The sequence below is a fragment of the Hyperoodon ampullatus genome (assembly GCF_949752795.1).
Source record: "Hyperoodon ampullatus genome assembly, chromosome: 7".
Lineage (NCBI taxonomy): Eukaryota > Metazoa > Chordata > Mammalia > Artiodactyla > Ziphiidae > Hyperoodon > Hyperoodon ampullatus.
Genome location: NC_136920.1, coordinates 90,378,464 through 90,492,763, shown reverse-complemented (window position 1 = coordinate 90,492,763; position 114,300 = coordinate 90,378,464). Strand labels below are relative to the sequence as shown.

At 40.2% G+C, this 114,300-nt stretch overlaps 2 protein-coding genes across 4 annotated transcripts; one reads left to right on the top strand and one right to left on the bottom strand.

Annotated features, from left to right (window-relative positions):
* Positions 1-9,979: 9,979 nt before the first annotated feature.
* Positions 9,980-29,802, bottom strand: HEPACAM (hepatic and glial cell adhesion molecule; the record flags this gene model as incomplete). Of its 3 annotated transcripts, none has more annotated exons than XM_079708770.1 (7): positions 9,980-10,285; positions 10,848-10,918; positions 11,221-11,294; positions 11,834-11,933; positions 12,212-12,493; positions 13,166-13,507; positions 29,703-29,802. In XM_079708770.1, the coding sequence occupies 7 exons, from the start codon at positions 29,785-29,787 to the stop codon at positions 9,980-9,982; spliced, it is 1,260 nt and encodes a 419-aa protein (XP_079564896.1). The 3 variants fall into 3 exon arrangements, with proteins under 3 accessions (XP_079564896.1, XP_079564894.1, XP_079564895.1); XM_079708768.1 differs by having other exon boundaries at positions 11,065-11,294; positions 11,840-11,933; positions 29,703-29,787; XM_079708769.1 differs by having other exon boundaries at positions 11,840-11,933; positions 29,703-29,787.
* Positions 29,803-45,720: 15,918 nt separating this feature from the next.
* On the top strand, positions 45,721-108,645 carry CCDC15 (coiled-coil domain containing 15; the record flags this gene model as incomplete). The annotated part of the gene is made up of 17 exons (XM_079708008.1): positions 45,721-45,900; positions 51,092-51,241; positions 51,783-51,974; positions 56,251-56,364; positions 61,511-61,633; positions 61,891-62,394; positions 62,968-63,090; positions 63,326-63,448; positions 65,541-65,615; positions 65,924-66,046; positions 66,532-66,654; positions 72,840-72,932; positions 74,684-74,787; positions 104,617-104,790; positions 105,112-105,260; positions 106,472-106,612; positions 108,398-108,645. 16 exons carry the CDS (start codon positions 45,721-45,723, stop codon positions 106,591-106,593), a joined length of 2,472 nt encoding a protein of 823 aa, XP_079564134.1. The 3' UTR covers positions 106,594-106,612; positions 108,398-108,645.
* Between the last annotated feature and the right edge of the window lie 5,655 nt (positions 108,646-114,300).

The following is a 114,300-nucleotide window of genomic DNA, read 5'->3' as shown; positions in this document are numbered from 1 at the left end:
GGAGGTATTCACATGGACCCTGAAGTCAGCCAAGGATGAACAAGAAAGGGTGTGGTGGGACAGACGGATTTACTGCACATCTAGCCAATTTGGGATTTCCCGGGTCCAGAGCCCCCCAGGCCTGTCTGACCCAGTGACTGACTACCTGCTCCCAGGAATGTCGCTGTTAGCAGTCCTCTTTAGTCTCTTCTGCTTATACATTGGACTCGGGGAGACTAAACAAGTTCTCTGCTAATTATTTGATGGCAGCTTGATTTGACTCAAATCTCTGTAATCCAAAAAGATGGTATAAATTTCCTTTGCGGGATAAGAGGGCAAGTCTCAAAGGAATTCAGATTCATGACTAGCGCTGTCCTCAGATGAGTTGGAACGGGCAGGTGACTCAGCGAGGAGAGGCGCCAGTGCTGTACTGCAGGAATGGAGCCTGGAGGCTGCAGCAGCTGGGGCGGAGCCCTCGCCCCACAGTTACGTGACTCACCCCTGGACATGCCGTTGGCACAGCCTCTTTCCATTCCCAGACTCTGGACACCCAAGTTCTAAGAACTGATGGGGATTGGAAGGCCCCAGCATTCTGAGCTGTTCCTTAGGATAAGGCTCTTTCTCCTCACTCAGTCCAAGCATCCAGGGCACTCAGGGATCCGTGGAGTGATGGCCGAGGGGACTTCCCAACAGTGAGGTATGGCTGGATGGTTCTCAGAGACCACAGTGATCATTTCCAGCAACCTGTCCCATCAGCATCCTGACTGTCTCATTTCCACACACTAAGGAAGAGCTGACTGCGTGAGTCATGGGGATGACGTTAGTCAATGGGACACGCCTCCAACTATTTCAAGGAAGCTCTGCTCTGGGACCCTGGGGATGTGCCGGCCAGTGACCAGTTTAAATACTATCTTCCTTCACCCCCTAGTTTTAGAGTTTTGTGTTTTTGTGAGTAACTCTTTCATTGCTTGTAAGAGGGAAGAGAGAGGAGAGAGATTAGGTGCTCTTCAAGGGCCCTCCAGAGGACATTTTTTTCTCCTGGTTTCTCTGGAGTCTTATTCTGTGTTTTCTGAAAATGCAGCCCAGGGACTCCTGCTGGCCAAGCTGGTGGGGTAAACAGTACTAATTCAGGTGAGATTTGATGTCCGTTATGCTTAGGTTGCGATCCTAGCTCCACCTCTTACTGGCAGAGGGACCTCAAATGAGTCACATAACTTCTCCAAGCCCCACCTTCTTTATCTGTGAAGAGTCTGTATGAAGTTTGTTGATAGTGGATATGTAAGTGCTGTGAAAACACTAGGTATGTGTTAAGTAGCCCTTGAGTGTTCTGGAAGGGGAATAGACCCTCACTGACCAACAGAGTCACAGCTGGCCAGCCCTCACCACCCAGGGCACTCTCTTTGGCCTTGAGATCCTGCCCTTTCTGTCTTCTTGTTTTTATTTTGTTTTGCTTAATTTTGTTTCCCTCTTTGCTTGAGTCTGTTTGGTCCCATTTTCCAAACTCTCCTCTGTGTTCCACGATGCCAGTAGCTGGAGGGAAATTGAGACGAGAGAGGAGACAGGAATGATCTCCTCTTAGCCGAAGGGAAAGTTGCCCTGAGGCCACTTGACTGGCTCTGCTTCTGCTTCCTCCTTCCTGGTCCCATCAACATCACGGGCAATTTGAGGGTCCATGTGGAAATCACCTCTAACACTCTCAACACCACGGTTTCTTGGCTTCCTCAATACCAATGTCTATGGGTCACATCTAGACCAAACATTGGAAATTGGACCAAGTGGAGATTTTGAAAGCTGTTGGCATCTGTATTTAACTGTCTGCTCACATGTCCAAGAAGAAAAAGAGATCAGTTCCTGTCCTTTGTGTTCAGCTTGTCAATGCCCTGCAGGCAAAGAAAAGACCACCAGAACTTACCTGTTGTTAACATGTTGGGTTTATTACTCCTTGCAGCTAAGGGGAGTGCGCACCATGGGGTGCCTCAGTAAGGTGTTAGAACCTATTATAAGATTTGGACTTTGACTAGGTATTGAGGAGGGTCCTAGGAAGAAGAGTTGTGCTCTAAATTGGGTGCTGTCAGGAATCAGGTACAATTCTATGATTCTTTGCAGAAGAGTGTCTTTGATAATTTCCTTACTATGTAGTATATCAAGTGGTTCTTTTTCTTCTTCTATTATGAACCGTGCTGAACCTTTATTTTGTATATCTCCTAGTATAACTAAGATTTTCTTTAGGGAATAAAAAACCTAGTAGTAGAATTTCTGTGTCTTGGGACATACAAATATTCAACTTCAGATGCTAATGACAAATTGTTTTCCAGATCATTTGGTTGTCCCAATAACCTTAAACCACATCTTCAGAAGAGTTGATGGATTTCTTAATTTTTGACAATCTAGTATGCAAAATAATATATTATTATTGTCTTAATTTGCATTTGCCTGATTAAATAATGAAGCTGAGCATCTTTTCAAGTATTATTTGCCATTTCTGTTTTTTCTTCTGGGAAGTATTTGTTTCTATCTATAGCTCATTTTTCTATTGCTTATATGTCTTTTTCTCAATAACTCTCAGGAGTTTTATACATTCGGGAAAATACTTCTCTGTGAATTAGAGACATTGTGAGAAGAAGTTTGGCCTCATGTTTTCTCTTTCTTTATGATGTAATAGACTTCTTAATTTTGCCATAGATATGTTTATTAATATTTATATGTTTAGTGCATTTTTTCTATTTTTGAAGAAAATCTCCTCTAAAGTAAGAAAATATTCTCCCATATTTTCTTCTAAAAGTATACGAACTTCACATTTAAGTCTTTGATCACTAAATGATTGTTTTATATGGCTTGAGGTAGGGATACACTTTTTCTTCCAGATAGTAACCAGCTTTCCCAGCACTACTTATTGCTTGGTCCCAGTGACCTGCAATTATTCCTTGGTCACATATCAAATACCCATATATGTATAGCTTGCTTCACTGGCCTCTTTGTCTAATCCTGCATGAACACCAGACAATCTCAATTACTAGAGCTGTATAAAATAAAATTATTATTTTATTAATTATTCTACAATAATTTGTAGAATTTAATAATTAGTATTAATCACCAGACATGTGAGTGAGGCCATCTTAGGCGTCCAGCTGCAGTTCAAGATGCCAGATGATATAGGCACATAAATGATCTCATGCAGCACCAGAGAATGAATTGCCTAGCTGGGTCCAGCCCAACCCACTGACACAAAGAATTGTGATAGAATAAAATGGTTATTCTTTTAAGTCATTCAATTTTGGGGTGGCTTGCTACAGAGCAATAAAGAAATGAGACCTCGTGATATTATAATAGTTGTAGATTCCTTTGAATTTTCTATATAGAAAATTATATCATCTAAATATATATGAATTTTTGGTTTTTCAATTTCCCATCTTTATATGCTTCTGTTTCTTTTTCTTGCTTTACAAGTACAATGTTGAATACAAGGAGTGATTGTGGGTATCTTTGTTTCCCTCTTCATTTTAAAAGGAATACGTCTAGTGTTTCATGATTAAAAATGAGGTTTGCTGTTGGTCTTTGTAAACATTATTTATCATGTTTTTTTTTTTTTTTTTTTTTTTTTTTTTTTGCCATACTCGGGCCTCTCACTGTTGTGGCCTCTCCCTGTGTTGTGGAGCACAGGCTCAGCGGCCATGGCTCACGGGCCCAGCCGCTCCGCGGCATGTGGGATCTTCCCGGACCAGGACACGAACCCGCGTCCCCTGCATCGGCAGGCGGACTCTCAACCACTGTGCAACCAGGGAAGCTCTATTTATCATGTTTTAAAAGTTTTATTTTATAAAATTATTAAATTCTACAAATGTTTTTTGAGCTGATGTTTTCTTTGTAGGAGGATTTTAATTTCTTTTTCTGATTCAAATTCTTTAAAGGTTACAAAGTTATTCAGGCTTCCTAATTCTTTTTAAATAAGTTTTGGTAAGATAAACACTTCTAGGAATTTTTCCTAAGTTTTCAAATTAATTTTGTCCATATTGTCTTTTTATTATCTTTTCCATCTATACTGAATCAATAATTTTCTCTTTTTTTATTCATACATTTATATGTCTTTTCTTTTTCCTTGATCAGTCTCATTAGAGATTTAGTTTTAAAATAATCTTTTCAGAGAAATAACTTTTGGTTTAGTTGATCCTCTGTACTATATTTTTCTTTCTCTATTTCACTAATTTTTACTGGTCTTTCTATTATTTCATAATTTCTACTTTCTTTGGCTTTGTTTGGTTGTTCCTTTTCCAATGCTTTTATTTATTTCTTTTTTAATTAAAAAAAAAAATATATATATATATATATTTATTTGGCTGTGTCAGGTCCTAGCTGCAGCACGTGAGATCTTCACTGCCATTTTTATTGCTGCATGTGGGATCTTTAGTTGTGGCATGTGGGATCTTTAGCTGCGGCATGCATGTGGGATCCAGTTCCCTGACCAGGGATAGAACCCAGGCCCCCGGCATTGGAAGCGTGGAGTCTTAACCACTGGATCTCCAGGGAAGTCCTCCAATGCTTTTAGATGAATGCTTTCCTCTTTAATTTGCAGCCATTCTGCTTTTGTAACATAAGCATTTAAAGCGATAAACTGTCCCCTTAGTGACATTTTTGCTGCATTTTATGTTTTGATATATAGTATTTTATTATGGTTTACATTAAAAGAATTTTGAGAGCAGTTTTAGACTCACAGTAAAATTTAGAGGAAGGTACAGAGGTTTCCTGTATACCCCCTGTCCCCATACAGGCACAGCCTCCTCCATGATCAACATCCCATACCAGAGTGGTATTGATACATTTGTTACAATCGATGAATCTACACTGACACCTCATAATCACCCAACTTCATAGCTTACATTAGGGTTCACTTTTGGTCTTGTACATTCTATGAGTTTAGACAAACATATGATGACATGTATCCACTGTTATAGTGTCATACAGAGTATTTTCACTGCCCTAAAAATCCTCTGTGCTCTGCCTATTCATCTTTCCCCTCCCCCTATCCCCTGGCAACCATTGTTTTTTTAACAATCTCCACAGTTTTGCATTTTCCAGAATGTCAGATATTGGAATCACACAATACATAACCTTTTCAGATTTGTGTCTTTCACTTAGTAATATGCATTTAAGTTTCCTCCCTGTCTTTTCATGGCTTGGTAGCTCATTCCTTTTTAACACTGACTAATATTCCATTTTCTGGATCTACCACAGTTTAATTTTATTTTTTCCCCAGCTTTATTGAGATATAATTGACCTAGAACATTGTGTAAGTTAAGGTGTACAACGTGTTGACTTGATACTTTTATAAATTGCAAAATGATGACCACCATGGTATTAGTGTCCACCTCTATTTCTTTTTTGTGAAGAGGATATTTCAGATCTACTGTTTTGGCAACGTTCAAGTATATGATACAGTATTATTAGCTATAATCACCATGTTGTATATTAGATACCCAAACTCGTTGATTTTACAACTGGAAGTTTGTTCTCTTTGACCAATATCTCCTATTCCCCTACCCTTCAACCCCTGGTATGTACCATTCTACTCTCTGTTTCTCTGAGTTTGTCTTTTCAAAATTCCATACATAAGTAATATCATACAGTATTTGTCTTTTTATGTCTGATGTATTTCACTCAGCATAATGCCCTCGAAGTTGTTGCAAACAGCAGAATTTCCTTCTTTTTCATGGCTGGATAGTATTCCAATGTGTATGTGTATACCACATTTTCTTTATCCATTTATCCATTGATGAATAAATATGGAAACTTAGGTTGTTTCCATATCTTGGCTATTGTGAGTAATACTGCAATGAACATGGGAGTGCAGATATCTCTAGAGATCTAGATTTCAATGCCTTTGATTATATACCCAGAAGTGGGATTGCTAGGTCATATGATAGTTCTATTTTTAATTTTTTGAAGAACCTCCATACTTATTTTTATAGTGGCTGCACCAATTTACATTCCCATCAACAGTGCACTGGGGTTCCTTTTTCTCCACACCCTCATCAACACTTGTTATGTCTTCTTTTTTTGCTGATAGTCATTCTAATTGATGTGAGGTGATATCTCAACATGGTTTTGATTTGCATTTCCTGGATGATTAGTATCACAGTTTATCTAGTTACCTGCTGAAGGACATCTTGGTTGCTTACAAGTTTTAGCAACTATGGATAAAGCTGCTATAAACATCTGTGTGCAGGTTTTTGTGTGGACATAAGTTTTCAACTTGTTTGGGTAAATACCAAGGAGTGTGATTGCTGGATCATATGGTAAGAGTATATTTACTTTTGTTAGAAACTGCCATACTTTTTTTCAAAGTGGGTGTACCATTTTGTATTCCCACCTACAATAAATCAGAATTCTTGTTGCTCTACATCCTTATCAGTAGTTGGTGTTGTCAGTATTTTGGATTTTGGCCCTTCTAATAGGTGTGTAGTAGTATCTCATTGTTGTTTTAAATTGCATTTCCTTGATGACATATGATGTGGAGCGTCTTTTCATGTGCTTATTAGCTATCTGTATATCTTCTTTGGTGAGGTATCTGTTCATGTCTTTTGTCCATATTTTAATCAGGTTGTTTTCTTCTTGTTGAATTTTAAGAGTCCTTTGTATATTTTGGATATACAAGATCTTCCCTTTGTCTTTGGTATACTCTAGTTTTACTACATTTTATGTAGGTGTGGAAACCTTTTAAAATATCTTGTGTGTCAACCTTCTTGAATCTGTATATTTATGTTTGTCATGAGTTCTACAAAAACTTCAGTCATTACTCTTAAAATATTGTCTCTTCTCCATCTCTCTATTCTCCCCTTTGAGCTCTTGAGGAAATGTGTGTCAGACCTTTTCATGCTACATGCTGTATCCCTTAATCTCTTTTCTCATATATTTCATCTCCTTGTCTGTCTATGCCTAATTCTGAATAATTTCTTCAGGTACAACTTTCAGTTAACAAACTCTCTTCAGATGTTTTTAATGTGCTGTTAAACTCTTTCATTTACATTTTTATTTCAATAAATTATATTTTTATTTATGAGTTCTATTTGTTCCTTTTCAAATTTGATCACTTTTGATAGTCTCTTGTTGCTTGTTCATTTTTGTAATTTTGTCTTGTATTACTTCAAGCATTTCATAATTATTTTATGTTTTATATCTGAGCATTTCAGTATCTGAAGACCTTGGGGGTCTAAATCTATTGCTTCTTATATTTGCTGACTTTCATCCATGATGATTTTTCTCCTTCTGTGTTTAATGACCTTTCCTTGTGAGCTCGTCTTTGGTTGGTCTTAGTCTCTGAAAATTTAAGGAGATGTTTTTTTCCAGAGAGGATTTGTATTTTTTATTTTAGGAGCCTGGGATGCTACCAGCTGGGGCCCAATACCAATTTAATCCAGGAGTCTCAGGTTCAGCTCCCACACCTTGCCACTGGCACAAGTCTGGTCTTTCATCAGTGCTAATATAAACATTTGCCCTTGGGTAATCCACATTTTATGAGTGCTAAGAAGTCAGGACTCACCTTACACTTCTAAGCTTTTATATATGCTGCTCCTTCTGCCTGGAATATGTGTCCTTTTATCCTCCCCCCCACCACGCCCAATCTGATTAATCAGTCTTTCTAAGACTAAGTTCAGGCTTGCTCTCCTCCAAGATACCTTTGCTGACGATCCCTAGTCTGGGTTAGATGCTGCTCTTACATGCCTCTATGGCACCCTGTATCTACCTGTCGTTGCATTTTCCACACTGTATTGTAATAATCTGTTTACTTATCTGTCTTCCTCCACGAGACTCTCTTTGGTAGGGGTCATGGCATAGTTATGCTGTTTCCCCAGTGTCTGGCACAGGGCGGATCATGGTAGATTAATACATGTTTGTTGAATAAACGAAAGAACACCTGAATAAATGAATGAATGAATGAGTGAGTGATGATTTTGGAATGGACAATACGGGATTTCCAGAGAGGGTGAAGGATGATGGAGAGATGTGAGAAGAAAAGAGAAAAGGGAAATGACTGGTAGTTTTAGGCTGTTTGTTTGTTCTCCTTGATTAAGTGGAATAAAGTTGTCACTTCATTTCATCAAAAGTTTATTGAGCATCCAGTAAGTGCTAGGCACTCTGCTAGATGCCAGTAATACAAAGATGAAGATCAGAACGAAACAAAAACAAAACCACTCCCCCCCACCCCATTTAAGGCAGATTTGGCTTGAGCCTGGGAAGCCGGCCCCTCAGGGATGCAGAACCGGGGTTTGGAATACAACTTGCCGGCATCTCACCTTAATCTTCACCCTTGCCTCTCAAGGCTGACCAGCATGTACCCATCTTCAAGTCCTGCATCTTCCACCTGCCTGAGCAACTTTCCCCTGCATACATTATCTCCTTCTAGATGAGGCACCTGGGGAAGTGAGGGGAGCAGTTCTGGCTAAGGAAGGGGAGCTGCAAAGGCACACCTGCTCCGAGGAGCCTGGAGAAGTGCACAGGGGCAGGGAGCTGGGAGGGGCATGACGTCCAGGTAAGAGCAGAGAGGACCAACGAGAAATGTTGCTGCCCTTGGGGCTGGGACAAAACTGGCCCCAGTGTGGAGTGGTGGGGAACAGGGACCTTGAGAGTCGCTCTGTGGGATGGTGCAGAGTCAGAGCAGGGGCTTAGGAAGTTAAGGAGGGACCAGGGATGCACTAGAGGCATCAGGGGAGAGAGGTCAGAACACAGCGAGGGACTTCGTCTCTTTCAGCTTTTTAATTGCCCTCTCTCTTCACAGGGTAGATTACTGTTCCTACAAACTGTTCAAGAGGCGGCGGCATGGGCGTGGCCCGCCTACACAGTGGACCAGCCTCTCGGTATTCTGCTGTTTGTGTGACTGGGGAGTCTGCCCTTGTCCTGTCTCCTCGGACCTGAGCATCTGGGAGCGGGGCAGGTGAGAAGCCAGAGGCCAAGGTTCCATCATGTCTCCAAGACATGCTGGGGAGCAATAAGCCTCCTCCTCCCTCTACCATTTTTGGGGAGAGTCGAACTTCATCCTCTTACAGCTGGAGGAAGCCCAACAACTTTCGGGGGGATAATGATTGTTTGAAAGGCTTGTTTTGTACAAAGCCAGGGAGAAGCCACAGGTATGAGGGGTCAAAAGACAGAGCTTCACTTGATCTAGCCTTCTGGGCCTGAAGAATGCGTGAGAAGCCCCTTCTCTATGGAACAGAGACGGAAAAGACGGAAAGAATGCCGGGCACGCCACTGAGGGAGGCTTTGGGAGGAGGCCAAGCGTGGGAGGCTTGAATCCTTTGCTCTTGCTAGAACCCCGGTAGCTAGCGGGGCAACAGAATGTATTGTCCTTGAGCTCCTCCTTCACCAACTGGTAGGTACCGAGGTACCATATGCCTGAGAAGGGTGCTCCAAGGTACTGCCTTCACAATGATTCGGCGGATGCTCAGAACAGCGCTGTGTACACCCAGTAAAGGGCATCGGACTTCCCCTTAGTTTAGGACAGTTGTACGTTTGAGGCAAGTGGCCTCTCTGATCTGGGCTTGCCAAAAAAGTTCCCCAGGAACCAGGAGTTCGTTCGGAGGGAAGGGGAATGGGTGGGAAGCGTGAGTGCGCCCTAGGAAGGGCATAGGATAGTCAAGGGGGTTAGGTTACTGATGTTAGTTTCCATAAGCCCCTCCGGGGATTGGGCCGTAAATTTAATAATCTATATGGTCCTAAAAGGGCACAACCCATACCCACTGAGAACACAACCAAAGAGCCGGGAGCAAACGTAATCCGGTTTCACCATCTGATCCACCCTCCGCCTTCCCGCCGCGTGCCCCCATCTGCGCATGCTCACAATCGTCCACGCGCCGGAACCCTAGCGCCGGGTGAGGACCTCCATCTCCCCTCTGCCTTAGCCCCTCGCCCCTCGCCCCTCGCCCCTGGCGGGCTGCTGCCCAGATGCCCTGCCCTCCCCCGGGCCGCGGGCAGCAGTGCGCGGGCGCCTCCCGGGGGGTCCCGAGGAGGCTCAGGCGCTGATCTCCACCGCGCCGGCCTCGTCTTGCTCGCAGATCAGGTGCACGCCGCCCGCAGTCCGCAGTGTGCGCGAGGCGCTGCGCGAGCGCCCGGGCGAGCTCGGGGGCCGGGGCGGCGACGTGTGCGTCCGGCCCGTGGCGGGGGAGCGCGCTGGAGAGCGCGGGTAGCGGCGGGCAGAGCGGCTGGGCAGCCCCGGCGAGCGGCCCGGCACGGCCGGCGACACGGAGTAGCCGGGCGGACCGGGCTCCGTCGCGCTCCGAGGCTCTGGGGCGGGGTTCTCCTCGGGTTCCGGGGAGTCCTGCAAGGACACGTGCCGCGAGGGGTCAGCGGACAGCCGGCCAGGGCTGGGAGCGCGCCTGCTGTTCCAGGGCGCTGGGAATACCGAGGTGGAGGGGACATAGTTCCCTCCACACTCCGACTGCCTGGAGGGCTGCAGGCGTAGGTCTGTTTTTGCTTGCAACACAGGACACTTAGCGTGGTGCCTGGCACATAATAGGTGCTCATTAAATGTTGAAATGCATTAGTTTGAGTCCTTTGTCCACTTACTCTGCGCCTTCCACCTGCCTTGGACAGCGTGGGACAGAGTTGGTTACGGAATAGTAGGGAAATCACCGGAGACAGTGTCCAGAGACCTGGGTTTGAAGCCTAGATTTGCCACTGATTTACTTGTTTGATCCTGGGCAAGTCATTTCACCCTGTCAGCCTTATTTTTCTCATCGCTAAAGTGGGAATGACACAAATATTTCTCAGGGTTATTCTGAGTCCTAGAAAGGTATATCAATTTGGTATGGCTATGTAATACCAGAACATGGTAGGGGCTGTTGGAGCGTTTGTGGGGCACCCAGCCCGAAGCTGCTTACCTTGTCCTTCAGGATGTAGAGTGCCATGGGGTTCTTCCGCTCCTGCTCTCCACTTCGTGGGAGGGTGTCTGCTGCACGGAGCAAAGAATGGGGTGGCTGGCCGAGGTACGGAACCCTTTCCACCAGCCAGCACCTGCACTCTTTGCTTCCCGATGGCCAGTTAAGGCCATCGGGAAGCCAGCCTCCACCAAAGGGTCCGGAATACCTGAGATCCTACCTTGGCTGCTCCTCTCCCTGCTCTGCAGCCTTCGTGCAGTTGATGCAGGAAGGGTCCCTGCAGAGCTGGCTTCCTTGTCGCCCATTTCGGCCTTTTCCCAGCAGCTCACTGATCTGAGTGCGGATGGGACGGGTGAGTGTGTGGCTGGGAGCTCACCTTCTGCTTTCAGGCGGTCATCATTCTGATCCATATATTCCAGGGAGTTTTGCTTCTCCAGCTTCCTCTTCTTCCTGCAAATCAACCCAGCACCCTGTGGACAGAGCTGTCGAGTGTGAGCAGGAGAAGTTCTGGGGGTGAGGACACAGGGGGGATCTGCTGACCATAAACGAGGCCTTGTAACAGGAAGACGGGCTGAGTGCGGTGGGAGGGGGAGAAGTCCAGAGCTTTGGGATGCGTCCCATCTAGGTTTGCATCCTGAGTCTGTCCCTAGCATTGTGACTGTGGGCTAGTCATTTAACTAATCTGAGTCTCTGGGTCGTTGTCTGTAAACTGCAGATAATCACATTTAAAGGTAACACCCTAACCACAAACACAGTGCCTGGCTCACAAAAGGTGCCGTGCAAGTGAAACCAGTATTCATCGTGCTGGGGTTGTTAGGGTTGTGAGCACAGGATGTGGTTCCATATACAACACATGCAGTGGTAAGATGGATCTCCTGGGAAGAGGTGCGGGGCCCTGGGAGGAAAGGCGTTTAAAGGAAAGAACAGAGCTTGGGGCTGGAATGGGTTGAAGGATTCAGGTGCTCAGGGAGAGGAACTTGGAGAGTTACCCAGACTTTTTGGAGGGTTTCCAGCAGGCACAGACTGTCACCAAGGTCACAAGGAGGAAGATGCCTCCTGTGGACAAGATTATGTAGAGCGAGCTTCTTCCTAGGGAGAGAGAGGCAGAGAGGTGGGAGAGACTTCAGAAGGGGCACGGGGTGTGGTGAGGAGAGCTTCCTACGGCCGAAGAAATAGAAAAGGGACCCCAGGCAGCATGGCTGGCCAGTGGTGGACCTCGCCCAGAGCTCACTTCCTACCTGTGGCTGTCCTCCAGGGAAAGCTGGCCCACCTCTGCCTCTCTCACTCTGTCTGGGATGTCCTTAGCCTCTCATGGGCCCCTGCCTCTCAGGGCTTTGAGTCCCAAGGGAGGGCAGCAGGAGACTCACTGTACACAGTGATCTTGACGGGCAGGCTGCGGCCCTGGCTGATGGGGTTCTCCACCACACAGCTGTACAGGTCGTCGTCCTCCATGAGCACGCGGCTGATGGTGAGCACCTTTTGGTCGGGGGACAGGAGCATCCGCGAGTCGTTGAGGAGGGGCTTGCCGTCCTTCAGCCATGTGTAGCTGGGCTTGGTGCCATTCTCGTGCGAGCAGTTGAGGGTAAAGGCCTCGCTGAGCTCCAGCACCGTGGTCGAAGCCACTAACACCTGGGGCCTCGAAATGGGCACTGAGCCCGGGGGTGGGAGGAGCCTGTGAGCCACAGGCCAAAAAGCATCTCCCTTCCCCTTCTTAACTGCCTACCTTCCAACTCAGTCTGCGGTCTTCAGAGATCATCACTCCAGCTCTTTACCACCATCCATCCACCCATCCATCCATACATCCACTCATTTATTTACCCACTATTTATTGAGCACATACTGAGCACAGGGAGTACAATGCTGAACAAGACAGCTATGGTCCCTGCCCTCATGGACCTTCCCTTCCCTTCTTCCCAAATACCTTTCCAAGATGTCTTAAACTGACCCAGCCTGGAAGATATTTTAGTTGGGCTAAGCTTAGGTCAAAATAGGTTCAAATATTGGCTCTACCAGTTACTAGCTGCCTGAACTTATGCCCCAGTTTCCTCATCTGCAAAATGGGGTCCGTGATATTAACTATCCCTAGATTATTATGAGCATTACATGAGTCAATATACGCAAAGAACTTACAGTTGTTTCTGGCACGTAGTAAGCGCTGTATACGTGTTAGCTATGGCCTATCTGCCAACCTCTAACATTCCCGTTGGCTCACTCCCAAGCGGCTTTTGTGTGGGTTTTCTTGGGGTCTAGCTAATGTACTGGGTGGACATGGCCCCAGTCCCAGTTACCAGTCCTGCCTCCTTCCCTGCCAGAGACTTTACCGTCTACAGTGAGGTTGATGGTCTTCTCCCCAGTGAAGGTGTCATCGGTGATAGAGATCTCAACCTCATAGGTGCCCTCGTCGGCCAGCTGCAGGTCGCTGAGAAGCAGGGAGCCGTTTTCAAAGAGGCGGATGCGGTCTCGATAGTCGGGCCGCAGGGTACCAATGACCTCTGTGCCGATGGACTGAACCACGGTCACTGGCTTGTCCCGCTTCAGCTGCCACTTGACAACGGGTTTGTCACTGCTGGTGCTACTGTACTGCACAGAAAGCAGGGCCGCCTTCCCCACTGTGCCATGGATCAGGCGCACCGGGCTGGTGATGTTCACCCCCTCCAGGGGCTCTGTGAACAGAGACCCACGAGGTGAGGGCAGCGTCAGGCCCTGGCTCCTAACCTCAGTCCCATCTTCGAGTCCTCTGGTCTCTCCATGCCTCACCTTTCTGGACCCTTCACTCCCTGTCAGTCCTTCCTTCTTACCCTTCGACTGTAGCTCTGACCCCTCTGCTCCCCTGTCATCCCTCACACACATCCCTTTGCCCTCAATCCTTCTTCAATCTGGACCTCTGCCTCTGGCAGTTTTCCCTATTGCCTTCCTCTTGAGGAAGATTCCAGGTAACCCATACCTTATGTGGCCCATTTATGGAAATATGTATTGAGACTTCCCATGTACCAGACACTGTTCTATGTCCCCAGGATATATCAGTGAGCAAAACTGACAAACACCCCTACCCCCTGAAACTTATAGGTCATTAGACCTCAGAATGAATTTGTCAGATTTTCTCCTTAATTGGGCATTGGGAGAGTGGGGGATGGAGAAAGCATGGACATGTAGATTCCCAAAGAAAGGAAGGTGTCATGAGACAGTGCCAGTAAAGGGCAAGTTTAGGGGCCTGAGGACAACTGGACAACTCTCCGGTCATACCAAGAGCCTCCCCTATCCTTGCCCCAGCTGCACGTAGCATCATACTAGGCCTGGCCCAGGGCAGAACAGTCCTGGAAATTCACCCAACTCCAGCCCAATTTGCATCCCCTATGGAAGAGGGATTTGGGACAGGTCAAGCAAAGAGCTTGGAGTCAGAAGACCTTGTAAGATTGGGCTCCACTGCTTACTGGCTGTGAGAATTTGGGCAAGTCATCCTTCTAGGCCTCACTCTTCTCCTTTAGAAAATAAGAATGACAACGATAACAAGAGCAAGTGTCTTATCCAGTTCACAGTGCAAAAGCACGATACGTATGTCAGTGACTGTGGTGTGGGGGAGAGAACACAGGAGTGAGCATCAGAGGTCTGGGCCCTATTGTTGACTTAGGACCTGGGAGAAGTTGCTTATCTGTTCAGGGCTCAGATTTCCCACAGGCCAAATGAGTGGTAACGAGGTGGTCTTATGGTTTGTTCCAGTCCTGTAGTTAGTTCTGGGATTTTACCATCTTGTCCAATGGCAGCCCCATCCAGAGACACATCTCACATTTCAGAGATCTCTTAGGAACTTTGGGGCCTGAACAGATGCTGCTCGTTGGCCTTGCACCTGGCCTTGCAGAGCAATACAGCCACCTGAGGGAGGGGTCTTCTGGAGAGGATGTCAGCTAGGAACAGGGCTGAGTTTAGCTGAATAGACACATACATGTCAGGTTCTCTGTTCCTCTGCACCCCCAGCTTCTTCCTTTGACTGTCATTGCCTCTGAAGTTCCCTCCGTCTTTCTCACCCCTGTTTCCCACTCTGCTACTGCTGCAGTGTAGATTTGGGGAAGGTGAGCTGTACCTTTCCAGCCCCTATTCCTCTCCTTGTACCTCGAGGACCCAGACCAAACCAGGAGGCAATGGAACTAAAAGGCTAGTTGTGGAGATCGAAGCAAATTTAATTTGAAAACATATCCAGTCCATTTTGGGAGCAAATGCATTGTTAAGTAATGAGCTCATCATCTTTGGAAGTGGTCAAGGAAAGGCCAATTGACTGTTCTTTCACCTCTCTGTGCTTGCATTTCCTCCTCTGAATAGTGAGGTCGTGGGACCAGATGATCTCTAGGGGCCTTCTCCACCCTGGCATTCTATAATCCATCACCTGTCAAGGATGTTACAATCATAAAACGTTAAGCATGGAAGAGACTACTTGAATGATGAAAGCCACCATATGTATGAATATTACATACTTGTTACTAAGAGGAGTCTCAACTGGCAGGAGTTAGAATGGACAAAATCAACTATTTTCAATTTTTTTTAATTTAAGGTATTTTTGTTCCCGCAAAACCTTATAGAAATTGAAAAGAAATGAAATTTAGTTCTAGTTCACCTGATTTGGTCAAAGAGGTGGTTAGGACCAGAGCCCTGTCCTCCCCAATACCTTGGGATGCTGCTAGGAATCCTTATGGCTCTGTGTATCAGGCTGAAATCGTTTGGCTACATGATCCTTAAGATTTCTCCAGCTCTTAGTTTCTGTGATAATTTAGATGGGATTTCCTGCCTCGCATCTGCTAGGTCCCATGCTTGCTTTGATTAAGAAACACAAGCTTTCAAATTTCCCTGAATAGGCAAATAGGGTTTGGTGTGTGTGACTTGAGGTGACCCTGAAAAAAAATCACTGAGCTTCATTAAAGGCCAGGGTGGGCACATCTACCCCACTTCCTCAGGACCCAGTCTGAAGCAGTGGGGTTGGCACATGAGATTGATATAAGCAGAGCCATCCTGAGGTTTAGCAACCCCAAACACTGAGGTTCCCCTTTCCTCCCTCCTGGAGGCTGGACTGTGACAGTCCCGGCCCCAAGAAAAAGTGGAAGGGATTCTCCTCCCCACTTCTGTCTTCTCTGGCCCTCCCTGAGTTTCCCCAGCATCCACTGTCTTGCATCCCATACAAGGTCCTTCTAGTGCTTTTGTGATGTCTTTTCCCCTTCAAGTCAGCTCTTTCTACCAATTTTTATTTATTTAGACCACACCACGCAGCATGTGGGATCTTAGTTCCCCAACCAGGGGTCGAACCCGTGACCCCCTGCATTAGAAGTATGGAGTCCTAACCACAAGACCGCCAGAGAAGCCCCTCTTTCTACCAATTTAAACTTGATTCTTCTGGATAAAAACATTGGAGAAGCTACAGCATGTGGATTGCCCTGGGGCTCACCCTCTTCTAGGTGGATGCCTGTGAACAGGGCCTGCCCATGAGTCATAGGGATGTATGTAGGTATGTTCAGAGTGGAGGGAGCAGTCTTTTTCAGAAGCTGACAAAGAAAGCTTTTTCGCTGAGCAAACACTGGTTCCCAAAACTCGCGCCAAAATCGGAGTTGCTTTTAAGTTCAGGGTCCCACAACTTTCAAGGGACACAGAGAACTGGGACAGGTGCCAAAGCAGGACACAGAAGTGAGGAAATGGCTAACAGTGCAAATAAAAGGGACTGGGACTATTCAACCTTGAGAAACAATTAACTTAATCATTGTCCTCAAGTCTCTGACGCATCATTATGTAGAAAGTCTCTGTTCCCGCTGGAGGCTGAACAAAAGGAAATTGACCTCGCAGCAAGACGTCCCTATCAATTTAAACGGCCGTACCGGATCACGTAGGTGGCCCTCATCAAGTAGGATTTTGACCTGCGGTGATATCAAAGAATGTCAAGCTTTAAAATATAAGACTGTACCGAAGAGACACCAAGGTTGCACAGGTGCCAAGGGAACACCAAGTGAACACACAAAGAGAAGGTAGCCAAGAAGAAAGACTTCAGAAGAAAGTCTACTCTTTCTTCTGAAGAAACCAGCTCTACTAGCATCTTGATCTTGAACTTCAGCCTCCAGAACCGATTGGAACAAAGATGGTGGAGTAGAAGGATGTGCTCTCACTCCCTCTTGCAAGAACATCAGAATCACAACTAGCTGCTGGACAATCATTGACAGGAAGACACTGGAACTCACCAAAAAAAGACACCCCACATCCAAAGACAAAGGAGAAGCCACAGTGAGATGGTAGGAGGGGTGCAATCACAGTAAAATCAAATCCCATAACTGCTGGGTGGGTGACTCACAAACTGGAGAACACTTATACCACAGAAGTTCACCTACTGGAGTGAAGGTTCTGAGCCCCACGTCAGGCTTCCCAACCTGAGGGTCCGGCAATGGGAGGAGGAATTCCTAGAGGATCAGACTTTGAAGGCTAGTGGGATTTGATTGCAGGACTTCGATAGGACTGGGGGAAACAGAGACTCCACTCTTGGAGGGCACACACAGAGTAGTGTGCGCATCGGGACCCAGGAGAAGGAGCAGTGACCCTAGGGGAGACTGAACCAGACCTACCTGCTAGTGTTGGAGGGTCTCCTGCAGAGGTGGGGGTGGCTATGGCTCACCGTGGGGACAAGGACACTGGCAGCAGAAGTTCTGGGAAGTACTCCTTGGCATGAGCCCTCCCAGAGTCTGCCATTAGCCCCACCAAAGAGCCCAGGTAGGCTCGACTGTTGGGTTGCCTCAGGCCAAACAACCAACAGGGAGGGTACCCAGCCCCACCCATCAGCAGTCAAGTGGATTAAAGTTTTACTGAGCTCTACCCACCAGAGCAACAGTCAGCTCTACCCACCACCAGTCCCTCCCATCAGGAAATTTGCACAAGCCTCTTAGATAGGCTCATCCACCAGAGGGCAGACAGCAGAAGCAAGAAGAACTACAATCCTGCAGCCTGTGGTACAAAAACCACATTCACAGAAAGATAGACAAGATGAAAAGGCAGAGGGCTATGTACCAGATGGAGGAACAAGATAAAACCCCACTATAAAAACAACTAAATGATGTGGAGATAGGCAACCTTCCAGAAAAAGAATTCAGAATAATGACAGTGAAGATGATCCAGGACCTCGGAAAAAGAATAGAGGCAAAGGTCGAGAAGATGCAAGAAATGTTTAACAAAGACTTAGAAGAATTAAAGAACAAAGAAGCAGAGGTGAACAATACAATAACTGAAATGAAAACTACACTAGAAGGAATCAATAGCAGAATAACTGAGGCAGAAGAACGGATAAGTGACCTGGAAGACAGAATAGTGGAATTCATGGTTGGGAACAGAATAAAGAAAAAAGAATGAAAAGAAATGAAGACAGCCTAAGAGACCTCTGGGACAACATGAAACGCAACAACGTATGCATTATAGGGGTCCCAGAAGGAGAAGAGAGAGAGAAAGGACCCGAGAAAATATTTGAAGAGATTATAATTGAAAACTTCCCTAACATGGGAAAGGAAATAGCCACCCAAGTCCAGGAAGTGCAGAGAGTCCCATACAGGATAAACCCAAGGAGAAACATGCCGAGACACATAATAATCAAACTGGCAAAAATTAAAGGCAAAGAAAAATTATTGAAAGCAGCAAGGGAAAAATGACAAATAACCTACAAGGGAACTCCCATAAGGTTAACGGCTGATTTCTTGGCAGAAACTCTACAAGCCAGAAGGGAGTGGCATGATATACTTAAAGTGATGAAAGGGAAGAACCTACAACCAAGATTACTCTACCCAGCAAGGATCTCATTCAGATTCGATGGAGAAATCAAAAGCTTTACAGACAAGCAAAAGCTAAGAGAATTCAACACCACCAAACCAGCTCTACAACAAATGCCCAAGGAACTTCTCTAAGTGGGAAACACAAGAGAAGAAAAGGACCTACAAAAACAAACCCAAAACAATTAAGAAAATGGGAATACGAACATACATATCGATAATTACCTTAAACGTGAATGGATTAAATGCTCCAACCAAAAGACACAGGCTTGCTGAATGGATACATAAACAAGACCCATATATATGCTGTCTAAAAGAGACCCACTTCATACCTAGGGACACATACAGACTGAAAGTGAGGGAATGGAAAAAGATATTCCATGCAAGTGGAAATCAAAAGAAAGCTGGAGTAGCAATACTCATATCAGATAAAATAGACTTTAAAATGAAGAATGTTACAAGAGACAAGGAAGGACACTGCATAATGATCAAGGGATCAATCCAAGAAGAAGATATAACAATTATAGTCTTATATGCACCCAACATAGGAGCACCTCAATACATAAGGCAACTGCTAACAGCTACAAAAGAGGAAATCGACAGTAACACAATAGTAGTGGGGAACTTTAACACCTCATTTGCACCAATGGACAGATCATCCAAAATGAAAATAAAAAAGGAAACAGAAGCTTTAAATGACACAATGGACCAGATAGATTTAATTGATATTTATAGGACATTCCATCCAAAAACAGCAGATTACACTTTCTTCTCAAGTGCGCACGGAACATTCTCCAGGATAGATCACATCTTGGGTCACAAATCAAGCCTCAGTAAATTTAAGACAATTGAAATCATATCAAGCCTCTTTTCTGACCACAACACTATGAGATTAGAAATGAATTACAGGTAAAAAAACGTAAAAAACACAAACACATTGGAGGCTAAACAATACGTTACTAAATAACCAAGAGATCACTGAAAAAATCAAAGAGGAAATCAAAAAATACCTAGAGACAAATGACAATGAAAACATGACGATCGAAAACCTATGGGATGCAGCAAAAGCAGTTCTAAGAGGGAAGTTTATAGCTATACAAGCCTACCTCAAGAAACAAGAAAAATCTCAAATACACAATCTAACCTTACACCTAAAAGAAGTAGAGAAAGAAAAACAAACAAAACCCAAAGTTAGCAGAAGGAAAGAAATCATAAAGATCAGAGCAGAAATAAATGAAATAGAAAAAAAGAAAACAATAACAAAGATCAATAAAACTAAAAGCTGGTTCTTTGAGAACATAAACAAAATTGATAAACCATAAGCCAGACTCATCAAGAAAAAGAGGGAGAGGACTCAAATCAGTAAAATTAGAAATGAAAAAGGAGAAGTTACAACAGACACCACAGAAATACAAAGCACCCTAAGAGACTACTACAAGCAATTGTATGCCAATAAAATGGACAACCTGGAATAAATGGACAAATTCTCAGAAAGGTATAACCTTCCAAGACTGAACCAGGAAGAAATAGAAAATACGAACATACCAATCACAAGTAATGAAATGGAAACTGTGATTAAAAATCTTCCAACAAACAAAAGTCCAGGACCAGATGGCTTCACAGGTGAATTCTATCAAACATTTAGAGAAGAGCTAACATGCACCCTTTTCAAACCCTTCCAAAAAATTGCAGAGGAAGGAATACTCCCAAACTCATTCTATGAGGCCACCATCACTCTGATACCAAAACCAGACAAAGATACTACAAAAAAAAATTACAGACCAATATCACTGATGAATATAGATGCAAAAATCCTCAACCAAATACTAGCAAACAGAATCCAACAACACATTAAAAGGATCGTACACCATGATCAAGTGGGATTTATCCCAGGGATGCAAGAATTCTTCAATACATGCAAATCAATCAATGTGATACACCATATTAACAAATTGAAGAATAAAAACCATATGATCATCTCAATAGATGCAGAAAAAGCTTTTGACAAAATTCAACACCCATTTATGATAAAAACTCTCCAGGAAGTGGGCATAGAGGGAACCTACCTCAGCATAATAAAGGCCATATACAACAAACCCACAGCAAACATAATTCTCAATGGTGAAAATCTGAAAGCATTTCCTCTAAGATCAGGAACAAGGCAAGGATATCCACTCTCACCATTATAATTCAACATAGCTTTGGAAGTCCTAGCCATTGCAATCAGAGTAGAAAAAGTAATAAAAGGAATACAAATTGGAAAAGAAGAAGTAAAAGTGTCACTGTTTGCAGATGACATGATACTATACATAGAGAATCCTAAAGATGCCACCAGAAAACTACTAGAGCTAACCAATGAATTTGGTAAAGTTGCAGGATACAAATTAATGCACAGAAATCTCTTGCATTCCAATACACTAATGATGAAAAATCTGAAAGAGAAATTAAGGAAACACTCCCATTTACTATTGTAACAAAAAGAATAAAATACCTAGGAATAAACCTACCTAGGGAGACAAAAGACCTGTATGCAGAAAGCTATAAGACACTGATGAAAGAAATTCAAGATGATACCAACAGATGGAGAGATATACCATGTTCTTGGATTGGAAGAATCAATATTTTGAAAATGGCTATACTACCCAAAGCAATCTACAGATTCAATGCAATCCCTATCAAATTACCAATGGCATTTTTTACAGAACTAGAAGAAGAAAATCTTAAAATTTGTATGGAAAAACAAAAGACCCCGAATATCCAAAGTAGTCTTGAGGGGAAAAAATGGAGCTGGAGGAATCAGACTCTCTGACTTCAGACTATACTATAAACCTACAGTAATCAAGATAATATGGTACTGGAATAAAAACAGAAACATACATCAATGGAACAAGATAGAAAGCCCAGAGATAAACCCACACACCTATGGTCAACTAATCTATGACAAAGGAGGCAAGGATGTACAATGGAGATAAGACAGCCTCTTCAATACGTGGTGCTGGGAAAACTGGACAACTACACATAAAAGAATGAAATTAGAACACTCCCTACACCATACACAAAAATAAACTCAAAATGGATTAGAGACCTAAATGTAAGACTGGACACTATAAAACTCTTAGACAAAAACATAGGAAGAACACTCTTTGACATAAATCACAGCAAGATCTTTTTGGATCTACCTCCTAGGGTAATGGAAATAAAAACAAAAATAAGCAAATGGGACTTAATGAAACTTCAAAGCTTTTGCACAGAAAAGGAAACCATAAACAAGACAAAAAGACAACCCTCAGAATGGGAAAAAATATTTGCAAATGAATCAAAGGACAAAGGATTAATCTCCAAAATATATAAACAGTTCATGCAGTTCAATAGTAAAAAAACAAGCAACCCAATCCAAAAATGGGCAGAAGACCTAAATAGACATTTCTCCAAAGAAGACATGCAGATGGCCAAGAAGCACATGAAAAGCTGCTCAACATCACTAATTATTAGAGAAATGCAAGTCAAAACTACAGTGAGGTATCACCTCACACCAGGTAGAATGGGCATCATCAGAAAATCTACAAACAACAAATGCTGGAGAGGGTGTGGAGAAAAGGGAACCCTCTTGCACTGTTGGTGGGAATGTAAATTGATACAGCCACTATGGAGAACAGTATGGAGGTTCCTTAAAGAACTAAAAATAGAATTACCATATGACCCAGCAATCCCACTACTGGGCATATACCCAGACAAAACCATAATTCAAAAAGACACATGCACCCCATGTTTGTTGCAGCACTGTTTACAATAGCCAGGTCATGGAAGCAACCTAAATGCTCATTGACAGACGAATGGAGAAAGAAGACGTGGATTGATCTAGAGACTGTCATACAGAGTGAAGTAAGTCAGAAAGAGAAAAACAAATATCGTATATTAACGCATATATGTGGAACGTAGAAAAATAGTACAGATGAACCAGTTTGCAGGGCAGAAATAGAGACACAGATGTAGAGAACAAACGTATGGACACCAAGGGGGGAAAGCAGCGGGGCGGTGGGGGTGGTGGTGAGATGAATTGGGCGATTGGGATTGACATGTATACACTGATGTGTATTAAATTGATGACTAATAAGAATCTGCTGTATAAAAAAATAAATAAAATTAAATTAAAAAAAATAAAAATAAAGTGCTAAAATAAAAAAGAATGTACCTACCAGTAGCCTTGGGGTCCCTTAATAGCCTCTTCCTTTAAAGAAATCATCATCTACTCATTTTCATGTGATCCTTTTTGCTGGGCAAAGGTTTTCTTTTACCAGTATTTGCCTTCAATTTACCTTTTAAAAGTATCAATGAGGTAGTGCGAAACATGTTACACCTAATCTGTACACTCTGATAGCACGGACTGCAGTTAAGTCCCTTTTTATCTGAAGGGCTTTTTGTTTTGTTTGGATGTATCTCCACAGGGAAGTCCCTCTTTCCCTTTGGCTAGTATAGATACCCTTATTTGGGCTTTCTTCAGCTCTATTATTTCAGTTTTTGAGGTGTGGTAACCAGAACTGCATACAGTAACCCAAGGGCACACAGCGTGGTTTTTGAAGAGGGAAAAATATTGCTTTCCACTTTTCATTTTTAATGTTTTCTTAATGAATTAACAATAAAGGATATTAAATGCTCCGAGAAAACAACCCTCCTCCTCTGTCCCTACTGTATAGGGCCTTCACTGTTCGGGTTATTGTATTGTATTCTTATGTTGTTACCACATTGAGGCCTACAAAAGTGTGAAATCATTTTAAGTGTCAATCACTCAGGAATATAAGAGAAAACCAGGAAACGGAAATTGTGAAGAAGGCCCTTGGGATCCAGGAAGAGAAGGATAGCTTTTTTTCTACACTCTACAGAGTGTAGATGTTCAGTAATGTGTACCTAGCTAATAAGTGTTAAGCTGACACACAGAGATTTACCGTGTTTTGGATTGGAATAATCATTATTGTTAAGCTGTCATATCTCCCAAGCTGACTTATAAATTTAATACAATGCCCATCAAAATCCTAGGAGGTTTACTTTGTGATTTTGGCACGAGGATAGACAAATAGATCAATGGAACAGAATAGAGAGTCCAGAAACAGACTTAAACATGATAGCTTGACTTTTTTTTTTTTTTTTGGCTGCTAGGCTTGTGGGATATTAGTTCCTGACCAGGGATCGAACCCGTGCCCCCTGCAGTAGGGCATGGAGTCCTAACCACTGGACCGCCAGGGAACTCCCTGATTGCTTGACTTATGACACAGGTGACACTGCAGTGAAGTGGAGAAAGAATTTTTTTTTCTTTTTAATAAATAGTGCTGGGCCACATAGGAAAAAAAAAGAATATTGATCCTTTTCTCACATCTCACACAAATAGCAATTCTAGGTAGATTGTAGATCTAAGTGTGAAAGGAAAAATAATGTTTTAGAAAGAAAACATAGCATAATATCTCCATGACTTGAGGGCAGACACAGATTTTTTGACAGGACAGAAAAGTGGTACCCATAAAAGAAGAAAATGATACACTGGACACAATAATGTTAAGAGCTTCTGTTCATCAAAAGACACCATTAAGAGAGTGAAAAGGCAAGCTGTACAGTGAGAGATATTTGTAATACATATATCCTATAAACAACTCATATCCAACATATATATTTTAAACTCCTACAAATTACTACTTTAACAAAATCCAGGAAACAATAGAAAGTGGGCAAAAGACTTGGAACAGGTACCTCACATAAAAGGATTTCCAAATGGCTAATAAATATATGAAAAAGACACAACTTCATTAATCATCATAGAAATGCAATTTCCCTGGTGGTGCAGGGGTTAAGAATATGTCTGCCAATGCAAGGGACACAGGTTCCAGCCCTGGTTCAGGAAGATCCCACATACTGCGGAGCAACTAAGCCCGTGTGCCACAGCTACTGAGCCTGCACCCTAGAACCCGTCAACCACAACTACTGAAGCCCACGTGCCTAGAGCCCGAGCTCCACAACAAGAAAAGCCACCGCAATGAGAAGTCCGAGTACCACAACGAAGAGTAGCCCCCACTCACCGCAACTAGAGAAAGCCCGCACCGCAACAAAGACCCAACACAGCCAAAAAGAAATAAATTTAAAAAAAATTTTTTTAAAAGAAATGCAATTTTAAACCATAGTTTGATGCCACCTCATACTAGGATAGCTAAAATGAAAAAGAGAAGATTCAATTATTGGTGAATATATGGAACATCTGGAACTCTCAATCACTGCTGGTGGGAATGTAGATTGATACAACCATGTAGATTGATACAACCACTTTTGAAAACTCTGGCTATGTCTACTAAGTCTAACCACACACGTATCTCAGCAAATTCTACTCCTGGGTATATCTGTTCACCAAAAGACATCTACTAGAATGTTTTAACAACTCTATGCATAAAGGCCCAAACTGTAAACAACCAAAGTGTCTATCAAAGTTCAATAGATAAATTGTGGTAAATTCATACAATGGAATATTCTACAGCACTGAGACCAAACAAGTTATAATTTTAACAACAAAATGCACGAATCTTACAAATTTGGTGCTCATTGAAAGAAGCCAGGCATAAAAGAATGCATACATATAATTCCATTTTTATGAAGTTCAAAGACATGCAAAATTAATCCATATTAGAAGTTAGGACACCTCTGTGACCCTGGAGGGAAGGCAATAGTAACAGAAATAGAATGGGGGTGCTTCCGAGGTGCTGAAATGTTCTTTTTCTTGGTCTTGGGGGCTGATTAAATGGGTCTGTTCACTTCATAAAGGTTCATAAAACTGTATCCTTATGCAAAATGCATGTTCCTGTATGTAATTTTCAATTGCAATTAAAAAAAAAAAAAGACAGCACCTACGATGTGAAGGTGATCTTAGGACTAAAAGGGTGGAAACCAGGCAAGGGACTTCCTCCTATTGGGTCGGTAGAGGATGAGCTGACTCTAGGACCCCAGAGAGTAACATCTTGCAAATCAGATTATCTAGATTTAAGGCATGCTGTGTTTATGTCTGTAAATAGTATCCTAGCCTCTAGAAAAGCCCTGTTTGAATGTTCCAGGAACAGGGCTGTGATGAATTTAGGAAAGCCTCATTAGGCCATATTAGGTTCAGAGCACTAAGTGTTACTTGCCTGAGGCTAGTTTGGTGATTGCTGTCATAAGGGAAGGCAAGGGATTAAGGTAAATCTCTGGGAGCCAGGGCCACATGGTTCAGCCCCCCTTTTAGTGCCAATCTTAAAAATACATTTCCTAGTGGCGCAGTGGTTGAGAGTCCACCTGCCGATGCAGGGGACACGGGTTCACGCCCCGGTCTGGGAAGATCCCACATGCCGCGGAGTGGCTGGGCCCGTGAGCCATAGCCGCTGAGCCTGCGCGTCCGGAGCCTGTGCTCCGCAACGGGAGAGGCCACGGCAGTGAGAGGCCCCCGTACCGCAAAAAAAAAAAAAAAAAAAAAAAAAAACATTTCCCAGCCTCCCTTGCAATTAATTATGATACTACTGATTTCTAGCCAATAATACTAGTAAAAGTTGTAGACACCATTTATAGGCTGATTTAGAAAAACCTCTCTCCTTTTTTTTTTAATCCTCTACCTAAAAGAAATGAAGATAAATCTCAGACTGACCATTGGAAACACATGTCAAAGTTGATAGCGCTCCATCAGCTTGGTGCCTGAAAAACCTCATGGAACAGAGTCTTTCCTCATCCCAGGCCTAGCCTGAAATGGCACTGACTACTCCATGGTTAATGCCAGGACTTAAATTTTGGAATTTATTTGTCACAGAAGCTGACATTTTCCTCATAGATTGAGGATGGCAGAAATTCCTTATAGAATCTCAGCTCTTTATTGCTCTTGAGTCCACAGCAGTACAATGGTCTGACCCTGCACTTACCTCTTACCTGTCATAGATTGTAACTAATATCTTATTAGCATAGTTTATATTTAGAACTTTTTTGTTATACTTTTTTTGGTTTTTTGGCCGAGCCACGTGGCATGCCTGATCTTAGTTCCTTGACCAGTGGTCGAACTCATGCCCCCTGCAGTGGAAGCATGGAGTCTTAACCACTGGACCGCCAGGGAACTCCCTTGTTATATAATACATATTAACTTCCATTTTCCCTCACAGGAGATCCTTTGTCACCTTTTTTTTTTTTTTTGCCTAATCACACTGACTGACAAGATCTTTCTATATATTTTTTTCTTTACCATATGATGACCTGAAAGAGCTTAGGGACATCTCTGATTTGTATAATTCATTGCACATTTCCTATTCCCAATTCACTGCCTTCATACCCTCAGCTCTCGTTTCCTCAACTCATTGTAATTTCCACTGAGACCGCTGTCACCAAGGCTAATGGTAACCTCTTTTTTTGTTTGTTTGTTTGTTTGTTTTTTTGCCGTACGCGGGCCCCTCACTGCTGTGGTCTCTCCCGTTGCGGAGCACAGGCTCCGGACGCGCAGGCTCAGCGGCCATGGCTCACGGGGCCAGCCACTCCGCGGCATGTGGGATCTTCCCGGACCCGTGTCCCCTGCATCGGCAGGCGGACTTGCAACCACTATGCCACCAGGGAAGCCCGGTAACCTCTTTTTTTTAAAAAAAATAAATCTATTTATTTATTTATTGCTTCGTTGCTGCACGTGGGCTTTCTCTAGTTGCGGAGAGCGGGGGCTATTCTTCGTTGCGGTGTGCAGGCTTCTCATTGCAGTGGCTTCTCTTGTTGTGGAGCACTGGCTCTAGGCGCAAGGGCTTCAGTAGTTGTGGCACATGGGCTCAGTAGCTGTGGTGCATGGGCTTAGTTGCTCCGTGGCATTTGGGACCTTCCCGGACCAGGGCTCAAACCCGTGTACCCCTGCATTGGCAGATGGATTCTTAACCACTGTGCCACCAGGTAAGTCCCTAATGGTAAGCTTTAAATTGGCATATCTAATGGGCTCTTTCAGGTCCTTATTATACTGGGCTCCTTGATACGTTTGATGATGATTGTCTGGGAAACTCCCAACTCCCTTCACTTTCTGGATACCACAGTCTCCCAGGTCTCCCTCTGTGTCTCTGATTGTTCCTTCTGGGGCTCCTCAGTGGACTTTATTCTCTGCCTTCCTCTGCAAATCTTGGGGTTCCTCAATGTTCCATATTTAGCTCATTTTCTCCTCCAAGGTAATATTTATTCATTCTCCTTGTTTTAAATCTCACCTCTTGGCTGACAGTTTCCAAATACTTCTCTCCAACCCTCCAGCTTTAGGTTATTCAACATTTTCCCACAAATGTCTCACAGGCATTTCAACCTCAACATGAGCAACACTAGTTATCATATCTCCCAACCTTGCCCCATTTTTTAAATTTATGGTTTCACACAGAAACCCTGCCTCCTTCTCTAGATCGTTTCACTTCCTATAAATCACTAGGTCCTGACTTTCCCTCCAAAATATTATCTCAACATCCCTCACTCCCCCTCTCTTTATTCTAATTCCAGCCCAGGTCCTTTCTCTCCTGAACTATTGCAATAGCCTCGCTATGGTTTGACTTGTGTCCCCTAAAATTCATACCTTGAAGTCCTAACCCCAAGTATCTCAGAATGTGACCTTATTTTGCAGTGTGGTCATTGCCAAGGTAATAAGCTAAGATGAGGTCCTGCTGGAGTGGGGTGGGCCTCTAATCAAAGATGACTGGTGTCCTTTTAAAAAGGAGAAATTTGGATATACACACAAGCACAGGGAGAACGCCATGTGAAGATTAAAGTTAATCTGTCACAGCCAAGGAACTCCCAGAAGCCAGCAGAGAGCACTGGAACAGAACATTCCCTAGGGCCTTCAGAGGGAGCACAGCCTTGCCAGCACCTTGATCTTGAACTTTTAGCCTCCAGAACTGTGAGACAATACATTTCTGCTGTTGAAGCCACCCAGTCTGTGGTTCCAGCAAATGGATACAGGCTTCCTTTCCTATCTTGCTTGCCTACAGTTTCACCTCCAACACCTCACTGCAGAGTGAGGGATCTGAGCTATACTCTGGCCCTGCTTGTTCCCAGATTAAAAACCATTCAATGTCCTCCCCCGCTCCCATTGTTTGCAAATTATATTACAGTTTCCTTTGCAGAGTTTACCAGTCTCACCTAATTCCATCCACACTTTCTTCTCCAGCAGTGGTGACTGACTGGGCTGCTCCTAACATGTGATACCATTTCAAGCTGTTGACCTTGGCCCATTTTCCCAGCTATGATGCTCACTCCCACACCTATCTGTTTTTCTCATCTTTTAAAATTCAGTGCAGACATTCCCAGGAAACCTCCCCTGATATTCCCCCACTCCCATCCTGTACCACCAGCACCAGCTTCCTGATGGGGTAGGTGACCTCTCTCTGATTCTTGGAACCCTCTGCCTCTCTGACTCATAGTAGTTTCTGCATTTTATTAAAATGATCTCTGCATCTTATTTGCCCCACTAAATTGTGAATTCCTAGGCTCTCTGGAATAGTGTGTGTGTGCGTGCCTGCGTGTGCGCACATAAGCACATGTATTTCAAATAAGATCATTTCTCCAAGAAGTTGGTAGGGGGAGGTAGGTGTCTATGGCGTGTGTGTTATGCATAGATTGGTGTTACTCTCCCAAACCAGGAGGCTTATTATCTCCAAAGCTTCTTTCATCTCCCTTGTTATTTTATACTCAGAGAAGCCAGGGTGGCGGCTGGGGAGACACAAAACCAAGATTTCCCCACCCCTTCAAGGCCCACCATAGTCCCTTGGAAAGAATGCCGGACTGGCCCACGCCAACAAGACATCCCATCAGAAACGGCTCATTGCCCTCCATCTAATGTACGGAATGCCGTGGGAGCTGCAAAGTCATGCAGGCTTTGGGGGGTGGGGGGCAGGGGCCGGGCAGGAGGCATACAGAATGAAGAAATACATTCAACACGAATGCCTGAATTCACTGAGACGCTTCCCACGGTGGCTGAGCATTCTCCCCTCCTCCCGCCCCAAAGGCATTCTGGCCCTCAGCTCTCCCCTCCCTCTCCTTTGAAAGCCCCGGGTCCCTTCTCTAGACCCTGTCTTACCCTCTGGTCTCCTACCTGTCTGGATCAGAAGCAGGTAGAGAAAAGGAGTGAGGCGCAGGGCACTGAAGGCTCTGGACAGGGCTTCCCTTTCTCTCTTCATTTTGGGTGGCGTTCTCCAGCTCTGGTGCACACAATTAGCATGATTTCTCCACTCTGGGCACGTCCCTTTGTACCACTCGGAGTTTCTCTGCCCGAACACAACCCTGCCAAGTTCCCTCTGAATACACAGAGCTCTGTGTGTTGCTGGACTTGTTCTTTCCTCTCTTTCAGACCTGGCATTTTCTAGTTTCAAAGCCCTACATCCCGGGTTCGGAGGAGAGTATCTGCTTGGGAGATAATCTCCAGCACAGGGTTCAGTCTGATGGGTCCCAGCAGCCTAGCAGCTCTTTGTTCACCTGCGCTGAGCCCCACTGTCAGGGGGAGATGAGGATTTGGGCTCATTGAAGGGACTGGGCTGGGACACACTCTAAATTGGACCTTGTGTGTCCCAACCTGTCCTGTCTCCACCTCACGCTCCCTGTTCCTGCAAAGGAGGGTGTGCGCCAGGGACACACCTCCAATAAACTCTAAAAATGGAGGGAGAGGAGCTTTTCAAAAGCTGGGGAATGACAGATTCCAGAGACTGCTGAAGAAATGGAAAACTCCTGTTCCACCCCAAAGAAAGAAGATTGGAATATGGCTTAAATTCTATTATTTTCATACCTGTCCTGGTGCTGCTTGGGCTTCTCTCTCCTATCATAGAATCACATAGATGCTGGGAACCTTTCTCCAGAAGATACTCTGCTCATTCCCTAGCCTCCAGCCCATTTCCTAGAACATGTCAGAACAAAGATGAAGGTAATAGCCCAAGGGCCTGGGGTTCTGTCACCAGCTACAGCCCAGCCGTTTCCTCAAGTCTTGAGGCATGATGAAGAGAGACACCCCAGCTCTACCCTGACCCTTCATTACCACGTCCACATCCTCTCCTGAGGGGCATCAGTGGAATGTATGCTTGCTAACTGTGTGATCTGGGGATGGGTGTGCAACCTTGTTAATTCTCCAATTTCACATCTGTAAAAGGGGGGAAAACAGTAGCTTCCTTGTAGAAATTGTTGAGAGGACTGATGAAGATTTAGTACGGTAGAGTGCCTAGAAAATTCTTCGTTGGAGAGGTGATATTTTAAACTTTAAGAAAAAACTGCCTCTTCTTCTTTTCCATTCCTTTAGGGATCTTTATATCTTGGTGAGACCAAAGTTTACAACTTCCCCTCTTGACTGTCTCTAACGCTGACCTTAGTTTTGTAAATGCAGTAGCTATCTCTTAAAGTATTCTTTTTACATACTGGAGACAGCTTGTGTAAGCCAGGTTTCTAGAACTGAAGACTGAGTGCATGGTCCATCTGAGCCAAAGGATGGGGAGAAGAGGTGGGAAGCATTTCTTTTGAACTTCACAGAGGAACTCCAAAAAATATTCTGAAATACACAAGTCAGATTTTTTTCCTTTTGCATCTTTATGGTTGTGACTTTTTCCTACACAGCTCAAGGCGCTTGTCTGCCTCTGGTAGAGTTAATGGTGTTTCAGCATGAATACAATGAAAAAGAGAAAGGCAATATTCAGCTTCTGACATCGAAAGTAGTATTTTAGAGACAGTAGCAAGACGAAAGGCTTGAAAGCCAGTGTTTGTAAGGTACAGAAGGATATTTTAATTTCTTTTATCTGTTCCTTTGATGTATCACAGAGCAGGCTGTGGACCACATCATAGCGTTCTTCTATAGTTGTAGACAAATGGCCTCTTTTGCCTGTGATGGTTAGGTCCAGAGGCTTATTGTCTGAGGTAAAAGGATATGATGTTCAGGAAATAGAAAGCCTGAACTCTGCCTTTTTCATCCTGAAGGACTGTGGAAAGAGCACTGTGATAGAGGGAGACCTGGGCAGGATCTAAGTTCTCCACGTCCCCTCCAGGGATGAACCTTAGGCTCCTTACACCCACGCAGAATACGAAAGTGCCCCAAAGTGGCCACATGTTCCCTTGAGGGGACCCAGAGGTGCTGGAGGGCAAAGCACCAATAGAGGGCAGAACAGGGAGCAAAGAGGCCACACTGTGCAGGTGATAGCTGGGCCACCAACCGCCCCTCAGACCAGAGAGCAACCTAGACTCGTGCAGAGACCAGTGGGAGTCCTGAGAAGGCCACACAGGTCCCTGGACACCATCTCCCCCGTTGCCACAAGGACCCCTAAGCCACACCACCTATGCTCACCCTAACCCTTCTCAGAGAAGAGCTGGGTTTGGGGAAGAAACTGGAAAAACTGATCCAAGCAGAGACTGAGCTTCCTCAAGTGAACGTTCAGGTGGTTGGGTTAGACTGAGTTTACCAGGATAGACTGACTTTTGGTTTTCCTCTGCTGCCCTGGGTGGCGGGGGTGGGAGGCTCACATGGGAGACCCTGACAGCTGCAAAAGCACAAAGGCACCACGGTGCCTTTTCACATCTGAGTGTATGAGGAGCAATTCTGCAATCCTGCTTCAGGTGTTTTAAGATGAGTAGCCCTGCAGAGGCGTATATCATCTGCTTCTGTGCTTTTCTCATCTCAAGAACAGAGTTCTTTGATTGAAGGACTGTGTCTTATTGGCCTCTGTAGCCCTACTGTGTAACACAGGGCGGGGCACATAGTAGGTGCTCAGCAGACAGTCGCTGACTATTGAATGGGCGAGAACTTGTGGGGGGCAGGGGGACTTCTCTAGCAGCTGGTAGAGTGAAGGGTAACTGTGAGGGGAGCCGGGCCAGAGGAACGACAGCGGGGAGGGCACCAAACAGCAACTGCAGATGACAGAGCGATGTGTGAGCACACGTGTGGCACCCCTTTGGGAATTCCCAGAAGTAACTGGGATTCACTTTGAGGGGGGCCACTGATCCACTAGGCAATGGGTGACAGAAACATAAGGTAACAGCCCAGCCAACTTAGTCTCACACACAACACATACCGGTGATCTCACCTGTCTGAGCTGACCTTGTTTTATCCTTCCATGCATTCCCCGTGTGTTTCCCTGTGGGTGTGTCTGTTCCAGCTAATTGTTGATGATTCAGACTGGGGTTTTTGCTTTTTTGTCTTTCGTTTTTTTCTTTTGGTACGGATATCCTGATTATATATATTATGTTTTTCTTTAGCTTTGAAGAGGGTTGTCCCCCTTGGGATCAGAAAACATGGTTACTGTGGCTACCTCCTCATTAGCCTGGGAGGCTCTCCAGGGAAGGGGCTGTAATTCTTCATTCTTATGTGTCTCCTCCCAGGGAGGAGCTCTGAGCTCTGCATAACATGGCTATTAAGCAATGTGTAGACACACTGCTTGACTGACCGCATCCAAGGCCCGTGCCCTTTCCTCCACTGAGCACTTCAACAGATGCATTTCCGCGGGCATCATCCTCTCCTGAGCAGCTCGGCCCGGTCCTCTTGGCCCTCCGGCTGCACACAGGTGCTTCAGGCCACTCTCATTTGGCACCTGCTCTGGGGCTCTGGGATTCCCACCCTCCTCTCCCTCGCACCCATGGCAGCCCTGGCCTGCCATACTCAGGCCGCTATGCTGAGCACCCAGGCAGTGGCCCTGCAGCTCAGAATGGAAACCTCCCTCAACACACACACACACACACACACACGCGAATGATGTATAGATAAGTAGGCTTTAGTAACCCTACCATTAGATTTAAGAATGTCCCTGCCCACTTGGCCTCTTCTCTTGTCTCCAGGCTGCAGGAAGAATGCTCTGGCACGGATACTACTGGAGAGGTTTGGTCCTTGCTAATACCATAACATCAGTGGTGATTTTTATATTTAGCATCCTCCCCCTCCTTCCCTTCATTCACGTCCTGTTATTAATTGACTCAAATCTGTCTCCTCCACTAAACTGTAACTAATCTTTGGTAGCAGAATGAAAAATAATCTAACAAATGGCACCCAAATTCCTCTTATAGAGTAAATTGTCTTTAGCAAGAAAGATATCTAGATATGCCACATGCAGTGGAAGGTAAAGCTTGAAGCAAAAGGCGTCAAGACACAAAAAGATAAACCCCTGTGCAATAGAAATAAACAGGAATTGGGGATGGAGAAAGAGCAGAGAGGAGAGACGTGAGGGGTCAGGGTGAGGAAGCAACAAGGAGCAGGGAGCTGAAAACAATTGAAGAACAACTTGCATTGTTACACTATAAAACCCTTTCTCCTCTGTCTTCTTCAAAACTCTAAGAAAAGTTTACTGTACACAAATTGCAGTATGTGTGTGTGTGCTTCTAGCTGATAGAATATGGCAAAGGTGATAGGATAGCCACTCCCTTGGTTAGATTATGTTATACAAGACTTAGCAGACCAGAGAGAGATGGTCCTGCTGACTCTGAAGAAGTCAACTCCCCTGTTGTGAAACAGCCTTGTGGCAAGGAAATGCTGGTGGCTCTAGGAGCCGAGAGCTACCCTCAGCTAATAGCTGGCAAGAAAATAGGAACCTCAGTACTACAGGCACAAGGAACTGAATTCTTCCAATGACTACATGAGCTTGGAAGAGGACCTTGAGCTTCAGAAAGGACTGCAAACCAGCTGACACCTTAACTGAAGTCTGATGAAACCTTGAGCAGAAAATTCAGCTAAGCTGTACCTGACCCACAGAAACTGTAAAAAAAATAAATATATGTTGTTTTAAGCTGCTAAATTTGTGGCAATTAGTTATGCAGCATAGAAAACTAATACGTGTGTGTGTGTGTGTGTGTGTGTTTACACACTGAGACAAAGGACGGAGTTCCAGGTCTGGATCAACAAGGTGGGCAGGACAGCACATATAGAACAGTGAAATGATCTCTAAAGGGACTAATTCAGGTGAAGCAGGAGTTTGGAGTCAGAGATAGTGCTGAGAACTTAGGCCTTCAGAAACTTGGAGAAATATTGGTATCTTAGTCCGGGTTCCCCCAGAGGCAGACTCCAAGACAAGAAGCTAAATAGTTTATTTGAAAGGTGATCCCCACAAAACCAGGAAGGATATTGGGGGAATGAGACATGGAAGGGAAGGAAGCCAATGAAGGTTGCACATCAAGCAATTTACTACCGTGGACAGCTAGAGCTTAATCCTGTGGGAAATTGAAGAATAAGCCTCAGAATTATCCCACCCAAGGGGCAAGGGAGCTGGGATATGTATTCACAAACTGCTATCAGATATGCATTGAAGGCTGCTTCTCCGGGGTAAGGAGAAGTTAATTCCCCAGATTTCTGGGTGACCTTGCAGGAAGGTATCCCGTCCAAACCTTCTCCCCTTCTCTAACTGCTCTCAAAGTGTGTGTGTGTGTGTGTGTGTGTGTGTAAGCTACTCCTACTGTCAGGCACTTTGTATCTATTTGTTCAGTTAATTCTCCCAGTACCTCCTTTTCAGTAGATATTATCACCTCATTTTACAAAGAGAGACTAAAACTTCAAGAAGTTAGCAGTTTGCTGAGGTCATATAGTTACTGAGTGGCAGAACCTGGATTAGAAACCCAGGTTAGTTGCTATCAAAGCTGAGGCTCCCGACCACCTCTCTGGGTCATCAGTTGGAAGTTCAAATCCTGGTCTAACCCTTTACCCCCAGCACCCACCCTCTGACTAAGCCCCAGGATGTAAGGTGGACCTCTCTGCCCACTCCTGGTGCCCTCTCTTGTTGCTGAAGTTATTTTCAATTCTTTGTTCCATAAACCTATATGTGAACGGTGCCAGAGCTGTCCCTACCATCAGTTCAGTTTGCCAGAAAGGAGGGAGAGGGAGGACTTGGGAATTTGTGGCGCTGCAGCGCGTTGCCTGGGAACGAGGAATTTGTGTGAGGCTTTGAGTTGAGAGAAGGCAGGGTCCTGCTGCTCCGGCAACCAGCGAACCAGGGACAGATTAGCTAGCTCTCTTTGGAAAAAAACAAGCTTTCTGTGGGCCTGGAGAGTGAGGAATGGCCCTCCCCAAGGACATTTTTTCTTTCCTTTTTCTTTTTAAAGTTCCCCAGTTCTGGCTCGCTTCTGAGAAACATCAAATATGAACAGAGATGGGGGTCAAAAAGCTCCCCGGGGCCTTCATCCTGAACGTTGGTTTTGCTGCCTGTGAGTTCTGTGAATGTAAGGGAATGCCTGGAAGAAAAGCGTTCTACAGATAGGGTGTCTCAAAAAGGCGTGGGGTTTACTAGGAGAAACAATGTGATCCTGCAACGGCATGAGGTCCAGATTTCCATAAGCCAGGGAGGAGGTGCTCCCAGTTCCGAAGTGGAAAACTTGAAAACATCAAAGTGTTTTATGCTGAGAGTCAATATTTGATTTCTGAATAGAATTCCCACCCCCTCAGAAACTGAGAGGAACTCAGGCTTGTGTCCACGGTCGATGAACTGTGCCCTATTCAGCAACTCTCCAGAGGGACAAAGAGGAGACATGAATTGGTATTAAAGCGGGGAGAGATCCAGCTTTCCTTGACCTATTTGAGATGTGGCGAGGACATTCTAGAAAACATCTCTGGCTTTCTGTTCATGTAAAGCTTCAGTGCTCAAAGAAAAACAGGCTGAAAAACCATGGGGAAGCCACAAATTACCCCCAACTCACGAATGGCTTCATTTTTTCTTTTCTCCTAGATCCTCAGATGGTGTCCTCCCACCAACCTTGTCAGGAACGGGTTTGGTCCCATCCTCCCTCTCCTGCCCTCCTCCCAAAGAGGGAGGCACAGAAATGGAAATCAGCTGGCCAGCATCTAATAACTGCCTACTGTGTGAAGAGCACCCCGTGTTCCAGACTTTAGTAAGAGGAGTGGGATGTGGGGAAGGGTGTCGCATTCAAAAGTAACAGAAAACACAATCCTTGCCTAGGTGCTTAACTCTAGTTGGGAGAGCTGCATCTGTATCTATAATACTGTTGATAATATATTTGCATTGCCCCTTACAAATTGTCTTTTATTTATTTTTAATATTTTATTTATTTGGCTGTGCCGGGTCTTAGTTGTGGTGTGCAGGATCTAGTTCCCTGACGAGGGATTGAAGCCAGGCGCCCTGCATTGGGAGCACAGAATCTTAACCACTGGACCACCAGGGAAGTCCCCCAATAAAGGGATTTATTATCTTATATAACCAGAGTCCTAAATAAGGGCATCTCTGTAACTTGTAAAAGTAAGTGGTTCAGCAATGTTATCAAGGATCCAGGTCCTTTCTGTCTTGCTACCAGTCCCAGCTTCTTTTTTCATCGTACTTATCACCATTTGAGACAATATGACGTGGGGGTTAACACAGACTCTGAAGCCAAACTCCCTGAATTTGAAATCTGGCTACCACATTATTAGGTGTTGAGTTAAACTACTCAATCTCTGTTTCCATATCTGAAAAATGGGGATTATTATAGTATTACCTACCTCAGAGTGTTGACTTGAGGATTGAATAATGAGTTGCTGTGAGGATTAAATATGTAAAATGCTTAAGCAACCTAAATGCCCATCACCAGACAAATGGATAAAGAAGGTGTGGCACACACATACAATGGAACACCACTCAGCCACAAAAAGGAACAAAATTGGGCCACCTGTAGAGACCCAGATGGACCCAGAGACTGCCATAGAGTGAAGCAAGTCAGAAAAACAAACATTGTATGTCAACGCATATATGTGGAATCTAGAAAAATGGCACTGATGAAATAGAGGCTTGCAAGGCAGAAGTAGAGACACAGATGTAGAGAACAAACGCATGGACACCAAGGGGGGAAAGTGGCGGTGGGGGGCGTTGAATTGGGAGATTGGGACCAACACATACACACCAATATGCATAAAATAGACAAGTAACAAGAACCTGCTGTATAAAAAACAAACAAACAAAAAAACTATAGGTTTAGCAGGGCCTTCTAAAAATAAATAAATATGTAAAATGTTTGAAACAGCTACCCTAGCTCTAGTTCATTCCTCAGGCTCAGCTGTATCCTGGAGACATTCCTGTATCCTTTTAATAAATTCTTTCTCGTTTAAACCCCTCATTTCTGGGGTTCTCCATGGGGCTCCCTGCCATCAACAAATTGTCTTTTAGAATATGGTCTTATTTAATCTTCGAACAACTTTATGTGGTAAGAATTTTTTCCCAAGTAGGGACATGAAGCTCAGGGAGGTTAAGTAACCTGCTCAAAGTCACACAGTTTATAAGTCAGCATAGTGCAGATTCAGCTTGTGCTTCTTGGACTAGTGTTCACATACTACACTCCTGAAAGAGGTTGCCTTCACTCAGGCCCAGAAGCAAAAAGTGGGTGAAAAAAAGGAAGGCTCTGAGACAAGATATGAAACAAGGAAGGATAAAGGCGAGCAACAGGGACTTAAAAAAAAAAAATGAAAAACGTAGTCAACAAGAGAATGATTGGGTGCCCAGTGGTGAGTCTGGGGACACTAAGAAGATGAATTTATGATACATGAGATTCAACATAGGGAGAGACAAGGTTGTTTTTTTTTTTAATTTTATGTATTTTTTTGGCTGTGTTGGGTCTTCGTTGCTGCACTTGGGCTTTCTCTAGTTGTGGCGAGTGGGGGCTACTCTGTTTTGGTGTGGGGACTTCTCATTGCAGTGGCTTCTCTTGCTGCAGAGCACGGGCTCTAGGTGCACAGGCTTCAGTAGTTGTGGCACGTGGGCTCAGTAGTTGTGGTGCACGGGTTTAGCTGCTCCCCAGCATGTGGGATCTTCCTGGACCAGGGATCAAACCCGTGTCCCCTGCATTGGCAGGCAGATTCTTAACCACTGCACCACCAGGGAAGTCCTGAGACAAGGTTTCTTAAAAGAAGGCCCCAACTAAGTTAGTAGGAAGGTGGCCGTGAAGACAGGCCAAAATGTTCACCCCTTGTTGTAGTACTTTTAGGGTCCAGCTCTGTCTCGTTTACAGATCCTTACCAGAGTTAGCCCTTCAGGATTCTGCATCTGGTTTGCTGCCCGTCAAGCTGAAGAATGTGATTCATCAAGATTTTTTGGTTGTAAGTGACAGAAGTTCAACTTGAACTGTTTGAAGACCAAAAGGAGGAATTTCTTGCACCATGTAACAAAATTTCGGAGGGAACCAGAATAATTGGGAATGAGATACTTAAAAGCCATGGCAGTTGTCTCTCATCTCTCTTGCTTATGTCTTGGCGTGAACTTCATTCTCATAAACCTTCTTACGCTTTTTGAGGGGGGCCGTTGTTGCCAGTCAGTCTGAGGTATCAGTGCTGCCCAATATAACTTCTGCATCTGTGCTGGTAAGCACAGTAGCTGTTAGCCACATGTGGCTATTGAGAACTCCAAATGTGGCTAGTAGGACTGAGGAACTGAATTATAAATTTTATCTAATTTTAATTGATTTGAAATTAAATAGCTACATGTAGCTAGTGGTTAACACATTGGACTGTGCGGCTTGTTATCCACGGCGGAGGAGAATTTTGATGAAGCTGGTTAAAAAAAACTGGGTGGAGGACTGTGGCTGGTGCAGAATAGGTCACAGACGCAGCTCTGTATCAGTCACAATAGCCAGGAGGATAGAATACTATCCCAGGCTGGGCCATGTGCCCAACCATGTGCAGACAAATCAGTCTGCTAGGGGCGGAAGAGATGACTTCTATGTTGCTTCCTAAAAAAAAAAAAATTAGCAAGCATTTATTGAAAACCTATTATATATTACACATTTCACATATATTACCTTCATTTTCACAAAAGAGTCCTGAAAGGTCAATTGTTCCACCCATATTGTAGATGAAGAAACAAAGATGCAGATTATGTGACTTGACCATAAACAGTAAATTGCAGAGTCAGAATATAAATCCAGGTTTGTTTCCAAAGTCTCTGTTCTCTGCACTATAATACGCTGTCTCTAGAGATTTGGGATATAGAAAACGAGACTATTAATAGTGGATAATTATAACAATCATAGAAGAACACACAAAATGAATGACTTGGTTTTCTCCAAATAGTTATCTTGAGTGCCTGCTACTTATTCTATAAAACATTTTTGAAGTCTTCTTTTGAAATTGCTTTTAGATCCTGCAACATTTTTTTTTTTTTTTTTTTTTTGCGGTACACGGGCCTCTCCCTGCTGTGGCCTCTCTCGCTGCGGAGCACAGGCTCCGGACGCGCAGGCTCGGCGGCCATGGCTCACGGGCCCAGCCGCTCCACGGCATGTGGGATCCTCCCGGACTGGGGCACGAACCCGTGTCCCCTGCGTCGGCAGGCGGACTCTCAACCACTGCGCCACCAGGGAAGCCCCTGCAACATATTTTTTAAAGTACCTTTAATGATTGCAATTTTTATATTCTAGAAGTACATTTTCTAAAACAGTAAAAATATGGTGAATAATATTGGTAACAATTTATTGATAGATAAAATCATTTTGGTCCTAACTAACTTGTGTTAAGGCAAAGTCTCTTATCTTCGTGAAGCTTCTTTGGCTTCAAAGAACAGATACCCCAGGGAAGGTACCACCAGAGGAGGGGGACATCACAAGGATCTCGAATTGGAGAGCTCAAATGCTGAAGCAGCTCCTGGAACCAGTTTTTGTAGGTAGCTCGGAATCTTCTGCTTTTCTGCTTCATCCTCCTACATTTACCAATTGCCTCCCTCTACTTTGCTCATCTCAGGGCTCTCTATGTTACAAACAATATACAACCGAATGCAAATTGGCATTCATGATAAACAACTTTCTTGGCTCACATAGTTTGAAAGTCTAGAGGTGGGGTAACCTTCAGACTTAGCTTAATCCAGAGGCTCAAAAGTGTCAACAGGGAATAGGAAGGACTTTAAACTGTGGTTTGATGGAAAAGAATAATAAGGGTTATCTATGTATTTTTACATTGGAAATCATGTGGCCTCAGAGCTGTTAGTGCCTTGGTCCCTGAAGCCTAACAACACTCAGAGGGGGTTGTAGGTGGGTTCTCCAGGAAGCAGACTCTAAGACTCAAGCTCAGGATGTTTATCAGGGAGTGCGCTGGAGATTGGCACCTGTGGAAGGGAGGAGGAGGAAGCAGGAAGAGGCACAGGAAGAGGTTGAGCTGTGATGCAGGTTGGACAACCTCAGCCAAGCCCAAGGGGAGCTCTGAAGCTGAAATGATGGCTCATTGGAGTTGTTCAAAGTTAGGCAGAAACCGCCAGGCCTTTACATCCCCAGACCCACCGGTCTCAGGATGCGGCTGCTCCTCAGAGGGTGAGGCTGCTCTCTGAAGCTGAGGCTGTCCCTGAAGGAGCCGACAGCTCAAGGGACTACAGCATTCTCAGAAGCTGGGCCAACAAGTCATTCCTTGAAGGGAGATCTGGGAAGCGCATCTCTGTGTCCATCCAAGATGAGTATTTGGTAATGAGGGGGACAATGAAATTCTTGTTAATTTTTTTTTATCACCCACCAGCAGAAAGGGGAAAGACTTCTGCATCCATGACAAATTAGAGAATTGTTTGCAAAGATCAGTACAGCAGGTGCTATTGAGACAACCGGAACAATCTTCTATCAGTGCCACATACAATGAAATGCTGCTGCAGAAACTTATTTTGCACAGGCAAGCAGAAGAACCCTCATCAATTATTCCAGTTAGAAGGGTTATTTTGTGAGGTGGGTAAGGAGGAGGAGGAACAAAGAACTTTCAGGAAATATCCCAGAACATTGGTTGTTGGCCCTGGGGAATCCTGCTTACATTTGGGAAAGAGAGTGGAAGAGGGTACGACCCAGCTGCCTGAGGATCCCGATATCCAGATCCCATGAGTGGGAATAGGCAGCCTTCCCACTTCCAGAGAGGTTCTCCTTAGGATGGGCTCTTAGGACCAACAGGTGACCAAGTTCTCTAATTTGTTACAGGTAGGGGGTGTCAGTCGGCCACAAATAGGACAGTGACGACCAGGCAGCACATTTCTGAGTTCTGTGTGGGGTGGATCATTGCCAGAGACCCAGTGACTCAGGGCTTTGTGCAGAGATGGCCAGGGATCCCCCAGCCACACACATCAGAGATTATCAGCCCGACGAGGAGTGCTCTGGAGTGGGGCCGCAAGACTGCTGTCAGCAATACCCATTCGAGTTTCTGAAGAAGTTAGACATTTCTAAGCAAACAGTTCCCTTGCTGAGAAACAAACTCTGGCCATACAGAAGATAAGCCTTGAGAAAACGTCAGAAAATGGTTGCAGGGCCCAAGATGTGATCTCTCTAGACATACGAGAGTATAGAGTCATATGAAGCCACTGGCACAGCAGCTAGTGGGAAGCACAGACCTGAGGTAGAGGGTTAGAGACAGCAAGGAGCTACCCAGTAACACTTCTTCTGAGTGTGTGTGTGTGTGTGTGTGTGTGTGTATGGAGGTGTACAAATCAATCTCCCTCTGGCCCTCTCCAGTGGTATGTTCTTTTCCTCACCCTTCTGGGTGGATGTGGGATGGGTTTCCTTCTTGTTAACTTGATTACTCAGTGCTATTTACAAACCATTTATTTTTTTATAAAAAGAGAGCTCCTTTTTTTTTCTCAGCTTCACCTCTTGCTTTGAATCTGATGTTAGACTATGTCACTGGCTACTTACCAGGCTACACTCATCTACCAGCCTCCAGGTCTCTTCCTGAAATTCCTTGAAGATTGTTGCTCCTGGCTCTCGCCAACACTCTTCTGGTCATGTATCTTGGTGATTTCAACAAACTCAGGCATAATCCATCCAGTGCTGTTGCCCTCATTTCTATGACCTCTTCTTCTCCAGTAATCTTGTTCTCCTACTCCCTCCCTTGGTCATACCATAAACTTTGACAGTACCAGTATCTGCAGTTTCAAGCATCCCACTCTTGGATCACCACCTCTTATTTTTTCAGTGCATTCCTTCTAGTATCCTGCTCTAACAAACCTTAGATCCCCAACTGGAGCCTACAATCTCTTGATCCTACAAACTTTACAAGGTCCCTTACCTACTTGTCATCCTTTCCCAGATTACCTATCTTAAATTCCATGGTCAGTCATTTAATCACTCCCTTGCACTCAACTTTAACTCTCTTGCCCCTTTCTTGTTTGAGAGTAATAGTTTGGTAAAACCGCAACCCTGGTTAAAAGTAAAATTTCTACCTATGGCTATGCCTGTAACCATGCAACTGAAGGAAAACACTCAACCATGCTGACTAGTCTCACTCTAAATTCATAATCATGAACCTCACATGGGTCCTTAAGGCTGTCTGGCAATTGTACACGTTTCTAGTTCATACTTCTACTCTTCTGGACAACTATTTTATACCTTCTTCAAACCTCCAACGTCTCTTCCTCTATTTTATTAATTGATGAACTTGCTTTCTATTTGTGTTAGTTATGTCTCTCTGTGTAACAAATTACCTCAGAATCTAGCATCTGAAAACAACAAATATTATCTCATACAGTTTCTGGCTGGGTCGTCTGTCTCAGGGTCTCTTATGAGATTGCAGTCAAGTTGTTGGCCAAGACTATATAGTCTCTGGAGACCTGACTGGGGCTGGAGGATCCACTTCCAAGATCATTCACCTGGCTGTTAGCAGGAGCCTTGAGTTCTTTGCCATGTGGGCCTTTTTATGTGACTTCCCATGACATAAATGGCTTCCCCCAGAGGAAGTGATCTGAGTGAGAGTGAGAATGAGAGTGCACGCCAGAGACAGAGAGAGAGAGAGAGAGAGATAGAGAGAGAGGACACAGTATCTTTTATAACCTCATCTCTGAAGTGACATACCATCCCTTCTGCCATATTCTATCTGTCACACAGACCAACTCTGGTACAGTGTGAAAGGGGACTACACAGGGTGTGAATACCAGGAGGTGGGGATCATCAGAGGCCATCTGGCTACAATTCTGTTTTACAGAGAAAACAGAGGAATCAGAAAAGAACTTCCCACTGCCATATTACCCAATTACCAGTATATATTCTATTTTCACTGCTAGTGTTATAATGAACTCTCTCTCTCCTGCTATCTAAGGCCAATCTTTCCAATTGTTCACTAGATCCTGTTCCTTCTTGCCCACTTAAGGACACAGATACAAAAATTCTCCTCTCTCTCTCCTGCATTGTCAGTTTTCTTTTGTTTACTGGATAATTCCCATCAACAAAACATATGTGCTGCGATATTAAAGAATCCTCCTATGATCCTATCTCTCCTTTCAGCTATGCATTTCTCTGTGTCCCTTTACAATAAAACTCATTGAAAGAATTGTCTAAAATGACTGTCTCCGATTCTTCCTCCCCCTCTCTTTTAAGTCTACCCCATCATGCTTTTGCTCTCAAACTACTCTAAAAATACCGCTCTTATAAAAGTCGTGTATGACCTCCATATTGTTAAATCCAATGGTAAATTCTCAGTCCTCATCCTATTTGACCTAACAGCAGAGTTTAACATAGGTGGTTGGTTCTCTTAAACAAAACACTTTCTTCACTTGGCTTTCAAGGTATCACACCCTCCTGGGTTTCTTCCTTAGCTTACTGGCTGATCCTTCCCAATCTCTTTGCATTTCCTTTTTCTTTCCAGCCTCTTTAATGTTGGAAAACCCCAGGGTCAGTTTCTCAGCCAGGCAGGCACCCACCCTGGAGTGATTGTACTTGCTGTTCCTTTTGTCTGGAACACTCTTTTGGAAAACTCTCCGGTGAAAATTAAAGTAGCTTGTTCCATTACCTCATGGAATTTTGCATTGGAGTCTTTGCTCAAAAGTACCTCAGTAAAGTGTTCTCTGGTCATCCTATCTAAAATTGCATCTCCTCTACCCCCCAACACACTTTTAATCCTCTTCCTCAGCTTTTACTCTACAATGCTCATCAGCACCAGACACATTTGTTAACTTATTCATTAGTCTATTTGGTTACTTCTCATTGTCAATTCCATGAACAAGGGATATATGTCTATTTTGTTCACTGCTATATATTTCCAGTGCCTAGAACAGTGGTGGTATATAAAAAATCTCTCAATTATATATTACACGAACGAACGAATGGGTGATAATAGCGAAGTGTCCCAGGATTATAGCAAAGCTTGGAAGCAGACAGGAAGACCACTCACGAGGCTGCGATGTAAATAATAAGAACAGGTATGAAAGAGCTCCGTTAACGTAGCGAGGTGTACAAATATCAGTATGATTTACTGTTGGCTTAGTTCGTTCCTCAATAAAGCCCTGCCAGGCCCGCCTTCTCCCATCCTTTTCCCGTGCTTCCCTCAAGTGGTCCCCTGCCCTGCCCAATCAGCTCTTCAGCCCAACATACTTCTTTTCCTGAAGGATGTGGGATGGTCCCAGCGCCGGGACACTGGGGGCACGGCCAGTGGGCGACACTTCCGCCCGCCTGTTACCCAGCAGCCACGCGGCCTCACCCGTTCCCCACCACCTCCACGCGCGTTTTAAAGTCCCGCCCACACAGCGAGACAAAGCGGAAGTGACGAACCTCTGGAGCGCGAAACCCCGCTCCTCACGCCTTTTCAGTCTCCGGGAGGTGACACAAGCCCGGAAGAGGCAGACGCAAGGCCGCTGAGGGGCGGGGCGGGGCGGGGTAGCCCTCTCCAAAGCGGCGGTTTACCGGAGGCGGTTCCCTTAGCGTCAGTGGTAGCTTGAATCCGTGGCGAACCGCAATCGATACTAGGCCGGTGTAGTCTCAGCAGGAGTGGGACCCTGAGGCTTGAGAAACAGGCTTTTCTTTGGTCCGGGACTCCCCGGCGTTCAGCGCTTCCCCCCATAACCGGACACCGATTTTTCGGACTCTTTGCCTCAGACCCAGGTTCCCACCCCGCACCCTCCCAACCCCCTTGCCCTCCGGCTGCTAAGCTCTTTCCTCCCTTTCCTGCATCGCTTTGCCGCCACTGGCACAGTCTTCGTTCTCTCATTCAGATTCTTGTTTCTCCCCCTTCTCGTCCCGGTTCCTTTCCGAGAGCGATCTTTAAACCTTTCCTTCCTTTATTTCTTACCCCTTCTTTCCCCTTTTTTCCCTTTTCCTTCCTTCTTCTCCAGTATCCTTGTCAGGCTACTGCCTCCTCCAAGGCTTCTCTCCTTTTCAGGAGCCTGTGGCATACGTGTGAGGGGGTTGAGCTTTTAAGGCGGTCGTTTGAAGATTTTAAGCTTTTCCTCTCTCCTAACCAGGAGTCATAGATGCCAGGAAGTATGGCCCCCCTGAAGAAGCTTCGAAATACCACAAAGTTGCCCCTGGCTTTAAACCCCCTGAAGAGCAAGGACGTGTTGGCAGTGCTGGCTGAGAGGAACCAGGCTATAGTACCCGTTGGGGCATGGGTGGAGCCTGCCCCGCCAGATAGTTCAGCAGTCCCGGCATCTGTGAGTGTCAGTTTGATGCAAGTATGTTGGGGTTCTTCCTCCATCTTTCTTTTTATTAGCCTTCTCAAATCCCTGGTGCTCAGAGAAGATGAGCAGTCTGGGCATGCCTTTTCTATTCTGTCATAAATAGATATGTTCTTGCATTAGGATTATAGAACAAATACGTATCTACCGAAACTTGCTGCAGCTTTAGTCGGCATAATCAAATATTTATTACCTATATATATTTCAGTTTGCTTTGCAAACCCTTGATTGCTTTCTATGCACAAGACATAGGCACTGTCTTCCAGACACTCTACAATGTAGTAGGGATGACGACCACAGTTAATGTAACATTGATTGCTTAAAGTTTATGGTAAGTTTTGTAATGGAGATTCAGTAAGGTTCAGATGCAGTGGGAGAATAAAGGAGAAAGAGATGAATTCTGATTGGGATTCCGAGAAAGTTTAACCGTAAATTCCATGAGGACAGGGATCTTGATGTTTTGTTCATTCCTGTACTGGCATGTGGCAAGTCTTCAGGATATAGTTGTTGAATGAGTGAATGAGGTAATATAGTTTGTGTTAGTCCTTAAAGAATGGAAGTGCTGTAAGTACAGATGAAAGGGAAGAGCATTTCAGATGAAGGGAAACTTTTGCAAATTCACATGTGTGCCTGTCAGACAACTCTCTTACATAGCTATTAACACAGGAGAACAATTTTGTAAGATTTTTTTTTCCTTTTTGGTAGAAGATTTTTGATTGTCTTTCACCAAACTGTGCTCCTTAGCTATTTGTTCATATATTATTGTGGTTCATTTATTATTATAAATACCACATTATATTTATAGTAAGTTGTTTACATATCTACTTTTCCTGATGGAGCATGTAGATATTTATGGAATGCACAAAATGTTTGAAGATCTTCAGAATGTATAGACAAGGTGCTGAACATGAGTTGAAAAGTATGAGGTAGGTTCTCTTAGTGGTCCTTCATCTCAGAGAAGAAATGAGACGTGTTTCAAGTAAATGTTAAATAGTAGTGCAATGGCATGTATTCATTCATTTTATTTATGTCTGTAAGGGTGTATATACATATGCATTCATTTATTGCTATGCTATTTCCAGAAAGGATTTTGAGTCTGAGTAGTATATGATTAAGTGCTAAGACTATTATAGCACTTAACGAAGGAAGATATGGTTTTGAATTGATGTGACCCAGGAAAGTTTAATGAAGAATTTGGATAATCAAAAAGAAAGAGGATGATTCTCCAATTAAGGAGAATGGAGAGAGTAGGAAGTAAGCAAGGTATATTTAGGATTTAAGGGTAGGTTAGATTGATTGCAGTGGAAGGCCTAGTAGGGGCATGGTGGTTGATAGGATTGTGGAAAATAGGAGTGGTAGGGAACCACAGGAAATTTTGGAGACAGGATTGACTTCATTCATTGTTTAATATTTACAGATTAATTTCATGATCAAATAGTGTTTTGATTATATTAATTGCTTTAACATTTTTTTTAAGTTCTATTTTTTAAAACTATTTATTTATCTATTTTACTTATTATTTTTGGCTGCGTTGGGTCTTCATTGCTGCGTGTGGCTTTCTCTAATTGCAGCGAGCAGGCTTCTCATTGCAGTGGCTTTTCTTGTTGTGGAGCACAGGCTCTAGGCACGCGGGCTTCAGTAGTTGTGGCTTGCGGGCTCTAGAGTGCAGGCTCAGTAGTTGTAGCGCACGGGCTTAATTGCCCCGTGGCATGTGGGATCTTCCCCGACCAGGGCTTGAGCCCGTGTCCCCTGCATTTGCAGGCAGGTTCTTAAGCACTGAGCAACCAGGGAAGTCCTGCTTTAACATTTTTAAAGGTGAAGGAGCGATTGGCTCCTGAGGGACAAATTAGGATGTAATGGTAACAATTTAAGCATGAAGTATAGCACCAAGATTTTAGTGGTAAGTAATGTAGAGGGAAAGCCTTGAAAAAGGGATTGAAATGGAAATGAAAAGGGATAAATGTAAGAAACATCCCAGAAGAATCAGTAAGATTTGGTACAAAGGTATTTTGGTATTTAAATTATTGACACCTGTTTTTAATTGCCCATATTATGATATCTTTATAATATCAATAGCATAAAAATGTCTAAAAACGACCAAGATTTTCTGTGTTAAAAAGAATCATCAGATGTTCCCACATATCAACTCAAAATATTAAAGTCTTGGAGCATGTGTAAACATCTCTCCTTTCCCTCATTTAAAAAATTCTGATCATTACCAGTCAAAGGCAATTTGATCAAGCATCTAATAGAACTCGTTATCACTTTAGCATATACAGCCTGGGGAATTCACTCTTATTAACAGACGTAGGTCTTGTCAGCTCAGAGCTTCTAAAGCTTGGTTACCCTAAGATCATGTCTATGCTAAAGGGAAATGCCTAATCATTTTTGTCCTTACGTTTCAATGAGCCATCAGAATTCGTAAAAATGCCATAGTTTGAGACTGCCCCTTAATTAAATTATCATTCAAGGATACTGCTTTCCTATCAGCATATATAGCTATTGCATTGTTTTATAATTTATCTGATTATCTACTGTTGCATAAGAAACCACTCTAAAACTTAATGGCATAAAGCAAACAATATTGTGCGTCAGGAATTTGAGCAGGACACAGTGGGGATGGCTTGTCTGCTCCACAGTGTCTGAGCCCTCTGTTGGGGTGACCCCAATAGCTGATGATGTCTGGGACAACTTGACTGGATTCTGGCTGGTGGCTGGATTTCTTGGTTCTTTATCTGGCATCTGCTGGGCTGTAATGTCCTACATGGCTTTCTTACTCATATATCTGGCACTTGGGCTAGAATGACTAGAATGGCTGAGGACTGGCTGGACATCTTCCTCTTTCCACGTGGTCTCTCTGCTTGGCTAGTATGGGCTTCCCTAGGTTAGAGGTTGCTTTATGACCTTGCCTGGGAAGTCATGGAGCCAACACTTGTGCCTCAGTCTATTGAGTATACAGTCAGACTACATTCAGTATGGGAGATGACTACACGAGAGCATATATACTGGGAGGCTTGATTCATTGGGGGCAGAAGGGGAGATCATCTTTGGAGACTAAGGACTATGTAATATAACTATTAGTTCCACCATATATAAATTATCCGAATGTATCCTTTGACTGTCCTGAGGAACACTTCATTCTATATTGCCCCTTGGGTAGTCTATAGGGTGCAAAAAGGCTATGAAGAATTGGTTGTACAATTGAAACAGTACAGTTGTCCCTCAGTATCTGGAGGGGATTGGTTCCAGGACCCCCCTCTTCCCCCACCTCCCCCACCTGCAGATACCAAAATTCACAGATGCTCAAGCAGTTGTATAAAATAGCATAGTATTTGCATATAACCTATGTACATCCTCCTGTATATTTTAAATCACGTCTAGATTACATATAATACCTAATACAATGTAGATGCTATGTAAATAGTTGCCTGTGCTTGGCATATTTAAGTTTTGCTTTTTTGGAACTTTCTGGAAATTTTTCTTTTCATCCATGGTTGGTTGAATCTGAGGATGAGGAACCTGTGGATACAGAGGGCCAACTATTTATTTTTGTTTAACCCAGTATTTCTCAAGTTTATATGATTCTGGGAACCTCTTAATGTCCCATGGAATAAGTGTTTTCAGCTTCTGGTTGTCTTACACGATAGTGTTGCTAAGAAAAATATGTTTCTAAAATATGTTTCTATGGTACAATCTTATCTTTGGTTTACTCTTGAGATCCACAATTTGGAACCAGTCATGCACTTCAATAAGACGTTTGATAATCTCAAGGTATGAGTAAAAGAGGGCAGACAGAGACAATGGGAGTAAAAGAAAGGCTTAAATTTGTCTGGGTCTTGACTTAACTTGAGTCACTTGTTCAGGCTTTACTACATATATATCTACTTTGGAATTATTTTACTTAATTATTCATTGATATCTGTCTGTACATTCTACTCCTATGGTACATACTCTTGTAGAATAGTTTATGGGATAGATTTCTTGGAAATTTTAATTTTAATTGGAACTTAAATTCATTTGATTTTGAGAATTTAATGACTGTCTGTGAAATAATTTGGGGCACCCCTCAGAATTAGAATTTGGAATCACTGCATTAGAAGAAGGGATAGATAGGAGGTATGATGATTTTATTTAATATGAAGATTCCTTATGGAAGAGAGACATAGTCAAGAGAAAAGCAGTACAGTACAGGGCATAAGTGTTGGAGTCAGAGAAACTTCTAGCTCTGCTACTTGCCAGCTATAGGATCTTGGGCTACTACTAAAGATTAATCCTTCTGAGCCCCATTTCCTCATTTTTAACATAAGAGGTAAGAATACCTAGTATTGAAGGTAGTTTTGAGGATTCATTGACACAAGGTAGTTAAAGTGTTTATCTCATAATAGATCTTTAATAATGGTAACTGCTGTTATTATATTGACTTTGTTATTCAAAGCACTTAGAGGAGGCGAACAATGATCAAGGACTCAAATGTGATAAAATGTTCCAGATTGTTTAGAATGTTTTGGAATTAAGCATTATATAAATATTGAGTACCTTTGTATTCAAGGCTCTGTGTTGTATACCATAGGGGAAACAAAGGAGAATTAAATACATTTCCTGCCCTCAAAGAATTCATAATCTAACGGGGGAGTTAAGAAGTACTCAACGTTAATAAGAGTGAGAGGTACCAGATGGGTATTGGATGGTCTTGACTGAGTAGGCCTTTTCCAGATGGAGGTGGCAAGCAGGCCATGCTAGGTTAAAAATTAGGCCTAATTCTCATTTTATAATAGGACATAGTGGGTGAGTGGTGAGCAGTCTGGTGTATCTGGACTATTTTACTCATTTTAGAATATGTAACATAATATAGGTTTGAATTGGTTCATTAAGAATTAATGAAGATACTTTTAGTTCTCAGTACAATGAAAAATTAAGATTTGATTTGAGTGCTCACAGATTCCAATTCGTAGTTTGTGATTTGGCTTAAGTTCTTGGTACTCACTAGCTACGTCTAGATTATCAGCTCTGAACTCCTGTGATTTCTTTACTGTACGGGGAATTTTGGGTTGTAGAACTGAATTATATTTTCAGGGCTGTATTCTGACTGCTTTGTATTTACAACAGAGTCCTAATGGGCAAAACGAATGGGACATGTAAGTTTATTTTCTATCTTTCATCTTTAAAGACTTCAGCATATATGATTGAAGAAGAGCTAAGGGAACAGCTAAGAAAGAAACAAGAAGCTCTGAAGCGTTTTCAGAGACAAGTCAAACGCCGAGTAAATCAGCAAATTAGGCTGAGAAAAAAGCAACAACTTCAGAGATCTTATGAAGCCGTAAGTTCAAAAGTGAGCCTGAGTAAAGATTGAATGGGAAGTGTGTTTGTTATGAGAAATGCTATTAGGCAATGACAGAATCACTTTCTTTTGATTCCAGGCTTCGCATAATCTGATTTACTAGTGAGGGCAGTAGATTGTATATAGAGAAACTGTTGTTTCTGTTTGCTGTGTTGTTCTGACTCCCTCTTTTTCTTTCACCAAATAGTTATAAACAATGTCAGAGTTTGGGGTTGGGGTTTGAATTCTGGCTTTGCTGCCTACTAGCTTTGTGACCTTGGGCTAATTACTTAAATTCTCTCGACTGTAGTTTCTTTATATGTGAAATGGGGATATGATACTTGTTTCCCAGTGTTGTTTTGAGAATTAGATAACGTAAAATATTAGCACATAGTAGGCGCCTGGTAAATGTTAGTTTCTTTGCCAGCTGAAGTTTTCCCCTCCTTCCCCCCAACCCCGGTTTTAAAGCTTTTGGGCTGCTGGTAGACATTATTTGATTGCACTTGACTGGGGGAAGCTCACTCTTTCTTCCTTTGTGTAGGCAGAAAAAGAAGGCTCTATAGCCATGCACTCTTTGGATCCGGCATACTTAACTCTTAAAAGAACGAGTGTTTTTCCAAACCATTTGAATGCTGCTATTGGAAGTGCTAGGTTACCTCCTTCCCAGAAGCTTGAGGATGGAATAGAAGATAGAGAGAATCAAAATGAACTATTCCAACAACAAGCCCAGGCTGTAAGTACATATTCATTTTATTTTATGTCTCTGGTTTTTTTTTAGGCTATGATGTAGAGATTAGGAAGTGTCACATTCAACTTCGCTTTTTATCACCTCCTCTTTTTTTTACCTTTGTAAAGTGGGGAATAGTGGGTGATGTTTATTTTTATATATATTTTAAATTTATATTTATTGGCCAGACACTTAAGAATAATCTAAAGAAAGGTGCCAAAGTGTTAGAGTTCAAAACTTATTAGAAAGAGCTTTAGGTCAAAGAATGTAGATTTTTCAATTATACTGAAATTGTGTTATGGATAAGTTACTCTCAGTTTGTGGCATATGGACAAAAGATTATTTTTGTTTCTTTTTTCTGTCCCTCAATCTGATTATCACAATAAATTGATCTATAAGTCAAGTAATACCATAGTAAACTCTAAATTAACATATTCAGAATTTTTTAATGTAACTTTTTAGTGACTCACTTTATATAACGAATATTTAAAAATTAACCACCATGAGTAGATTTATCCACTCAAATCACTTGATGCCATCTAATCAGTAGCCCCCTCCACCCTGCATAATGTACCCAGGCTTTTGTCCAGTTGATCATATTCTTCAACTCTTCTGTGGGTATAATCCTTCATCGTATCATTTTAAAATGTAATCCTAGGGTTAGTGAGAGGAGAACAAAAATGTGGAAAATTATGATTATGTGAAAATAAAAGTTGTGTGATTGCTGACATACTTCGTGATAAGTATGAAGCAAATCTGATTATGCTGTTAGTATAAATAGGGAAAGCTTTATAATCACATGTTATGTTGAAATACTTATTAAAAAGATTTTTCTCTCTACCCAAACTATGACTTTTTCTTGTCATTATTTGGTTTGTAGTGATCATTTTTATAATCATTTTTGTTTTTAAGTTTATGAACAGTTTACTGAGCAAATATTTATTGAGCCAGGCACTGCAGAAATTGCAAAGGATAGAACATTGACTGAGACAGAATAACAGTCCTTGCTTTCTTGCTACTGGTAGCTATAAATTCCATTGTAGTGAGGATTTTACTTCATTTGTATGATACATGAATAGGACACATCAGTCCACAGATATGTGAATATACTGTGTTTGTTAAACATTGTAGGGATACTAATATGTGAAATAGGACCTTTCATGGGTTTATATTTCCAAGTAGAGATACAAAGCTGGTAGACCCCCAATCTATTAGATAATAATATGGAGATATTTGCTGCATTGTTGATAAATTTGTGCAGTGGAAATTCAAAAACTTTTTAATTCCGAGGAAATAGTTTGGGAAGAATTCCTGGAAGAGGTGGAATTGAGCTGTGTATTCTGAATTGATAAACTGAATTTAATTGGTAAATTCAAAAGAATTTTGAGATGGGAGGAATAGTAAAAAGTCTAGAATATGTAATGAGCTTAGTATTGGGTTGGCCAGAAAGTTCGTTCAGGTTTTTCTGTAACAGCTTACAAAAACCTGAACAAACTTTCTGGCCAACCCAATATATTTGCTAATAAGTGATGGAACCTTTCTAATTGATAGTGTACAGGGTAAAGCAACAGAAAATGAGGTTAGATGGGTAGGAAAAAATCAGGTTATGAAAAGCCTTAAATGTTCCCCAAATCTAAAAAGTTTTTATATCATTTTTTTCTTTTCTTTTTTTTTTTTTTGGGCTGTGCCTTGTGGCATGTGGGATCTTAGTTTCCCCAACCAGGGATCGAACCCGTGCCCCAGCCGTACAAGTGCAGAGTACTAACCACTGGACCGCCAGGGAATTCCCAACGCAGTTTTCTTCTTAAAAGAAGATGCACTACTGAGGAATGTTCAGTGACTTAAACTACTTTAAGCCTGTAAACTTTTGCCCATACAACACCATGACAATAGATGGTCAATTTTTTTTAATCTTACTGTTTTTGTTGCAGTTTCTATCCACTAGATGTCGCTAAGAACTAGACAATGAGGCAGAGCTCAAGCACTAACTCCTTTGGGACAGTTTCAGGCAAACGGAGAGTTGGTCATACTGTCTCTACATGTGTTCTCTCTTCTTTACTTATTTTTCTACTACTGACTGGTATTTTCATCATCACAGCTCCAAAACTTTGGCATACCTGAGGCTCCTTTAGCCTCTTCTCTCCAGCTTAGGATCTTTTAGGTCCAGCTCCTGTCTCTGACTTTTTCTCTGAACACTTCCTTGTTCATTATGTAAGGTAAGGAATCTTTATTGGCCTATCTGCCTTTTTGCATTAGGTCTAGGTTACTGGCCAGCCTCTAGCTTGGTATGCCTACTTAAAGGTAAATTGATGCACTACATTGGGGTTCATAGGCTATGCTAAGGGCCTCATGTGAGTTTTTAGGTGTATGGTATTTTTGTGGCTGTAGAAAAGTCTAACACACTGAAAAATCAGTATGTTATCTTTTGCAAATAAACTATATTGTACTTGGATAGAATTCAACTTTGGGTAGATTTTTATGGCATTAACATACATTTAAATACATTGGTATTAGGCCTCCATGGCAGTACAATAGGTGAAATTCTATAAATGTTAGATCTCATCTACAGTCTTTTCCCATGACCTACATGTTATTACCACATTGTTTCATTTATATAGTTCCATATAAATTCTTAATTGAATAAATTAAAAAGAACTGAAGAAAATATAAACAATGAGTGGGGAACAGTGTCACAGTAGATATCTATATTTGTCAAATTTCATCCTACATATTTGTTTGAAGTTTTACATTTTAATGTATGGTCAGTGTTTGCTTTAGATTTTAAGATTTAAGTCTCAAAATTTGTTTATTTAAATCTCAAAATTTGTTTATATAGTACATTTTAATTTTATTGGTCAGGACTACCTTTGCTTATTGATAGCTGGGTTTTCTATGTAATTCTATAATAATTTATTTCCATCAGGGAATTTTTAAGTCTTGGTTAGCGATTCAGTGCCAGTCTTTGTTGATAACAACAGCTACAAAGGAATGAAAATTGTGTCTAAGCTTCTAGTACAGAAAAGACTTTTGGGGGAGTTCCCTGGCAGTCCAGTGGTTAGGACTTGGTGACGTGGCCCTGGGTTCAATCCCTGGTCGGGGAACTATCCCGCAAGCCACGTGGCGCGGCCCCCCAAAAAGAAAAAGAAAAGACAAGACTTCTGGTCAAATTTTATGTTTTGAGTAGTTACAAATACAACATATATATGTGTTTAAACTTACATATGTAAATATGTATGTATATATGTACACATACAAATGCATATATATCTTTGTATTAGTTTCCTGTGGCTGCTGTAACGAATTACCCCAAACTTAGTGGCTTAAAATGACAGAAACTTATTCTCTCACAGTTGTGGAGGCCAGAAGTCCAAAATCAGTTCCACTGAGTCAAAATCCAGGTGTCTGCAGATTCTAGAGAGAATTTGTTCCTTGACTCTTGAAGCTTTTGGTGTCTGCTGGCATTCCTTTGCTTGTGACCACATCAGACCCATCTCTGCCTCCATCTTCACATCACTTCTTCCATATGTTTGATCTTCCTCTACCTCTCTTATAAAAACACTTGTGATGGCATTTAGTGCCCGTCTGGATAATCCAGGATTATCTCCTCATCTCAAGATCCTTAACTTAATCATACGTGCAAAGGCCCTTTCTCCTTATAAAGTAACATTTCAGGGATTAAGACCTGATATCTTCGGGTGGCCATTATTCAGCCTACTACAGTCCTCATGGCAGGTCATTGAAAGGATCTTTGGGTTGATTTGATGAAAGGTTGGGCTTCCCTGGTGGCGCAGTGGTTGAGAGTCTGCCTGCTGATGCAGGGGACACAGGTTCGTGCCCCGGTCCGGGAAGATCCCACATGCCGCGGAGCAGCTGGGCCGCTGAGCCTGCACATCCGGAGCCTGTGCTCCGCAATGGGAGAGGCCACAACAGTGAGAGGCCCGCATACTGCAAAATAATAATAATAATAATAATTTCCAAATTCAGCCTTTTAGGTTCTAATATTTTTGTGTACGTACTTAATATAAAGCATACATTATTAAAAAACGATTTGAGTAACAGCACTTAAATCAAGTTATGAAATACAGTCTCTTAAGATAATGAAAATAATGTTGTAAATACACTTATCAGCAGATCAGAAAATCTCCTTTCCAAGTAATCCTCTTGTCTTAGGTCTGGCATTTTTTTAATAATAGGGGCCTGTTTTCCTGTTGGAACACTTAGTGAATTTGGTATTAAGACTTTAGCCTGTTTTTGTTTTCTTTTTTTCCCCTTTCTTTGGCAGCTTAGTCAAACCATGAAAGAAGCACGTCACCGGCTGGCATCATTTAAAACTGTGAATAAAAAAAATGCATCGGTGTTTCCAGATGATCGAAAGAAAAACTTGCCCACCCAAGAGGTAAATTAAATTCTAATGAGCTGTTTCTAAAAATACAGATAAAAAATAGGATAAAGATTAATTTACATCTCTACATTATTTAGACCTGAAAAATAATTGGAAATAACCTTAATTATCCAATAGTAGGGAGCGGTATAAAAGTTATGATAGGGCTTCCCTGGTGGCGCAGCGGTTGGGAATCTGCCTGCCAATGCACGGGACTCAGGTTCGAGCCCTGGTCTGGGAGGATCCCACATGCCGCGGAGCGGCTGGGCCTGTGAGCCACAACCACTGAGCTTGCGTGTCTGGAGCCTGTGCTCCGCAACGGGAGAGGCCGCGACAGTGAGAGGCCCGCGCACCGCGATGAAGAGTGGCCCCCGCTCCCCGCAACTGGAGAAAGCCCTCGCACAGAAACGAAGACCCAACACAGCCAAAAAATAAATTAATAAATTAAAAATAAAAGAGTATTAAAAAAAAAAGTTATGATATATTCATTTATAGCTATTATCAAAAATATCATGCTTTCAAAGGTTATCTGAAGACTAGGGAAAGTGTCTGTGATATAAAGTTAAGTGGAAAAAGTAAGATATAAAATTAGATACAATATAAGCTCAATTTAAAAAATTCATTCCATAAATATTTATGGAATGTCTACTATTGCCAGGCATTGTTCTAGAAGCAGGACTTAACAGTGGTGAAAAGGTAGACAAGGAGCTCCTGTGTTAGTAGGGAAGCATATAATAAATAAGCAAATAAATACAAAATATAATTTCAAATGATAAGTGGTATGAAAAAAATAAAGCAAAATATCGAGATGGGGAGAGAATGCTATGAGCACAGACAAAGGCCTGGAAAGAAATGGACCAAGAGGTTAATACTGATTATTTCTGGATAGTGTTATTACAGGTGACTTTTATTTTTTTCTCTTGGTTTTCTTTACTGTAGAAATTTTCCATAATGTATATATTTTATTTTTTAATCAGGAAGAAGTCGATACCATTATTTTTTTAAAAGAAAGAAATTCTTTTGATTCAAAATATAGAATAACTTTAGAGTGAATAATTGGAACCTAAATATGGAGTTAGACTTAAAAGAATATTTAAAGCTATGCTTGTAAAATTACATTGTTTTGGTGCCTCCTTATTTCCATGTTCACAAATTTGGATGTTAAACCCATGTATTTTCCTGTGTTTACTTAATTTTAGCATTAATTTCAAGTTTTGATAGGCAGCATCAGTAAAATGGATCATTAATTAGTCTTTTTTTACTCTTTTTTTTTTTTTTGGTACCATTAAGAACTCTGTCTCTTGCTTAGTTCTTTCTCAGTTTTGCTTCCTAATTGGTATTTTTTTACATTTTCCTAGATTACATATATGTTTATATTTTATTTTTGTATTTTTTCCTTAAGTATCTCTGTACCAGCATCAAAGACATTTGTCTCTTATATGTTTGCAGTTGGTAGAATACTAAGCTATAATACCTTTCTCTTCAGTGATAATTAAGAAATTTATAGTTAAATATAAAAAACAAGTGGGCATGGGTGTGCCTACATATGGCATTCCATCTTAGATGCATTAAGTATGGTTACCTTTTTCTAGGATTGCCTTGTTGTGACTTAAGACTCTTTTGAAACTAAATTCTTGACTTAGTTTCTTGACAATTTTCATACCTCTACCACAGATTTGGCAGTACTATAGTTTGGTCCATAAGACTGACTTCCCGGTACTGCTCAAAGGAGATGATTGGACACATTTTATTTAAACCAGAAAAAAAAAAAAGGGTTATCAGAGCCTAGAGACTGATACTTCACATTGTGTGGAGCATGTTCAAATCTTTCAACTGATGTTTTTCCCAGAAAGAGTACTGTTCCTAGCCCTGACTGAAATAATTCTCCAGTAGAAGGGAGGAGGATTAAGTCTGAGATAACATCGTTGTGTAAACCAGTTTGATACGTCAAAGGTGCCATTTAAGTGTAATTCATTATGATGTTGATGGTGAATTCAGGCTAGCTGCTTGCTTCCAAAGAATGCATGTGTGTGTTTTTTTTTTTTTTTTAAAGATGATGTTTGGGGTAGGAGTTTATTAGTTTATTTATTTTTGCTGTGTTGGGTCTTCGTTTCTGTGCGAGGGCTTACTCTAGTTGTGGCAAGCGGGGGCCACTCTTCATCGTGGTGCGCGGGCCTCTCACTATCGCGGCCTCTCTTTTTGCGGAGCACAGGCTCCAGACGCGCAGGCTCAGTAGTTGTGGCTCACGGGCCTAGTTGCTCCGCGGCATGTGGGATCCTCCCAGACCAGGGCTCGAACCCGTGTCCCCTGCATTAGCAGGCAGATTCTCAACCACTGCGCCACCAGGGAAGCCCCTGCATGTGTGTTTTTCAGGTAAAACATCACAAACAAATCTACTCCATATAATTGAGAATGATCTAAGAAATTCGTGAAATTTTTCTTATCAAGTACATAGTCTTTCCCTCAAATCTGAACAGTTCTCTATCCATTCAGTTGTGTGAAGGAGGAAACTGTTGTGTGAAGGAGGAAGCTGTCAGTCAGAAAGGAGAACAATCTATAACCCAGTTGAACTCTGGTTTCATTTTCTTGTTAGACTTATTTTGACTGACATCTGGTTGTTCCAGATTTAAAGATAAACGTAGAAGAGATATATTTGCCTTGCCCACTGTTAGATCACCAAGAGAAAATTATAAGCCTTCTGAAATTGTTACTGGCTAGGATAAGGGCAAATTATCATTTATAAAGTTAAAATATTCTCCTACCAGGATCAACTCTGTGCTTTGTGACCACCTAGAGGGGTGGGATAGGGAGGCCGGGAGGGAAACGCAAGAGGGAGTGGATACGGGGATATATGTATATGTATAGCTGATTCACTTTGTTATATAGCAGAAACTAACACAACAATGTAAAGCAATTATACTCCAATAAAGATGTTAAAAAAAAAATTCTCCTACCAGGAATTTCACTTCCATGTGTTTGATATGTAAGTGACTTGTTTGTATACTTGAAATAGAACTCACTATTCTGTATTAGACTACCATAATCTGCTAGGATTGCTCCAGATCTTTCACAAAAACTCAGCTTAGTGTCATGAGCATATTGCTTTCTCTAGACCATTTATATTTGTATTAATTTTTCTTTTTTTTCAGAAAGCACTTTGTAGGAAACCATCATTCACCAGCATAAATATAGGGATAAGAGGAGAAATGCCCTTTGAGGTCCATCAAGGTCTTTTTTTTTTTTTTTTTTTTTTTTTTGCGGTACGCGGGCCTCTCACTGTTGTGGCCTCTCCTGCTGCGGAGCACAGGCTCCGGACGCGCAGGCTCAGCGGCCATAGCTCACGGGCCCAGCCACTCCACGGCATGCAGGGTCTTCCCGGACCAGGGCACGAACCCGCGTCCCCTGCATCGGCAGGTGGACTCTCAACCACTGCACCACCAGGGGAGCCCTAGGTGTTTTAACTCTTGTAGATTACCAGAAACTTATGGAAGATCAGGTAGAGAAATGTAAAGAGTAGAGGAAAAAAGATGCCTTGTTAGAACTATGCACAGCTAATTAAGGATGGGTTTAACTATTAAGATTATAATGCCCAATAGTTGTTTTTTTCTAACAGTTTTATTAAGCTATAATTCACATACCACACAATTCACCCACTTAAAGTGTACAGTTCAGAGGTTTTTGATATATTCACAGGGTTGTGCAACTGTCACCACAATCCAATTTAGAAGATTTTCTTCACCCCTGAAAGAAACCCTGTACCTGTTAACTGTCACTCCCCAGTCCCTCCCTGTCCCTACCCCCAGTACTAAGCAACCATTAAACTACTTTCTGTCTCTGTAGATTTGCTTATTCTGGGCATTTCATATAAATGGAATAATATAATATGGGGTCTTTTGTGACTGGCTTCTTTCACTTTGCATAATGTATTCAAAGTTCATCCACATTGTAGCATGTATCAGTACATCAGTATGTCACACTTAGTATATCTGTTCATCAGTTGATAGACATTTGTGTTGTTTCCATTTCTTAGCTTTTATGAATAATTGTGCTATAAGCAGTTTTTACATGTTTTTGTATGGACATTCATTTCTCTGGTTGTGGAATTTCTGGGTCATGTATCTCTATGTTTAATATTTTGAGGAACTGCCAAGGTGTTTTTTTTTTAATTAAAAAATTAATTAATTTTAAAATTTATTTTTGGCTGTGTTGGATCTTCATCACTGTGCGTGGGCTTTTCTCTAGTTGCGGTGAGCGGGGGCTACTCTTTGTTGCGGTGTGCAGGCTTCTCATTGCGATGGCTTCTCTTTTGTGGAGCACAGACTCTAGGCACGCGGGCTTCAGTAGTTGTGGCTCGCGGGCTCTAGAGCACAGGCTCAATAGTTGTGGTGCACGGGCTTAGTTGTTCCACGGCATGTGGGATCTTCCCAGATCAGGGATCGAACCTCTGTCCCCTGCATTGCCAGGCAGATTCTTATCCACTGTGCCACCAGGGAAGCCCCTGCCAAGGTGTTTTCCATCAACAATGTATGAGGGTTCCAATTTCTCCACATGGTCTTCAAAACTAGTTATTGCCCGTCTTTTTTATAGCCACCTTAGTGGGTGTGAAGTGGGATCTCTCCATACTTTTGATTTGTATTTTCCTGATGAATAATCATCTTGAATATCTTTTCATGTGCGTATTGCCCATTTATATATCTCTCGTGGAGAAAATCTGTATTCAAATGTAGTGCCATTTTTAAATTGAGTTGTCTTTTTATTATCAAGTTATAAGAATCCTTTATATATTCTGAATACAAGTCCCTTATCAGATACTTGATTGCAGGTATTTTCTCCCATTCTCTGGGTTGTCTTTTCACTTTCTTAATGCTATCATTTGCAGCACAAAATTTTTAGTTTTGGTATAGTCTAATTTATCTATTTTTCTTTCGCTGCTGTGCTTTTGGTGCAGTATCTATTAAGCCATTGCTTAATCCTATGTCTTCTAAGAATTTTATAATTTTATCTCTCATATTTAGGTCTATAATCCATTTTGAGTTAATTTTTATATATGGTGTGAGGAAGAGTTCTAACTTAATTCTTTTGCATGCATTCTTGTTTCTACCTGTAACAGATACATTTGGTTGGTTTTTTTTTTTTCCATTTTTGTTTGTGTGTTCTTTAGGAACCTGACACTGAGGAATCTTCATCTATTATGATAGATAAGAAAGGCAAGAAGAATTTGTCTTGGGGGGACCAGCAGGATCTCCTTTTTGAAGACAAGGATATACCTTTCAGCACAGTTCAGGTAAAGCAGAGTGAAAGGAGATAGTATAATAGAAATTAAAGTAATTATGATTTGGACTAGAGATGCCAGTATTCTTGTACTAGTTTGGGACTGTAGATTTAGGTTCTACTGAGTTGAGCAAAGACCATAATTTTGCATTTTATTTTAGTAATTTGTTTGACTACCGTATCCTTTTAAGATTATTTTAGGAATCTCGCAGAAAACCCAGTGTTGCTGCTGCTTGGCATTCTATATTTGATGTTTATGTTCACCTTTAGAAAGTACAATTCAAAAATCCATTATTTGCTGTGATGGAAGAGGAAGAGGTAAAGCAGTTACATCAGGATGTTCTGCCAGAAGCCCAGGATTATCTTCCAGAAGCCCAAGGTGACCTGCTGCAAACCCAGGGTGATTTGACAGGAGTCTGCAGTGTTGAGCTGGAAGCCCAGAGTGTTGAGCTGAGGCTCAGTACCCAGGATACCAAGCTGGAAGGCCAAGCTGTTGAGCCCAAAGCCCAGGCTGTTAAGACCAGAACTCAGAGTGTTATGCTGAAGGATCAGAGTGTTGAACTAGAAGATGGGAATATTGTTTTGGACGTCCAAGATTTTCTACTCCAAAACCAGGCTTTTCTACCCACAGACCAGCATATTCTTCCCAAAAACCAGAATGTTCTACCCAAATGCCAGGACCAGGATTTTCTACCCACAGACCAGCATGTTCTTCTCAAAGACCACAGTGTTCAACCCAAATGCCAGGACCAGGATTTTCTACCCAGAGATCAGGTAAAATAGAGTGGAAAGGAGATATAACAAAAAGAAATAAGCTCTTTAAGGCTTGTAGTGGGATTTGCAAGGACTATATTGCAGCTGATTTGGAGAGCTATAGTTGGAACAAAATAGTTTACTGAATGATTTATCAAATAAATGTCCAGGGTTCTTATTAAGTGTTAAAATATTAGCAGCAGCAGATTACCCCTGTCTGGACAATTTGCTTTTTAAAAAATTTTCTTCATTAGGGAAAGTATTTTTTGCAGCCATCATCTGTTTTGAGAGCTGAAAGATGGGAAAAAAGAGTGGCCCACAAGTGTCCAACAGTATTTTTTACCCAGGTTCCAAGGTCAGCCCTCCACCAGAGATCAGGTAGACCAAGAGGAAGAAGAAAGGGATCAACAGGAAGTAAATTACTTAGGGTTGTGGCTGGGTTTATGGGGAATAGAGTACAGTGTGTTAATTTATTCTATAAGATGTTCAATTAAACTCTGTTAACTCCTGAATTCTCAGTGCAACCTAAAGTATTATTGATTAACCTGTCTTTCTTAACTGAACAATTGCTATTTTATATTTGTTCTTTTTTAGAAAGCAAATTTGAAGCCGCCAGCATCAATTATGATAGGTAGGAGTGGGGGAGAGGTGTTTCCTCTGGATGTCCATCAGGATCTTCTACACAGGCATCAAGATCAGGCCTTCATCAACAGCAAGGTAGAGAAGAAAAAGGAGACCATCAGGAACTGCATTGTTTGGATTTAGTTTGGAACTTTCCAAGATTGTTCTTAGCTAGATTTCAAAAAGTATGGTTGTCTGTTTTATTCCATAATGTTTCACATTATCTGGAATTGAAAAAATTACTGTAAGGCTCCCAATAAAGCCTAGAATATTATTGCTATCATGTTACTCCCACTGAACAATTTACACTTTATGTTTTTTTCTCTTTTAGAAGGTATGCTTCAAGGAGTCATATTGTGATACGACAAATGAGAAAGGGAGAGAAGACTTTTCTCTGGCAGGTTATCAGTATCTGCCTCCTAAACTTCAGGACCACGCCTTCATCAGAGATCAGGTAGAGCACAATCAGAAAGAGATAGATAGGAAATAAAGTAACTGGATTTTATACATTTTCAACAACTGGTAATGTGAAATATAGAATCAGATCCTTGTTCAGTGAACTGTATCAGTCAAATCAGTTCTGTCATTCAGAAGGATGATAAATCACATTCATATTCTTATTGTGGAATCAGACTATTTTAATTTACTAAGATTATGCTATAACTTTTGCTGAAGCCCACATTATTACCACAAGCATACTGCCCTTACGTGAGTATTATAGGAAGAATTAGCAGATCCTAAATTACTTAAAATTTGGGGGGGGGTTTGTCAGACTATTCTGTACATGTTTGGGGATTAAAAATTAAGATCTATAGAGTTGGGGTAAAAGTATAACATCCTCGTTCAAACCAAAGTGTATCAGAATATCCTCATCTGGTACCATTTCCCTGGAGTTCTCACTGAAGCCTAGAGTATTAAGATTAGCATGTTGCCCTGGTTAGACGACTTGTTTTCTGTTTTTGTTGTTTCTTTTGAACATGTTTCTGAAGCAACTGTCATCTTTTATGAGAGAAGAGGGAGTGAGAGATGAATTGACTCTGGGTGTCATCAGTATGTTAAACCTAAAATGCAAGACCAAGCCTCCCCTAGAGAGCAGGTAGAGCAGAATACAGTGAGAGCGCTGTCTACTTTCTAAAAGAGTAACAGATGAAATTTCTTAAGATTTGGGCTGGAGCTTGCCAAGCTAGCTAGTATGTAGACTACATAGAATTAAAGCTTCTAGAGTTAGGCTAAGAGTATGATGTCTTCATTTATTTCAGAATGTGCCAGATCTAAAGAGCCCAGGTGAGAAAGCATACCTCTGTCATTTGGGTTAAATAAGAGATAGGTTTTATATAACGTTGATTGGATATCCGTAAATTGTTCTTCTTAAACTCAAGTCCTTCAGCAAATTTGGCTTTTGACATTTAGTCTTATACATACTGAAGGAATTCTACTCTTGGCCATCTGAAGCAGTACACCAAAGCCAGACATCAAATTTGCAAACCAATTATGATGAAGGAAAAAACAAGCTGTTTGCCACTCAAAACTTCCTAGACTTCACCACTTCTAGTGTTTCTGCATGGAGTTATTGGGGACATCGAGTAGGAGTACTTTGGGAAAGGACACAAGCTTTTTTCCTGGCTTTACCTGAGAAAATGCTGCAACATGATAAAAAGATTGCCTTGTTGCCTTATCTTCTTCCAAATGTGTTGTTGAATAAAGAGTTGCCCCGTGCAAAAAATGAAAAAGAAAAAAAGTGCCAGAATAATCTGGGATTTGCTTTAAAATACTCCAGGAGGGGCTTCCCTGGTGGCACAGTGGTTGAGAGTCTGCCTGCCGATGCAGGGGACACAGGTTTGTGCCCCGGTCTGGGAAGATCCCACATTCCGCAGAGCGGCTGGTCCCGTGAGCCATGGCCGCTGAGCCTGCGCGTCTGGAGCCTGTGCTCCACAACGGGAGAGGCCACAACAGTGAGAAGCCTGCGTACCGCAAAAAAAAAAAGAAAAAAAAAGTTAAAATATTCCAGGAAAGAAAGTGGGAGAAGAGATGGATGAAAAAACATGATGTTGCTGGGAGGGACAAATTGGGAGATTGGGATTGACATATACACACGACTGTATATAAAATAGATAACTAATAAGGACCTACTGTATAGCACAGGGAACTCTATTCAATATTCTGTAATGGTCTATATGGGAAAATAGTCTAAAAAGAGTGGATATATGTATAACTGACTCACTTTTCTGTGCACCTAAAACTAATACAACCTTGTAAAATCAACCATACTCCAATAAAAATTAAAAGAAAAAACAAAAACAAAAAACATGATGTTGCTAATTGTTGGTGCTGGGTGATAGGTATCTTGAGATTTATTATACTAATTTTTTTCCCACTTTTATGTATGTTTGGAAATTTTATATTAAGCACACACATGCACACCTCTAATTGTTATATTACCCTCCCCTAGTATCATTATTTCGGGGTTGTCACTGAAGTGTACAGTATTGTCACTAATCTATAATTTTTGCTTAGACAATTAGTTTTGTGTTTTGTTATTCCTTTAGAACAAGTGTATCAGGCAGCCCTCATCTTTTGAGAAATGGGAGACTGAAAGACGAGTTGCTTCTGGAGTGCCATCGGTATGTTTCACCTGGTATTCAAGACCTAGCCTCTCCCAGAGAGTAAGTAAAGCAGAATATAGTGAGAAGTAAGTAACAGAGAGTAAATTCCTTAGGTTTTGGTTCAAGATTGACAGGACAAAGTAGTAACTGTTTCAGGGGTTTAGTGTTAAGGTCCATAACAGTGGGCAAAGATATAATGTCCTCCTGTTCTGTGACCATTCTGCCCTGTTAAAACTACTTCTGGCCTCTTCACTGAAGCTTTTACTATTGCCCTGGCATGATGCTACCGCTTGGACAATTGATGTTCAGTGTTTGTTTTCTCTTAGCACAGGAACTATGGGCAGGCCTCACATAATATGACAGATGAGAGATGGAGAAAGGAGTTACTTCTGGAGCACCATGAATATGTTTTACATGAAATTCAGGATCCAGGCTCCACCAGAGAGCAGGTAGAGCAGAGAGAGTATAGTAAAGTGTAAGCAGCAGAAAGTCAGTTAGTTAGAGTTTGGTATAGACTTGCCAGAGCTATGCTACCAACAACAACGATGATGATGATAGTGTTATCTCTTATTAATATTATCAAAATGTTATTAATATTATTAAGACTAACAGCTTAAATTCATTAAGCATTTACCATAGCCAGAATGGTTCTAAAACTTTGTATCCATTGTCTCATTTAACTCTCACAATTACCCTGGGAGATGGATACTATTATTATCCTTGTTTTATGGATAGAGAAACTTAGGATTGCTTCGCAGATACAGTTAAGATCCATCGTAGTGGCAAGAAGTGTAATGTCTACTTTTATGCCGTAATATATTAGACTATTCTGACCTATTTAGATTACATCAGGGGTATCGCTGCAGCCTAAAGTATTTTTACTACCATTACGTCACTGCTCACGCAATTTGGTGAATGCATTTGTATCTTTCAGAGCTTAAGCTCCATACGGCAACCATCTGCTGGAACAGCTGAAAGATGGCAAGCAGGTTTGCTTCCGGCCAGCCATCAGCATCTTCCACCCAAGCGCCAGAGAGAGGCTCCCAGCAGCAGACAGGTAAAGCAGATTGTAGAGTATGAGCCCTGGAGTTAGGGTTGTGGGTCCTACTGAGCTGGGAGCAGTAAGGCTGAGCAAAAAGCAGATTATGGGTTTATTTCATAGTGTGTTAAACCTAAGATTACTCACCGAAGCCTAGGGTATTGTCAGGAGCGCTTGTTGCCTATTGGAAAAATTGTATTTTTTACATGTATCTTCTTTTATTAAAGGTGTATTTCTGGTGGCCCTTGTCTTCTATGGTGTGAGAGGGAAAGAAATAAGTGGTTTCTGGGGGGAGGGATCAGGAGGATCTTTCACCAACAGCCAGGACTAGATCTCCATCAGTAACCTGGTAGAGCATAAGGTAGGATCACCAAGAAAGAAACTATTTAGAATTTGGGCTGGAGCTTGTTAGGGTTATATTGCCTAAGTTTTGGTGTATTGATTTAAGATCTGTAGTTTTTCAAGAAAATGTCACAGTACGCTGGCCTACTAAGATTTTTCTATGACTTAACTGAAGTCTAGTTTATTCCCACTAGAATTTTAACCATTGTCTGGATAATTTCTGACTTGTGGTTTCACGTTATTTTAAAGACAGAGCCTTCAGGCAACCAGTGTTGTTAGAATATATGAAAGAGATAAAGAGAAATTTCCTCTTGGCTGTTTTAAGAGAGCAGAAAGAAAAGGAGGCATAAAGGCAGAATTACGGATTTGGGCTGAGGTTTTTAGGACTAAACTGCAGCTCCTCTGTTATTTTTGGTTTGGGTCTCTTAAGATTGGTCTAAGGGAAGGCTGTCATGTTTTCTTCTGCATCGCCGTTTATATATCCTGAACTATGCCAGGCCATTTTCTACTTCAGCTCTTCCGCTTTTTTTCCCCCTCTGCTTGGAGAGTCTTCTCTTTTTTTCTTCACGAAGCTGGTCCCTTCTCATCCTTCACGTTTCAGCTTAAATGTCACCTTTTTAGAAAAGGCTGCTCTGACCACCTGATCAAGATTAGGCCTCCCCTCCTCTGTTTTTCCTCTGTCCCTGCATTCTGTTTGTTTCCTTCTCCGTAAACAAGACAGTTTGTAATTATTTACTTATTTACATGGCTTCCACTAGTCTATAAGCTTTATAAGGAGAGGCACCACACTTGTTTTGTTTACTGGAGTGTGGACAGCCTTTAACATGGTGCCTGGTACCTGCTAGTTTCTTGCTAAATTTGTTTAGAAAGAATTAGTCAATCAAACACTTATTGAGCACCTGTCTGACGTTAGCCATTGTTTAGGTTCTAAATATCAAAGATATAACTGTGAACAAGACATAGCACTCAAATTTCAGACAGTCTAAAGAAGAGAGACTGACAAATAAGTGATAATTTTGAAGCAACGTAATTAGTGGTAGAGGATGCATAGGGCATTAGCTGAGCACAGAAGAGGGGTGCCTAATCCTGACTGTTTAATTGAGGGTGCAGCTTTGGTAGTCAGAACCTCTTCTTCTTGTCCTTCTGCCATACCAGCCCTGAAAATCCTCAACCCTGGATCCGTCCTTTCACCTTTTAGGCTCCCAAATAATCCAGCCTTATTGGAAAAAAGCTCTTTACTAGTGTAGATTTATACACATTCATCCTTACGGTTTATAGTCACAGCTGGGTCCCCAGTGCTGCCTAGCTTTTTCCTTACTTGCCACCTATGGCCCACACTGATAATTCTAACCCTTAAATACTCCTTAAAGTTCCTGCTGCACCCCCATACTCTCAGACTTTCGATAAAAAAAAAAAAAGAAGCCATCATGCAATAACTCCCTTGACCATTTACTTTTTTGCCATTCTTACCTGTTCCTACTAATCTCAGAGGAAGAGATGTCTTTCTTTGGATCCATATTCTGGATTCTCTTGCCATCTTTTCTTCTGGGTCCAATTTTGAATATTATATTGTGAGACAGGTTTCTATTAAAATCCTCTGAATAATGTTGCATATTTTTGTTTGTTTGTTTTGGCAAGCAGTCAACCTGGTTAAATTCAGATTATACGTTCTTTCTCATCTTCTGTGAACAGTGGCTCCAATGTTAGTTCAGTTCTCAAAAAGCCTTCATTATACTTCTTTAAGTCCATCCCATGCATGCACAGCTCAGGGGTGATTCTGGGATGTGTGCCAGTTCATACACAGAATTAAGGAATCCACTTTTCTAACTCATGCATCTTTTTTTTTTTTGCGGTACGCGGGCCTCACTGCTGTGGCCTCTCCCGTTGCGGAGCACAGGCTCTGGACGCGCAGGCTCAGCGGCCATGGCTCACGGGCCTAGCCGCTCCGCGGCATGTGGGATCCTCCCAGACCGGGGCACGAACCTGTGTCCCCTGCATCGGCAGGCGGACTCTCAACCACTGCGCCACCAGGGAAGCCCCATGCATCTTTTTTTAAAATTAATTTTTATTGGAGTATAGTTGATTTATAATGTTGTATTAGTTTCTGCTGTACAGCAAAGTGAATCAGTTATACGTATACACATATCCACTCTTTTTTTAGATTCTGTTCCCATATAGGTCATTACAGAGTATTGAGTAGAGTTCTGAACTCACTCCTCTTGAGGATACCCACCCCCTATACTCTCCAGATACCAGGGGCCACATTTCCTGGAATTTTTAGTTACAGTCAGTGAGAGAGAGAGGCTCAGAGTGGGCTTACTCCTTGGCCAGTGCTGGAAGTCCAGTTTTTCTTACTTTTTTGAAAGCAGAAAGTTTCATTTTTATTATAGCAAAAGTAAATACAAATAAACAAAAAGAAAACCCCCCCAAAATTCCAGAGATAACCACCATTAGCCTTTTGCTATGTATTGTTTTCAGATTTTCTCTATAACAAATAAATAACTTTAAAAATAACAGCATTATTGAAATATACAATCAATTCTCTTTATTCATAGTAGTTATGTTCTATAAAGTTGCCATAAACACTGAATTTTAGTGAATACTGAACCATTCATTGCTCAACTGTTTTGTGTGAATTTCTGTTTAAAGACACCTTATTTAATGTGTGTTGTTGATTCATTAGCATTGTAGTCAGGGCCAGTGTCACTATAGCTCGTGCCTGAACGAAGCTTATCAAATATATGTAAATATTTTCTCCATAAGGCACATCACAGCCTTCTTATGCTTAATAACACTAGGTAGTGCTTCAGCACTGTGCTTGAGGGATGTTTTAAATAGCAAAATCAACAAAAAAAGCACAAAAATGCAAAAACCTTTGCACCAAATGTACCTTGAAAGGGATACTTGTTTACAGTATGAAGGCCCAAACAAAGGCAGAGCATCACCGTGTTCGACCTCAGCTGGCAATGTGTACAACTGATGATTCAGATTTTTCACAGCTCTGTGCATGTCTCCAAGTGACCACAAAAGCACTGTAAGTATTCATTTTGTGATAACAAATACATTTTAGCGAATAGGCAAATTCACAAATACTATAGCAGTATTCAAATAATGAGGATTGACTACTTTATATTACCATACAAGTAACCCATTTAAAGTGTACAATTCAGTGTTTTTACTATATTCAAAGGGTTGTGCAAACTTTGCCACAATTGGTTTTAGAATATTTTCATCACTCCCCAAAAGTCATACACCCATTAGCAGCCACTCGCTCCCTTTTTCCCTTCACCCTGATCCCCAGCCCTAGGCAACCACTAATCTACTTTCTGTCTCTATAGATTTGCCTGTTCTGGATATTTTGTATAAATGGGATTGTGGAATGGCCTTTTGTTACTGACTTCTTTCACTTAGCTTAATGTTTTCAAAGTTCATTGACCTTGTAGCATGTAGTAGTACTTCATTCACCTTGTAGCATGTAGTAGTACTTCATTCTTATTCTTATTGGATCATATTCCATTATATTCATATAGCACGTTTTATTTACCCATGCATCAGCTGATAATAATGCTGCTATGAACATTTGTTTATAAGTTTTTCTGCGATATGTGTTTCCATTTCCCTTGGGTATATACCTAGGAGGGGAATTGCTGAGACTTACAGTAATCATATGCTTAACCTTTGAGGAACTGCCAAACTGGTTTCCAAAGTGGCTGCGCTATTTTTCATTCTCACTGGCAGTATTATGAGGGTTCCAGCTTCTCTGCATCCTCACCAACACTTGTCATTGTCTGCCTTTTTAATTACAGTTCTCTTAATGGGTGTGAAGTCATATCTCATTGTGGTTTGGTTTACATTTACTTGATGATTAATGATGAGCATCTCTTCACATGCTTATTGGCCATATGTATATCTTCTTTGGAAAATTATTAAATCCTCTGTGCAACTTGTAATTGGATTATTTATCTTCTAATTATTGAGTTATGTGAGTTCTTAACATATTGTACATACAGGACCCTTATTTGTTTTGTGATTTGCAGATGTTTTCTCCTATCCTGTGGGTTGTCTTTTCACTTTCTTGGTGGTTTCCTTTCCTTTGCAGCACAGAAATTTTTAATTTTGAAGAAGTCCAGGTTACTTTTTTTTTCGTGGCTTGTGCTTTTGGTGTCATATCTAAGAAACCATTGCCTGATCCAAGGTCATGATGATTTACTCCTGTGTGTTCCTCTAAGAATTTTATATCTCTTGCATTCTGCAAGGTCTTCAATCCACTTTGCATTAATTTTCTTATATGGTGTTCAGTAGAGGTCCAACTTCACACACTTGGATATCCAGTTGACCCAACATAATTTGTTAAAAAGACTCTTTTTACCCATTGAATTCACTCGTCACTCTTGTCAAAAATTAGCTGATTGTAAATTTAAGAGTTTATTTCTGAACTATCAGTTCTATTCCATTGATCTATAAGTCTATCCTTATGTTAGTACCACACTGTGTTGATCAGTGTAGCTTTGCAGTAAGTTTTGAAATTGGGGAGAGTGAGTTCTCCAACTTTGTTCTTCTGTTTCAAGGTCATCTCAGCTATTCCAGGTCCCTTGCATTTTCGTATGAATTTAAGGATAATCTTGTCAACTTCTACAAAGAAGTCAGCTGAAATTTTGATGTAGATTGCATTAAATCTGTTGATCAATTTGCCATCTTAACAATATTAAGTCTTCTGATTCATTTAGATCTTCTATTTCTTTCAACGTTTTGTAGGTTTCAATGTATACAATTTACACTTCCTTTATTAAATTTATTCCTAAGTATTTTTGATGGTATTTTATATGGATTTTCCCCTTAATTTCATTTTCAGATTGTTCATTGCAAGTACATAAAAATACAATAGATTTTTGCATACTGATCTTATATCTTGCAACTTTGCTGAAAGATAACTTTTAAGCTAAAAAGATAAAAGTAATTATAATTTATTTCTAAAAGTTAGAGATCATAATTTGAGCCATATAATGTCCAAGTAAGTGTACTAAGTTATGTCAACAGGCTTTTCTAATAATTAGGGGGGAAATAAGCCCTAGTTTCTTCCCTGCCATGTCAGTTGATGGCTATAATATTTTCAAGCTTTTATTCTCTAAATTCACACCTTTCAAGAATATGTATAAATTGAAAATGATTATAGATTTGAGATGTTAAGGGATCTATATCCTGGATTCAGTCACAAGCACACACTCATGATAGAGTGATTTCAGGTGATCAATTTAGAAGGACTTTCATTCTGAACATTTTGATCTGTCATTAGTTCATTCTCTTTTTTTTTGGCTGCATTGGGTCTTCGTTGCTGTGTGCTGGCTTTCACTAGTTGCGGCGAGCGGGAGCTACTCTTCATTGCAGTGTGCAGGCTTCTCATTGAGGAAGCTTCTCTTGTTGCGGAGCATGGGCTCTAGGCACGGCCTTCAGTAGTTGTGGTGTGTGGGCTCAGTAATTGTGGCTGCGGGCTCTAGAGCACAGGCTCAGTAGTTGTGGCACATGGGCTTAGTTGCTCCATGGCATGTGAGATCTTCCCGGACCAGGTCTCAAACCCATGTCCCCTGCATTGGCAGGCGGATTCTTAACCACTGCACCACCAGGGAAGTCCCCATCCATGTTTTTGACCTGGATATTTTCTTTTCTTTATTGTTTTTGTTTGATTAATTTCTTTCTTTTATTCTTTCTTAAAGCTTTATTCTTTTATATTTGTTTAAAAAATTTTTTTTATCCAGTTGAGCTCAAGATTGCAGGAGAAAGGAATCAATAGATGAAATTATCAAAAGCATACATAGGGCTAACTTTTGGCAATTTTGTCTTTGTGTGACTGGACTTTCTAACAGGTTGGTGGTGAATATCAATCAGGATTGAACACTGAATTCCAAACTCCACTGGCACTTCAGTCAGGAGTAAGTCAAGAGGAAAACAAGAAAGAGGTATGTAGTAATAATGGCTTTTGGACATCAGTGTTTCTACTATAATAGTATATGTGAGATTGGAAACAATTTGTTGTGTCCTAACACATTAAGAGCTAGTACTACAAATTCCATAGATAAAGGCACAAAAGTTGCTTGACTCATTTTAATATGTTGAACTTCTCTTCTAAGCTTCTAGGATTTAGGGTACCTTGATGTGAAATCGGAGAGGTGATCCTAGTGAGTTTCTTCTGTTAGTGTATATTTGCCATAATAGCTACTTTAAGGATGAGTTTTAATTTGTGACTTCCTTTTTTTCCTTTTCAATCTAAAGTTAGTTTAAATGAACAGTTTTTAACACTGGCCATGCACCAGAATCAGACATGGAGCTTTTTTCCAAATACAAATGCCTGGACCCAAAGCAGATGTACTGAATCAGTATCTTAGGTAGTTTTGGGGCATCTGTGTTTTAAAAAAACACCACAGATGATTGTGATGTATCCTCAATATTGAGAACTGTTATTATAGTTTTAATAATTTTTACCAAAAAGACACGAGCTACTCTAAGGACAAAAACATGTCTGTGTGTATACTAGTGCTCTTTGAGTAGCTTGTGCCCTTAAAAAGAGAATATATAAATTTGGAAGTATGAACAGATCACATACAGGGTAGTAGCATTTGCCTTTTTTTTTTTTTAATTATTTATTTATTTATGTTTGGCTTCGTTGGGTCTTTGTTGCATGCGGGCTTTCTCTAGCTGTGGCGAGCAGGGGCTGCTCTTCCTTGCAGTGCACAGGTTTCTCATTGTGGTGGCTTCTCTTGTTGTGGAGCATGGGCTCTAGGCACGTGCACTTCAGTAGTTGTGGCACGTGGGCTCAGTAGTTGTGGCTCACGGGCTCTAGAGTGCAGGCTCAGTATTTGTGGTGCACAGGCTTAGTTGCTCTGCGGCATGTGGGATCTTCCCGGACCAGGGCTCGAACCCATGTACCCTGCATTGGCAGGCAGATTCTTTTTATTTATTTATTTATTTATTTATTATTTTTTATTTTTTTTTATTAGTTTCTGCTTTATAACAAAGTGAATCAGTCATACATATACATCTGTTCCCACATCCCTTCCCTCATGCATCTCCCTCCCTCCAACCCTCCCCATCCCACCCCTCCAGGCGGTCACAAAGCACCGAGCTGGGCAGGCAGATTCTTAACCACTGTGCCACCAGGGAAGCCCCAGCATTTGCTTTTATTATACTTGTTCCCTTTAAAAGTATGATGCTCAGATATTCCTCAATCTTCCCTCCCTCCTCCCCACCATATTAGGCTATGCTTAGAGTGTGGTTTTGTAGTGTGGTTTTAATTTTAAAAAGTTAAAGTGACGTTGTTCTGTTATAAAATACCTCTTACATTCTTTCTTTGGCTCTGCTTCTGTAGTACTTAATACTTGGGAACACAGAGTAAACATAGTATGCATCTTATCATATTAAATATAATCATTTCCTCAAGGGCAATTGACAACTGACCATGCTAAGTGCAAACTAAATTAGTACTTCTTTCTCTGATTTGTCTGTTACATCTAATAGTTATGTGCTTGAAAATATAAATCTCTTGCTATATGTGATACTATCCTGAGTCACCATAAATAGAAGGAAATTAAGGACTTAAGTCCCTGTGACTTTTGTGTCATATAGTTTTCTTGTTTATGGCACAAGGATATTTTCCTTTCTTGGAAAGTCCTCTGAGAGCGGAATCTTAACAATTCTAACTTCTTTTCTTTAGCGTCAAAAGCAGTACCTGAGATATAGACGACTTTTCATGGATATTGAAAGAGAACAAGTGAAAGAACAACAAAGGCAAAAAGAACAAAGGAAGAAAATTGAAAAGTAAGTTCTTTGATCCTCATTGTGAGCCTTAAATTACCAGTTAAGATGATTTTGGAAGCTAGGTTTTAGAAATAACCAAGCAGTGGTTTTACCTTCTTATCCGTAGTGGAAACAACTATTTTTGATCTGGGTCGTAGTATTGAAAGATGGTTACGAGCTATGTTGTTGTTTTTTTTTTTTTGCGGTACGTGGGCCTCTCACTGTTGTGGCCTCTCCCGTTGCGGAACGCAGGCTCCAGACACGCAGGCTCAGCGGCCATGGCTCACGGGCCCAGCCGCTCCGCGGCATGTGGGATCTTCCCAGACTGGGGCACGAACCCATGTCCCCTGCATCGGCAGGCGGACTCTCAACCACTGCGCCACCAGGGAAGCCCTATGTTTTTTTAATAGACTTTTTTTGGGGAATAGTTTTAGGTTCATAGCAAAATTAAGCAGAAAGTACAGAAAGTTCCCATTTACTCCCTGCCTCTACACATGGACTGCTTCCTCCACTGTCAATATCCTGTACCACAGTGATACATTTGTTACAACTCATAAACCTACATTGACATATCATAATCTATATTTTACATTAGGCTTCACTCTCAGTGTAGTACATTATTATAGGTTTTGACAAATGTATAATGACATGTATCTACAAATGTAGTATCACACAGAATAGTTCTATTGCCCTAAAAATGTTCTGTGCTCTGTATATTCATCTCTCCCTTCCCCCAGCCTATGGCAACCATGGATCTTGTTACTGGCTCTATTGTTTTGCTATTGGGTTGGCCAAAAGGTTCGTTTGGTTTTTCTGTAAGATGGCTCTAGTAGCACTTAGTTGTCTTTAACTTCATTCAAAATAAGTATGTTAGATTGTACGTGACAGCTGTCATATCAGCGTGCATTTAAAAAAAGACTTATCAAAATTGGTGAATTTTTGTGTAGCCATTTTAATATTGAAGATGAAAGAAAAAAAACATTTTTGTCATATTATGCTTTATTATTTCAAGAAAGGTAAATACACAACCAAAATGCAAAGAAAGATTTGTGCAGTATATAGAGAAGGTGCTGTGACTGATCGAACATGTCAAAAGTGGTCTGCAAAGTTTTGTGCTGGAGATTTCTTGCTGGATGATGCTCCACGGTCAGATAGACCAGTTGAAGTTGATAGCGATCAAGTCGAGACATTAATTGAGAATAATTAACATTATACCACACAGGAGATAGCCGACATACTCAAAATATCCAAATCAAGTGCTGAAAATCATTTGCACCAGCTTGGTTATGTTAATCGCTTTGATGTTTGGGTTCCACATAAGTTAAGCAAAGAAAACCTTCTTGACCATATTTCTGCATGCGATTCTCTACTTAAACGTAATGAAAACGTTCCGTTTTGAAAACAAATTGTGAGGGGTGATGAAAAGTGGATACTGTACACTAGTGTGGAATGGAAGAGATCGTGGGGCAAGAGAAATGAACCACCAACAACCACACCAAAAGCCAGTCTTCATCCAAAGAAGGTGATGTTGTATATGTGGTGGGATCGGAAAGGAGTCCTCTATTATGATCTCCTTCTGGAAAACCAAACGATTAATTCCAACAAGTACTGCTCCCAGTTAGACCAACTGAAAGCAGCACTCGATGAAAAGAATCCAGAATTAGTCAACAGAAAACGCATAATCTTCCATCAGGATAATGCAAGACCTCATGTTTCTTTGATGACCAGGCAAAAACTATTACAGCTTGGCTGGGAACTTCTGATTCACCCGCCACATTCACCAGACACTGCACCTTCGGATTTCCATTTATTTTGGTCTTTATAAAATTCTCTTAAAGGAAAAATTTTCAATTCCCTGGAAGCTGTAAAAGGCACCTGGAACAGTTCTTTGCTCAAAAAGGTAAAAAGTTTTGGGAAGATGGAATTATGAAGTTGCCTGAAAAATGGCAGAAGGTAGTGGAACAAAAGGGTGAATACATTATTCAATAAACTTCTTGGTGAAAATGAAAAAAATGTGTCTTTTATTTTTACTTAAAAACCGAAGGCACTTTTTGGCCAACCCAGTGTTTTCAGAATATCATGTAGCTGGAATCATATGGTATGTAGCCTGTTCAGATTGACTCTTTCTCCTTAGTATTATGCATTTAAGATTGCTCAAATTCCTTTTCATGGCTTGATAATTCATTTCTTTTTAGTGCTGAATAATATTCTAAAATCTGGATGTACTACAGTTTATTTATCCATGCACCTACTGAAGGATATCTTGGTTTCTTCCAAGATTTGGCAGTTACAAATAAAGCTACTATAAGCATCCATGTGCAGGTTTTGTGTGGGCATAAATTTTCAACTCCTTTGGGTAAATATTGAGGAGTACATTTGCTGGATTGTATGGTAAGAGGATGTTCACTTTTCTAAGAAACTATCAAACTTTCTTCCAAAATGACTGTACCACTTTGCAACCCATCAGCAATGAATGAGAGTTCCTGTTGCTCCACATCCTTGTCAGCATTTGATGCTGTCGGCATTTTGGATTTTGGCCATTGTAATAGGAGTGTGTGTTATCTCGTTGTTTTAAATTGCATTTCCCTGATGACATATGATGAGGAGCATCTTTTCGTATGCTTACTAGCCATCTGTATATCATCTTTGGTGAAGTGTCTGTTCAGGTCTTTGGCCCATTTTTAAATTGGGCTATTTGTTTTCTTATTCTTAAGTTTTAAGGGTTCTTTGTATATTTTGGATAATAGTATTTTATCAGATGTGTCTTTTGCAAATAATTCCTCCTAGTCTGTGGCTTGAATTCTCATTCTCATGACACTGTCTTTTGGAGAGGAGATGTTTTTAATTTTAATGAAATCCAGCTTATAATTATTTTTTTCATAGATCATGCCTTTGATATTATATCTAAAAAGTCATTGCCGTACCCAAAGTCACCTATATTTTCTTTTGTGTTATCTTCTAGGAATTTTGTAGTTTTGTGTTTTACATTTAGCTTTATGATACATTTTGAGTTAACTTTTGTAAGGGGTATAAGGTCTGTGTCTGTATTCCTTTTTATTTTCACACAGATATTCAGTTGTTCCTATACCATTTGTTGAAAAGGCTATCTTTGTCTCATTATATTGCCTTTGCTTCTTTGTCAAAGAACAGTTAAAGTGTATTTGTGAGGGTCTATTTCTGGACTCTCTGTTCTGTGCCATTTACCTATTTGTCTATTCTTTTGCCAATACCACACTGTCTTAAAAGGGAAATGATGCCTGTAAGAGACTCACTTTAACTTTAAGGACATACATAGGCTGGAAGTCGAGGGATGGAAAAAGATATTCCATGCAAATGCTCACAAAAAGAGAGCAGGGATACCTATTCTTGTATCAGAAAAAATAAACTAAGTTTAAAAAGAAGGGTCACAATAGACAAAGAAGTCACTATATATGATAAAAGGATCAATTCATGAAGATGACATAACGATTGTAAATATCCAACATCGGAGCATCTAAATATAAAGCAGATATTAATAGAACTGAAGGGAGAAATAAACAATACAGTAAAAGTAGGAGACTTTAATACCCCCCTCTCAACAATGGATAGATCATACAGAAAGAAAATCAATAAGGAAACAGCACTTTTGAGTAACACTATAGACCAAATGGATCTATACACACATATACAAAACATTTTAACCAACATCAGCAGAAAACACATTCTCTTCAAGAACAAACAGAACATTCTCCAGGATAGATCATATGTTAGGCTACAAAACAAATCTTAACAAATCAAGAAGATTGAAATTATATCAAGCATCTTTTCCAAACACAATAGTGTGAAACTAGAAATCAATAACAGGAGGAAAATTGGAAAATTCACAAATACATGGAATCTAAACAACACACTCCTGAACAACCAGTGGACCAAAGAAGAAATCAAAAGGGAAATAAAAAAAATCTTGTGATATTATGGGATATGGCAAAAGCATTTCTAAGAGGAAAGTTTATAGCTATAAAGAGAAAAGATCTCAAATAAACAACCGAACCTTCCACCTGAAGGAACTGGAAAAAGAAGAGCAAACTAAGCTCAAAATTAATAGAAGGAAGGAAATAACGATCAGAGCAGAAATAAAGAATAGGGAAAAGATAGAAATGATCAACAAAACTAAGAATTGCTTTTTGAAAAGATAAGACAAAATTGAAAATCCTTCGCTAGATTAACCAAGAAAAAAAGAACTCAAATAAATAATATTATAAATGAAAAAGGACTCATTACAACTGACACCACAGAAACACAAAGGTTTATAAGAGACTACCATTTACAATTATATGCCAACAAATTGGACAACCTAAGAAAAATGGATAAAGTTCTAGAAACATACAACCTATCAAGACTGGATTATGGAGAAATAGAAAATCTAAACAGACCAACTGCAAGTAGGGAGATTGAATTAGTAATCGAAAACCTCCCAACAACAGTGGAGGAGCAGACAGCTTCACAGGGAATTCTCCCAAACGTTTAAAGAGGAATTAACACTGATCCTTCTCAAACTTCCAAAAAATAGAAGAGGAGGGAACACTTCCAAACTTATTATGAGGCCAGCATTATCCTGATATCAAAACCAGACAAGGACACTACAAGAAAAGAAAATTACAGGCTACTATCCTTGATGAATGTAGATGCAGAAAGTTTCAACAAAGTATTAGCAAATTGAATCCAACAATACATTAAAAGGACCACACACCAGGATCAAGTGGAATTTATTCTAGGGATGCAAGGATGGTTCAAATCCACAAATCAATCAGTGTGATACACCATATTAACATAATGAAAGATAAAAATCATGTGATTGTCTCAGTAGATGCAGAAAAAGCACTTGACAAAATTCAACATCCATTCATGATAAAAACTCTCAACAAAGTTGATATAGAAGGAACGTACCTTGACATAATAAAGACCATATATGACAAGTCCATAGCTAACATCATACTCCATGGTGAAAAGCTGAAAGCTTTTCCTTTAGGATCAGGAACAAGACAAAAATGACTATTCTTGCCACTTTTATTCAACATAGTACAGGAAGTCCTAGCCTGAGCAGTTAGTCAAGAAAAATAAATAAAAACATTAAATTGGAAGGGAAGAATTAAAAGTGTGACTATTTACAGATGACATGATATTATATACAGAAAACCCTTAGACTCCACCAAAAATCTGTTAGAACTAAATGAATTCAGTAAAGTTGCAGGATACAAAATCAATTTATAAAAATCAGTTGTATTTCCATATATTAACAATGAACTATTGAAAACAGAAATTGAGAAAACAATCCTATTTACCATAACATCAAAAAGAATAAAATGCTTAGGAGTAAATTTAACCAAGGAGGTGAAAGATCTGTACCCTGAAAACTATAAGACATTGTTGAAAGAAATTGAAGAAGACACAATTAAATGGAAAGATATTTCATGCCCATGGATTGGAAGAATTAGTATTGTTAAAAATATCTGTACTACCCAAAGCAATCCACAGATATAATGCAGTCCCTATCAAAATTCCAATGACAGAAATAGACAAACAATCCTAAAATCCAAATAAAACCACAAAAGACCCTGAATAGCCAAAGCAATGTTGAGAAAGGAGCACAAAGCTGGAGACATCACACGTCCTGATTTTAGACTATATTAAAAAGCTATAGTAATCAAAACAGTGTGGTATTGACATAAAAACAGATACATATATCACGGGACAGAATAAAGAGTCCAGAAATAAATCAATTAATTTGTGATGAGAGAGACAAGAATATGCAATGGAGAAAGGATAGTCTTGTCAATAAATGGTGTTGGGAAAACTGGACAGCAGCATGCAGAAGAATTAAACTGGACCCCTATCTTACACTATCAAAAATCAACTCAGAATGGATTAAAAACTTGAACTTAAGACCTGAAACTGTAAAACTCCTAGAAGAAAGCACAGAGGTAACCTCCTTGACATTAGTCTTAATAATGATTTTTTGAATATGATACAATAAGCACAAGCAACAAAAGCAAAAAGATTCTAGTGAGACTACATCAGACTAAAAAGCTTCTGCACAACAAAGTGAAAGGGCATTGTATGAAATGAGAGAAAATATTTGCAAACCGTGTAACCGATAAGTGTTCATACCAACATATATAATGAACTCACTCAACCCAATAGAAAAAAAAATTTAAAAATGCGCAAAGGACCTGAATAGATATTTTTTCCAAGAAAACAGAAAAATGGCCAACAGGTACGTGAAAAAGTGCTCAACATTACTAATCATCATGGAAATGCAAATCAAAGCCATAATGAGGTACCACACCTATTTGAATGGCTTTTATCAAAAAGACAAGAGATAAGGGCTGGCAAGGATGTGGAGAAAAGGGAACACTTGTGCATGCTTGGTAGGAATATAAATTGGTATAGACATTATGGAAGACAGTATAGAGGTTCCTCAAAAAATTAAAAGTAGAACTACCATATGATCCAGCAATTCTACTTTTGGGTATATATCCAAAGGAAATTAAATCACTATCTCAAATAAATATGTGCACTCCTATGTTCATTGCAGTATTATTCACAATAGCCAAGACATGGAAGCTGCCTAAGTGTCCATTAACAAGTGAATGGATAAAAATAATGTGGTGCAAATATAACAGAATATTATTCAACCATGGAAAAGAAGGAAATCCTGCCATTTGTGACAGCATGAATGAAACTTGAGGGCATTATACTAAGTGAAATAAGTCAGATAAAGAAAGACAACTACTTTATGACCTCACATGTTAAATCTTAAAAAATTGAACTTATAGAAACAGAGAATAGATTGGTGGTTGCCAGGACTTGGTGGGTTGGGGGAAATGAGATGTTGGTCAAAAGGTACAAACTTTCAGTTATAAGATTAATACGTCCTGGGATCTAATAATGTACAGCATGGTAACTATAGTTAACAATACTGTATTATATACTTGACATTTTCTAAGAGACTAGATCTTGTATGTTCTCATCTATCTTTCTGTCTGTCTATCTAGCTATCTAAAATTATTGGTATACATTGTATACCTTAAAGTTACACAGTGTTTTTTGTCAATTATATCTCAATAAAGCTGGGGGAAAAATATGAGTTCCAAGGCAAGGACCTACCCTCTTATCTGGGTCTGAGAGTGATTCTGCATTTACTCAGCAGATATGAATTTGGCATCTTTCATATCCTGACACTGTCCTAGGCACAAGCAATACAAAGATAAATAAAATGTGGTTTCTTTTCTTGAAAAATTCGTAATCTAGGGTGGATGGGGGAAGAATTGTATGCAAATGGGTTATATAATTATTATAACAGAAGTAAGTACAGAGTCCCTGAGAGCACAGAAGAAGAAGGATTACTGATTTCATATGGAGAGTTAAAGAAATTATTACATTTCACTTGGGCCTAGATGGATAAATGTGTGTTTACTGGGGAAGTGGATAAGGATAGTGAAGTAGAAAAATCAACAAAAACTGAGTCAGGGTGGAAGGAAATAATAGTATTCATGCAGAGTTTTATAATTTACAAGGGCTTTCATATATTATCTTGTTCATATATTATCTTGTTTTATTGTTTTAACAATAAAACAAATGTTTGTTGAATGTTAAAGCCTACCACTTGGCAGGCACTGTACTGAATGCTGAGGATATGCAATTGGCATATGTGGCAGGATAGTGGTTCATAGCACAAGTTTAGAATCAAATAGTCTTAGGTTTGAATTTGCTACCTATTGGCTGTGTAACCTTCAGCACAGTTCTTCATGTGGATGAACTTCTTCATGTGGATAAACATCTTTTTTTTTTTTTGAAATTTTTTGGAATTTTTGAACTTTATTTTTTTATACAGCGGGTTCTTATTAGTTATCTATTTTATACACATCAGAGTATACATGTCAATCCCAATCTCCCAGTTCATCCCCCCACTCCCCACTTTCCCCCCCAGTGTCCATACGTTTGTTCTCTATGTCTGTGTCTCTGTTTCTGCTTTGCAAACTGGTTCATCTGTACCATTTTTCTAGATTCGACATATATGCGTTAATATACGATATTTGTTTTTCTCTTTCTGACTTACTTCACTCTGTATGACAGTCTCTAGGTCCATCCACGTCTCTACAAATGACCCAATTTTGTTCCTTTTTATGGCTGAGTAATATTCCATTGTATATATGTACCACATCTTCTTTATCCATTCATTTGTCGATGGGCATTTAGGTTGCTTCCATGACCTGGCTATTGTAAATAGCGCTGCAATGAACATGGAGTGCATGTGTCTTTTTGAATTATGGTTTTCTCTGGGTATAAGCCCAGTAGTGGGATTCCTGGGTCATATGGTAATTCTATTTTTAGTTTTTTAAGGACCCTCCATACTGTTATTCATAGTGGCTGTATCAATTTACATTCCCACCAACAGTGCAAGAGGGTTCCCTTTTCTCCATACCCTCTCCAGCATTTGTTGTTTGTAGATTTTCTGATGATGTCCATTCTGTCTGGTGTGAGGTGATACCTCACTGTAGTTTTGATTTGCATTTCTCTAATAATTAGTGATGTTGAGCAGCTTTTCATGTGCCTGTTGGCCATCTGTATGTCTTCTTTGGAGAAATGTCTATTTAGGTCTTCTGCCCATTTTTTGATTAGGTTGTTTGTTTTTTTAATATTGAGCTGCATGAGCTGTTTATATATTTTGGAGATTAATCCTTTGTCTGATTTGGTTGTAAATATTTTCTCCCATTCTGAGGGTTGTCTTTTTGTCTTGTTTATGGTTTCCTTTGCTGTGCAAAAGCTTTTAAGTTTCATTAGGTCCCATTTGTTTATTTTTGTTGTTTTTCCATTACTCTAGGAGGTGGGTTTAAAAAGATCTTGCTGTGATTTATGTCAGAGAGTGATCTTCCTATGTTTTCCTCTAAGAGTTTTATAGTGTCCAGTCTTACATTTAGGTCTTTAATCCATTTTGAGTTTATTTTTGTGTATGGTGTTAGAGAGTGTTCTAATTTCATTCTTTTGCATGTAGCTCTCCAGTTTTCCCAGCACCACTTATTGAAGAGACTGTCTTTTCTCCATTGTGTATCCTTGCCTCCTTTATCATATATTAGTTGACCATAGGTGCGTGGGTTTACCTCTGGACATTCTATCCTGTTCCATTGATCTATATTTCTGTTTTTGTGCCAGTACCATATTGTCTTGATTACTGTAGCTTTGTAGTATAGTCTGAAGTCAGGGAGTCTGATTCCTCCAGCTCCATTTTTTCCCCTCAAGATTGCTTTGGCTATTTGGGGTCTTTTGTGTCTCCATACAAATTTTAAGATTTTTTTGTTCTAGTTCTGTAAAAACTGCCATTGGTAATTTGATAGGGATTGCATAGAATCTGTAGATTGCTTTGGGTAGTATGGTCATTTCCACAATGTTGATTCTTCCAATCCAAGAACATGGTATATCACTCCATCTGTGTCATCTTTGATTTCTTTCGTCAGTGTCTTATAGTTTTCTGAGTGCAGGTCTTTTACCTCCTTAGGTAGGTTTATTCCAAGGTATTTTATTCTTTTTTCGCAATGGTGAATGGGATTGTTTCCTTAATTTCTCTTTCTGATCTTTCATTGTTAGTGTATAGGAATGCATGAGATTTCTGTGCATTAATTTTGTATCATGCAACTTTACCAAATTCATTGATTAGCCCTGGTAGTTTTCTGGTGGCATTTTTAGGATTATCTATGTATAGTGTCATGTCATCTGCAAACAATGACAGTTTTACTTCTTCTTTTCCAATTTGTATTCCTTTTATTTCCTTTTCTTCTCTGATTGCAGTGGCTAGTACTTCCAAAACTATGTTGAATAAGAGTGGCGAGAGTGGACATTCTTGTCTTGTTCCTGATCTTAGAGAAAATACTTTCAGTTTTTCACCATTGAGAATGATGTTTGCTGTGAGTTTGTCATATATGGCCTTTATTATGTTGAGGTAGTTTCCCTCTATGCCCACTTTCTGGAGAGTTTTTATCATGAATGGGTGTTGAATTTTGTCAAGAGCTTTTTCTGCATCTATTGAGATGATCATATGGTTTTTATTATTCAATTTGTTAGTATGGTGTATCACATTCATTGATTTGCATATATTGAAGAATCCTTGCATCCCTGGGATAAATCCCACTTGATCATGGTGTATGATCCTTGTAATGTGTTGTTGGATTCTGTTTGCTAGTATTTTGTTGAGGACTTTTACATCTATATTCATCAGTGATATTGGTTTGTAATTTTCTTTTTTTGTGATATCTTTGTCTGGTTTTGGTATCAGGGTGATGGTGGCCTCATAGAATGAGTTTGGGAGTGTTCCTTCCTCTGCAATTTTTTGGAAGAGTTTGAGAAGGGTGGATGTTAGCTCTTCTCTAAATGTTTGATAGAATTCACCTGTGAAGCCATCTGGTCCTGGACTTTTGTTTGTTGGAAGATTTTTAATCACAGTTTCCATTTCATTACTTGTGATTGGTCTGTTCATATTTTCTGTTTCTTCCTGGTTCAGTCTTGGAAATTTATACCTTTCTAAGAATTTGTCCATTTCTTCCAGGTTGTCCATTTTATTGACATAGAGTTGCTTGTAGTAGTCTCTTAGGATGCTTTGTATTTCTGCAGTGTCCATTGTAACTTCTTCTTTTTCATGTGTAATTTTGATTTGAGTCCTTTCCCTCTTTTTTTGAGGAGTCTGGCTAAAGGTTTATCAATTTTGTTTATCTTCTCAAAGAACCAGCTTTTAGTTTTATTGATCTTTGCTATTGTTTTCTTTGTTTCTATTTCATTTATTTCTGCTCTGATCTTGATGATTTCTTTCCTTCTACTAACTTTGGGTTTTGTTTGCTCTTCTTTCTCTAGTTCCTTTAGGTGTAAGGTTAGATTGTTTATTTGAGATTGTTTGTTGAGGTAGGATTGTATTGCTATAAACGTCCCTTTTAGAACTGCTTTTGCTGCATCCCATAAGTTTTGGATCATCATGTTTTCATTGTCATTTGTCTCTAGGTTTTTTTTTATTTCCTCTTTGATTTCTTCAGTGATCTCTTGGTTATTTAGTAATGTGTTGTTTATCCTCCATGTGTTTGTGTTTTTTACATTTTTTTCCCTGTAATTGATTTCTAATCTCATAGCTTCATGGTTCAGAAAAGATGCTTGATATAATTTCAGTTTTCTTAAATTTACTGAGGCTTGATTTGTGACCCAAGATGTGGTCTATCCTGGAGAATGTTCTGTGTGCACTTTAATTCTTCTAGGTGTTTGTTCTTTAATTCTTCTAGGTCTTTGTTAAACATTTCTTGCATCTTCTCGATCTTTGTTTGCCTCCATTCTTTTTCCGAGGTCCTGGATCATCTTCACTATCATTATTCTGAGTTCTTTTTCTGGAAGGTTGCCTATCTCCACTTCATTTAATTGTTTTTCTGGGGTTTTATCTTGTTCCTTCATCTGTTACATAGCCCTCTGCCTTTTCATTTTGTCTGTCTTTCTGTGAATGTGGTTTTTGTTCCACAGGCTGCAGGACTGTAGTTCTTGCTTCTGCTTAAGTGTTTTGATTGGATAAAAATGATGAACGCTGCACTCTCTGCCTAGCAGAGAAAAGGGTAAACTCTTTCTGGTCATAGATAACATAATTTGGAGCCTGTAAAAAATTTTAAAACAATATTATTCAGTCAAAATTTTCTAGGCATGTCAAGAGATAGGACCAGATAACCAAAAGCCAACAGAAGCAGGCTCACAGATGCCACAGATACTGGTGTTACCATACAAGGACTTTAAAACACTTGATTAATATCTTTAAGTAAATGGAGGAAAAGATGGAGAAAATAGATGAAAATGTGGAGAATTTCACCAGAGAACTGAAATCTTTAAAATAGAAAAAAATAGAAAGTCTTAAATTGAAAAAATATGATCTTAAAATATGCAGTCCAGGCCTTCCCTGGTGGCACAGTGGTTGAGAATCTGCCTGCTAATGCAGGGGACACGGGTTCGAGCCCTGGTCTAGGAAGATCCCACATGCCACGGAGCAACTAGGCCCGTGAGCCACAACTACTGAGCCTGTGTGTCTGGAGCCTGTGCCCCACAACAAGAGAGGCCGCGACAGTGAAAGACCCAGGCACCGCGCTGAATAGTGGCCCCTGCTTGCCGCAACTAGAGAAAGCCCTCACACAGAAACGAAGACCCAACACTGCCATAAATAAATAAATAAATAAATAAATAAATGAATGAATAAATGCACTCCATGCACAATGAGATACCACTTCATACTCACTACAATAGCTTAAACAAACAAACAAACAAGACCCAACTTAACAGTACCAAATAGTGGCAAGGGTGTAGATTAACTGTAACTCATGTATTTAAAGTGAAAGAGGAGAAGAGCACAGCTACTTTAAAAAACTGTTTAGTATTTTTATATAGTTAAACATACACCTACGCTATGACCCAGCCACTTCACTGCTAGATATTTCCTTAAGAAAAATGAAAACATTCATAAAAACACCAAACAGAGACAATATATTTTCAAGTGTCCATGCCATTTACCAAAATTGATCACATCCTGGGTTATCTTCTAGAGTATGTTCTCTATAGCAATATTAGGCTATAAATTAGTAAGAAGTACATTTTCAAAGATAAAATTGTAGTGGAAATTGGGAAGTACTTTGAAGGGAATAAGAATGAAAATAAAACATATCAAAACTGCTCAGATGCAGCTAAAGCAGTGCTTAGAGGATACATTGCAGCCTCAACTGCAATTATCAGAAAAAGTGAAAAGGATGAAAAATAAACATTATAGTTTACTCTCCTAAGAAGCTAGGAAAAAATAGCAAATCAAACCGGAAGAAAGAAGTCAGAAAGAATAGAAATCAATGAAATAGAAAACAAATGTACAATGGAGAAAATGAGCAAAGCCAAAAATTGGTTCTTTGAAAATTTAGTTTTGCTGGGGACATACCTCTTTTACTAATCAGTGAAACGAAATGAGAGAAGACATCATTTACCAGTATTAGGAATGAAAACGGAGCCATTACTACAGAGCGTAGAAACATTAAATGTTAATAAGAGGACATTATGAACAACTTTACACTTAAAAATTTGATCACTTTGATGAAATAGACAAACTCCTGTAAAAATAAAAAACTGAAAATGGATGCAAGAAGGAATAGAAATATGAGTAAACCCATATCACGTAAAGGAATTAAATCACTTACTGAAAAAAAAATCTTACCTAAAAGAAAAATTCAAGTTCAGGTCCAGGCTCAGTTGTCTTCATTAGGGGATCCCAAATATTTAAGGGAAAAAAATAACACCAGGTTTTACATAAACTATTCTAGAGAATGGAAAACAGAGAATACCTCCCAAATAATTGTAGAGGCCAGCGTAATCTTAGTACCAGCCTGACAAGGACGTTACAAGAAATCAACACTTACAGACTAATTTCTCCCATGAACATAAATGTAAAAATTCCAAGTAAAATAAGAAGACCCAGTGGCCTATGAGGGGCACTGCTGCAGGCCTCTGTCCTTGGGGCTTCTGCCTGAACCTGTGTCTCCTTCCCCAGGGCAGCTTCTTAACCACCCCTGAACTGCTCCCAGGCCATGGACTTAATGGAAACAAAGCTTTTTGCAAAAACAATGATGATGAACAAAATGACTAAAGTAAACAATCCAGGATGTTTAAGAATTGTCTTTTGGGGGCTTCCCTGGTGGCGCAGTGGTTGAGAGTCTGCCTGCCGATGCAGGGGACATGGGTTCATGCCCCGGTCCAGGAAGATCCCACATGCTGCGGAGCGGCTGGGCCCGTGAGCCATGGCCGCTGAGCCTGCGCATCTGGAGCCTGTGCTCTGCAACAGGAGAGGCCACAACAGTGAGAGGCCCACGTACCGCAAAAAAAAAAAAAAAAAAAAAAAAAAAAGAATTGTCTTTTGGGCTTCCCTGGTGGTGCAGTGGTTGAGAATCCACCTGCCAATGCAGGGGACATGGGTCCAAGCCCTGGTCCAGGAAGATCCCACATGCCATGGAGCAACTAAGCCCGTGCGCCACAACTACTAAGCCTGTGCTCTAGAGCCCGCAAGCCACAACTACTGAGCCCGTGTCCCATGACTACTGAAGCCCATGCACCTAGAGCCCGAGCTCCGCAACAAGAGAAGCCACCGCAATGAGAAGCCCGTGCACCACAACAAAGAGTAGCCCCCACTCGCCACAACTAGGGAAAAGCCTGCACGCAGCAATGAGGACCCAACACAGCCAAAAATAAATACATAAATTAAAAAAAAAGAATTGTCTTTCACTGATGGAAGTAAATAATTTTTTTCTATTCTTTCTACATTTCAATTTTTTATCATTAGCATATTTGATTTAGGGAGCCTAAGCAATACCTATATTGTAAGGGACCCCTTGCTGAATATCTTGTTTATTTTGCTATAGAGAATACAAAGACTTCTGAAATTTTTATGTGGCAGTCCACTGGTGAGGATAGTTTTCCTGTGAGGTGTTTAATAGTTCCTTTGGTATGTTTTTATTCTCACATTTTTTCCCCTTTGAGATATGTTATAATACTCTTGTCCTAAAAGCAACTTGACAAAAACTGCTGCAGTAAAAAAGTGTGTGTGTATGTGTATTTTGGATTGGGGTTAGAAGAGAGAGGCTTGGAAGAATCCTCATGAGGTTGTCTAGGGTATCCTTTAGGCAGAATTCCATTTAAGTATTTCAAGGATCTTTTCTATTCTTAATATTCTTTAGGATTGTAGTTATATTGATATAATCTCCCAAATAACAATTTCAGAACATAAAGTCATTGGCTCTCAGACGTTCATTCTTATATCTAGGCCAGATTTGTCTTACTATAACCTAGTTATTTTGCCATAATTATGATCTGATCTACATCAAAAAGAATCTCAGTTCTGTGGTGCCCATATATAAGCATTTTTACAGACTCATCAGGCAAAAGACAGAATGGAAATTTCAGTTCATTTAACTGAAGCCAAGACATCCCTGCTGTGGGTATTTTATGTCTAACTTAAATCGTCTTATGACATCCCTACCACATGGCATAGTCGGTGGGGAATTCTTCTTTAGCTACACTGCTGACCTTCTTTGAAAGCTTTTCTGCTTAAGGCTTTTGTTTTATTGCCATTTTCTCACCAGATAATCTTTTTCTTGTTGGATTTATACTCTTGACCCCAGAAAAAATATGAAGGTCTCTGTCTTACAGATGGTATCAGAACATTAAATCTGTTTTCATTGACAGTTTGCAAGTAATTAAAATTTATTTTTTGCTTTTTCCTTGTTGAAGAAACTAAATCATGTATGCCTTCTTTGCAGGGGGGTTATATGTTTTAACTTAAAGACAAAAGCCATTTTAGCAACATTCTAAAGTAAACATAAACTTGCTTTCTGAACTGGGATTGATAATAACCACTTTACCTCACCCAGTTGTTATAAGAATCAAATGATATGTTTTCATTCATTCACTTAGCAGCTACTTATTGAGCATCTATTAATTGGTAGGCATGACGCTAGATTTAAGAGGTGCAAAAAATGGAAGACATGATCCCACCCTTCAAGGATCTTACTGGATAGATTTCACTGACTAATGGGGAGGCAGATAAATGAATAGGTAATCATAATACCATATATTAAGTATTACAAGACAGTATAGCAAGTGATTAAGAACATGGGGATACATGTGTTGAAGTCCCAGTTCTGCTGCCTACCAGCTCTGTGACTTTGGGAAAGTTACCTTCTATAAGCCCCAGTTTCTTCTCTATAAAACAGGGATAATAATGATATATACCTTAGAAAGTTGCTATGAGGATTAAATGAGGTAACATAGTAAATGAGCTTAGTATAGAATCTGGCATGTAGTATATGCTCAATAAATGTTAGTTGCCAAATATTTAAGGGAAAAAATAATACCAAGTTTTATATAAAATATTCCAGAGAATGGAAAACAGGGAATACTTCCCAGATAATTATAGAAGACAGTATAACCTTAATACCAACCTGTCATGGGTATTACAAGAAAGCAATGTTACAGACTAATTTCTTTCATCACCATAAATGTAAAAAATCAAGTAAAATATCAGTAAAATAAAATCGTTCTTCTTATGTCATTAGAAGGAAAAAATTACAAGAATGTCTGAGAGCACGGAGACTGTGTTTCGAAATCAAGTGTGAAAAAGGCCCCACGTGGGGCAGAGCTGTTCAATCACACGAAAAAGAGAGAAGTCAGTCCCCCAGGAAGCCTGGCTGGGATACAAATTGCCCAGGGCCAGGACATGCGCCAAGGCTGCTGCTGCTGGTGCTCGGTCCATTTTCTCCAGGACAGGGAAGGCTTCCTGGGCTGAATTGTGAAGGGTTAGAAGAAGTAGTATGAGACAAAATTGGAATTGGATTGGGGAAAAGAGTAGATGGGAATTCTAGGCAAAAAGAATAGCATTGTAAAAGCAGTAACTCATGAAAGAATAGGACACTTCTGAGTTGGATGTGATTGGAGCTAAAGGAATGGCAAGAAGTAAACCTTCAAAATGAGGAAAGATCATAAAGAACTTCGTATGTCATGAGAAGGGATTTGGATTTTATCCTGAAAACAGGAGCCATTTAGAGGCATTGTGAGGAATAGATAAAATGGCTAAGACTAGATGTTAGGATATTATTGAAGTAATATACTTATAGAGAAGATGAGAAGTGAAAGTAATTTTTAAAGGTTATTAAATATTAAGCCCTTACTGCATGTTAAATGCTTTACATAGATTATTGTATCATTTAATTGATGTACAGTCCTGCAGGGTAGTGGTGGCCACCATTCATTGAGTGTTTACAATATGCCAGACATACTGTTGGATGTTTTAGAGGCATTAGCTCATTTGCCTACTTCAATAACCGTATGAGGTAAATTTTATTATTCTTTTTATTTTACAGATGAGAAAATGGGCCCCAGAGAGGTTAAGTAATTTGCCTAAGATTAAATCACACTTAGCAATGGCAGAACTGGGATTCAGTCCCAGATTTATTTGACTCCATCACCTAAGCACTTTGAAGGCTGTAACTTCAATAAGTTATAAGCCAGGGCCAGGAAGACAGCGAGGAGGAGGCAGTTTTAAGAGCGAAAGAGATAGAATTAATAAAATATTGTCAGAGGAGAATTCAAGGATAAGTCCCAGGTTTATGGCTTAGGCCACCAGGTAAATGGGGTACTGTGAAACATTTTCCGGGAAGGAGGTGGAGGTGGAGAGGATAAGTTTAGTTTGGGGCATATTGGATTTGAAGTTCTTAAAGGAAATCCAAGTAGAGTGTCCAGTAGGAAATATTATTTTTAGTAATGATTTCAGAAATCACTAAGGAAGAATACTATCAGAATCAAGAAACAGAGACAGAGAAAAAAAGTTGAACAGAAAAACAGGATCAGCAGGCAAAGATTTAGACTGTGCTAGATTAGACCTTAATCATGTTGTACCAAAGAGGAAGCTTTCTTTCATCTCCTTGAGAAGTTATTTTTCTAACAGAGCACCTCTTTTTTTTTGAATATTATTTTATTGTATTTTTTTATACAGCAGGTTCTTACTAGTTATCTATTTTATACTTATTAGTGTATATATGTCAATCCCAATCTCCCAATTCATCCCATCACCACCACCTAACAGAGCACCTCTTCTAACTCCTGAAATAAATCTATTTCTTATTCTTGGATGCAGAATTCCTTTTATTTGATAGTGTTAGTGTTGGCAAATTTCTGTGATTGCTCAAGAAGTATGAACCCATAGAGCCAAAAAGATAGCCCTCGATTTTAGTTCCAGGTCTCTATCTTGGTTTAACTTTGTAAAGGATTAGTGGTGTGGCTTTATATGGAAGATAGCTAACAAGAGTTTTTGAGTCGTTGTAATTATAAGAATATATTTTTAATGCAGTTTGCCTGTGATAATCACTTTCTTTTCAGGATTCTCTTCGAAATGTAAATATTGACATCTACTTGTTGCTTAGTTTGGCATACACCCAGTGTAGCAAGTTTACAAATCAATTTGCAGTGTTTTGTATTCTTACTCTCTTTTACTGAAAGTCTGCCACTGGTTTTAGAATACCTTTTAGCATAACCAGAGAAGCAGTATAATTGTATTCACGTCAGTGCCCTGGGAAAAACCGATATGTTGACATGTTGATTTCCAACCTAGTTTAGTTTCTATTGTGTGCCAGCTAAAAGGTATATTTATGCAAGAAGCTTTAAAGACATCCGAGAAGAATAAACTTGTTTATAGAATAATTGTTTATATCAACTTTTTTAGTTGGTTTTTGCCATTTTTTATTTTTATGATCCTTTCTGAAACTACTGTATGGCAGTAGTTCTTAACCTGAGAATCTGACCAAAGCTGCGGATTCTTTTCCCAGATAAATACCTTTGAGACACTCAAGTGGAATGTCAAACTGGCAGGTAGTTAAGTAGGTTTGAATCTCAGAAGAATGGTCTATGCTGGAACTGTAGCTTAATGAGTTACAGGTGGTAGTAGGTGGTAACTGAAGCAGATGGTATGCGTAAAGTCACCTGGGAAGAAGGCATAGTGTAAGATATGGAGAATGCCTAGATGTAGTGTATTTCTGCTTATGTACTATGACTTTTTGGAGAGCCCCAAACTATTTTAATATCTAAGATATTTTGCTCCCTTGAATCAATTTTTGCTGCCTTGGGTACAATGTTGCCCCTGTTGAGCATGTAAATGCTAGATGGAGTAACCTATAGGCCACCACTGACCTTAGAGAGACTTGTTTCGGTGGAGTGATTGATGGGTCTTAATAAGCCATAATGGAGTGGGAGAGGAGATCAGGAAGTAGAAAGAGAAAGCTAGACAACTCTTAAGATGTTTGACTGTGGGGAGAGGAGTAGCTATGGGGGAGAAGGGGGAAAGGGCTGATTCCATCATTTCTAGTAATTGTCCTGTTACCAACATTTGAGAAACAATGCTGATGTGTTCCTTAGCTCTTAGTTTACCGGTATAGAGAATAAATGGTATAGAGAATTATACCAGTAACTAAGCTGTTCTGTTGTCATTCACTTGGCTCCATTTGTTTCACTATTGAAAACCTCACTTTAATTTCTTATCTACAGAAAAATCTTTTCACATTCGCCTTTTTCACAAGCTGAAGAGTTATTGAACTAATCAAATATGAATGTCCTAAAAACATTTACTTTTTTTACTGGCTCTCTTTGGAATAAGATCTTTATATAAGAAGATCTTTAGCCAAGGGCACCTATGATCTTAGGCTTATCTTTAAACTTTTGTACTCTTTTAATCTCTTCCTTTTATTCTCTTATTTCATGCATTATATATATATATTTTTTTACATCTTTATTGGAGTATAATTGCTTTACAATGGTGTGTTAGTTTCTGCTTTATAACGAAGTGAATCAGTTATACATATACATATGTCCCCATATCTCTTCCCTCTTGCGTCTCCCTCCCTCCCACCCTCCCTATCCCACCCCTCTAGGTGGAGAGCACAGCGACATGTATTTTAAAATCAATTTTGGGGAATTCCTTGGTGGTCCAGTGGTTAGGACTCCAGGCTTCCACTGCAGGGGGCATGGGTTCGATCCCTGTTCGGGGAACTAAGATCTCTCATACTTTGTGGCACAGCCAAAAAAAAAAAAAAAAAAGTCAGTTGGGAAGAGGTATGTGTCTTGTGGCTCTTCTCCACATAACCTTTCTCACATTCCTAGTACACAACCTTATATGCCTTTAAATCTTGATCCTTGCTAGTTATAAAAACATTATCTCTCTGCCCAAGTGGCAATAGTGAGATTTCTTACCTCTACCCTATTACAACTTTATATTGCATTTGAGTTTGAATCATACCATAAAAGCTATATTTATGTTCTATATATACTCTTTGAGGAATACTCAACTTAGACTTACAGTTGTAGCTCAAGAAAGAACAGCAAGTGTGGCAGATGAGTTATAAGAAAATCCTTGTTCAAAGTGGCCTTGTCACTCTGCTAGAGGTGGCCAGAGATTAGCTGTCATAATCTGGATGGACTTAGTTGCACATACAATACAAGTTTCTTGTGCTTTTCCAGTGCCTGATCTTTCAGCCTTTATAGGACAGCTTCCTGGGTTTTAGTATATATACCTGTGTTAATCTAAGTAAAAGGAAGCCCATAATTCCCCTGGAGCAAATAGCCTGCTACAAATGGATAGAAGCCCAGAATTTTCAGCAGTTCATGCTTTATTGAAGAGGTGTGAGTATGAATTGACCTCACACTACTGTTCAGAAAACAATAGCTCATTTGTTTCAAAGTAATTTTTAGCAACTGACATTATCAGAATATATTTATAAGTTCTAGTCTTGAATTAATTATATTTCTTAACAAAAGCTCTTAAATTAGGTTTTCTGACAATTTTCTCACTGAGCAACTCATTTCCTCTCTGCAAGTAGGTGTTTTTTTTTAAATAAACATAATTGATATTCAATAAACTACACATATTAAAGTGTAAACTTTGATGTTTTCTCTCTCACACACACACACACACACACAACGACTATCATAGTCAAGATAGTGAACATATCTATCATCCTCAAAAGTTTCCTCATGCCTTAGGTAGCACCTCTTTCCTGCCCTCCACCCCCCTTTTTCCCCAGGCAACCACTGGTTTGCTTTGTGTCACTATAGATTAGTTTGCATTTTCTGGAGTCATACAACATGTACTCTTGGGCCCAGCTCCTTTTATTCAGAGTAATTATTTTGTCCTTGTTGTTATGATACCAAGAGTTTATTCCTTTTTGTTACTGGATAGTATTCCATTGTATGGATATACCGCAATTTGTTTATCCATTCATAGTTTGATGGACATTTGAGTTGTTTCCAGTTTTTGGCTATTACAAATAAAGCTGCAGTGAACATTCGTGTGCAAGTCTTTAGAAATATGTTACCTTTTCTCTTGGGTGAATACCTGAGAGTAGACTGGATCATCATGGTAGGTATATATTTCATTTTTTAAAGAAACTGTCAAAGGCTTTCCAAAGTAGTTGTACCACTTTATATTACCACCAGCAAGAGTAATATAACTTGTAAGAGTTCAAGTTCCCTTACATCATCACCAACACTTGGTATGGTCAATCTTTTTCATTTTAGCCATTTGAATAGGTATGTAGTGGCATCTCATTGTGGTTTTAGTTTACATTTCCTGAATGACTAAATATGTTGTACTTTTGGCATCATATTTAAGATATCATTGCCTAACCCAAGGTCACAAAAGTTTTCTTTTTTGTTTTCTTCTAGAAAGATTATCATTGTAGATTTTACATTTAGGTCTGCAATCCAGTTTGAGTTAATTTTCACATATAGTTTGAAGTTTATTTTTTTGTATGTGGATATCCATTTGCTGAAAAGTTATTCTTTCTCCACTGCATTGCTTTTGTGCATTTGTCAAAAATTAGTTGTCCAGAAAACAATAAAAGAGAAGATTGATGTTGGACTTCATCAAAATTAAAAACCGTCAAGAAAGTGAAAAAACAACTACAGAATGGGAGAAATTATTTGCAAATTATATATCTGATGAGAGACTTGTAGTCAGAATATATAAAAGAACTCTTACAACTCAATAATAAAAAGATAACCCAATTAAAAGGTAGACAAAAGATTTAACTAGACATTTCTCCTAGGAAAATATATAAATGGCTAATAAGCACTTGAAAAGATATGCAACATCATTAGTTATTGGGAAGTGCAAATCAAAACCACAATGAGATACCACTTCACACACATAAGAATTGCTCCAATAAAAAAGACAAATTATAACAAGTGCTGATGAGGATGTCTAAAAATTAGAAGTCCCATACACTGTTGGTGGGGAATGTAAAATGGTACAATCACTTTGGAAAACAGTTTAGCAATTTCTCAAAAAGTTAAACATAGAGTTACCATATGACTCAGCAATTCCATTCTTGGGTGTATACCCAAGAGAACTAAAAATGTACGTCCACACACAAACTTACACAAATGTTCATAGCAGCATTATTCAAAATAGCCAGGAAGTGGAAGCATCCCGAATGTCCATAAACTGATGAATACATAAATAAAATATATAGATATAGATAATATCTATACAGTAGAATATCAGCAACAAAAAGGAATGAAGTACCAGTACATGCTACAACATGGACTTATGCCAAGTGAAAGAAGCCAGTCATGAAAGGCTGCATATTGTATGATCCCATTTATATGAAATGTCAAGAACAGGCAAATCTATAGAGACAGAAAAATTAGTGTTTGCCTAGGGCTATGTGGGAGTGGGTGGAAGGTGACTGTTAATGAGTACAAGGTTTCTTTTGGGGATGATGAAAATGTTCTCAAATTACATTATGGTCATGTGAACCTTATGGTATGCAAATAATATCTCAGTAAAGATGTTTTTAAAAATGAGCTATCCTTATATGTGTGGGTTTATTTCTGGACTTTCTCTTCTGTTTTACTGATCTATTTGTCTATCTTTATGCTAATACCATGCTGTTCTGATTGGTATAGTTTTATAATAATGCTTGAAATCAGGCAGTGTTAGCCCTCCAGTTTATTTGTCCCCAGAGTCGCCATGGCTATTTTAGGCCATTTGCATTTCCATATGAATTTAAAAATGTTTGTCAATTTCTACCAAAGAACCTTCTTGGATTTTGAGTGGGATTGTGTTGAATCTATAGATAATTTGGGGAGAATTGACATCTTAATGATATTGAGTCTTCCAACCCAGGAACATGTATTTAGCTCTCCTTTAATTTTTCTCAGTTATAGTTTTCAGTGTATAGGTCTTTCACATTTTTTGTCAGGTCTATCCTGAAGTATTTCATATTTTTGCAGCTATTGTAAATGGTATTTTAAAGAATTTTCAATTGCTGATTTTGTTGTTGTCATTGCTAGTATATGGAAATATACAGTTGATTTTTGGATATGGATCTTTGTACTCACTTATTAATTCACTGGATTTTTTTACATGGCAATCATGTCATCTTTAAACAAAAACGGTTTTGCTTCTTCCTTTAAATCTGGATGTCTTTTATTTCTCTGTCTTGCCCAATTTCACTGGCTAGAACCTCCAGAATGTTGAATAGAAGTGATGAGAGTGGACAATCCTGATTTTAGAGAGAAAGCATTTAGTCTTTCACCATCAAGTATGATGTTAGCTATAGTTTTTTCTTAGGTTCCCTTCTCTTCCTAGTTGGTTGAGAATCTTTATCTGGAATGAACGTTGGATTTTGTCAATTTTTTTTTCCTCTCTAGCGATATGATCATAGGTTTTCTTTTCTAGTTTGCTAATATGGTGAATAACATTGTTTGATTTTCAAATGTTAAATCAGTCCTGCATTCCTGGGGTTACACCCCACTTGGTAATAATGTATTATCCTTTTAATGTATTGTTTGAGGGACTTCCCTGATGGTGCAGTGGTTAAGAATCCGCCTGCCAAGGCAGGGGACATGGGTTCCATCCCTGGTCTGGGAAGATCCCACATGCCGCGGAACAACTAAGCCCGTGCGCCACAACTACTGAGCCTGTGCTCTAGAGCCCACAAACCACAACTACTGAGCCCACGCACCACAACTACTGAAGCCCGCCTAGAGCCTGTGCTCCTAGATCCCTTGTTGCTTCGCAACAAGTGAAGCCACCACAATGAGAAGCCCGAGCACCACAACGAAGAGTAGCCTCCGCTTGTGGCGACTAGAGAAAGCCCGCGCACAGCAACAAAGACCCAATGCAGCCAAAAATAAATAAATAAATAAATAAATTTATAATGTATTGTTTGGTAAGACTTGCTAAACATTTTGTTTAGAATTTACATCTATGTTCTAGGAGATATTGGCTTTTACTTTTCTTGTAATATCTTTGACAGGTTTTGTTTTCAGGGAAATGCTAGCCTCATAGAATGAGCTGGGAAGTATTTGGGAGGAAAAGTTTATATAGAATTGGCATTATTTCTTCCCTGTTTGGTAGAATTTGCCAGTGACTCTCCCTGTTTCTGGACTTTTCACTGTGGAAATGTTCTTAACAACAGTTCCAACATTGATAGTAGAAATAGGGCTATTCAGGTTATTTATTTTTTTCTTGATGAGGCTTTAGTAGTTTGTCTGTTTCAACAAATTTGTCATTTCATCTAGGTTGTCTAATTTATTGGCATAAAATTATTCTTAGTATTCTATTATCCTTTTAATATCTGTAGAATCTGTAGTAGTTTCATTTCTCTTATTTTTTATCTTAAAAATTGTATCTTCTCTCTCTTTTTTTCATGATTAGATAAGCTCAAGATTTATCAGTTTTATTGATCTTCTCAAAGTCCTAGTGTTTGGTTTCATTAATTTTTTATTCTGTTTTCTAATTCATTGATTTCTGCTTCAATGTTTATTATTTTTTTTCTGCTTACTTTAGGTTTAATTTCCTCCTCTTTTTTAAGTTTCTTAAGGTAGAAGATTAGGACATTTACTTGATACCTTCCTTCTTTTCTCATATAGGCATTTAGTGCTATAAATATCATACTAAATACTCTTTAGCCGCATTCAATAAATTCATTTTCATTTGGTTCAAAATACCTTCTAATTTCCCCTTTTTTCTTCTTTGGTCATAGGTTATTTAGCAGTGTGTTATTTAATTTCCAAGTATTTGGAGATCTTTCAAGGATCTTTCTGTTATTGATTTCTAATTTAATTCTATTGTACTATGTATGTCTTGAAATCTTTTGAATTTACTGACACTTGTTTTATGGCCCAGAATATGATTTATCTTTGTAAATGTTCTAAGTTCAATAACCTTATAATAGAAGAATGTGTATTCTCTTGTTCTATAAATGTGTATTCTGCTATTCTATAAATGTTGTGGAGTGTTCTATAAATGTCCATTAGGTCAAGTTGGTTGATGATGTTGATCAAGTCCATATCTTTTCCATTTTTATGCCTAGTTATTCTATCAGTAATTGAGAGAGGGTATTAAAAATCTCTGCCTGTAACTATGGATTTATTGTATCTCCTTGAAGTTCCATCAGTCTTTGTTTCATGCATTTTGAAGTTCTTTTATTAGATACATAACTGTTTGGGATTGTTATGTCTTCTCAATTAATTGACTCCATAATTATGAAGTGATCTTTATCTCTGATATTTTGTTTTCTCTGAAATCTACATTGTCTGATACTACCTACTCCAACTTTCTTTTAATTAGTGCTAGCATATCTTTTGTATTTCTTGTATTTTTAATCTATTTGTTTCTTTATATTTAAAGTGCGTTTCTTGTCAGCAGCATGTAGTTGGGTTGTGACTTTTTGTCAAATCTGACAATCTCTTCCATTTAATCAGGGTATTTAGATCATGTACTTTTAATGTGATTTTTGGTAGGGTTTGATATAAGTATATTATCTTGCTATTTGTCCCATCTGTTCTTTGTCCTCTTTTTCTCTTTTTATGCCTTCTTTTGAATTACTTTTATATTTTTATATCTACTACATCTCCTTTGATGGCATGTTAGCATGACATTTTTGTTATTTTATTGGTTGTTCTAGGATTTATATCATACATCTCTAACTTTTCACAGTCTACCTTCAAATGATACTATACTACTTCACATATAGTATAAAAATCTTAATATAAGAATCTTAAAGTAATATTCTTCCATTTCTCTCATCCCAACCTTTATGCTATTGTCATACATTTTACTTTTATATATAAAATACATTGTTATTTTTGTTAAAGCAGTCTATTATTATTTAAAGAGATTTAACTAATAAGAAAAATCTTACATATATTACCTAAAGTATCACTTTGCTCAGGTCTGAAAGACAACCTTTAACATTTCTTTTAGTTGTGGATACACAGGCATACCTCATTTTATTGCACTATGTTTTATTGCACTTTGCAGATATTGCATTTTTTACAAATTGAAGGTATGTGGCAACCCTGTGTTGAGCAGGTCTACTGGTGCCACTTTTCCAATAACATTTGGGTTTTTTTTGCGGTACGCGGGCCTCTCACTGTTGTGGCCTCTCCTGTTGCGGAGCACAGGCTCCGGACGCGCAGGCTCAGCGGCCATGGCTCACGGGCCCAGCCACTCCGCGGCATGCGGGATCCTCCCGGACCGGGGCACGAACCCGTGTCCCCTGCATCAGCAGGCGGACTCTCAACCACTGCGCCACCAGGGAAGCCCAACATTTGTTTTTAATTAAGGCATGTACATTGTGTTATTGCACACTTAAAAGACTACAGTGTAGTGTAAACAGAACTTTTATATGCACTGGGAAACCAAAAAATTCATGTGACTTGCTTTATTGCAATATTCCGTTTATTACAGTGGTCTGGAACCAAACCTGCAGTATCTTTGGGTTATGCCTGTACTAGGGATGAATTCTTTCAGTTTTTGTATGTCTAAAAACAACTTTGTTTCATTTTTCCCCCTCCATTTGTTCATTTATATATTTATGTGACATGCCTTTTTTTTTGGTGGTATAAAACACATAATGTAAAATTTAGCATTGTAACCATTTTCAAGTGTACAGTTCAGTAGTGTTAATAAATAAACATATGCACATTGCTGTGAATGTGGTATGAGGTGATACCTCATTGAGATTTTGGTTTGTATTTTCCTAAAGATTAGTGATATTGAGCATCTTTTCAGGTTTGTTGGTCATTTATAGATCATCTTTGGAGAAATGTCTGTTCAAGTCCTTTACCCATTTTTAATTGGATTAACTGCTTTTTTGTGTTCCTTTTAATTTTTTGGATTTTTCCCCTGTGGTTTTATTTTGGATAATTTCTATCATTGTGCTTTCAGATTTCGTTCTGCAGCATTTAATCTCCTGGTAATCCCATCCAGTGTATTTTTTTAATAAAGAATTTATTTTTATAGAGCAGTTTAGATTCACAGCAAATTTGAGAGGAAGGTAGAGCAATTTCCCACATGTACTCCCTGTCCCCTGACATTCAGAGCCTCCCCCATTATCAACATCCCCCCCTCCCCTGGTGTGGTACTTTTGTTAACAAGTGATAAGCCTACATTGACCCGTCATTATCACCCAAAGTTTATAGTTTACATTAAGGATCACTCTTGGTGCTGTACATTTATGGGTTTGGGCAAATGTGTAATGACATGTATCCATCATTATAGTATCACACAGAATAGTTTTACTACTCTAAAACTCCTTTATGCTCTGCCTTTTCACCCTTCTTTCCTTCCCTCCAACCCCAGCTTCTGGCAACCACTCATCTTTCACTTTCTCCATTATTTTACTACTTCCAGAATGTCATATGGTTGGAATCATACAGTATGTAGCTTTTTGAGATTGGCTTCTTTCACTTAGTAATATGCATTTATGTGCAATGTCTCTTCATGGCTTGATAGCTCATTTCTTTTTAGTACTGAATAATATTTCATTATCTGGATGTACAACAGTTTATATATCCGTTCACTTACTGAAGGACATCTTGGTTTCTTCCAAGATTTGGCAATTATAAGTAAAGCTACTTTAGGGCTTCCCTGGTGGCGCAGTGGTTGAGAGTCTGCCTGCTGATGCAGGGGGACACGGGTTCGTGCCCCGGTCCAGGAAGATCCCACATGCCGCGGAGCGGCTGGGCCCATGAGCCATGGCCGCTGAGCCTGCGCGTCCAGAGCCTGTGCTCCGCAATGGGAGAGGCCACAACAGTGAGAGGCCCGCGTACCACACACACGCACAAAAAAAGACCCAACACAGCCATAAATAAATAAATAAATAGATAGATAGATAAATAAATAAATAAATAAATATATATATATATATATATATATATATATATATATATATATATCCATGTGCAGGTTTTGTGTGGGTATAAATTTTCAACTCCTTTGAGTAAATACCAGGGAGTATGATTGCTGGATTATATGGTATTGGATTTTGTCAAATGCTTTCTCTGTATCTATTTATAGGATCTTGTGATTTTTCTTATTTAGCTTATTGATGTGATCTATTACATTAATTGATTTTTTTCATGTTGAACCAGGCTTGCTTTCTTGGCATAACTTCCACTTGGTTGTGGAATGTAATATATGTACATCATTGGATTTGACTTGCTAATATTTTTGAGGATTTCTGCCTCTTGTTCATGAGAGATATTAGTTGTAGTTTTCATGTAATATCTTTGTCAGGTTTTGGTATTAGAATAATGCTGACCTCATAGAATGAGTTAAGAAATATTTTTTCTGTTTCTGCCCACTGAAAGAGATTGAAGAGATTTGGTATAATTTCTTCCTTAATTGTTTGGTGAACCCATCTGGGCCTAGTGCTTTCTGTTTTGGAAGGTTACCTATTATTAATTCCATTTCTTTAATATATAAGCTTATTCTCCAATGTATTTTTCATCTCAGAAATTGTAGTTTTCATCTCAAGAAGTTGATTTCAGCCTTTTTTACGTCTAAACTTTTTGAACATATAGGATATAGTTGTACTATCTGTTTTAATGTCCTTCTGTGCTAATTCTAATAACTGTCCATTCTAGGTTGATTTTGATTGATTGATTATTCTCTTCATTATGAGTTGTATTTTCCTGCCTCTTTGCATCTTATCTTTTTTTTTTTTTTTTTTTGTGGTACGCGGGCCTCTCACTGTTGTGGCCTCTCCCGTTGCGGAGCACAGGCTCCAGATGCGCAGGCTCAGCGGCCATGGCTCACGGGCCTAGCCACTCCACGGCATGTGGGATCTTCCCGGACCGGGGCACGAACCTATGTCCCCTGCATCGGCAGGCGGATTCTCAACCACTGCGCCACCAGGGAAGCCCTGCATCTTATCTTTGATTAGATGTCCAACATTGTGAATTTACCTTGTTGGTTACTGGATATCTTTGTATTCTTATAAATTTTCCTGAGCTTTGTTTTGGGATGCAGTTAAGTTACTTTGGGGCTTTGCTTTTACAATGTTGGGTGTGTCTGGAGCAGTGCTCAGTCTAGGACTAATCATTATTTTCCACTACTGAGGTAAAATCTTTCTGAAAACTTTACCCAATGTCCTGTGCATTATGAGTTTTTCAAGTCTTGACTGGTGGGAACAGGCTCTATTCTGTGCTCTGTGTGAGCACAGGACACTGTTCCCTGTTATTCTTTCAGATGGTTCTGTCCCTGGCCCCAAATCATTTCCTCACATACATGCAAAATGCTCTGCTGTGTATTAGAAGGAGACCCTCTGCAGATCTCTAGGGTTCTCTCTCTGAGCAGCTCTTTCTCCCTGGTTTTCTGTCTTAGGAACTCTAGTTGCTTTTGTGTCCCTGGACTTTGAGCTTCATGTCCTCAACTCAGGGAGTCTACCAGGCTCCACCTCAACTCCCTGTCCTGCTGCCTCGAAACTTTCAAGGCAGTAAGCTTGGGCACTTGTAGGGCTCACTTCATTTGTTTTCCATCTGTCAAGGATCACTGTCTTTTGTTGCCTAATATCTAGTGTCTTGAAAACCATTGTTTTTTTTGTATTTGGTCTGGTTGATTTCTGGGTTGATTTGTTTATTTATCTATTTGGTTGTTTAAGGTGGGAGGGCAAGCCCAGTCCCTGTTACTCCATTTTAGCCAAAAGCAGAAGTCCTGTCTACTTGTAGTTTTAACCTGAGAAAGTTCTTGTATTAGAACTCTTAAAGGAAAACTCTTTTAGTAGTAACCATTGGTCATTTCCATTCAGGAGGCTATGTGTATACATGAACTACAGGGTAAACTCAAATCAACCAGCAGGAGTTTTTGAGGCTTTTCTAGGGGTGTTAAACTGATTTCCTGACTCCCCTGTTTCTTGAGTTATTTGGATCTAGAAGCTAATTCTAAATAATGATTTTATGAAATTCCTAACCACGTCATGATTTTATTCTCAGAATTAAGAAAAAGAAAGAGCAGCAACGTTATGCTGAAGAGCAGAGGATATTAAGAACGAACTTTCATGAAGAGCCATATTCAGGGGAGAAGATGAGTGAGATACTAGCCCAGCTACAACTTGAGGAAGTAAAAGGAGCCAGAGAAGAACAACAGAAAGAAAAGGAATACCAAAGGTACTTTGAAAAGTTCTGTGTGAAATTTTGGCTCTAGAGGAAACTTGTTAGGAAGTCAGTGTTCTCATTTTCCTTAAAAAAGAGTTGACTGTGTCTTCTCATACTTTTGGGAGTACAGAACTTCATCACATTTCTTCGTTGCCTAATACCTCTCTGGAATAGCACTACATTTTTCCTAGTGCTGCTTCCCAGGACAAAGAGGAAGAGTTGAGGCACAGAGATATGAAATAGTTTAACAGTTAAAGCTGGTAGTAAAATAAGGACTCATACTCATTCTCTTCCTAGTAGTTCACTTTGCCTGGTCATACTGTATTTTTATAGATATGTAGAAGCTTTAAGAGCCCAGATCCAGGAGAAAATGCAGCTGTATAATATTACTTTACCTCCACTATGCTGCTGTGGTCCTGATTTTTGGGATGCTCATCCTGATACCTGTGCCAACAATTGTATTTTCTATAAAAACCACAAAGGTAAGTCTCTTAAAGGAATGGTTGGGGCCTGTAAAAAAACAACAACAGTAAAAGTAGTGATTGTAGTAATTTAGCATTTATTGACTAAGGGCTTACTATATATCAGAGACTATTCTACACCCTGTACAAAACAACTCTGAGGCAATAAAAATAATTATAGTGAGTTATATTTCTCTTTGAGATCTGTTATCTTCTTGTCTCCATTTATGCTGGGGAAATATTTCTAGCTCACTCCACAGTAGTGAGACTAGGGTTTCAGGTCCTCCTGTAAATGAAGAATATTAGAGCTTGCCTCTTACGGCCATCTAAGTTAGGCCTTATCTAACATAAACTTATTATTTATATTCACATATATATATTATTTATAATGTATAGATATCCACATTAGACTTTCAGTTCTGCTAAGGGTCACTGAGGGAAAGGAGGACCAATATAAACTCTACCTTTATCAGGGATCCCAGCTAGAGAAGATGAGTCATTCCTGCTGTGACTAGTATTTCTGTTTCCTGTTCATTCTTAAATATATTGATTTACATACTGTAGAGATTATATAGGCTTTACACACACACTGAAAGTACTGCAAGTATTTGTATTCCTGTTGCCCTGTGATATGAGTTTCTTATCAGTCCTGTGAGTTATATTTTAAAACCACAAATCTGATCATGCCATTCCCCTATCATCAAACCTGTAGGACTTACCATTACAGTACAAAATACATGTCATATTTGGCATATTTTCTCTCTGGCTCCAGGCAACACTCCAGCCTTATCGAACTTGCTACTGCCAGGACATGCCACATTTTTTTATACCTTTGCACCCCACACACTCATTTCTTTGCCTAGAATGCCTTCTTTCCTTTACTTTTATTAATCCTTCAAGACCATCTTAAATGTTACCACTTCTGGAAATCTTTTCCATCCTCTCCTAGTTTTTCTTTCATTCCAGACTTCATTCTGTGATGACATTTTGTATATGCCTCTGGTCTGGAAATATTACACTGCAATTTAATTTTTGTGTCCATCCTCTCCCTTATCTTTTCTGTAATCACAGAGTACTTGGCATGTGGTAAGTACTCAAGAAATATTTATTCAGTGAATGGGTTAAAGTTAATTCCTATGAGACTGGGCAGAGAAACAGTACTAATAGAAAAAGGTTGGGAGAATTGTTTAGAATCTGACTTCATTCACCACTGTTCAAATCTTTATTTGCAGCATATACCCGGGCACTACATTCAGTCATCAATTCCTGTGATATCCCTGAAGGGAACTCAGCTCTTCGAGTCGCCATTCATAATTTTGCTTCTGCACACAGACGGACTTTGAAAAATCTGTAATAAGAATCTGAAATAAACTGTTAGTATTTCAACCTTCACTTAAAGTCAACCCTGAGAGATTATTTACGAAAAGCTGTTAAAGTTTATAAGATGTGTAATCTGAAAAGAAAGACTGTCCCACATAATAACAGCTATCACTATAATTAGATTGTGACCATTGTTTCACTCTGTGCTTGGCACCAAGATTGAAAGTTGGCTTCCAAACTTGTCTCTTTGCTGTAAACCACATGGAGCATGTTGCTTTAAAAATGATCAGTCAGACTGGTAAGGTTTCTCTCACTTTGCTCTGCTCTGATCAGAAGAGATTATTAGAAATCTTTGCGATTATCTCATTTATTGTCTTTCTATGTCTGTACTTTGAGTCCTGACAAAATTGAAAATGTCTGGATGAAGCAGAAGAGAAGATGATGAAATGAGTTTCTGAGCCTCAGTGGCCATCTGTTTTGCTGTTAACTTTTCTAGTTGTGTATAACAATTAGAGATGAGAACAATCTGAATTTGATGTATGTTTTCTTTTCTCAAAGATTTTTCTCTCCTGTTTTTTAATTTATTCCCTCTTTCCCCATTCAGTGACAATGGACATAAGACTTCTTAATTTTATAATTTTTATTGCAAAAAAGAGAAAGACAAATAAACTCTCTGTCTTTTGGGCATCTTTTATGTGAAATAATTGTGAGTGACATTTCAAAAAGTGAATCTGAAGTCAAAGTGAATAAAGTTCTACCTTATTTCCCTATCTTTAAAAAAATCTGGTGAATGCCATACCTACAGAGCAGATGAAATAAAAATTGCTATAGTTAGTATGAATTTGTTATTTCTTCACAGTGTTTCGTGACACAAAATATGAAAAGGTTTAATATTGTGAATTAAAGATAGGTACTGACATTTTCTTTTTCCTATGTCTTCTAATGGTCAGTGTTAAAAAAGCACTTAGGTTATGTCTCAAAAAACACCTAAATATCTAGCCAAGTCATTGCAAATAAGAGTCAGAATTACCCATGTGACAAGATTGACTGGTTATTTAACCAGATTAATTATTCAGTTCAGTCAAAATCCTTATGTAACTATATCCTTGATTTAGCCTTTCTGAGTTGTATTTTTTAACAGCTTCATTGAGATATAATTCACATACCATTTGACTCACCCACTTGAAATGTACAATTCAGTGGTTTTTAGTATATTCTAGGGTTGTACAACCGTCACCACTAACAAATTTTAGAACACTTTTGTCACTCTAAAGAGATGCCCCTGTGATCCAGCAATCCAAAATAATTGAAAGCAGGATCTTCAGCAGATATCTGCACACCCATGTTCATAATGGCATTATTCACAATAGCCAAGAGGTGGAAGCAACCTAAGTTTCCAACCGTAGATGAATGAATAAACAAAATGTGGTATATACGTACAGTGGAATACTATTCAGCCCTAAAAAGGAAAGAAATCCTGTCGCGTACTATAGCATGGATTAGCCTTAAGGACATGATGGTAAGCGAAGTAAGCCAGAAACAAAAAGACAAATACTGTGTGATTCCACTCATATGAGGAACCTAGAGTAGTCAAATTCATGGAGACAGAAAGTGGAGTGATGGTTACCAGGGTCTGGGAGGAGGGGGAAATGGGAAGTTGATTAATGAGTAGAGTTTCAGTTTTGCAAGATGAAAAAGTTCTAGAGGCCTGTTTCACAACAATGTGCATATACTTAACACTACTAAACAGTATACTTAAAAATGGTTACAATGGTAAATTTTAGATTATGTGTGGGGGTTTTTTTAACCACAATTAAACTTTTTTTTTTTTTTTGCAGTACGTGGGCCTCTCACTGTTGTGGCCTCTCCCGTTGCGGAGCACAGGCTCTGGACTCGCAGGCTCAGCGGCCATGGCTCACGGGCCCAGCCACTCCGCGGCATATGGGATCCTCCTGGACCAGGGCACGAACCTGTGTCCCCTGCATCGGCAGGTGGACTCTCAACCACTGCGCCACCAGGGAAGCCCTAAACTTTTTTTTTAATATAGAAAAGAAAAATCCCATACCCATTAGCAGTTGTTTCCCATTCCCCTGGCAATCACCAGCCCACTTTCTATCTCTACAGATTTGTCTATTTTGGACTTTTCGTATGAATGGAATCATATAATATATAGTCTTTTGTGACTGGAGTCTTTAATTTAGTATAATGTTTTTCAGATTTGTGCATGTTGTAGTGTGTATCAGTACTTCATTGCTTTTATTGCTGAATATTATTCTACTCTATGGATGTACTGCATTTTATTTACCCATTTATCAATTGATGAACATTTGGGCTGTTTCTACTCATTAGCTATTATGCATAAGGCTGCTATGAACATTTGTTTACAAGTTTTTCTGTGGACATACATTTTCATTTCTCTTGGGTATATACCTAGGAGGGGATTTGCTGGGTCATATGGTAGCTCTACGTTGAGCATTTTGAGGAACTGAAAACTGTTTTACAGAGTGGCTGCACCATTTTACATTCCCACCAACTGTGTATAAGTGTTCAGATGTCTTCACATCCTCCAACCCTTGTCCTTATCTGTCTCTTTAATTATGGTCATCCTACTGGGTATGAAGTGGTATCTCGTGGATTTGATTTGCATTTTGCTGATGGCTAATGATGTTGAGCATCTTTTCATGTGCTTATTAGCCCCTTGTATATCCTTTTTGGAGAGCTGTCTTTTCAGATCCTTTGCCATTTTGTAATTGTGTTATTTATCTTTTGATTGTTGAGTTATGAGAGTTGTTAATATATTCTCCATAAGGTCCATTATTAGACTTATGATTTGCAAATATTTCCTGTTGTTCTGGAGATTGTCTTTTCACTTTCTTGATGGTTTCCTTTGCAGAACAAAAGTTTTTAATTTTGAGGAAGTCCAATTCATCTACTTTTTCTCTTGTTGCTTTAGCCATTACCTAATCCAAGTTCACAAAGATTTACTCCTGTGTGTTCTTCTAAGAGTTTTATAGTTTTAGCTCTTACACCAAGGTCTATGATCTATTTTGAGTTAATATTTGTATATAGTGTTAGATAGGGGTCTAACCTCATTCTTTCGTATGAGGATATCTAGTTGTCCCAGTGTCATTTGTTCAAAAAACTATTATTTGCCCCACTAAATTGATGTGACACTGTTGTCAAAAATCAATGGACCATTGGGACTTCCCTCGTGGTCCAGTGGTAAAGAATCCGGCTTCCAATGCAGGGGACGCAGGTTTGATCCCTTGTCGGGGAACTAAGATCCCACATGCCTCAGGGCAGCTAAGCCCACAAACCACAACTACTGAGCTCACACCCTTCAACTAGAGAGCCCGCATGCCACAAACTACAGAGCCCACGTGCTCTGGAGCCCGCACACCACAACTAGAGAGAGAAAAACTGCACACCACAACTAGAGAGAAGCCCTCGCGCCACAACGAAAGATCCCACATGCCGCAACAGAGATCCTGGGTGCCGCAACTAAGACCCGATGCAGCCAAAAAAAAAAAGGGGCTTCCCTGGTGGCACGGTGGTTGAGAGTCCACCTGCCGATGCAGGGGACACGGGTTTGTGCCCCGGTCCAGGAAGATCCCACATGCCGCGGAGCAGCTGGGCCCGTGAGCCATGGCCGCTGAGCCTGCGCGTCCAGAGCCTGTGCTCCGCAACGGGAGAGGCCACAACAGTGAGAGGCCCGCGTACCGCAAAAAAAAAAAAAAAAAAAAAAAAAAAATCATTGCACCATTAATGTTACGGTTTATTTCTGAACTCTCAGTTCTATTCCATTAATCTATATGTTTATCCTTAAACCAATACATTGTCTTGATTATTGTGGCTTTGTAGTAAGTTATGAAATCGAGAGGCATGAGTTCTCCAACTTTGTTCTTCTTTTTCAAGATTGTTTTGCTATACTGAGTCCCTTGCATTTTTTATACAAATTTTAAGATTACCTTCCAGCAAAAAAGCCAGCTGAGATTTTGATAAGGATTCTGTTGAATCTATAGGTCAATTTGGGAGCTATTGCCATCTGATCCATGAACATGGGATGTCTTTCCACTCATTTAAGTCTTTAATTTCTTTTAACAATGTTTTATAATTTTCAGAGCATAAAATGTGTACTTTTTTGTTAAATTTATTCCAAAGTATTTTATTCTTTTTGATGCTATTTTAAATGGATTATCTCCTTAATTTTATTTTCAGATTGTTCATCACAAGTGTATAGAAATACAATTGATTTTTGTATATCAGTCTTGTATCCTGTAACCTTCCTGAATTAATTTTTTATGCCTAATAGTTTTTTAGGGCATTCCTTAGGATTTTTCATCTATAAGATTTTCTCATTTGGAAGTAGAGACAGTTTTACTTCTTTTCCAATCTAGATGCCTTTGATTTCTTTTTCTTGCCTAATTGCCTTGGATAGAACATCCAGTACAATGTTGAATAGGAATGATGACATCTGTGTCCTGTTCCTGATCTTAGGGGGAAAGCATTTAGTCTTTCACTATTATGTGGGATGTTATCTGTGCATTTTTCTTGGATAGGCTTTATTAGTTTAAGGAAGTTCCCTTCTATTACTAGTTTGTTGAGTGTTTTTATCATGAAAATTTGTTGGGTTTTGTCAAATGCTTTTTTTGCATCTATTCAGATTATCATGTATTTTTGTCATTTTTTCTATTAATAAGATTATTTTATTAATTGATTTTCAGATGTTAAAGTTTTTCACTCCTAGGATAAGTTGTATTGGTTTTTATTTGTTTCTTTGGTCTCGTCTAATGTGTTTTGATTGTTTGTTTGTTTTTTCTGCTTGTTTTGTTCTACTGTTTTAGTTTGGTTATCTGACATAGGTGAATTAACTTGTCTGACATCAAGTTAATGGTAGAATGGTGATGGGATTAGGTCTTACACAGGACCAGGGAAATTTCAAGTCTTCTTCCTCTAGGTTAAGTCTATGAATATAAATCTCACCTGAGAATGAGTATGCTTTTGTACTGTAGTTTGGTTATGTGTGGACAGTATCTAAAGATTTATTTTTGGGGGGTTAGAGAATGCTGGGATAACTAGCAGCTACCAAGGAGGAATCCTGAGTCTCATGACCCTTAGTGATGATAGTCCGGTGAATCCTGTTTGAATTGGATGAATGTGCTTTGGAAAGGAGCCTGGACTCTAAGAGTTTGCCTGAATTTACACGTTTCTGAAGTCATGGTTGGGAGGACAAATTCTACAAGTTTTCTAAATTAGCAGGGACTAATAAGGAAGAAGAGGCCTGAAGATAAGATTGAGCCTAAATGAGATAGATTTTGATTTCAGGGCGGGGGGCTGAGGGACAGGATTAAATTTGGGCCCACTATTTCAAATAAGGTAGGTGACAGACATTTCAAGTGAAAAACGATTGATTAAGAATGAACACTTTCCTAGATAACTTTTATTTTTTTTACTCTCTTCAAAGTTCCTATAGGTTTTCCCTCACACTTACTCTCAGTTGGTGATGATGCTTTCTGTATCACTGAAAAAACAAGCAGTCAAAAGGGAACTTCCCTGAGCTCCCACCATCATATCTACCTACCTACCTGTGTGTGTTAATTCCTGTTAATATGGATGAGCTGTTTGCTCTCCTGTCTTAGGCCTACTCTGACTACTGGCTGGATCCAGTTCCCTTCTACCTACTAAAGGACATTGCCTCTGCATTTCTTCCCCTTCTCTTCTGCATCATAATTTTTCTTTGACTACTAGAGTGTTCCTATCAGTATATAAACTTGCTGTAATTTCCCCCATCTTGAAAACTAACCAAGAAAAAGAGAAAGGAGAGAGAGAGAGAGAGAAAGAAAAAGAAAGCCACCTGCTGCCTTTCTTTACCCCACATTCTCCTTCATGTACCACCAACCTTCTCTGCTTCTCTTTATAAAACTCCTTGCGTGTCTATACTTCCTGTTCCTGTTCTTCTCATCACATTCACTCTTGAATACATTCTAGTAAGACTATTTGCCTTTACCTCTCCAATGAAAGTGCTCTTTTCAAAGTCATCAATGACATCCACATTGCTAAATCCAATGGTCATTCTCAGACTTTATCTGGACCTGTCATCAGAATTAAACAATTGATCACTCTGTTTTTTTGAGGTACATTACACATGGCTCCCACAACCCCAAAGCTTTTGAGAGTGTCCCAGGGCTCAGTCCCTGGACTTCTTTTGTATCTACACTTGCTCTTCTGGTGATCTGTTTTAGTCTTGTGGCTCTAAATATTACCTATATACTGATAACTCCCACATTTATGTATCTGGTGCAGACCTCTCCCTGAAAATGCAAACTTTTAACCCTAACTGCCTACTTGACATTTCCACATCATTGGTTTCCCTCAATTTGCTCTTCCTATAGTCTCCCCCATATCAGTTAATAGTGATTCCATTTGTCTAGTTACTGAAGCCAAGAACCTTGAAGAAATCATTGACTTTCCTGTTTCTCTCTCTTTCATCTTTCATCACTTCATCAGCAAATCATGTCAACTCTACCTGCAAAATATATTTCCAGTTCACATTACTTCTACTGCGAGATGCCTGGTCCAAACCACCATCATCTCTCTCATAGATTATTATTATTATTATTATTATTATTATTATTATTATTATTTGTGGTACACAGGCCTCTCACTGTTGTGGCCTCTCCTGTTGCGGAGCACAGGCTCCGGACGCGCAGGTTCAGCGGCCATGGCTCACGGGCCCAGCCACTCCACGGCATGTGGGATCCTTCCGGACCAGGGCACGAACCCGTGTCCCCTGCATCGGCAGGCAGACTCTCAACCACTGTGCCACCAGGGAAGCCCTCTCATAGATTATTTTAAGAGTTCCTAAGTAATCTCTTCTTGCACCTGTGTACTTTCTCAATACAGCAGCCAAATTTAACTCATCTAAAACCAAACCTTCTGATCTCCACCCTCTGCACACACACGCATTCTCTCTCTCACACACATACACACATTCCAAACTATAAAAACATCTGTTTCTTCCTGCAGTCTTCTCCATTCTCAGCAAATGACAACACCATCCTTCTAGCTGTTCTGGCCAAAAAAGCATGGAGGCAACCTATACAGCCCACATCCAATCCTTGTTGGCTCTACCTTGAAGATATATTTAAAATACAGCTATTTTTTCCATGTCTGCCCTACTACAACCCTGTTCTAAGTCATCATCATGTCTCACCGAGTTATTGCATTAGCCTCCTGGTTGGTTCTGTTTCTCTATTTGCCCACTATAGACTGTTCTTAGCACCACCCAAGTTCTTAGCACTTAGGACCACTTAGCAGTCCTTTCAAAAAACTGAGATCATGTCACTCCTCTGCTCAAAGTCTCCTTTGGCTATTCATTTCATTCAGAAAAAGCCGGAGTCCTTACAGTGTCATACAAGGCCCTGTAAAATCTGGTCCCAGTTACTTCTGAGACTTTATCTGCTACTACTTTCCTCCTTGCTTGTTCTGCTGGACCTCGTTGACCTTGTATTTCGATGGATGTTCCAGGGACTCTTCTATTTCATTAGCTCTCTGCCTGGAGACACTTGTCCCTCAGATAATGTTTGGCTCACTTTATTACCTTCGTCAAGCCTTCATTCAAGTGTATCAGAATTAGAGGACCTTCCCTGACCACGCTGTTTTAAAATGTGACCCTCCTACCCACCCCCATGCTTAGGTGCTCCATCTCCCCCTCCCCTGCATTATTTTTCTTCATGATACT